At 37.6% G+C, this 121,896-nt stretch overlaps 32 protein-coding genes and 2 pseudogenes across 36 annotated transcripts; 18 read left to right on the top strand and 16 right to left on the bottom strand.

Annotated features, from left to right (window-relative positions):
- Window positions 1–5,157: 5,157 nt before the first annotated feature.
- On the bottom strand, window positions 5,158–12,827 carry LOC122756774 (putative uncharacterized protein DDB_G0286901). The gene is made up of 2 exons (XM_044007239.1): window positions 11,761–12,827; window positions 5,158–6,118 (listed from the first exon to the last, which is right to left on the bottom strand). Exons 1-2 carry the CDS (start codon window positions 12,626–12,628, stop codon window positions 6,099–6,101), a joined length of 888 nt encoding a protein of 295 aa, XP_043863174.1. The 5' UTR covers window positions 12,629–12,827; the 3' UTR covers window positions 5,158–6,098.
- A 101-nt stretch (window positions 12,828–12,928) lies between these two features.
- Window positions 12,929–13,344, bottom strand: LOC6572682 (histone H4). The gene has a single exon (XM_001998752.4). The coding sequence runs from the start codon at window positions 13,293–13,295 to the stop codon at window positions 12,984–12,986; it is 312 nt and encodes a 103-aa protein (XP_001998788.1). The 5' UTR covers window positions 13,296–13,344; the 3' UTR covers window positions 12,929–12,983.
- A 216-nt stretch (window positions 13,345–13,560) lies between these two features.
- LOC6572681 (histone H1-like) lies at window positions 13,561–22,105 on the top strand. Its single transcript, XM_044007330.1, is given in 4 exon segments — window positions 13,561–14,019; window positions 15,949–16,346; window positions 18,450–18,716; window positions 21,618–22,105. Coding segments are annotated over 4 exon segments (1,482 nt in total). The 5' UTR covers window positions 13,561–13,619; the 3' UTR covers window positions 22,035–22,105.
- On the top strand, window positions 15,879–16,752 carry LOC122756775 (annotated as a pseudogene).
- On the bottom strand, window positions 17,693–18,194 carry LOC6572670 (histone H2B). Its single transcript, XM_001998740.4, has one exon. The coding sequence runs from the start codon at window positions 18,127–18,129 to the stop codon at window positions 17,758–17,760; it is 372 nt and encodes a 123-aa protein (XP_001998776.1). The 5' UTR covers window positions 18,130–18,194; the 3' UTR covers window positions 17,693–17,757.
- LOC6572669 (histone H2A) lies at window positions 18,351–18,793 on the top strand. The gene has a single exon (XM_001998739.4). It carries the CDS (start codon window positions 18,378–18,380, stop codon window positions 18,750–18,752), a length of 375 nt encoding a protein of 124 aa, XP_001998775.1. The 5' UTR covers window positions 18,351–18,377; the 3' UTR covers window positions 18,753–18,793.
- Window positions 20,935–21,346, bottom strand: LOC6572668 (histone H4). The gene has a single exon (XM_001998738.4). The coding sequence runs from the start codon at window positions 21,299–21,301 to the stop codon at window positions 20,990–20,992; it is 312 nt and encodes a 103-aa protein (XP_001998774.1). The 5' UTR covers window positions 21,302–21,346; the 3' UTR covers window positions 20,935–20,989.
- Window positions 22,106–23,507: 1,402 nt separating the features above from the next.
- On the top strand, window positions 23,508–24,368 carry LOC26528671 (histone H1). Its single transcript, XM_015166560.3, is given in 3 exon segments — window positions 23,508–23,582; window positions 23,584–24,214; window positions 24,217–24,368. Coding segments are annotated over 3 exon segments (747 nt in total). The 5' UTR covers window positions 23,508–23,549; the 3' UTR covers window positions 24,300–24,368.
- A 966-nt stretch (window positions 24,369–25,334) lies between these two features.
- Window positions 25,335–25,836, bottom strand: LOC122756828 (histone H2B). Its single transcript, XM_044007426.1, has one exon. It carries the CDS (start codon window positions 25,769–25,771, stop codon window positions 25,400–25,402), a length of 372 nt encoding a protein of 123 aa, XP_043863361.1. The 5' UTR covers window positions 25,772–25,836; the 3' UTR covers window positions 25,335–25,399.
- Window positions 25,837–25,992: 156 nt separating this feature from the next.
- Window positions 25,993–26,435, top strand: LOC122756827 (histone H2A). The gene has a single exon (XM_044007425.1). The coding sequence runs from the start codon at window positions 26,020–26,022 to the stop codon at window positions 26,392–26,394; it is 375 nt and encodes a 124-aa protein (XP_043863360.1). The 5' UTR covers window positions 25,993–26,019; the 3' UTR covers window positions 26,395–26,435.
- A 2,108-nt stretch (window positions 26,436–28,543) lies between these two features.
- On the bottom strand, window positions 28,544–28,937 carry LOC122756849 (annotated as a pseudogene).
- A 239-nt stretch (window positions 28,938–29,176) lies between these two features.
- Window positions 29,177–41,485, top strand: LOC6572673. Its single transcript, XM_044007331.1, is given in 4 exon segments — window positions 29,177–29,633; window positions 31,182–31,463; window positions 37,781–38,100; window positions 40,998–41,485. Coding segments are annotated over 4 exon segments (1,419 nt in total). The 5' UTR covers window positions 29,177–29,233; the 3' UTR covers window positions 41,415–41,485.
- Window positions 31,111–31,985, top strand: LOC26528340 (histone H1). Its single transcript, XM_015166559.3, is given in 5 exon segments — window positions 31,111–31,555; window positions 31,557–31,629; window positions 31,632–31,792; window positions 31,795–31,831; window positions 31,834–31,985. Coding segments are annotated over 5 exon segments (744 nt in total). The 5' UTR covers window positions 31,111–31,165; the 3' UTR covers window positions 31,917–31,985.
- LOC6572672 (histone H2B) lies at window positions 37,077–37,578 on the bottom strand. The gene has a single exon (XM_001998742.4). It carries the CDS (start codon window positions 37,511–37,513, stop codon window positions 37,142–37,144), a length of 372 nt encoding a protein of 123 aa, XP_001998778.1. The 5' UTR covers window positions 37,514–37,578; the 3' UTR covers window positions 37,077–37,141.
- Window positions 37,723–38,177, top strand: LOC6572671 (histone H2A). The gene has a single exon (XM_001998741.4). The coding sequence runs from the start codon at window positions 37,762–37,764 to the stop codon at window positions 38,134–38,136; it is 375 nt and encodes a 124-aa protein (XP_001998777.1). The 5' UTR covers window positions 37,723–37,761; the 3' UTR covers window positions 38,137–38,177.
- On the bottom strand, window positions 40,316–40,705 carry LOC6572678 (histone H4). The gene has a single exon (XM_001998748.4). The coding sequence runs from the start codon at window positions 40,680–40,682 to the stop codon at window positions 40,371–40,373; it is 312 nt and encodes a 103-aa protein (XP_001998784.1). The 5' UTR covers window positions 40,683–40,705; the 3' UTR covers window positions 40,316–40,370.
- Window positions 41,486–42,878: 1,393 nt separating the features above from the next.
- On the top strand, window positions 42,879–43,750 carry LOC26527795 (histone H1-like). Its single transcript, XM_015166561.3, has one exon. It carries the CDS (start codon window positions 42,932–42,934, stop codon window positions 43,679–43,681), a length of 750 nt encoding a protein of 249 aa, XP_015022047.1. The 5' UTR covers window positions 42,879–42,931; the 3' UTR covers window positions 43,682–43,750.
- A 969-nt stretch (window positions 43,751–44,719) lies between these two features.
- LOC6572680 (histone H2B) lies at window positions 44,720–45,156 on the bottom strand (the record flags this gene model as incomplete). Its single annotated transcript, XM_001998750.4, has 1 exon — window positions 44,720–45,156. A coding segment is annotated over one exon (372 nt), but the record flags the coding sequence as incomplete, so codon positions are not given.
- Window positions 45,157–45,378: 222 nt separating this feature from the next.
- LOC6572679 (histone H2A) lies at window positions 45,379–45,821 on the top strand. Its single transcript, XM_001998749.4, has one exon. The coding sequence runs from the start codon at window positions 45,406–45,408 to the stop codon at window positions 45,778–45,780; it is 375 nt and encodes a 124-aa protein (XP_001998785.1). The 5' UTR covers window positions 45,379–45,405; the 3' UTR covers window positions 45,781–45,821.
- A 2,092-nt stretch (window positions 45,822–47,913) lies between these two features.
- LOC122756848 (histone H4) lies at window positions 47,914–48,329 on the bottom strand. Its single transcript, XM_044007534.1, has one exon. The coding sequence runs from the start codon at window positions 48,278–48,280 to the stop codon at window positions 47,969–47,971; it is 312 nt and encodes a 103-aa protein (XP_043863469.1). The 5' UTR covers window positions 48,281–48,329; the 3' UTR covers window positions 47,914–47,968.
- A 220-nt stretch (window positions 48,330–48,549) lies between these two features.
- LOC6572667 lies at window positions 48,550–57,089 on the top strand. The gene is made up of 4 exons (XM_044007332.1): window positions 48,550–49,006; window positions 50,546–51,096; window positions 53,037–53,280; window positions 56,606–57,089. The coding sequence occupies exons 1-4, from the start codon at window positions 48,598–48,600 to the stop codon at window positions 57,016–57,018; spliced, it is 1,617 nt and encodes a 538-aa protein (XP_043863267.1). The 5' UTR covers window positions 48,550–48,597; the 3' UTR covers window positions 57,019–57,089.
- Window positions 50,478–51,348, top strand: LOC122756847 (histone H1-like). Its single transcript, XM_044007533.1, has one exon. The coding sequence runs from the start codon at window positions 50,530–50,532 to the stop codon at window positions 51,277–51,279; it is 750 nt and encodes a 249-aa protein (XP_043863468.1). The 5' UTR covers window positions 50,478–50,529; the 3' UTR covers window positions 51,280–51,348.
- Window positions 52,280–52,780, bottom strand: LOC6572676 (histone H2B). Its single transcript, XM_001998746.4, has one exon. It carries the CDS (start codon window positions 52,714–52,716, stop codon window positions 52,345–52,347), a length of 372 nt encoding a protein of 123 aa, XP_001998782.1. The 5' UTR covers window positions 52,717–52,780; the 3' UTR covers window positions 52,280–52,344.
- On the top strand, window positions 52,926–53,380 carry LOC6572675 (histone H2A). The gene has a single exon (XM_001998745.4). The coding sequence runs from the start codon at window positions 52,965–52,967 to the stop codon at window positions 53,337–53,339; it is 375 nt and encodes a 124-aa protein (XP_001998781.1). The 5' UTR covers window positions 52,926–52,964; the 3' UTR covers window positions 53,340–53,380.
- On the bottom strand, window positions 55,521–55,936 carry LOC6572674 (histone H4). The gene has a single exon (XM_001998744.4). It carries the CDS (start codon window positions 55,885–55,887, stop codon window positions 55,576–55,578), a length of 312 nt encoding a protein of 103 aa, XP_001998780.1. The 5' UTR covers window positions 55,888–55,936; the 3' UTR covers window positions 55,521–55,575.
- Window positions 57,090–62,499: 5,410 nt separating the features above from the next.
- LOC6572666 (cadherin-99C) lies at window positions 62,500–75,746 on the top strand. Its single transcript, XM_001998736.4, has 11 exons — window positions 62,500–62,817; window positions 67,057–67,230; window positions 67,841–68,019; window positions 68,502–68,624; window positions 69,841–70,020; window positions 70,095–70,160; window positions 70,651–73,575; window positions 73,633–74,169; window positions 74,229–74,347; window positions 74,410–75,129; window positions 75,189–75,746. The coding sequence occupies exons 2-11, from the start codon at window positions 67,062–67,064 to the stop codon at window positions 75,328–75,330; spliced, it is 5,160 nt and encodes a 1,719-aa protein (XP_001998772.2). The 5' UTR covers window positions 62,500–62,817; window positions 67,057–67,061; the 3' UTR covers window positions 75,331–75,746.
- Window positions 75,747–76,180: 434 nt separating this feature from the next.
- On the top strand, window positions 76,181–77,250 carry LOC6572665 (pyrroline-5-carboxylate reductase 1, mitochondrial). The gene is made up of 2 exons (XM_001998735.4): window positions 76,181–77,020; window positions 77,082–77,250. The coding sequence occupies exons 1-2, from the start codon at window positions 76,242–76,244 to the stop codon at window positions 77,143–77,145; spliced, it is 843 nt and encodes a 280-aa protein (XP_001998771.1). The 5' UTR covers window positions 76,181–76,241; the 3' UTR covers window positions 77,146–77,250.
- On the bottom strand, window positions 77,244–78,373 carry LOC6572664 (pre-mRNA-splicing factor 18). The gene has a single exon (XM_001998734.4). It carries the CDS (start codon window positions 78,280–78,282, stop codon window positions 77,266–77,268), a length of 1,017 nt encoding a protein of 338 aa, XP_001998770.1. The 5' UTR covers window positions 78,283–78,373; the 3' UTR covers window positions 77,244–77,265.
- An 81-nt stretch (window positions 78,374–78,454) lies between these two features.
- LOC6572663 (coiled-coil domain-containing protein 124) lies at window positions 78,455–79,440 on the top strand. Its single transcript, XM_001998733.4, has 2 exons — window positions 78,455–79,015; window positions 79,084–79,440. The coding sequence occupies exons 1-2, from the start codon at window positions 78,558–78,560 to the stop codon at window positions 79,265–79,267; spliced, it is 642 nt and encodes a 213-aa protein (XP_001998769.1). The 5' UTR covers window positions 78,455–78,557; the 3' UTR covers window positions 79,268–79,440.
- Window positions 79,441–80,137: 697 nt separating this feature from the next.
- On the top strand, window positions 80,138–90,492 carry LOC6572662. The gene is made up of 3 exons (XM_001998732.3): window positions 80,138–80,416; window positions 85,524–87,862; window positions 87,924–90,492. The coding sequence occupies exons 1-3, from the start codon at window positions 80,383–80,385 to the stop codon at window positions 90,015–90,017; spliced, it is 4,467 nt and encodes a 1,488-aa protein (XP_001998768.2). The 5' UTR covers window positions 80,138–80,382; the 3' UTR covers window positions 90,018–90,492.
- Window positions 90,493–91,137: 645 nt separating this feature from the next.
- LOC6572661 (GA-binding protein subunit beta-2) lies at window positions 91,138–94,298 on the bottom strand. 3 transcript variants are annotated; one of them, XM_015166557.3, is made up of 12 exons: window positions 93,933–94,298; window positions 93,710–93,865; window positions 93,456–93,653; window positions 93,177–93,389; window positions 93,045–93,065; window positions 92,804–92,921; window positions 92,666–92,746; window positions 92,312–92,604; window positions 92,147–92,232; window positions 92,021–92,090; window positions 91,475–91,959; window positions 91,138–91,380 (listed from the first exon to the last, which is right to left on the bottom strand). In XM_015166557.3, exons 1-11 carry the CDS (start codon window positions 94,056–94,058, stop codon window positions 91,480–91,482), a joined length of 1,842 nt encoding a protein of 613 aa, XP_015022043.1. In that variant the 5' UTR covers window positions 94,059–94,298; the 3' UTR covers window positions 91,138–91,380; window positions 91,475–91,479. The 3 variants fall into 3 exon arrangements, with proteins under 3 accessions (XP_015022043.1, XP_032589540.1, XP_001998767.1); XM_032733649.2 differs by having other exon boundaries at window positions 91,138–91,959; XM_001998731.4 differs by lacking the exon at window positions 93,045–93,065 and having other exon boundaries at window positions 91,138–91,959; window positions 93,933–94,296.
- Window positions 94,299–94,650: 352 nt separating this feature from the next.
- Window positions 94,651–96,828, bottom strand: LOC6572660 (rho guanine nucleotide exchange factor 4). 3 transcript variants are annotated; one of them, XM_015166556.3, is made up of 6 exons: window positions 96,726–96,828; window positions 96,228–96,630; window positions 95,998–96,160; window positions 95,833–95,939; window positions 95,170–95,771; window positions 94,651–95,100 (listed from the first exon to the last, which is right to left on the bottom strand). In XM_015166556.3, exons 2-6 carry the CDS (start codon window positions 96,464–96,466, stop codon window positions 94,751–94,753), a joined length of 1,461 nt encoding a protein of 486 aa, XP_015022042.1. In that variant the 5' UTR covers window positions 96,467–96,630; window positions 96,726–96,828; the 3' UTR covers window positions 94,651–94,750. The 3 variants fall into 3 exon arrangements, with proteins under 3 accessions (XP_015022042.1, XP_001998766.1, XP_015022041.1); XM_015166555.3 differs by having other exon boundaries at window positions 95,049–95,136; window positions 95,199–95,771; XM_001998730.4 differs by having other exon boundaries at window positions 94,651–95,771.
- Window positions 96,829–98,208: 1,380 nt separating this feature from the next.
- Window positions 98,209–121,669, bottom strand: LOC6572659. The gene is made up of 12 exons (XM_032728321.2): window positions 120,624–121,669; window positions 105,264–106,668; window positions 103,769–103,880; window positions 102,869–103,145; window positions 102,635–102,799; window positions 100,066–102,522; window positions 99,884–100,002; window positions 99,688–99,825; window positions 99,354–99,628; window positions 99,201–99,289; window positions 98,976–99,140; window positions 98,209–98,911 (listed from the first exon to the last, which is right to left on the bottom strand). The coding sequence occupies exons 2-12, from the start codon at window positions 106,358–106,360 to the stop codon at window positions 98,724–98,726; spliced, it is 5,082 nt and encodes a 1,693-aa protein (XP_032584212.1). The 5' UTR covers window positions 106,361–106,668; window positions 120,624–121,669; the 3' UTR covers window positions 98,209–98,723.
- Window positions 115,452–116,111, top strand: LOC6572658. The gene is made up of 2 exons (XM_001998728.4): window positions 115,452–115,771; window positions 115,828–116,111. The coding sequence occupies exons 1-2, from the start codon at window positions 115,583–115,585 to the stop codon at window positions 115,963–115,965; spliced, it is 327 nt and encodes a 108-aa protein (XP_001998764.1). The 5' UTR covers window positions 115,452–115,582; the 3' UTR covers window positions 115,966–116,111.
- Window positions 121,670–121,896: the final 227 nt, after the last annotated feature.

Here is a 121,896-nt window from a genome sequence, read left to right on the forward strand (position 1 = left end):
TGTGAGTTATTTCTGGTTTAAATTTTAGTATGTGTTTTTGATCTGTTTGTATGTTTATTTGTATCCCTAGGTGGTCAGAGGGAAAATCATTAGTGGTGTGGCAGATGTTGTGGGATGTTATGGTTAGGTCTTTGGATGTTATAAAGAAGTCTATGGAGGAGGCTGTTTTACTGTTTGTTCGGGTTGGTTCTATTGGGGGGTGGATTATAAGGTTTGGTTCCCTTAGTAACCAAATGTATAATGTGATTCCATGATTATTTGAATGTTTTGGGTTGTGGTTTGGTAGGTGCCAGGTTGGGTGTTTTGAGTTTAGGTCACATCCTATTATTATTTTACTATTACTACTGTTTAATGTGTCGTTAATTAGTTTAAGGTCACTAAGCAGTAGTGGATTTCTTGGGCGTTTGTATAGGGATGCTAATATAAGGTGCTGTATATTGTATTTGGGATTCGGAGTGATATTTGTATTGCCACAGCTTCAATGTATTGAAGCTGTGGAATATCTATTAGTTTATATTGTAATCCATTTTTCAGGCATATGGCTACAGAGGTGCCAGGGTCTGCAATATTACGTCTTTGGGCTATATTTGCATGTGATGCGTGTAAGGTTTGAATTGGTAGTTTGTGAGGATGGGTGTGTTTTTTGTGTTTGTTCTATGTTCCGCGATTAGCATGGCAATGGGCTTGTGTTTGTTTAAGTATATGTTCAGTTCGTGTTTTTTGTGTGCAGAGACTAATGAGTTAACGTTTTGAAAAATTATTTTACTATTCATTGTGCTATTTCAAATAGGAAATCTAGCAATAAAGCTTGTTTGACCTTATTATTTTCGTTTGGGTCTATTGTATTATTTGTGGAGTATTTTTTAGTTAGTTATTGCTTTATATGAATGCAGTCTATTATGTTTTTGCCAAAGAAAGTTTCCATATCTTTATTTAGTCCATCTAATGAGAGGGTGGGTTTTTGGTTATTTAACTTCTTTGCTATGTGCTCTCTAAGTTTTTGGTTAGTTATTGTTATATTGCTTGGGAGTGCCTGACTATTGGTTTGTGGACTTGGTGTTGTGAAGAGAGATGAAAACTTGAGGTTTTGTTGAATGGGGCTATTTAAGGCTGTTGTGGCTTTGTTTATTGTTTTATTGTTTTTGGTTATTGTGTTAGTTTTCTTAGCTAGTAATTTATTTAGTATTTCTATCTTGATTGGACATACATTGGCGTTTGCTGTATGGTTTCCCTTACAGTTGACGCATTCTACCTTGCTATTTGGGTCCTCCTTGGTTACTGTGCAGTTGCCTGGGTTATGTGTGTTGTTATATTTTATGCATCGACATGGCATTTTGCAATTACTTACAACATGTCCATATCTTTGGCAATTGTGATATTGGTGTATTTTGTTGTTCTCTATTAGTGGTTCAATTGTAATTTTACAGTTTAGTAGATTTTTTATATTAAATATTTGCTTTATGTTTGAGGATTTCTTAATTTGGAGTAGCCAGAATTTTTCTTTAAAAGGTTTTAATGTTAGTATTTCTATTTCATTGTTTACTTATAGTAATGCTGTTTTTATATCTGGTTGTGTAAAGCATGCTGGGGGTAGTTTTTTATACCCTGAACCCATTTTCAATGGGAAATCAGGGTATAATGGTTTTGTTGAAATGTATGTAACAGGCAGAAGGAGGCGTGGCAGACCCCATAAAGTATATATATTCTTGATGAGGGTGATGAGCTGAGTCGATGTGGCCCTGTCCGTCCGTCCGTATGTATGAACGCGTCGATTTCAGAAGATATAAGAGGTAGAGACTTCAAATTTTTTTTTAATGTCCGTATTTACAGCGCGGATATCGAGTTTATCACTAAAAATCGATAAATCATCCCGATCTTTTTTATCGATAAAAAACCTTATCGAAAATCAGTTATAAAATTATATCTCCTACATTTTTAGAGTTACAGTCTCCAAATTTTAAATGTATATTTATATGCAATTTATACACTTTCGGTTTTTGTTGAAATTTACCCCCCACCCCTAATTCAACCCCCCCACCCTCACCTTTGTAAAAGGCGTATTTCAAATACTAGAGACTTGTGCTTTGGCAAGTGCACGCATATTATATATACTATATATATTATAATTACTATCGAAAAGTTTCATGAAGATCGTATGTCCACAAAAGGTATTAAGCAATTAAGTTCTCATAGTAAGCGCACACTGCAGCCCATGCGTGTTTATGCGTGGGTGCTTGTGTGTGTATGTGTTTGCGTGTGTGCGTGTTTCTTTTGTAAGCATGAATACGAAAAAAATGATTGAAATAGCTATTGCTCGAAGGGTTCAGGGGATCTCGTAGGCGAGCAGTCTCGACTAGAGTTTTCTTACTTGTTTTCTTTTCTTTTGTAGGCTCCGGCAGATTCGCCGGCAGACCTTTTTAAGACGTTGTTTATTTTGTATTTTTAGTATGTGCCTCCTTTTTTCTTTCTTGTCCATGCCACTTTTTTCACTGCACTTCACAGCTTGTGTCTTTGCTTTTTATCTTCACTAATTCACTTGTTTCCACTTGGCTTGCGTGCCATTCCATTCCACACTGTTTTTATCATTTTTCACAATTAAATAAGAACAGATACTACACTTTGATAAGGCCGAGAACTGTTCCGAGCTAAATAACAACAGATGCTGCACGTATCGCCATTTCACTGCTACAGCTGGTTGAGAATTATCCACCACGCGTAAGTAAGGGAAATATCTTGAACAGAGTTAACGCATATTTTTGTTGCCTACCTCAAGGGTGCATGTATTGCACGTATTGGTGAAATAGAATTCGCAAACGGTTTAAGTAAACATTGAGACTACATGCAGGAAATTTGCATACATAAATTAGTATTGTGAATAGAGGAGGAGAACTATCGATATTGGACGCAGTCGATTTTTGTTGATTGTTTATTTTGAAACATAGATAGTGTCGATAGTACCATCGACTATACTTGGGTAAAAGCAGCTCATTGAGGTGAACCGGCTCACTCGCTCTTTTTTGCTGCTGATTGCTTGGCTTTTAAATGTCTATTCAAATTGCCTTGTGACTTGCAGCTTAAGACACTTTTGCAAATCTTGCATTTAGCCTGTTGCGTTCCCATGTCCTCAAAATGAGTCCAAATTTCGCTGTGCTTTCTAATTACCGACATTGAAAGTTTGATGAAATACACAATTCGCGGAAAAAAAACGTTAACTTTGCGATCAGTGTTGCCGAAACTTTTTCAGCAAAAGTAGCAAAACCGAAGGCTGAAAGTAGCTAGAAGTAGCCAACTTTCTTCTAAAATAGCTGAAAAAGTAGCAAAAAAGAAAACAGTGCTGTTTTTTCATAAAAAGGCAACTTTATTGATTTAATTCTGATAATATCTCATCTATGACCACCAGCTCGTCATTTTCACCATTGCCGCTTTTATAATTTGCCTTTTTAAGGTAGTTGAGTGGAACGCTATACTCATAGCAACATTTGCCATATCGGCGTAATCCATATGTTTTGTGGACATACAATCTTAATGAAACTTTCAAAACGTGATCATATGGCTAAAATGTGTGTACATTCCAAAGCACAAGTCTCTAGTACTTGAAATGCGTTTTTTACAAAATGATGGCGTCAATGGGTCAGGGTATAAAAACTGATAAGAAATGAATTTTGCATAGCATATTAGAAAGCTTACCTATTCTTCAGTTGTAGTATTAATTCTACACAAAGTTCAGTACATTTAAATCATTTACATTTAAAAAATATCGAAGCGGATTTTGTTATAAGTTCGCTTGCATTTTAGCTAAATTTAATATGTGAAAATAGCCAGATTTGTAGCTAAAAGCTGTTTGAAAATTTTTGTAGCAATCGGCCTTAAAAAGTAGCCAGATCTAGCTACAAAATAGCTGATTCGGCAACACTGTACCCAAGTCTACCATCGACTAGTGATGTAATCGATGTTTGCAAAATGATAAATCGATGTTATGTGAAATATCGATGTATCGATGTTTTCTACCAATTCCGTTATTTTTCGTTGATTCAATTCCTTAAAAGCTTTTTAGATAAATGCTTTCTTAGTTTTTATACCCTGAAGCCATTTTCAATGGGAAATCAGGGTATAATGGTTTTGTTGAAATGTATGTAACAGACAGAAGGAGGCGTGGCAGACCCCACAAAGTATATATATTCTTGATCAGGGTGACGAGCTGAGTTGATTTGGCCCTGTCCGTCTGTCTGTCCGTCTGTCCGTCCGTCCGTCTGTCCGTCTGTCCGTATGTATGAACGCGTCGATTTCAGAAGATATAAGAGCTAGAGACTTCAATTTTTTTTTAAAATGTCCGTAATTACAGCGCGCATATCAAGTTTATCATTAAAAATCGATAACTCATCCCGATCTTTTTTTATCGATAAAAAACCTTATCGAAAACCAGTTATAAAATTATATCTTCTACACCTTTATTGCTAGAGTCACCAAATTTGTAATGTATGCTTATATGCAATTTATACAATTTCGGTTTTTGTTAAAATTTACCCCCCACCCTTAAATTCACCACCTCACCCTCACTTTTGTAAAAAGCGTATTTCAAATACTAGAGACTTGTGCTTTGGCAATTACATGCATATCCATGTTATTATCATAATCTGAAAGTTTCATGAAGATCGTACGTCCATAAAAAAAGTTATTAAACAATTAAGTTCTCATAGTAAGCGCTCACTGCCGCCCATGCGTGTTTATGCTTGTGTGTGTATATGTATGTAATTGTTTGTGTATGTGTGTGTGTGTGTGTGTATGTGTGTGTGTGCGTGTTTCTTGTGTAAGCTGAAAGACGCGAAAAATTATTGAAATAGCTATTATTATTATTATATATTATTATTATTACTCCAAGGGTTCAGGGGATCTCGTAGTCGAGTAGTCTCGACTAGAGCTTTCTTACTTGTTTTATTTAATTTCTTTATTGAGTGGTTTACTTAACAATAGTGCTGGAGATACATCGACGTTTGATGTTTTTCAATAAAAAACATCGATGTATCGATGAAAAATCGAGATTTTTTTTATTATAAATTAATTCAACGTTTATATTCTTAATAAAATTAAATTATATATTTTCGCGTGTAATCCATTTCATAACTTAAAAATAAAAAAGAAACAAAAACAAAAGTAAATAAAAAATTTATCACTCCATCAGTCTTTTTTTTCAAATTATCGTATTTTAAGATCTGCAATTACATTGTTATTAATATCATTATTTAAAATTAATCTAAGTATGGGAAACTTAACATCTAATATTCTAATGGGTCTCATTTGAGACCCAATCGTTTTTGTTGATGAACACCAGTATGTCAACATTTTTTGATTTCTGCGAGCTTCTTTTTTCGCTTAAAAGTAGTCCAGCTTTGCTAAACATCTCTCAATATAATTTTAAATCATCTTATATCTGAGAAACATTACCTTCCAATAGTCTAATGGACTTGATGATGATGATAAATTTTCGGACATAAAATATTTACGAAGTGCCAAAATAGAGTCCACTCGTCCACTTCGTACTTTTTTTGAAATATTTTCTTCCAAGAACTCAAAAAGTTCTGGTTCGGTAGTAGGAGACGCGGTAGTAGGAGACGCGGGCAAAACGCTGTAGAGTGTAGCAAGCTCATTTTCTAAAATTTTTTGGGATTCGCTGGCATTCGCAATCGATAGAAAACCTTCCTTTTTGAATCTGGGATCCAAAAGAGTTGCTATTCGCGTGACTGTGCGTTTTTCGTATTGCATGAGCCTTTGTCAAATTCCTTCCATAAATGAATTGTATGCCTCACGACTATCATCAGAGACGAGTCGGACATTAATTTTTTCTAAATTATGTATAAGTCCGTATACAATTGGAATAATTATTGATGTTGTCAGTGAACTACTCGATGATGCCCTTTTTGTCGCGTGGTCAAAAGGAGCGAGTAGAAGCTTTAAGTCCTCCAACACAAGAATCTCATCCGCAGATAGTGGCAACACTGCTTTTGGGGTGTTCAGCAGTACCTTTGCGATGGCGACATGAGTACTTAAAATGCGCTCTACCATATAAAAAGCACTATTCCACCTTGTGGGACACTCCTGTTTTAAATTATAGGGCTATATCCTACAAAAATAATAAATAAAAAATAAAATAAAGAAATAAATAAATGCAAATTTTCTTCTTACCAAGCTTACAACACGATTTTTGCTTAATGTATAGAAACCAGTAAATTTAGTGGTGGGAACATTTATACAAAACATCGATCATCGAAAAACAAACATCGATGTTTCTCATTTTATTTCAAACATCGATGTATCGATGTTACATCGATGTTGCGCCCAGCACTACTTAACAATATAATTAACAGAACTTAAAACTATATCAATTTACGAATTTTTCGTAGTCTTGTGATTAGAAAATAATATAACAAATGCTTTCTTAGCAGTCTTTTTCATTACATTGAGAATCAAAATGAATAAAATAATAATATAACAATAAATGCTTCCTTAGCAGTCCTTTTTTATGCTTTCAAAGCAATATTAATTGTTGTAATTATTTTTTTTTTTTTTTTTCAAAAAAGTATTTTTTGTCGATTGGATTAGATTTGGTCGATTCAGTCGATTTGTGGATTTATGTGTCGGATATTGTGATTGGAAGGTTCCAAGATGGATGTTTAGCATTTAAATCACATCCTATTATTATTTTACCATTATGTTTGTTTAATGTGAGTTGGGTAGTTTTTAGGTCACTGATGGGTGTTGTGGTTGTTTGTATATGGAGGCAGCTATTATGTATTGATTTGTATTGCCACAGCTTCAATGTATTGGAGTTGTGCTCCGTTTTTTAGGCATATGGCTACAGAGGTGCCATGGTCAGCAGAGTTGCGCAGAGACTAATGAGTTAACGTTTTAAAAAATTATTTTACTATTCATTGTGTTATTTCAAATAGGAAATCTAGTATTAGAGCTTGTTTGACCTTATTAGTTTCGTTTGGGTCTATTGTATTATTTGTGGGGTATTTTTAAGTTAGTTTTTGCATTATATTAATGCAGTCTATTATGTTTTTGCCAAAGAAAGTTTCCATATCTTTATTTGGTCCATCTAATGAGAGGGTGGGTTTTTGGTTATTTAACTTCTTTGCTATGTGCTCTCTAAGTTTTTGGTTGGTTATTGTTATATTGCTTGGGAGTGCCTGACTATTGGTTTGTGGACTTGGTGTTGTGAAGAGAGATGAAAACTTGAGATTTTGTTGAATGGGGCTATTTAAGGCTGTTGTGGCTTTGTTTATTGTTTTATTGTTTTTGGTTATTGTGTTAGTTTTCTTAGCTAGTAATTTATTTAGTATTTCTATCTTGATTGGACATACATTGGCGTTTGCTGTATGGTTTCCCTTACAGTTGACGCATTCTACTTTACTATTTGGGTCCTCTTTGGTCACTGTGCAGTTGCCTGGGTTATGTGTGTTGGTACATTTTATGCATCGATATGGCATTTTGCAATTACTTACAACATGTCCATATCTTTGGCAATTGTGACATTGGTGTATTTTGTTGTTCTCTATTAGTGGTTCAATTATAATTTTACTGTTACTGACTACTTAAAACTAATCAATAATATAATGTAATAAAAGTATTAATTTCAGTCTAATTATTAATGAGTGTTATACACAAGCCCATCGTTTGGGTTGATGGATAGGTGTTTCCTATGATAAAATATAAGCTTATTATTCGAGTCATATATTATTCCTTTTTCTTTTAGGCTATTTATGTGGTTTATTGTTAATTGTTCAGTCTGAAGTATGAAGGGGATTCTTTAATGTTCTATGCTGCTTTGGATTAGATGATTTGTAGAATTTCGGTTTTTTTCTATGAATTTTTCTAGTATGTTAAAATTATGTACGTCTATGCGTTTGATTTTTGTTTGTTTGTATAGCTTAGAGTTTTGTATGTAATGTTGGGTGTGGGGGTTGTGTGCACTTTTCCCTATTGTGTACCGCAACATTTTTCTTTCGAATAGGTTTATCTGTTCCATTTGTTTGGATTCTATATTGAACCAAGCCACGTAACCATGGGTTAGTACAGGCTGTATGATTTTTTTATATGCTAATGTGCGTATTTTAATTAGTTTTCTATTTGGCAAGTATGGGGTAGTCTCTAATTGCTTAAAGATGTGGGCTATGCTATGGAATTGTATTTTTGCTCTTTTTAGTATGTGTTCTATGTCTTTTTGAAATTTGAGTTTTGTGTCAAAGATGACGCCCAAGTATTTTTATTCGGGTTTTATGTTGATTTGGCTATTTCTGTCTATGTATATTTTGGGTGTGAAGTTTCGTGCATTTTTTTTTACATTTTTTGTTTTAGGTCCTTTAAATATGCAACCAGTGCTTTTTTCATTATTTATTTTTATTTTCCAAGTTATGAAGTAGTTGTTTAATTGGGTTAGATATCTGTTCAGGTTCATTTCGGCTGTCGCTGCCCATGCGCCTGCCGATAGTAATAATATGTCATCTGCATAAATGATAGGTTGTATGCGTGGGGTATTTCTCATATTAGGGGGATGTATGTATTCTGGTATGTCTGCTAGGTATATGTTGAAGAGGATGGGTGCTAGTAGTGAGCCCTGTGGGACACCTGCTGTTATTGCTCTTATCATTGAGTTCTCTGTACCGCCCGGTCCTGTTACGTAAAAGGTGCGATCTGTCAGGTAGTTGAGTATTGTCCGTGTTATGTTCTTATCGAAATGTAATCTGTCCATTTTGTAAACGAGTCCGTTCGTCCACACTGTGTCAAATGACTTTTCCATGTCTAGTGCACAGGCTATTACGGCTCGTTTTTTTGCAATATTGTTATGTATGAAAAAGTTGGCTATTGAAAGTGCGTTGGTAATTGATAGGTTTTCTCTGAAGCCTATCTGGAATGGTTTGAATATTTGGTGTTTCTATGTGTTTTTTATTAGCTGTAGTAACATTTTTTCAAATAGCAGACTGATAGCGGACAGGATTGATATTGGTCTGTAGCTTTTTAGATTATGGGGATCCATTTTTGGCTTAGGTATTGGTATGATTTTGCTACGTTTGCAAGTAACCGGAAAGTAGTTTATATTGAAGCAGTGATTAAAAAGAATTGCAATATGTTTTAGTACTAGGAGGTTGCAGTGTTTTAGGAGGAAATTGCTGGTACCGTCTGGGCCCGCAGTTTTTTTTGTTATTTTTGGAACGTAGCCACTCTAGCAATTGGAGTGCATTGGTGAATCCAATTTCTTGGGCACCTGCCCAATTGCCTTCTGCGTTTTGCGTTTTTTGTAAATTGAACTATTGGACTAGTATGTGTTTCTGTTAGTTGGGCGATTTCATTGTTAATGTGTCTAGTGTGTTGGTTGTGTGTTGCGTTGTCGTTTATTGTATCGTTTTGTCTATGTACTTGTTCGTATTGCCAAGCTAATGCATTTATTTTTTTAAATGTGGTTTTTAATTCTGTTGGGGTTTGTAAGTCTATTTTGTTCTTTTCTATTGTTGTTAATGTGATATTATTTTTTAGGATTTGTGTTTTTGGTTTTTGGTTTTTGGGGGTTTAACTGTTGCAGTTTTTTTTAATCCTATTTTACAGATGTCTATTTGTTTTAATTTATATTCGATGTTTATCATGTTGCTTATTTCAATTTGTTTAGTTATTTGAAATTTGAGTTTCTTTATTAGATTACGCAGGTAGGCCCTTTCGTTACTTGTTAAGTGTAGTAGTCGTCTGTGCAGTATGTTTCTAATGTTTTGCCTATGTTTGATTAGTGCTAGGCAGTGTGGGTTTAGTTTTATTGTAGGATTTGGTTTGGTAGGGAGGGTTTTGATTTTTGGGATGGCTATTGGGGAGTTTATTGCTATGTTGAATGCTGTATTTTGATTTTCTATGTGTGCATCGATTTCTCGTGCAGTTAGGTTATTGTTTTTTTGTATTGGGTTTAAGTTTTCTAATATTATTTTATTCCACATTAGTGTGTTTATTTTGTTATAGTTGTGAGTTATTTCTGGTTTAAATTTTAGTATGTGTTTTTGATCTGTTTGTATGTTTATTTGTATCCCTAGGTGGTCAGAGGGAAAGTCATTAGTGGTGTGGCAGATGTTGTGGGATGTTATGGTTAGGTCTTTGGATGTTATAAAGAAGTCTATGGAGCAGGCTGTTTTACTGTTTGTTCGGGTTGGTTCCATTGGGGGGTGGATTATAAGGTTTGGTTCCCTTAGTAACCAAATGTATAATGTGATTCCAAGATTATTTGAATGTTTTGGGTTGTGGTTTGGTAGGTGCCAGGTTGGGTGTTTTGAGTTTAGGTCACATCCTATTATTATTTTACTATTATTACTGTTTAATGTGTCTTTAATTAATTTAAGGTCACTAAGCAGTAGTGGATTGCCTGGGCGTTTGTATAGGGATGTTAATATAAGGTGCTGTATATTGTAATTTGGGATTCGGAGTGATATTTGTATTGCCACAGCTTCAATGTATTTAAGCTGTGGAATATCTATTATTTTATATTGTAATCCATTTTTCAGGCATATGGCTACAGAGGTGCCAGGATCTGCAATATTACGTCTTTGGGCTATATTTGCATGTGATGCGTGTAAGGTTTGTCTAATGAATTGGTAGTTTGTGAGGATGGGTGTGTTTTTTGTGTTTGTTCTATGTTCCGCGATTAGCATGGCAATGGGCTTGTGTTTGTCTAAGTATATGTTCAGTTCGTGTTTTTTGTGTGCAGAGACTAATGAGTTAACGTTTTGGAACATTATTTTACTATTCATTGTGCTATTTCAAATAGGAAATCTAGCAATAAAGCTTGTTTGACTTTATTATTTTCGTTTGGGTCTATTGCATTATTTGTGGGGTATTTTTTAGTTAGTTTTTGCATTATATGAATGCAGTCTATTATGTTTTTGCCAAAGAAAGTTTCCATATCTTTATTTAGTCCATCTAATGAGAGGGTGGGTTTTTGGTTTAATTTCTTTGCCATGTGCTCTCTAAGTTTTTGGTTAGTTATTGTTATATTGCTTGGGAGGGCCTGACTATTGGTTTGTGGACTTGGTGTTGTGAAGAGGGATGAAAACTTGAGGTTTTGTTGTATGGGGCTATTTAAGGCTGTTGTGGCTTTGTTTATTGATTTACTGTTTTTGGTTGTCGTATTTGTTTTCTTAGCTTGTAATTTATTTAATATTTCTATTTTGATTGGACATACTTTGGCGTTTGCTGTATGGTTTCCCTTACAGTTGACGCATTCTACTTTACTATTTGGGTCCTCTTTGGTCACTGTGCAGTTGCCTGGGCTATGTGTGTTGGTGCATTTCATGCATCGATATGGCATTTTGCAATTACTTTCAACATGGCCATATCTTTGGCAATTATGGCATTGGTGTATTTTGTTGTGTGTGTTAAATGGTTCTATTACTATTTTACAGTTTAGTATGTTTTTTATATTAAATATTTGTTTTATGTTTGGGGATTTCTTAATTTGGAGTAGCCAGAATTTGTCTTTAAATGGTTTTAGTGTTAGTATTTCTATTTCATTGTTTGCTTCTAGTAATGCTGTTTTTACTTCTGCTTGTGTAAAGCATGCTGGGGGTAGTTTTTTTATTATGAGGTTGTAAGGTTTGAGGGAACTAGGGGTATATGTGTAGTAGTTTCTATTGTTATTTGTTAGCACTTCTTTGAGATGCATAAAGTTTGTTAAGTTATATACATTAACTAGGATTATGTTTTTATTTATTATATTTAGTCTATAATTACTTTTTGATATCTTGGGCAGTAGCATATCTTCCATTTCCTCGGGGGTCCTGTTGTAGATTGTGATGGCCGGAATTTTGATGTTGGTTGTCTGCGTTGGTTCATTGTTGATGTTGTTGCTGCTATTGTTGTTGTCGCCGTTGATGTCGCCGTTGATGTCGCCGTTGATGTCGCCGTTGATGTCGCCGTTGATGTCGCCGTTGATGTCGCCGTTGATGTCGCCGTTGTTGTCGTCTACTTCTGGGGGGGTGTTTTGCTGTTTCTTGCTTTTGTTTTTCGTTGCTGTTGATGCTGGTGATGTCGCTTTCCTTTTTTGTTTTTTCGAGGCTCTGGTGGCTGTGTGCAGTGGTGGGTATTCGATGTCGTTAATGTTTTTATTGTCTTCTTCGTGTTGATATAGTGCGGCAAATTTGTTGCCTTGTAGTATGTTGTTTTCATTGTTGCTTGTTGTGTTTGTTTGCATTTTTGTCATATTATTGAAGACTTGTAATTGTTCTTTTTGATGTTGGATTAGTTGTTGTTGTATTTTTATCTGCTCTCTTGTTAAAATGAGTTCTTTCATCATTTGTGCATGTTGTTTTTTGTTCAAAATGACTTGTTCACTTTCATCAATTTCATCATATTGCATCATCACTGACTCACTTTCGTCATCTAGATATTCATCTAGTGATGACATAGATGTATTATGTTTTTCTGACATTTTGTTGTTTTTTTCGTTTCTATTAATGCACAGATTTTGTATTTCGTGCATATGCACAGGCACTGTTTTTCTTTTCTTTTGTAGGCTCCGGCAGATTTGCCGGCAGACCTTTTTAACACGTTCTTTATTTTGTATTTTTAGTGTGTGCTTCCTTTTTTCTTTCTTGTCCATGCCACTTTTTTTCACTGCACTTCACAGTTGTGTCTTTGCTTTTAGTTCACTTGTTTCTTCTTCACTAATTCACTTGTTTCCACTTGGCTTGCGTGCCATTCCATTCCACACTGTTTTTATCATTTTTCACAACTCAGAAAAATAATTAGGATCAGATACTTCACTTCGATAAGGCCGAGAACTGTTTCGAGCTAAATAACAACAGATGCTGCACTTATCAAGTGTTCCGAGTTTTATTAACGAGAATCGAATAGTTATTGAGTTTCGCATTTTTAAGCTCTTTTAAAGAAATGTTAGGGGTCCTGAAAAGGACCGATTGTTGTGAAAATAAGTTGCTTGTTATACTCGTTTTTTCTTAACCGCCAAAACCGTACAGTGTACGACCTTGCCTCTTCAATGCATAGACAACATCCATGGCTGTGACTGTCTTCCTCTTGGCATGTTCGGTATATGTGACAGCATCGCGAATAACATTTTCCAAAAAGACCTTGAGAACGCCACGGGTTTCTTCATAGATTAGTCCAGAGATTCGCTTCACGCCACCACGACGAGCTAAACGACGGATAGCTGGCTTCGTGATACCCTGGATATTATCACGCAACACTTTGCGATGACGCTTTGCACCTCCTTTACCCAAGCCTTTGCCACCTTTACCACGACCAGTCATTTTTCACTTTTTATGTATATATATATATACGCACTTCACGAATGTCAGAAATACTATAATGCCTACGACCAGGCCCACTGCTATTTATACCGAAATATCCGAAAACTTGAGAGAGCACATAATGCTTGCATCCCGCTCACACACTACCCTTGCAACATTTACAACAGCCGAGTAGAGTAACACGATCACTATTTGTCGATCACGAATATGTCGATCTCTTTCTAACGCACCACCAGTTTTCTATATAAGAGTGTGGAATAATTTCGACCGATCATTGTGTTTAGAATTGTGTCAGTGTAAGGTTGAATTGAATTGAAGTGAAAAATGGCTCGTACAAAGCAGACCGCTCGGAAGTCTACTGGAGGCAAGGCTCCTCGTAAGCAGTTGGCTACTAAGGCAGCACGTAAAAGTGCGCCAGCTACTGGCGGTGTGAAAAAACCTCATCGCTATCGCCCTGGTACAGTTGCTCTGCGTGAAATTCGTCGTTACCAGAAGAGCACAGAATTGCTTATACGCAAGTTGCCGTTCCAGCGTTTAGTCCGTGAAATCGCTCAGGATTTCAAGACTGACCTTCGTTTCCAAAGCTCAGCTGTAATGGCTCTGCAGGAAGCTAGCGAAGCCTACTTGGTTGGCCTATTCGAAGATACAAATTTGTGCGCCATTCATGCCAAACGCGTCACGATCATGCCCAAGGACATTCAACTGGCCAGACGTATCCGTGGCGAGCGCGCTTAAATTGCTTCGCTATTCTCTTTTGTAGATATTACAAGCAACATCCAACAAATCGGTCCTTTTCAGGACCACAATATTTCTAACAAGGAGATTTCTATTTTCGCTTCAACTTTTTTCAATTTTTTTTCGATATCAGTTGATCTCAAAAATAAATCGATCGATCATAGATAAAAAATGTAATATAAAGAAAGTCTTTTGTTTTTAAATAGCACAATATAGCTTTATTTGATTTTCAAAAATTGCATTTTTATAAGGCGTTTAGTGTTACAGTGGTAAGCCAATTGCTTTTCAATTCAAATATGACATATTTCTGATTATGTGTCCTTAAAACATTTTTATATACAAGTAAAAAGTAAACTATATTAGTTTTTATATATTTTGTATAGTTTGTGCCTTGTGTTACAAGATAAAGTAATATTTTAACACTGATGTATTTCTTTGCGCAAGATAAGTGTATCTGAAATGTGATTTTGAATATGATGGTATGAAATGATTATATGTTTGAAGTAAAGAAAATAATAACATAAAATTTTCATTCTAATTTTGTAATTTATATTTATTAAAATATTTTTAATGTTAAAGGGAAGATTTCATAATTCTGAAATATTTTTTTATTACGCTGGCTTAGAAGCATGAGTGTTTTTAACGAAATGAAATCATATTTAATGTATAAATCTATAGGGTTTCTTCATATTAATAGTTGTATTTTATTAACAAATTAATGAATTATTATCTTTTATATTGATAAACAACAATTTTTATTATTAGATTTTATTTTTACGAATGATTTTTGTATTGCGTTGGCTCAAAAGCATGACTGTAATTAACGGCAAATGTTTTAGTTGAAATCAAATGTTATTTTTAAAACTATAGGGATTGTTCATATTAATAGTTGTATTTTATTAACAAATTAATGAATTATTATCTTTTAAATTGATATACAACAATTTTTATTATTAGATTTTATTTTTACGAATGATTTTTGTATTGCGTTGGCTCAAAAGCATGACTGTTTTTAACGGCAAATGTTTTGGTTGAAATCAAATGTTATTTTTAAAACTATAGGGTTTCTCCATATTAATAGTTGTATTTAATAAACAAATTAATGAATTATTATCTTTTAAATTGATATATAACAATTTTTATTATTAGATTTTATTTTTACGAATGATTTTTGTATTGCGTTGGCTCAAAAGCATGACTGTTTTTAACGGCAAATGGTTTAGTTGAAATCAAATGTTATTTTTGAAACTATAGGGATTGTTCATATTAATAGTTGTATTTTATTAACAAATTAATGAATTATTATCTTTTAAATTGATATATAAACATTTTTATTATTAGATTTTATTTTTACGAATGATTTTTGTATTGCGTTGGCTCAAAAGCATGACTGTTTTTAACGGCAAATGGTTTAGTTGAAATCAAATGTTATTTATAAATCTATAGGGATTGTTCATATTGATAGTTGTATTTAATAAACAAATTAATGAACTATTATCTTTCAAATTGATATATAAACATTTTTATTATTATCTAATTAAAACCATAATTTTTCCAAGATAACTTATTTTGCATTCATACAAAGTTAGACTTTGAGGGGCAATAAAAAATCATGAAATTATATAAAAGTAAGCAAAAATTAGTTTTATGAATTTTTCAAACATTTGAGAATACAATCTAATACATATTTAGTTTGGATATCTAATTTAAAATGTTTAAAAATACAAGTCAATAAAATGGTAATTGTAAACTTTTGCGTATCGTACATTCAATGGCACAAACATTCTCGTTCGGCCTTCCTCCTCGATTCTCATTCAAACGGGTGACCAAAATTCATGATATTTTCCAATTAACAAAAAATAAAACGTTTCGTTTCGTTTGTTATAAAGTGAATAATACAAAATGTCTGATTCCGCAGTTGCAGTATCCGCGTCCCCCGTGACTCCCCAAACAGCCTCGGCTGAGAAGAAGGTGGCTGCTAAAAAGCCAGCATCTGCATCCGTATCTAAGGCAAAGAAAGCAGCGGTCCCTCCAACACACCCACCAACTCAGCAGATGGTGGATGCATCGATAAAAAATCTAAAGGAACGTGGAGGCTCATCCCTCTTGGCTATTAAGAAATATATCAGTGCCACTTACAAGTGCGATGCCCAGAAGCTGGCTCCATTCATTAAGAAGTACCTGAAGAATTCGGTTGCGAGTGGAAAGTTGATCCAAACAAAAGGGAAGGGTGCATCTGGTTCATTTAAGCTGTCTGCATCTTCTAAAAAGGAGCCCAAGCCAAAGGCATCCTCTATAGAGAAGAAATCTAAGAAGGTAACTGCATCGGCAGCAGCCAAAAAAGAAGAGTATATCTGCCACCAAAAAAGTTAAGGGCGCTGCTGATAAGAAGTTATCAAAGGCTGTGGTGACCAAAAAGAGTACCGACAAAAAGAAAGCAGACAAAGCGAAGGCCAAAGATGCAAAGAAAGTAGGAACCATTAAAGCAAAGCCCACAACAGCAAAGGCGGCAAAGTCGAGCGCAGCAAAGCCAAAAACACCGAAACCTAAAACTACAAGTGCTAAGCCTAAAAAGGTTGTCTCGGCAGCATCACCGAAAAAAGCAGCTGCTAAGAAGCCAAAAGCAAAAGCTACGTCCGCAACAAAGAAGTAATTTCACTTCGGAATTACTCGGCCGAATTTCAAAACTATGAAATTGGTAATTAATCAAAGTCCTTTTCAGGACTACTATTACATATTTCTTAGAGAAAAAATACTTTCATAAGCGTATCTATAAGCCAATGAAAAAGGAGAGCGCCAATTTAAAGATCGTAAGGTAAAACAAATAAGAAAGCTCTAGTCGAGACTGCTCGACTACGAGATCTCCTGAACCCTTCGAGCAATAAATAAATATATATATATATATATATATATATATATATATATATATATATATATATATATACAAGCAACACGCATGGGCTGCAGTGTGCGCTTACTATGAGAACGATCTTCATGAAACTTTCAGATCGTGCATCAATGCAATGCGTGCACTTACCAAAGTACAAGTCTCTAGTATTTGAAATACGCCTTTTACAAAAAAGTGGGTGAGGGGTGGGGGGGTAAACTTTATCAAAAACAGAAGTTGTACAAAATGCATACAAGTATACATTTAAAAATTGGAGACTATCTTTAAAGATGTAGGAGATATAATTTAATAACTGATTTTCGATAAGGTTTTTTTTATCGATAAAAAGAACGGGATGAGTTATTGATTGTTAGTAATAAACTTGATATCCGCGCTGTAAATACGAACATTAAACAAAAATTGAAGTCTCTAGCTCTTCTATGTTCTGAAATCGACGCGTTCAAACATACGGACAGACGGACGGACGGACCGGGCCAAATCGACTCAACTCGTCGCCCTGATCAAGTATATACTTTGTGGGTCTGCCACGCCTCCTTCTGCCTGTTACATACATATCAACAAAACCATTATACCCTGATTTCCCATTGAAAATGGGCTCAGGGTATAAAAAGACAAACAAAAATTTTTTTCTGATAAGAATATTGCTCTTCACTCAGGAAGAGAGAGTTAGATTTGATAGTTGTACGTTCTTGTTGGGCATTTTTGGTACATTTGGTACATTCATTGAAATATTTAATATTCTTTGAAAAAAAGATTTGTGGCCCTGAAAAGGGCCTTTTGCTTCTTCTTTTGGATGTTCTGCATACACCGAGGTAAGATTTACTTGGAGCTAGTGTACTTGGTTACTGCCTTTGTTCCTTCACTGACAGCGTGCTTGGCCAACTCTCCGGGCAACAGAAGACGGACTGCAGTTTGGATTTCCCGACTGGTAATCGTTGAACGTTTGTTGTAGTGTGCTAAACGAGAGGCCTCAGCAGCAATACGCTCAAAAATGTCGTTCACGAAGCTGTTCATGATGCTCATTGCTTTCGACGAGATTCCAGTGTCAGGATGGACCTGCTTTAGCACTTTGTAAATATAGATGGCATAACTTTCCTTCCTCTTGCGCTTCTTCTTCTTATCATTCTTGGTAATATTCTTCTGGGCCTTACCAGCCTTTTTGGCTGCCTTTCCACTTGTTTTAGGCGGCATTACTATTATTGTATTATTCACTCAAGTTCACTTTTACTCACTTCCCAAATGTTTGACAGAAATATAGAACTTGGTTAACGTTTGTAAGATTTTTCGAACAACGTTTTCATGTTTGCGCACAGCACAACTCACCCTCTTTAGCTGAAAAAGTAGGTAGGTAAAAAAGTATAAGTTGACATTGTTCGGGTTTTGGGCATTCGATTCTTGTTTGTTGAGTGAAAAAGTGTAAGAAGAATAAAAGGAATATAATGTCTGGTCGTGGTAAAGGTGGAAAAGTGAAGGGAAAGGCAAAGTCGCGCTCAAACCGCGCTGGCCTGCAGTTTCCCGTTGGTCGTATTCATCGGCTTCTTCGCAAGGGCAACTATGCCGAGCGTGTTGGTGCCGGTGCTCCAGTTTACTTGGCGGCTGTTATGGAATATTTGGCCGCTGAAGTTTTGGAGTTGGCTGGTAATGCAGCCCGCGACAACAAGAAAACCAGAATTATCCCTCGCCATCTGCAATTGGCCATCCGCAACGATGAAGAGTTGAATAAACTCCTTTCGGGCGTCACTATTGCCCAGGGCGGTGTGTTGCCTAACATCCAAGCAGTTCTGTTGCCCAAGAAGACCGAAAAGAAGGCTTAAATTACGAATTAGTGCACATGGAAACCAAACGTCCTTTTCAGGACGACCAAAAGTACAAAAGAGATGCGATTTTTCATATATTAGTCTACAAAAATAAGAACAAGTCGGGGGCGATACCGATTGCAGAAGACTCATTCACAGCCCAAACGCTGTCAACCAGAAACAGGGCATGATCCCATTAAAATTGGAAAATCATCGATAGCTATTGCTATGATCATTGCATCATTGCATCATTGCATTAAAATTACATACAATTTTGAATTAATAATATATATTTATATCCATATATTGGATACTGGCTTCAAGCTAGCAGCAGATCAGCGCGATTTTCCTATACATGTGCACACACTCATCGTCTATTCTATGCGTACAGACAGGAGCGCGCCTTTTCTCACATTCTTAGAATTTCGATTGATTTCTGGACTTTCTAGCCGTTACTGTAGTTTTGTCTGATGACGCTCTCTTATTATGCTATTCTATTTTAGTAACTGTCTGATGGAGCAAAACAGTGGCGCGGGTGCTAAGGGCGACGCAAATTATGTTATAGTAGGGGAGGTTCAAAACCTCTTCGATGCTATTATTATTATTATTATTTTGTTTTTTTTTTTCATACATATTTCGTTTTTTATAAAATAGATATTTTGTTGGGAAGGTGCGAGCTTGAATGAATGGCACTTAATACTTTTCTTTTTCTTAGTCGAATAATTTTATAAGTTTAAATTTGTTTCTTCTTAAACAGCCCTCAAATACATATACGCAAGTACATACATATGTATGTATATATGTATATAAGTCTGCTCGCATAGCATCAAGTATTCCAGCCTTATACACGCGCTCATGTGTATGTGTGTATGTATGCACACATAAATGCGTGCTCTAGCATATTCTAAGAATCTCGCAGCGATTGATTTGTCTTTGCATTGTTTTTGAATTTCCAGCTGCTACACTGGCTTTATTTTGCTATGTGGCGTCATAACAATAATGTGATTTCGTTTTAATTATTGTTTTTTAAAACGATGCGGTGGTGCTGTAGGCAGAAGCGCCGGCCATCTTTATTTTAGATATTTTGACATGAACATGCTATTCGGCTTGGGTGCGAGTTCAAATCCCGCGGAAAACTCGTTTTTGTAAATTGCAAATTTGTTTGTTATTTTAGTTTTTTTTATATTTTATCAATTTTATAAAAATGTTTCCTTCCGTGCTATCAATGCCTATTAAGCCTATTTATGTGAACAAATACATAAATAGATGGTGACGCATATAAATGCCGCAATATGGGCACAATAAATGCCGATTGCGACGCCCCTAGTGGCCGTAGACTCCTCATATTTGGCCAGTTCTTAGAACGAGCAACCGGTAACCTAAATGCAAAATTTGAATTCTTACGCTCAAAAAATGTTAACATTACAGGGTATTTTTCGATATGCCACGCCCCCCAAAGAAGCTTAAAAATTATTTTTGGGGCATCGATAGAGGAGTACTGGAGTACTGGTAGCCTCCTCAACTATCTCAACTCAACTATCAAAATTTAAAGCTTCTAGCTCTTAAACTGTAGGAGATATAAACTTTTGCGGTTTGCCACGCCCCCAATGGGCGGAGATATATCTACCATAGCTCGTTGGACTTGGGTGGTCAACCCGCGTATATATACCAAATTTCAGGTCTCTAGCCGAATTCGAAAAATCACTATATCTTCAAGCCCCTAGTAGGCGTAGATATATAATTTTTTCACCCATCTTTATAGAATTAAAACATCAGCTTACGTGCCAAATTTCAGCATTCTAGGTTTATAACTTTAGGAGATAAAGTTTTGTCCGATTTGCCACGCCCTCAATGGGCGGAAAAATATCCGCCATAGCTCGTGATCTTGGGTGGTCGACGCGGACCTACAAACCAAATTTCAGCTTTCTAGCTCTGCAACAAAATAAAAATATAATTTAATAAGTAATAAGTGAGCAATTCAAAATATGCAGACATGTCACATGTGTGACTACCGTCACTGTACAGTCATTTACAGTACAGTACAGTCTCATTTATAATCATTCATGCTCAAAAGTTGGTTGCTGGTCATCGTTCGTCTGTTCTCATTTATTTCGCAGCTAGACAACTTTTATAACGGGTCTATATTAAGGACAATTATAATTGAATTTCGCATTTTTAAGCTCTTTTAATATTTTGGTGGTCCTGAAAAGGACCGATTGTTGTGAAAATAAGTTGCTTGTTATACTCGTTTTTTCTTAACCGCCAAAACCGTACAGTGTACGACCTTGCCTCTTCAATGCATAGACAACATCCATGGCTGTGACTGTCTTCCTCTTGGCATGTTCGGTATATGTGACAGCATCGCGAATAACATTTTCCAAAAAGACCTTGAGAACGCCACGGGTTTCTTCATAGATTAGTCCAGAGATTCGCTTCACGCCACCACGACGAGCTAAACGACGGATAGCTGGCTTCGTGATACCCTGGATATTATCACGCAACACTTTGCGATGACGCTTTGCACCTCCTTTACCCAAGCCTTTGCCACCTTTACCACGACCAGTCATTTTTCACTTTTTATGTATATATATATACGCACTTCACGAATGTCAGAAATACAATAATGCCTACGATCAGGCCCACTGCTATTTATACCGAAATATCCGAAAACTTGAGAGAGCACATAATGCTTGCATCCCGCTCACACACTACCCTTGCAACATTTACAACAGCCGAGTAGAGTAACACGATCACTATTTGTCGATCACGAATATGTCGATCTCTTTCTAACGCACCACCAGTTTGCTATATAAGAGTGTGGAATAATTTCGACCGATCATTGTGTTTAGAATTGTGTCAGTGTAAGGTTGAATTGAATTGAAGTGAAAAATGGCTCGTACAAAGCAGACCGCTCGGAAGTCTACTGGAGGCAAGGCTCCTCGTAAGCAGTTGGCTACTAAGGCAGCACGTAAAAGTGCGCCAGCTACTGGCGGTGTGAAAAAACCTCATCGCTATCGCCCTGGTACAGTTGCTCTGCGTGAAATTCGTCGTTACCAGAAGAGCACAGAATTGCTTATACGCAAGTTGCCGTTCCAGCGTTTAGTCCGTGAAATCGCTCAGGATTTCAAGACTGACCTTCGTTTCCAAAGCTCAGCTGTAATGGCTCTGCAGGAAGCTAGCGAAGCCTACTTGGTTGGCCTATTCGAAGATACAAATTTGTGCGCCATTCATGCCAAACGCGTCACGATCATGCCCAAGGACATTCAACTGGCCAGACGTATCCGTGGCGAGCGCGCTTAAATTGCTTCGCTATTCTCTTTTGTAGATATTACAAGCAACATCCAACAAATCGGTCCTTTTCAGGACCACAATATTTCTAACAAGGAGATTTCTATTTTCGCTTCAACTTTTTCAATTTTTTCGATTTCAGTTGATCTCAAAAATAAATCGATCGATCATAGATATAAAATGTAATATAAAGAAAGTCTTTTGTTTTTAAATAGCACAATATAGCTTTATTTGATTTTCAAAAATTGCATTTTTATAAGGCGTTTAGTGTTACAGTGGTAAGCCAATTGCTTTTCAATTCAAATATGACATATTTCTGATTATGTGTCCTTAAAACATTTTTATATACAAGTAAAAAGTAAACTATATTAGTTTTTATATATTTTGTATAGTTTGTGCCTTGTGTTACAAGATAAAGTAATATTTTAACACTGATGTATTTCTTTGCGCAAGATAAGTGTATCTGAAATGTGATTTTGAATATGATGGTATTAAATGATTATATGTTTGAAGTAAAGAAAATAATAACATAAAATTTTCATTCTAATTTTGTAATTTATATTTATTAAAATATTTTTAATGATAAAGGGAAGAATTCATAATTCTGAAATATTTTTTTATTACGCTGGCTTAGAAGCATGAGTGTTTTTAACGAAATGAAATCATATTTAATGTATAAATCTATAGGGTTTCTTCATATTAATAGTTGTATTTTATTAACAAATTAATGAATTATTATCTTTTAAATTGATATATAACAATTTTTATTATTAGATTTTATTTTTACGAATGATTTTTGTATTGCGTTGGCTCAAAAGCATGACTGTTTTTAACGGCAAATGGTTTAGTTGAAATCAAATGTTATTTTTGAAACTATAGGGATTGTTCATATTAATAGTTGTATTTTATTAACAAATTAATGAATTATTATCTTTTAAATTGATATATAAACATTTTTATTATTAGATTTTATTTTTACGAATGATTTTTGTATTGCGTTGGCTCAAAAGCATGACTGTTTTTAACGGCAAATGGTTTAGTTGAAATCAAATGTTATTTATAAATCTATAGGGATTGTTCATATTGATAGTTGTATTTAATAAACAAATTAATGAACTATTATCTTTCAAATTGATATATAAACATTTTTATTATTATCTAATTAAAACCATAATTTTTCCAAGATAACTTATTTTGCATTCATACAAAGTTAGACTTTGAGGGGCAATAAAAAATCATGAAATTATATAAAAGTAAGCAAAAATTAGTTTTATGAATTTTTCAAACATTTGAGAATACAATCTAATACATATTTAGTTTGGATATCTAATTTAAAATGTTTAAAAATACAAGTCAATAAAATGGTAATTGTAAACTTTTGCGTATCGTACATTCAATGGCACAAACATTCTCGTTCGGCCTTCCTCCTCGATTCTCATTCAAACGGGTGACCAAAATTCATGATATTTTCCAATTAACAAAAAATAAAACGTTTCGTTTCGTTTGTTATAAAGTGAATAATACAAAATGTCTGATTCCGCAGTTGCAGTATCCGCGTCCCCCCGTGACTCCCCAAACAGCCTCGGCTGAGAAGAAGGTGGCTGCTAAAAAGCCAGCATCTGCATCCGTATCTAAGGCAAAGAAAGCAGCGGTCCCTCCAACACACCCACCAACTCAGCAGATGGTGGATGCATCGATAAAAAATCTAAAGGAACGTGGAGGCTCATCCCTCTTGGCTATTAAGAAATATATCAGTGCCACTTACAAGTGCGATGCCCAGAAGCTAGCTCCATTCATTAAGAAGTACCTGAAGAATTCGGTTGCGAGTGGAAAGTTGATCCAAACAAAAGGGAAGGGTGCATCTGGTTCATTTAAGCTGTCTGCATCTTCTAAAAAGGAGCCCAAGCCAAAGGCATCCTCTATAGAGAAGAAATCTAAGAAGGTAACTGCATCGGCAGCAGCCAAAAAGAAGAGTATATCTGCCACCAAAAAAGTTAAGGGCGCTGCTGATAAGAAGTTATCAAAGGCTGTGGTGACCAAAAAGAGTACCGACAAAAAGAAAGCAGACAAAGCGAAGGCCAAAGATGCAAAGAAAGTAGGAACCATTAAAGCAAAGCCCACAACAGCAAAGGCGGCAAAGTCGAGCGCAGCAAAGCCAAAAACACCGAAACCTAAAACTACAAGTGCTAAGCCTAAAAGGTTGTCTCGGCAGCATCACCGAAAAAAGCAGCTGCTAAGAAGCCAAAAGCAAAAGCTACGTCCGCAACAAAGAAGTAATTTCACTTCGGAATTACTCGGCCGAATTTCAAAACTATGAAATTGGTAATTAATCAAAGTCCTTTTCAGGACTACTATTACATATTTCTTAGAGAAAAATACTTTCATAAGCGTATCTATAAGCCAATGAAAAAGGAGAGCGCCAATTTAAAGATCGTAAGGTAAAACAAATAAGAAAGCTCTAGTCGAGACTGCTCGACTACGAGATCTCCTGAACCCTTCGAGCAATAAATAAATAAATATATATATATATATATATATATATATATATATATATATATATATATATATATATATATATATATATATTATTGCTACATACAACACGCATGGGCTGCAGTGTGCGCTTACTATGAGAACGATCTTCATGAAACTTTCAGATCGTGCATCAATGCAATGCGTGCACTTACCAAAGTACAAGTCTCTAGTATTTGAAATACGCCTTTTACAAAAAAAGTGGGTGAGGGGGGTGGGGGTAAACTTTATCAAAAACAGAAGTTGTACAAAATGCATACAAGTATACATTTAAAAATTGGAGACTATCTTTAAAGATGTAGGAGATATAATTTAATAACTGATTTTCGATAAGGTTTTTTTTATCGATAAAAAGAACGGGATGAGTTATTGATTGTTAGTAATAAACTTGATATCCGCGCTGTAAATACGAACATTAAACAAAAATTGAAGTCTCTAGCTCTTCTATGTTCTGAAATCGACGCGTTCAAACATACGGACAGACGGACGGACGGACCGGGCCAAATCGACTCAACTCGTCGCCCTGATCAAGTATATACTTTGTGGGTCTGCCACGCCTCCTTCTGCCTGTTACATACATATCAACAAAACCATTATACCCTGATTTCCCATTGAAAATGGGCTCAGGGTATAAAAAGACAAACAAAAATTTTTTTCTGATAAGAATATTGCTCTTCACTCAGGAAGAGAGAGTTAGATTTGATAGTTGTACGTTCTTGTTGGGCATTTTTGGTACATTTGGTACATTCATTGAAATATTTAATATTCTTTGAAAAAAGATTTGTGGCCCTGAAAAGGGCCTTTTGCTTCTTCTTTTGGATGTTCTGCATACACCGAGGTAAGATTTACTTGGAGCTAGTGTACTTGGTTACTGCCTTTGTTCCTTCACTGACAGCGTGCTTGGCCAACTCTCCGGGCAACAGAAGACGGACTGCAGTTTGGATTTCCCGACTGGTAATCGTTGAACGTTTGTTGTAGTGTGCTAAACGAGAGGCCTCAGCAGCAATACGCTCAAAAATGTCGTTCACGAAGCTGTTCATGATGCTCATTGCTTTCGACGAGATTCCAGTGTCAGGATGGACCTGCTTTAGCACTTTGTAAATATAGATGGCATAACTTTCCTTCCTCTTGCGCTTCTTCTTCTTATCATTCTTGGTAATATTCTTCTGGGCCTTACCAGCCTTTTTGGCTGCCTTTCCACTTGTTTTAGGCGGCATTACTATTATTGTATTATTCACTCAAGTTCACTTTTACTCACTTCCCAAATGTTTGACAGAAATATAGAACTTGGTTAACGTTTGTAAGATTTTTCGAACAACGTTTTCATGTTTGCGCACAGCACAACTCACCCTCTTTAGCTGAAAAAGTAGGTAGGTAAAAAAGTATAAGTTGACATTGTTCGGGTTTTGGGCATTCGATTCTTGTTTGTTGAGTGAAAAAGTGTAAGAAGAATAAAAGGAATATAATGTCTGGTCGTGGTAAAGGTGGAAAAGTGAAGGGAAAGGCAAAGTCGCGCTCAAACCGCGCTGGCCTGCAGTTTCCCGTTGGTCGTATTCATCGGCTTCTTCGCAAGGGCAACTATGCCGAGCGTGTTGGTGCCGGTGCTCCAGTTTACTTGGCGGCTGTTATGGAATATTTGGCCGCTGAAGTTTTGGAGTTGGCTGGTAATGCAGCCCGCGACAACAAGAAAACCAGAATTATCCCTCGCCATCTGCAATTGGCCATCCGCAACGATGAAGAGTTGAATAAACTCCTTTCGGGCGTCACTATTGCCCAGGGCGGTGTGTTGCCTAACATCCAAGCAGTTCTGTTGCCCAAGAAGACCGAAAAGAAGGCTTAAATTACGAATTAGTGCACATGGAAACCAAACGTCCTTTTCAGGACGACCAAAAGTACAAAAGAGATGCGATTTTTCATATATTAGTCTACAAAAATAAGAACAAGTCGGGGGCGATACCGATTGCAGAAGACTCATTCACAGCCCAAACGCTGTCAACCAGAAACAGGGCATGATCCCATTAAAATTGGAAAATCATCGATAGCTATTGCTATGATCATTGCATCATTGCATCATTGCATTAAAATTACATACAATTTTGAATTAATAATATATATTTATATCCATATATTGGATACTGGCTTCAAGCTAGCAGCAGATCAGCGCGATTTTCCTATACATGTGCACACACTCATCGTCTATTCTATGCGTACAGACAGGAGCGCGCCTTTTCTCACATTCTTAGAATTTCGATTGATTTCTGGACTTTCTAGCCGTTACTGTAGTTTTGTCTGATGACGCTCTCTTATTATGCTATTCTATTTTAGTAACTGTCTGATGAAGCAAAATAGTGGCGCGGGTGCTAAGGGCGACGCAAATTATGTTATAGTAGGGGAGGTTCAAAACCTCTTCGATGCTATTATTATTATTATTATTTTGTTTTTTTTTTTCATACATATTTCGTTTTTTATAAAATAATTATTTTGTTGGGAAGGTGCGAGCTTGAATAAATGGCACTTAATACTTTTCTTTTTCTTAGTCGAATAATTTTATAAGTTTAAATTTGTTTCTTCTTAAACAGCCCTCAAATACATATACGCAAGTACATACATATGTATGTATATATGTATATAAGTCTGCTCGCATAGCATCAAGTATTCCAGCCTTATACACGCGCTCATGTGTATGTGTGTATGTATGCACACATAAATGCGTGCTCTAGCATATTCTAAGAATCTCGCAGCGATTGATTTGTCTTTGCATTGTTTTTGAATTTCCAGCTGCTACACTGGCTTTATTTTGCTATGTGGCGTCATAACAATAATGTGATTTCGTTTTAATTATTGTTTTTTAAAACGATGCGGTGGTGCTGTAGGCAGAAGCGCCGGCCATCTTTATTTTAGATATTTTGACATGAACATGCTATTCGGCTTGGGTGCGAGTTCAAATCCCGCGGAAAACTCGTTTTTGTAAATTGCAAATTTGTTTGTTATTTTAGTTTTTTTATATTTTATCAATTTTATAAAAATGTTTCCTTCCGTGCTATCAATGCCTATTAAGCCTATTTATGTGAACAAATACATAAATAGATGGATAAATGCCGATTGCGACGCCCCTAGTGGCCGTAGACTCCTCATATTTGGCCAGTTCTTAGAACGAGCAACCGGTAACCTAAATGCAAAATTTGAATTCTTACGCTCAAAAAATGTTAACATTACAGGGTATTTTTCGATATGCCACGCCCCCAAAGAAGCTTAAAAATTATTTTTGGGGCATCGATAGAGGAGTACTGGAGTACTGGTAGCCTCCTCAACTATCTCAACTCAACTATCAAAATTTAAAGCTTCTAGCTCTTAAACTGTAGGAGATATAAACTTTTGCGGTTTGCCACGCCCCCAATGGGCGGAGATATATCTACCATAGCTCGTTGGACTTGGGTGGTCAACCCGCGTATATATACCAAATTTCAGGTCTCTAGCCGAATTCGAAAAATCACTATATCTTCAAGCCCCTAGTAGGCGTAGATATATAATTTTTTCACCCATCTTTATAGAATTAAAACATCAGCTTACGTGCCAAATTTCAGCATTCTAGGTTTATAACTTTAGGAGATAAAGTTTTGTCCGATTTGCCACGCCCTCAATGGGCGGAAAAATATCCGCCATAGCTCGTGATCTTGGGTGGTCGACGCGGACCTACAAACCAAATTTCAGCTTTCTAGCTCTGCAACAAAATAAAAATATAATTTAATAAGTAATAAGTGAGCAATTCAAAATATGCAGACATGTCACATGTGTGACTACCGTCACTGTACAGTCATTTACAGTACAGTACAGTCTCATTTATAATCATTCATGCTCAAAAGTTGGTTGCTGGTCATCGTTCGTCTGTTCTCATTTATTTCGCAGCTAGACAACTTTTATAACGGGTCTATATTAAGGACAATTATAATTGAATTTCGCATTTTTAAGCTCTTTTAATATTTTGGTGGTCCTGAAAAGGACCGATTGTTGTGAAAATAAGTTGCTTGTTATACTCGTTTTTTCTTAACCGCCAAAACCGTACAGTGTACGACCTTGCCTCTTCAATGCATAGACAACATCCATGGCTGTGACTGTCTTCCTCTTGGCATGTTCGGTATATGTGACAGCATCGCGAATAACATTTTCCAAAAGACCTTGAGAACGCCACGGGTTTCTTCATAGATTAGTCCAGAGATTCGCTTCACGCCACCACGACGAGCTAAACGACGGATAGCTGGCTTCGTGATACCCTGGATATTATCACGCAACACTTTGCGATGACGCTTTGCACCTCCTTTACCCAAGCCTTTGCCACCTTTACCACGACCAGTCATTTTTCACTTTTTATATATATATATATACGCACTTCACGAATGTCAGAAATACTATAATGCCTACGACCAGGCCCACTGCTATTTATACCGAAATATCCGAAAACTTGAGAGAGAGCACATAATGCTTGCATCCCGCTCACACACTACCCTTGCAACATTTACAACAGCCGAGTAGAGTAACACGATCACTATTTGTCGATCACGAATATGTCGATCTCTTTCTAACGCACCACCAGTTTGCTATATAAGAGTGTGGAATAATTTCGACCGATCATTGTGTTTAGAATTGTGTCAGTGTAAGGTTGAATTGAATTGAAGTGAAAAATGGCTCGTACAAAGCAGACCGCTCGGAAGTCTACTGGAGGCAAGGCTCCTCGTAAGCAGTTGGCTACTAAGGCAGCACGTAAAAGTGCGCCAGCTACTGGCGGTGTGAAAAAACCTCATCGCTATCGCCCTGGTACAGTTGCTCTGCGTGAAATTCGTCGTTACCAGAAGAGCACAGAATTGCTTATACGCAAGTTGCCGTTCCAGCGTTTAGTCCGTGAAATCGCTCAGGATTTCAAGACTGACCTTCGTTTCCAAAGCTCAGCTGTAATGGCTCTGCAGGAAGCTAGCGAAGCCTACTTGGTTGGCCTATTCGAAGATACAAATTTGTGCGCCATTCATGCCAAACGCGTCACGATCATGCCCAAGGACATTCAACTGGCCAGACGTATCCGTGGCGAGCGCGCTTAAATTGCTTCGCTATTCTCTTTTGTAGATATTACAAGCAACATCCAACAAATCGGTCCTTTTCAGGACCACAATATTTCTAACAAGGAGATTTCTATTTTCGCTTCAACTTTTTTCAATTTTTCGATTTCAGTTGATCTCAAAAATAAATCGATCGATCATAGATATAAAATGTAATATAAAGAAAGTCTTTTGTTTTTAAATAGCACAAGCACAATATAGCTTTATTTGATTTTCAAAAATTGCATTTTTATAAGGCGTTTAGTGTTACAGTGGTAAGCCAATTGCTTTTCAATTCAAATATGACATATTTCTGATTATGTGTCCTTAAAACATTTTTATATACAAGTAAAAAGTAAACTATATTAGTTTTTATATATTTTGTATAGTTTGTGCCTTGTGTTACAAGATAAAGTAATATTTTAACACTGATGTATTTCTTTGCGCAAGATAAGTGTATCTGAAATGTGATTTTGAATATGATGGTATGAAATGATTATATGTTTGAAGTAAAGAAAATAATAACATAAAATTTTCATTCTAATTTTGTAATTTATATTTATTAAAATATTTTTAATGTTAAAGGGAAGAATTCATAATTCTGAAATATTTTTTTATTACGCTGGCTTAGAAGCATGAGTGTTTTTAACGAAATGAAATCATATTTAATGTATAAATCTATAGGGTTTCTTCATATTAATAGTTGTATTTTATTAACAAATTAATGAATTATTATCTTTTAAATTGATATATAACAATTTTTATTATTAGATTTTATTTTTACGAATGATTTTTGTATTGCGTTGGCTCAAAAGCATGACTGTTTTTAACGGCAAATGGTTTAGTTGAAATCAAATGTTATTTTTGAAACTATAGGGATTGTTCATATTAATAGTTGTATTTTATTAACAAATTAATGAATTATTATCTTTTAAATTGATATATAAACATTTTTATTATTAGATTTTATTTTTACGAATGATTTTTGTATTGCGTTGGCTCAAAAGCATGACTGTTTTTTACGGCAAATGGTTTAGTTGAAATCAAATGTTATTTATAAATCTATAGGGATTGTTCATATTGATAGTTGTATTTAATAAACAAATTAATGAACTATTATCTTTCAAATTGATATATAAACATTTTTATTATTATCTAATTAAAACCATAAGTTTTCCAAGATAACTTATTTTGCATTCATACAAAGTTAGACTTTGAGGGGCAATAAAAAATCATGAAATTATATAAAAGTAAGCAAAAATTTGTTTTATGAATTTTTCAAACATTTGAGAATACAATCTAATACATATTTAGTTTGGATATCTAATTTAAAATGTTTAAAAATACAAGTCAATAAAATGGTAATTGTAAACTTTTGCGTATCGTACATTCAATGGCACAAACTTTCTCGTTCGGCCTTCCTCCTCGATTCTCATTCAAACGGGTGACCAAAATTCATGATATTTTCCAATTAACAAAAAATAAAACGTTTCGTTTCGTTTGTTATAAAGTGAATAATACAAAATGTCTGATTCCGCAGTTGCAGTATCCGCGTCCCCCGTGACTCCCCAAACAGCCTCGGCTGAGAAGAAGGTGGCTGCTAAAAAGCCAGCATCTGCATCCGTATCTAAGGCAAAGAAAGCAGCGGTCCCTCCAACACACCCACCAACTCAGCAGATGGTGGATGCATCGATAAAAAATCTAAAGGAACGTGGAGGCTCATCCCTCTTGGCTATTAAGAAATATATCAGTGCCACTTACAAGTGCGATGCCCAGAAGCTGGCTCCATTCATTAAGAAGTACCTGAAGAATTCGGTTGCGAGTGGAAAGTTGATCCAAACAAAAGGGAAGGGTGCATCTGGTTCATTTAAGCTGTCTGCATCTTCTAAAAAGGAGCCCAAGCCAAAGGCATCCCTCTATAGAGAAGAAATCTAAGAAGGTAACTGCATCGGCAGCAGCCAAAAAGAAGAGTATATCTGCCACCAAAAAGTTAAGGGCGCTGCTGATAAGAAGTTATCAAAGGCTGTGGTGACCAAAAAGAGTACCGACAAAAAGAAAGCAGACAAAGCGAAGGCCAAAGATGCAAAGAAAGTAGGAACCATTAAAGCAAAGCCCACAACAGCAAAGGCGGCAAAGTCGAGCGCAGCAAAAGCCAAAAAACACCGAAACCTAAAACTACAAGTGCTAAGCCTAAAAGGTTGTCTCGGCAGCATCACCGAAAAAAGCAGCTGCTAAGAAGCCAAAAGCAAAAGCTACGTCCGCAACAAAGAAGTAATTTCACTTCGGAATTACTCGGCCGAATTTCAAAACTATGAAATTCGCAATTAATCAAAGTCCTTTTCAGGACTACTATTACATATTTCTTAGAGAAAAAATACTTTCATAAGCGTATGTATAAGCCAATGAAAAAGGAGAGCGCCAATTTAAAGATCGTAAGGTAAAACAAGTAAGAAAGCTCTAGTCGAGACTGCTCGACTACGAGATCACCTGAACCCTTGGAGCAATAACTGTATATATATATATATATATATATATATATATATATATACAAGCAACACTCATGGGCTGCAGTGTGCGCTTACTATGAGAACGATCTTCATGAAACTTTGAGATCGTGCATCAATGCAATGCGTGCACTTACCAAAGTACAAGTCTCTAGTATTTGAAATACGCCTTTTACAAAAAAGTGGGTGAGGGGGTGGGGGGTAAACTTTATCAAAAACAGAAGTTGTACAAAATGCATACAAGTATACATTTAAAAATTGGAGACTATCTTTAAAGATGTAGGAGATATAATTTAATAACTGATTTCAGTCTTGTGCTAGCTCTCTTACTGTACGCACGTACCTAAGGATTAGCTTGTCAAAGAAAATAAAAATAAAAACAAGTCCACGATTAAAAGAACAAAACGAACTTTATCTCCAGGGGACACCGTTATGTCGCCCAAAGTAAAGCGCACTGCGCTAAAAATAGACACTGGTCAGCGACCAAACGCCAACAAAAACTACTACTCGCCGTTGCAAACACTAATACAACCAAACGACGAGATCGAAATCACTGATAATAATGAAGATGAGCTCGAGCAAATCAGTTCTAAAAACAAAGTGTATGTTCCCCCAATAACGGTCCTCAAATGCACAGTGGATCAAATTCATAATATCTGCAAACAAATTAATTGCACTAAATATTCCATCAAAAAGATTTCAATTGGAATCAAGCTCCACTGCGTCGATATAAATGACCATAAAGCCGCGTGCAGTGTAATGCATGGAAAATTTGAATATTTCTCCTACGCCGATAAAAATGACAGGCCATACAAAGCACTGCTGTTGGGGCTAGATAAAATGGATCCCTCTTCATTAAAAAATGAGCTTATCGGTCTTGGTCTAAACTGTCTAGATGTTAAACTGGTTCAGCGAAAAAGACCAAACAACACTGTCCTAATTCTATACGTGGTCTTCTTCACCAAAAAATCCATCACACTCAATGAGCTTAGAAAAAACCACTCAGTTATCAACTATGTAAGAGTGAAGTGGGAGTATCAAAAGAAATCCAGTCACCAAATAACTCAATGCTACAACTGCCAAATGTTTGGTCATGGCTCAAACCGCTGCGCCGTGAAGTCGTATTGCTCTAACTGCGCTGGACCTCACAAAACCGCTGAATGTCCGGATGGATCTACTGTTAAATGTGCCAACTGTAATGGTTCACATAAATCCAACGACGCTAACTGCCCTAGTAGGATTAGTTACCTAAATCTAAGATCTCAATATCGGTCGCATCAAGTAAGACCCAATCGTACTAATATTTCTTTGCCACCACAGCTTGATTACTCCAATGCGTTCCCTAATACGCTAAGTAAATCAAATTTTCATTCAAGCGCCAGATGGGTTAACCATAATGGCAATCACACTCCTAATGTCAACAAGGATCTTTTCTCTTTGGAGGAGATCAAGTCCCTTACATTTGAGCTTATAAAAAACTTAAGAAACTGCAAGACCAAGGCAGACCAATTCGAATTAATAACATCATTGGCATGCAAGTTCGTACATAATGTTTGATCATCTCTCAATTATAACTTGGAACGCTAGAGGCGTTAAAAATAAGAAAGATGAGCTTTTTGCTTTCTTAAATAGAGAAAATGTAGATATCTGTCTACTAACTGAATCCTGGCTTAACAGCTCATTATCAATTAAAAACAATAATTACTTTTGTTACAGATGTGACAGATCTAGTAGAAGAGGAGGAGGGGGTTGCCATTATTATTAAAAAATCTATTCGCCATACCCTGCTTCCCCTCCCTAACACAAATTTAATCGAATCTATTGGCATAAATATTACCATTAACGGAACTACCTGCACTTCACTGTTTTGCTGTTATTTTGGTGGTGGTCGAGCGGACCCCCTTCAAAAACAAATCTTTACAAATGATTTGCGACTATTAACCCGCACTCCTGGAAACTTAGTGTTAGGGAGGAGATTTTAATAGCCGACACAGGCTCTGGGGCTGTAACCGAGCAAATGTCTGGGGATCATTGCTGTACAACTTCTCATTATCTCGTGGACTTACAGTTCATTTCCCTAATGAACACTCTTATGTACCAGCGAGTGCTAGATATCAATCGTCTACGCTAGACTTATTTGTTTCAAACAACTGTCAACTGTTATCCAATACTATAGCAATAAATGATCTAGGCTCGGATCATCTCCCTGTCCAAACAATACTGCACTCAAATTACACTAAAGTTAAAAAAATTCTTCTATGATATCAAAAACGCAAACTGGACTGTGTTTGGTAGAACAATCAACCGACTATTACCAGACTGCGACTCCTTCCCCGCTAGTTCGCAGGACGACATAGACAATTTAATAAATTTGTTTAGCTTAGTGATCGTTGCAGCTAAAGAGCACAGTATTCCTAAAAGAGAAATCAAATCTTCTCCCAAAGCTCTACCTCCTAATATAATCTCTCTAATAAAACTTAGAAACAGGCACCGTCGAAATTGGTTGAGACGCAGAAATATATGTGATCTGACTCTAGTTAGATGGTTCAGCCAACTAGTTAATATTGAATTATCCAAACTCAGAAACGAGAACTGGAATAATCTCTTATCCTCGCTAAAAAAAATTCTTCCCCCTTTTGGAAGCTTTCAAAAGTCATCAAGAAGAAATACAGTGGAATACCCACACTCACACACAATCAGCAAAATTTCGTAAGTGCCGATAAGAAAGTCGAACTATTAGCATCATTGTTCGCCTTGAACCATTCGCACTCAGCTAACCTCGGTGATCCATCCACTAGCTCTGAGGTCAACAGTTTCACGGGGTTATTGGACTCCCTGCCTGTTGACCACGACGAATCATACCTGACAAATGTCCATGAGGTATCTTCGATTTTAAAAGAGCTTAAATCCAAGAAGACTCCAGGTCTGGATAACATTGAAAATGTGTGCCTAAAAGCCCTCCCTCGTAAAGGAGTCAAATTTCTTTCATTCCTTATTAATGAGTGCCTACGCCTCGGATATTTTCCACATAAATGGAAGATCTCTAAAGTCATTCCCATCTTAAAGGCAAACAAGCCTCCTGAATGCCCTACATCATATAGACCAATAAGTCTGCTTTCATCAGTCAGTAAAATCCTAGAGAAAGTCATTAAGAAAAGATTAGTTGACTTTACTGAAAGTAATAATGTCCTTTCGCCTCTTCAGTATGGCTTCCGTCGTGAACACAATACCATTCAACCTCTGGGTAGAATTAAAAAAATTGTCAAGGCCAATTTTAGTAGTTCCAAATCTACGGGTATGGTCTTGCTAGACATTAAAGCGGCCTTTGACTCTGTATGGCATGAAGGACTTGTGTACAAAATGAACCTCTTACATTTCCCATTGCAGATTATTAAAATAATACGCAGTTTCTTGAAAGACAGATTCTTTACAGTGTACATAGGCGATGCTCATTCACGTGCAAGTTATATTCCTGCAGGTTGCCCGCAAGGATCCTGCCTCTCCCCAATATTATATAATATCTATACATCCGACTTCCCTGCTTTAAGTGGATGCACGGCATCCATTTTCGCTGATGATACGGCAATCCTTTGCTCTGGTAAACTGGCAACCGATATCTCAGATTCTCTCCAAGCAGCCTTTAACGTTCTAGTTGCGTACTTTACTAAGTGGAAAATTCTTATAAATCCGGAAAAAACCCAAGCAATATACTTTACAAGAAATAGGAAAAATAATTATATTCCTCTACATCCTATTAATCTAAGCCAAGTAGACATTAACTGGGAGAACAATGTTAAATATCTTGGTGTCTTGTTAGACAAAAAATTAACTTTTTCTGATCACGTCCAATTTATTATTAAAAAAACAAATATATTAATTAAAGTGTTATATCCATTCATAAATAGGAACTCTCGACTAAGTTTAGAAAATAAAATGTACCTATTTAGATCAATTTTCCAGTCCACAATTTTTTACGGGGCTCCGGTTTGGGCTGATATAGCTAAGACTCATATCTGTAAAATCCAAGTCTTGCAAAACAAAATATTAAAAAGAATATTTAATCTCCCGTGGCATTACCCTACTGCGGAGCTACACTATATTGCCAGAGTCGAACTAGCGTCAGATAGATTGACTAAGTTGCACACAAATTTTGTAACCCGTTGTAGTTATTCATCTTACCTACATTTACAAAACAGTAATGAACCCTTATAAGCAATAAGCAATTAGTCTTAATTTTAATTTTAAGTTTTTAGTCTTTAAGTCAATTTACGAGGTTTTTGTTTATACTTTTCCTTCAAAAATAATGTTTCTAAATGTAATTAAATTTCCTGAACAAATAATATTAACATTTAAGCAGAAAAGGTTTATGGCCTGTACTCTTAACTTTCACATGTAAATCACTCACACTTGTGTAAATACTGATATAAAATAAAGTGTTCCTTATAAATAAATAAATAAATAAATAACTGATTTTCGATAAGGTTTTTTTTATCGATAAAAAGAACGGGATGAGTTATTGATTGTTAGTAATAAACTTGATATCCGCGCTGTAAATACGAACATTAAACAAAAATTGAAGTCTCTAGCTCTTCTATGTTCTGAAATCGACGCGTTCAAACATACGGACAGACGGACGGACGGACCGGGCCAAATCGACTCAACTCGTCGCCCTGATCAAGAATATATATACTTTGTGGGTCTGCCACGCCTCCTTCTGCCTGTTACATACATATCAACAAAACCATTATACCCTGATTTCCCATTGAAAATGGGCTCAGGGTATAAAAAGACAAACAAAAATTTTTTTCTGATAAGAATATTGCTCTTCACTCAGGAAGAGAGAGTTAGATTTGATAGTTGTACGTTCTTGTTGGGCATTTTTGGTACATTTGGTACATTCATTGAAATATTTAATATTCTTTGAAAAAAGATTTGTGGCCCTGAAAAGGGCCTTTTGCTTCTTCTTTTGGATGTTCTGCATACACCGAGGTAAGATTTACTTGGAGCTAGTGTACTTGGTTACTGCCTTTGTTCCTTCACTGACAGCGTGCTTGGCCAACTCTCCGGGCAACAGAAGACGGACTGCAGTTTGGATTTCCCGACTGGTAATCGTTGAACGTTTGTTGTAGTGTGCTAAACGAGAGGCCTCAGCAGCAATACGCTCAAAAATGTCGTTCACGAAGCTGTTCATGATGCTCATTGCTTTCGACGAGATTCCAGTGTCAGGATGGACCTGCTTTAGCACTTTGTAAATATAGATGGCATAACTTTCCTTCCTCTTGCGCTTCTTCTTCTTATCATTCTTGGTAATATTCTTCTGGGCCTTACCAGCCTTTTTGGCTGCCTTTCCACTTGTTTTAGGCGGCATTACTATTATTGTATTATTCACTCAAGTTCACTTTTACTCACTTCCCAAATGTTTGACAGAAATATAGAACTTGGTTAACGTTTGTAAGATTTTTCGAACAACGTTTTCATGTTTGCGCACAGCACAACTCACCCTCTTTAGCTGAAAAAGTAGGTAGGTAAAAAAGTATAAGTTGACATTGTTCGGGTTTTGGGCATTCGATTCTTGTTTGTTGAGTGAAAAAGTGTAAGAAGAATAAAAGGAATATAATGTCTGGTCGCGGTAAAGGTGGAAAAGTGAAGGGAAAGGCAAAGTCGCGCTCAAACCGCGCTGGCCTGCAGTTTCCCGTTGGTCGTATTCATCGGCTTCTTCGCAAGGGCAACTATGCCGAGCGTGTTGGTGCCGGTGCTCCAGTTTACTTGGCGGCTGTTATGGAATATTTGGCCGCTGAAGTTTTGGAGTTGGCTGGTAATGCAGCCCGCGACAACAAGAAAACCAGAATTATCCCTCGCCATCTGCAATTGGCCATCCGCAACGATGAAGAGTTGAATAAACTCCTTTCGGGCGTCACTATTGCCCAGGGCGGTGTGTTGCCTAACATCCAAGCAGTTCTGTTGCCCAAGAAGACCGAAAAGAAGGCTTAAATTACGAATTAGTGCACATGGAAACCAAACGTCCTTTTCAGGACGACCAAAAGTACAAAAGAGATGCGATTTTTCATATATTAGTCTACAAAAATAAGAACAAGTCGGGGGCGATACCGATTGCAGAAGACTCATTCACAGCCCAAACGCTGTCAACCAGAAACAGGGCATGATCCCATTAAAATTGGAAAATCATCGATAGCTATTGCTATGATCATTGCATCATTGCATCATTGCATTAAAATTACATACAATTTTGAATTAATAATATATATTTATATCCATATATTGGATACTGGCTTCAAGCTAGCAGCAGATCAGCGCGATTTTCCTATACATGTGCACACACTCATCGTCTATTCTATGCGTACAGACAGGAGCGCGCCTTTTCTCACATTCTTAGAATTTCGATTGATTTCTGGACTTTCTAGCCGTTACTGTAGTTTTGTCTGATGACGCTCTCTTATTATGCTATTCTATTTTAGTAACTGTCTGATGAAGCAAAATAGTGGCGCGGGTGCTAAGGGCGACGCAAATTATGTTATAGTAGGGGAGGTTCAAAACCTCTTCGATGCTATTATTATTATTATTATTTTTTTTTTTTTTCATACATATTTCGTTTTTTATAAAATAATTATTTTGTTGGGAAGGTGCGAGCTTGAATAAATGGCACTTAATACTTTTCTTTTTCTTAGTCGAATAATTTTATAAGTTTAAATTTGTTTCTTCTTAAACAGCCCTCAAATACATATACGCAAGTACATACATATGTATGTATATATGTATATAAGTCTGCTCGCATAGCATCAAGTATTCCAGCCTTATACACGCGCTCATGTGTATGTGTGTATGTATGCACACATAAATGCGTGCTCTAGCATATTCTAAGAATCTCGCAGCGATTGATTTGTCTTTGCATTGTTTTTGAATTTCCAGCTGCTACACTGGCTTTATTTTGCTATGTGGCGTCATAACAATAATGTGATTTCGTTTTAATTATTGTTTTTTAAAACGATGCGGTGGTGCTGTAGGCAGAAGCGCCGGCCATCTTTATTTTAGATATTTTGACATGAACATGCTATTCGGCTTGGGTGCGAGTTCAAATCCCGCGGAAAACTCGTTTTTGTAAATTGCAAATTTGTTTGTTATTTTAGTTTTTTTATATTTTATCAATTTTATAAAAATGTTTCCTTCCGTGCTATCAATGCCTATTAAGCCTATTTATGTGAACAAATACATAAATAGATGGCTGACGCATATAAATGCCGCAATATGGGCACAATAAATGCCGATTGCGACGCCCCTAGTGGCCGTAGACTCCTCATATTTGGCCAGTTCTTAGAACGAGCAACCGGTAACCTAAATGCAAAATTTGAATTCTTACGCTCAAAAAATGTTAACATTACAGGGTATTTTTCGATATGCCACGCCCCCAAAGAAGCTTAAAAATTATTTTTGGGGCATCGATAGAGGAGTACTGGAGTACTGGTAGCCTCCTCAACTATCTCAACTCAACTATCAAAATTTAAAGCTTCTAGCTCTTAAACTGTAGGAGATATAAACTTTTGCGGTTTGCCACGCCCCCAATGGGCGGAGATATATCTACCATAGCTCGTTGGACTTGGGTGGTCAACCCGCGTATATATACCAAATTTCAGGTCTCTAGCCGAATTCGAAAAATCACTATATCTTCAAGCCCCTAGTAGGCGTAGATATATAATTTTTTCACCCATCTTTATAGAATTAAAACATCAGCTTACGTGCCAAATTTCAGCATTCTAGGTTTATAACTTTAGGAGATAAAGTTTTGTCCGATTTGCCACGCCCTCAATGGGCGGAAAAATATCCGCCATAGCTCGTGATCTTGGGTGGTCGACGCGGACCTACAAACCAAATTTCAGCTTTCTAGCTCTGCAACAAAATAAAAATATAATTTAATAAGTAATAAGTGAGCAATTCAAAATATGCAGACATGTCACATGTGTGACTACCGTCACTGTACAGTCATTTACAGTACAGTACAGTCTCATTTATAATCATTCATGCTCAAAAGTTGGTTGCTGGTCATCGTTCGTCTGTTCTCATTTATTTCGCAGCTAGACAACTTTTATAACGGGTCTATATTAAGGACAATTATAATTGAATTTCGCATTTTTAAGCTCTTTTAATATTTTGGTGGTCCTGAAAAGGACCGATTGTTGTGAAAATAAGTTGCTTGTTATACTCGTTTTTTCTTAACCGCCAAAACCGTACAGTGTACGACCTTGCCTCTTCAATGCATAGACAACATCCATGGCTGTGACTGTCTTCCTCTTGGCATGTTCGGTATATGTGACAGCATCGCGAATAACATTTTCCAAAAAGACCTTGAGAACGCCACGGGTTTCTTCATAGATTAGTCCAGAGATTCGCTTCACGCCACCACGACGAGCTAAACGACGGATAGCTGGCTTCGTGATACCCTGGATATTATCACGCAACACTTTGCGATGACGCTTTGCACCTCCTTTACCCAAGCCTTTGCCACCTTTACCACGACCAGTCATTTTTCACTTTTATGTATATATATATACGCACTTCACGAATGTCAGAAATACAATAATGCCTACGATCAGGCCCACTGCTATTTATACCGAAATATCCGAAAACTTGAGAGAGCACATAATGCTTGCATCCCGCTCACACACTACCCTTGCAACATTTACAACAGCCGAGTAGAGTAACACGATCACTATTTGTCGATCACGAATATGTCGATCTCTTTCTAACGCACCACCAGTTTGCTATATAAGAGTGTGGAATAATTTCGACCGATCATTGTGTTTAGAATTGTGTCAGTGTAAGGTTGAATTGAATTGAAGTGAAAAATGGCTCGTACAAAGCAGACCGCTCGGAAGTCTACTGGAGGCAAGGCTCCTCGTAAGCAGTTGGCTACTAAGGCAGCACGTAAAAGTGCGCCAGCTACTGGCGGTGTGAAAAAACCTCATCGCTATCGCCCTGGTACAGTTGCTCTGCGTGAAATTCGTCGTTACCAGAAGAGCACAGAATTGCTTATACGCAAGTTGCCGTTCCAGCGTTTAGTCCGTGAAATCGCTCAGGATTTCAAGACTGACCTTCGTTTCCAAAGCTCAGCTGTAATGGCTCTGCAGGAAGCTAGCGAAGCCTACTTGGTTGGCCTATTCGAAGATACAAATTTGTGCGCCATTCATGCCAAACGCGTCACGATCATGCCCAAGGACATTCAACTGGCCAGACGTATCCGTGGCGAGCGCGCTTAAATTGCTTCGCTATTCTCTTTTGTAGATATTACAAGCAACATCCAACAAATCGGTCCTTTTCAGGACCACAATATTTCTAACAAGGAGATTTCTATTTTCGCTTCAACTTTTTTCAATTTTTCGATTTCAGTTGATCTCAAAAATAAATCGATCGATCATAGATATAAAATGTAATATAAAGAAAGTCTTTTGTTTTTAAATAGCACAATATAGCTTTATTTGATTTTCAAAAATTGCATTTTTATAAGGCGTTTAGTGTTACAGTGGTAAGCCAATTGCTTTTCAATTCAAATATGACATATTTCTGATTATGTGTCCTTAAAACATTTTTATATACAAGTAAAAAGTAAACTATATTAGTTTTTATATATTTTGTATAGTTTGTGCCTTGTGTTACAAGATAAAGTAATATTTTAACACTGATGTATTTCTTTGCGCAAGATAAGTGTATCTGAAATGTGATTTTGAATATGATGGTATTAAATGATTATATGTTTGAAGTAAAGAAAATAATAACATAAAATTTTCATTCTAATTTTGTAATTTATATTTATTAAAATATTTTTAATGATAAAGGGAAGAATTCATAATTCTGAAATATTTTTTTATTACGCTGGCTTAGAAGCATGAGTGTTTTTAACGAAATGAAATCATATTTAATGTATAAATCTATAGGGTTTCTTCATATTAATAGTTGTATTTTATTAACAAATTAATGAATTATTATCTTTTAAATTGATATATAACAATTTTTATTATTAGATTTTATTTTTACGAATGATTTTTGTATTGCGTTGGCTCAAAAGCATGACTGTTTTTAACGGCAAATGGTTTAGTTGAAATCAAATGTTATTTTTGAAACTATAGGGATTGTTCATATTAATAGTTGTATTTTATTAACAAATTAATGAATTATTATCTTTTAAATTGATATATAAACATTTTTATTATTAGATTTTATTTTTTACGAATGATTTTTTGTATTGCGTTGGCTCAAAAGCATGACTGTTTTTAACGGCAAATGGTTTAGTTGAAATCAAATGTTATTTATAAATCTATAGGGATTGTTCATATTGATAGTTGTATTTAATAAACAAATTAATGAACTATTATCTTTCAAATTGATATATAAACATTTTTATTATTATCTAATTAAAACCATAATTTTTCCAAGATAACTTATTTTGCATTCATACAAAGTTAGACTTTGAGGGGCAATAAAAAATCATGAAATTATATAAAAGTAAGCAAAAATTAGTTTTATGAATTTTTCAAACATTTGAGAATACAATCTAATACATATTTAGTTTGGATATCTAATTTAAAATGTTTAAAAATACAAGTCAATAAAATGGTAATTGTAAACTTTTGCGTATCGTACATTCAATGGCACAAACATTCTCGTTCGGCCTTCCTCCTCGATTCTCATTCAAACGGGTGACCAAAATTCATGATATTTTCCAATTAACAAAAAATAAAACGTTTCGTTTCGTTTGTTATAAAGTGAATAATACAAAATGTCTGATTCCGCAGTTGCAGTATCCGCGTCCCCCGTGACTCCCCAAACAGCCTCGGCTGAGAAGAAGGTGGCTGCTAAAAAGCCAGCATCTGCATCCGTATCTAAGGCAAAGAAAGCAGCGGTCCCTCCAACACACCCACCAACTCAGCAGATGGTGGATGCATCGATAAAAAATCTAAAGGAACGTGGAGGCTCATCCCTCTTGGCTATTAAGAAATATATCAGTGCCACTTACAAGTGCGATGCCCAGAAGCTAGCTCCATTCATTAAGAAGTACCTGAAGAATTCGGTTGCGAGTGGAAAGTTGATCCAAACAAAAGGGAAGGGTGCATCTGGTTCATTTAAGCTGTCTGCATCTTCTAAAAAGGAGCCCAAGCCAAAGGCATCCTCTATAGAGAAGAAATCTAAGAAGGTAACTGCATCGGCAGCAGCCAAAAAGAAGAGTATATCTGCCACCAAAAAAGTTAAGGGCGCTGCTGATAAGAAGTTATCAAAGGCTGTGGTGACCAAAAAGAGTACCGACAAAAAGAAAGCAGACAAAGCGAAGGCCAAAGATGCAAAGAAAGTAGGAACCATTAAAGCAAAGCCCACAACAGCAAAGGCGGCAAAGTCGAGCGCAGCAAAGCCAAAAACACCGAAACCTAAAACTACAAGTGCTAAGCCTAAAAAGGTTGTCTCGGCAGCATCACCGAAAAAAGCAGCTGCTAAGAAGCCAAAAGCAAAAGCTACGTCCGCAACAAAGAAGTAATTTCACTTCGGAATTACTCGGCCGAATTTCAAAACTATGAAATTGGTAATTAATCAAAGTCCTTTTCAGGACTACTATTACATATTTCTTAGAGAAAAAATACTTTCATAAGCGTATCTATAAGCCAATGAAAAAGGAGAGCGCCAATTTAAAGATCGTAAGGTAAAACAAATAAGAAAGCTCTAGTCGAGACTGCTCGACTACGAGATCTCCTGAACCCTTCGAGCAATAAATAAATAAATATATATATATATATATATATATATATATATATATATATATATATATATTTATATATATATATATATATATATATATACAAGCAACACGCATGGGCTGCAGTGTGCGCTTACTATGAGAACGATCTTCATGAAACTTTCAGATCGTGCATCAATGCAATGCGTGCACTTACCAAAGTACAAGTCTCTAGTATTTGAAATACGCCTTTTACAAAAAAGTGGGTGAGGGGGGTGGGGGGTAAACTTTATCAAAAACAGAAGTTGTACAAAATGCATACAAGTATACATTTAAAAATTGGAGACTATCTTTAAAGATGTAGGAGATATAATTTAATAACTGATTTTCGATAAGGTTTTTTTTATCGATAAAAAGAACGGGATGAGTTATTGATTGTTAGTAATAAACTTGATATCCGCGCTGTAAATACGAACATTAAACAAAAATTGAAGTCTCTAGCTCTTCTATGTTCTGAAATCGACGCGTTCAAACATACGGACAGACGGACGGACGGACCGGGCCAAATCGACTCAACTCGTCGCCCTGATCAAGTATATACTTTGTGGGTCTGCCACGCCTCCTTCTGCCTGTTACATACATATCAACAAAACCATTATACCCTGATTTCCCATTGAAAATGGGCTCAGGGTATAAAAAGACAAACAAAAATTTTTTTCTGATAAGAATATTGCTCTTCACTCAGGAAGAGAGAGTTAGATTTGATAGTTGTACGTTCTTGTTGGGCATTTTTGGTACATTTGGTACATTCATTGAAATATTTAATATTCTTTGAAAAAAAGATTTGTGGCCCTGAAAAGGGCCTTTTGCTTCTTCTTTTGGATGTTCTGCATACACCGAGGTAAGATTTACTTGGAGCTAGTGTACTTGGTTACTGCCTTTGTTCCTTCACTGACAGCGTGCTTGGCCAACTCTCCGGGCAACAGAAGACGGACTGCAGTTTGGATTTCCCGACTGGTAATCGTTGAACGTTTGTTGTAGTGTGCTAAACGAGAGGCCTCAGCAGCAATACGCTCAAAAATGTCGTTCACGAAGCTGTTCATGATGCTCATTGCTTTCGACGAGATTCCAGTGTCAGGATGGACCTGCTTTAGCACTTTGTAAATATAGATGGCATAACTTTCCTTCCTCTTGCGCTTCTTCTTCTTATCATTCTTGGTAATATTCTTCTGGGCCTTACCAGCCTTTTTGGCTGCCTTTCCACTTGTTTTTAGGCGGCATTACTATTATTGTATTATTCACTCAAGTTCACTTTTACTCACTTCCCAAATGTTTGACAGAAATATAGAACTTGGTTAACGTTTGTAAGATTTTTCGAACAACGTTTTCATGTTTGCGCACAGCACAACTCACCCTCTTTAGCTGAAAAAGTAGGTAGGTAAAAAAGTATAAGTTGACATTGTTCGGGTTTTGGGCATTCGATTCTTGTTTGTTGAGTGAAAAAGTGTAAGAAGAATAAAAGGAATATAATGTCTGGTCGTGGTAAAGGTGGAAAAGTGAAGGGAAAGGCAAAGTCGCGCTCAAACCGCGCTGGCCTGCAGTTTCCCGTTGGTCGTATTCATCGGCTTCTTCGCAAGGGCAACTATGCCGAGCGTGTTGGTGCCGGTGCTCCAGTTTACTTGGCGGCTGTTATGGAATATTTGGCCGCTGAAGTTTTGGAGTTGGCTGGTAATGCAGCCCGCGACAACAAGAAAACCAGAATTATCCCTCGCCATCTGCAATTGGCCATCCGCAACGATGAAGAGTTGAATAAACTCCTTTCGGGCGTCACTATTGCCCAGGGCGGTGTGTTGCCTAACATCCAAGCAGTTCTGTTGCCCAAGAAGACCGAAAAGAAGGCTTAAATTACGAATTAGTGCACATGGAAACCAAACGTCCTTTTCAGGACGACCAAAAGTACAAAAGAGATGCGATTTTTCATATATTAGTCTACAAAAATAAGAACAAGTCGGGGGCGATACCGATTGCAGAAGACTCATTCACAGCCCAAACGCTGTCAACCAGAAACAGGGCATGATCCCATTAAAATTGGAAAATCATCGATAGCTATTGCTATGATCATTGCATCATTGCATCATTGCATTAAAATTACATACAATTTTGAATTAATAATATATATTGGATACTGGCTTCAAGCTAGCAGCAGATCAGCGCGATTTTCCTATACATGTGCACACACTCATCGTCTATTCTATGCGTACAGACAGGAGCGCGCCTTTTCTCACATTCTTAGAATTTCGATTGATTTCTGGACTTTCTAGCCGTTACTGTAGTTTTGTCTGATGACGCTCTCTTATTATGCTATTCTATTTTAGTAACTGTCTGATGAAGCAAAATAGTGGCGCGGGTGCTAAGGGCGACGCAAATTATGTTATAGTAGGGGAGGTTCAAAACCTCTTCGATGCTATTATTATTATTATTATTTTTTTTTTTTTCATACATATTTCGTTTTTTTATAAAATAATTATTTTGTTGGGAAGGTGCGAGCTTGAATAAATGGCACTTAATACTTTTCTTTTTCTTAGTCGAATAATTTTATAAGTTTAAATTTGTTTCTTCTTAAACAGTCCTCAAATACATATACGCAAGTACATACATATGTATGTATATATGTATATAAGTCTGCTCGCATAGCATCAAGTATTCCAGCCTTATACACGCGCTCATGTGTATGTGTGTATGTATGCACACATAAATGCGTGCTCTAGCATATTCTAAGAATCTCGCAGCGATTGATTTGTCTTTGCATTGTTTTTGAATTTCCAGCTGCTACACTGGCTTTATTTTGCTATGTGGCGTCATAACAATAATGTGATTTCGTTTTAATTATTGTTTTTTAAAACGATGCGGTGGTGCTGTAGGCAGAAGCGCCGGCCATCTTTATTTTAGATATTTTGACATGAACATGCTATTCGGCTTGGGTGCGAGTTCAAATCCCGCGGAAAACTCGTTTTTGTAAATTGCAAATTTGTTTGTTATTTTAGTTTTTTTATATTTTATCAATTTTATAAAAATGTTTCCTTCCGTGCTATCAATGCCTATTAAGCCTATTTATGTGAACAAATACATAAATAGATGGATAAATGCCGATTGCGACGCCCCTAGTGGCCGTAGACTCCTCATATTTGGCCAGTTCTTAGAACGAGCAACCGGTAACCTAAATGCAAAATTTGAATTCTTACGCTCAAAAAATGTTAACATTACAGGGTATTTTTCGATATGCCACGCCCCCAAAGAAGCTTAAAAATTATTTTTGGGGCATCGATAGAGGAGTACTGGAGTACTGGTAGCCTCCTCAACTATCTCAACTCAACTATCAAAATTTAAAGCTTCTAGCTCTTAAACTGTAGGAGATATAAACTTTTGCGGTTTGCCACGCCCCCAATGGGCGGAGATATATCTACCATAGCTCGTTGGACTTGGGTGGTCAACCCGCGTATATATACCAAATTTCAGGTCTCTAGCCGAATTCGAAAAATCACTATATCTTCAAGCCCCTAGTAGGCGTAGATATATAATTTTTTCACCCATCTTTATAGAATTAAAACATCAGCTTACGTGCCAAATTTCAGCATTCTAGGTTTATAACTTTAGGAGATAAAGTTTTGTCCGATTTGCCACGCCCTCAATGGGCGGAAAAATATCCGCCATAGCTCGTGATCTTGGGTGGTCGACGCGGACCTACAAACCAAATTTCAGCTTTCTAGCTCTGCAACAAAATAAAAATATAATTTAATAAGTAATAAGTGAGCAATTCAAAATATGCAGACATGTCACATGTGTGACTACCGTCACTGTACAGTCATTTACAGTACAGTACAGTCTCATTTATAATCATTCATGCTCAAAAGTTGGTTGCTGGTCATCGTTCGTCTGTTCTCATTTATTTCGCAGCTAGACAACTTTTATAACGGGTCTATATTAAGGACAATTATAATTGAATTTCGCATTTTTAAGCTCTTTTAATATTTTGGTGGTCCTGAAAAGGACCGATTGTTGTGAAAATAAGTTGCTTGTTATACTCGTTTTTTCTTAACCGCCAAAACCGTACAGTGTACGACCTTGCCTCTTCAATGCATAGACAACATCCATGGCTGTGACTGTCTTCCTCTTGGCATGTTCGGTATATGTGACAGCATCGCGAATAACATTTTCCAAAAAGACCTTGAGAACGCCACGGGTTTCTTCATAGATTAGTCCAGAGATTCGCTTCACGCCACCACGACGAGCTAAACGACGGATAGCTGGCTTCGTGATACCCTGGATATTATCACGCAACACTTTGCGATGACGCTTTGCACCTCCTTTACCCAAGCCTTTGCCACCTTTACCACGACCAGTCATTTTTCACTTTTTATGTATATATATATATACGCACTTCACGAATGTCAGAAATACTATAATGCCTACGACCAGGCCCACTGCTATTTATACCGAAATATCCGAAAACTTGAGAGAGCACATAATGCTTGCATCCCGCTCACACACTACCCTTGCAACATTTACAACAGCCGAGTAGAGTAACACGATCACTATTTGTCGATCACGAATATGTCGATCTCTTTCTAACGCACCACCAGTTTGCTATATAAGCAATGCGCAATGACTTCGACCGATCATTGTGTTTAAAATTGTGTCAGTGTAAGGTTGAATTGTGAAAAATGGCTCGTACAAAGCAGACCGCTCGGAAGTCTACTGGAGGCAAGGCTCCTCGTAAGCAGTTGGCTACTAAGGCAGCACGTAAAAGTGCGCCAGCTACTGGCGGTGTGAAAAAACCTCATCGCTATCGCCCTGGTACAGTTGCTCTGCGTGAAATTCGTCGTTACCAGAAGAGCACAGAATTGCTTATACGCAAGTTGCCGTTCCAGCGTTTAGTCCGTGAAATCGCTCAGGATTTCAAGACTGACCTTCGTTTCCAAAGCTCAGCTGTAATGGCTCTGCAGGAAGCTAGCGAAGCCTACTTGGTTGGCCTATTCGAAGATACAAATTTGTGCGCCATTCATGCCAAACGCGTCACGATCATGCCCAAGGACATTCAACTGGCCAGACGTATCCGTGGCGAGCGCGCTTAAATTGCTTCGCTATTCTCTTTTGTAGATATTACAAGCAACATCCAACAAATCGGTCCTTTTCAGGACCACAATATTTCTAACAAGGAGATTTCTATTTTCGCTTCAACTTTTTCAATTTTTCGATTTCAGTTGATCTCAAAAATAAATCGATCGATCATAGATATAAAATGTAATATAAAGAAAGTCTTTTGTTTTTAAATAGCACAAGCACAATATAGCTTTATTTGATTTTCAAAAATTGCATTTTTATAAGGCGTTTAGTGTTACAGTGGTAAGCCAATTGCTTTTCAATTCAAATATGACATATTTCTGATTATGTGTCCTTAAAACATTTTTATATACAAGTAAAAAGTAAACTATATTAGTTTTTATATATTTTGTATAGTTTGTGCCTTGTGTTACAAGATAAAGTAATATTTTAACACTGATGTATTTCTTTGCGCAAGATAAGTGTATCTGAAATGTGATTTTGAATATGATGGTATGAAATGATTATATGTTTGAAGTAAAGAAAATAATAACATAAAATTTTCATTCTAATTTTGTAATTTATATTTATTAAAATATTTTTAATGTTAAAGGGAAGAATTCATAATTCTGAAATATTTTTTTATTACGCTGGCTTAGAAGCATGAGTGTTTTTAACGAAATGAAATCATATTTAATGTATAAATCTATAGGGTTTCTTCATATTAATAGTTGTATTTTATTAACAAATTAATGAATTATTATCTTTTAAATTGATATATAACAATTTTTATTATTAGATTTTATTTTTACGAATGATTTTTGTATTGCGTTGGCTCAAAAGCATGACTGTTTTTAACGGCAAATGGTTTAGTTGAAATCAAATGTTATTTTTGAAACTATAGGGATTGTTCATATTAATAGTTGTATTTTTATTAACAAATTAATGAATTATTATCTTTTAAATTGATATATAAACATTTTTATTATTAGATTTTATTTTTACGAATGATTTTTGTATTGCGTTGGCTCAAAAGCATGACTGTTTTTTACGGCAAATGGTTTAGTTGAAATCAAATGTTATTTATAAATCTATAGGGATTGTTCATATTGATAGTTGTATTTAATAAACAAATTAATGAACTATTATCTTTCAAATTGATATATAAACATTTTTATTATTATCTAATTAAAACCATAAGTTTTCCAAGATAACTTATTTTGCATTCATACAAAGTTAGACTTTGAGGGGCAATAAAAAATCATGAAATTATATAAAAGTAAGCAAAAATTTGTTTTATGAATTTTTCAAACATTTGAGAATACAATCTAATACATATTTAGTTTGGATATCTAATTTAAAATGTTTAAAAATACAAGTCAATAAAATGGTAATTGTAAACTTTTGCGTATCGTACATTCAATGGCACAAACTTTCTCGTTCGGCCTTCCTCCTCGATTCTCATTCAAACGGGTGACCAAAATTCATGATATTTTCCAATTAACAAAAAATAAAACGTTTCGTTTCGTTTGTTATAAAGTGAATAATACAAAATGTCTGATTCCGCAGTTGCAGTATCCGCGTCCCCCGTGACTCCCCAAACAGCCTCGGCTGAGAAGAAGGTGGCTGCTAAAAAGCCAGCATCTGCATCCGTATCTAAGGCAAAGAAAGCAGCGGTCCCTCCAACACACCCACCAACTCAGCAGATGGTGGATGCATCGATAAAAAATCTAAAGGAACGTGGAGGCTCATCCCTCTTGGCTATTAAGAAATATATCAGTGCCACTTACAAGTGCGATGCCCAGAAGCTGGCTCCATTCATTAAGAAGTACCTGAAGAATTCGGTTGCGAGTGGAAAGTTGATCCAAACAAAAGGGAAGGGTGCATCTGGTTCATTTAAGCTGTCTGCATCTTCTAAAAAGGAGCCCAAGCCAAAGGCATCCTCTATAGAGAAGAAATCTAAGAAGGTAACTGCATCGGCAGCAGCCAAAAAGAAGAGTATATCTGCCACCAAAAAAGTTAAGGGCGCTGCTGATAAGAAGTTATCAAAGGCTGTGGTGACCAAAAAGAGTACCGACAAAAAGAAAGCAGACAAAGCGAAGGCCAAAGATGCAAAGAAAGTAGGAACCATTAAAGCAAAGCCCACAACAGCAAAGGCGGCAAAGTCGAGCGCAGCAAAGCCAAAAACACCGAAACCTAAAACTACAAGTGCTAAGCCTAAAAAGGTTGTCTCGGCAGCATCACCGAAAAAAGCAGCTGCTAAGAAGCCAAAAGCAAAAGCTACGTCCGCAACAAAGAAGTAATTTCACTTCGGAATTACTCGGCCGAATTTCAAAACTATGAAATTCGCAATTAATCAAAGTCCTTTTCAGGACTACTATTACATATTTCTTAGAGAAAAAATACTTTCATAAGCGTATGTATAAGCCAATGAAAAAGGAGAGCGCCAATTTAAAGATCGTAAGGTAAAACAAGTAAGAAAGCTCTAGTCGAGACTGCTCGACTACGAGATCACCTGAACCCTTGGAGCAATAATTATATATATATATATATATATATATATATATATATATACAAGCAACACTCATGGGCTGCAGTGTGCGCTTACTATGAGAACGATCTTCATGAAACTTTGAGATCGTGCATCAATGCAATGCGTGCACTTACCAAAGTACAAGTCTCTAGTATTTGAAATACGCCTTTTACAAAAAAGTGGGTGAGGGGGTGGGGGGTAAACTTTATCAAAAACAGAAGTTGTACAAAATGCATACAAGTATACATTTAAAAATTGGAGACTATCTTTAAAGATGTAGGAGATATAATTTAATAACTGATTTTCGATAAGGTTTTTTTTATCGATAAAAAGAACGGGATGAGTTATTGATTGTTAGTAATAAACTTGATATCCGCGCTGTAAATACGAACATTAAACAAAAATTGAAGTCTCTAGCTCTTCTATGTTCTGAAATCGACGCGTTCAAACATACGGACAGACGGACGGACGGACCGGGCCAAATCGACTCAACTCGTCGCCCTGATCAAGAATATATATACTTTGTGGGTCTGCCACGCCTCCTTCTGCCTGTTACATACATATCAACAAAACCATTATACCCTGATTTCCCATTGAAAATGGGCTCAGGGTATAAAAAGACAAACAAAAATTTTTTTCTGATAAGAATATTGCTCTTCACTCAGAAAGAGAGTTAGATTTGATAGTTGTACGTTCTTGTTGGGCATTTTTGGTACATTTGGTACATTTGGTACATTCATTGAAATATTTAATATTCTTTGAAAAAACGATTTGTGGCCCTGAAAAGGGCCTTTTGCTTCTTCTTTTAAATGTTCTGCATACACCGAGGTAAGATTTACTTGGAGCTAGTGTACTTGGTTACTGCCTTTGTTCCTTCACTGACAGCGTGCTTGGCCAACTCTCCGGGCAACAGAAGACGGACTGCAGTTTGGATTTCCCGACTGGTAATCGTTGAACGTTTGTTGTAGTGTGCCAAACGAGAGGCCTCAGCAGCAATACGCTCAAAAATGTCGTTCACGAAGCTGTTCATGATGCTCATTGCTTTCGACGAGATTCCAGTGTCAGGATGGACCTGCTTTAGCACTTTGTAAATATAGATGGCATAACTTTCCTTCCTCTTGCGCTTCTTCTTCTTATCATTCTTGGTAATATTCTTCTGGGCCTTACCAGCCTTTTTGGCTGCCTTTCCACTTGTTTTAGGCGGCATTACTATTATTGTATTATTCACTCAAGTTCACTTTTACTCACTTCCCAAATGTTTGACAGAAATATAGAACTTGGTTAACGTTTGTAAGATTTTTCGAACAACGTTTTCATGTTTGCGCACAGCACAACTCACCCTCTTTAGCTGAAAAAGTAGGTAGGTAAAAAAGTATAAGTTGACATTGTTCGGGTTTTGGGCATTCGATTCTTGTTTGTTGAGTGAAAAAGTGTAAGAAGAATAAAAGGAATATAATGTCTGGTCGCGGTAAAGGTGGAAAAGTGAAGGGAAAGGCAAAGTCGCGCTCAAACCGCGCTGGCCTGCAGTTTCCCGTTGGTCGTATTCATCGGCTTCTTCGCAAGGGCAACTATGCCGAGCGTGTTGGTGCCGGTGCTCCAGTTTACTTGGCGGCTGTTATGGAATATTTGGCCGCTGAAGTTTTGGAGTTGGCTGGTAATGCAGCCCGCGACAACAAGAAAACCAGAATTATCCCTCGCCATCTGCAATTGGCCATCCGCAACGATGAAGAGTTGAATAAACTCCTTTCGGGCGTCACTATTGCCCAGGGCGGTGTGTTGCCTAACATCCAAGCAGTTCTGTTGCCCAAGAAGACCGAAAAGAAGGCTTAAATTACGAATTAGTGCACATGGAAACCAAACGTCCTTTTCAGGACGACCAAAAGTACAAAAGAGATGCGATTTTTCATATATTAGTCTACAAAAATAAGAACAAGTCGGGGGCGATACCGATTGCAGAAGACTCATTCACAGCCCAAACGCTGTCAACCAGAAACAGGGCATGATCCCATTAAAATTGGAAAATCATCGATAGCTATTGCTATGATCATTGCATCATTGCATCATTGCATTAAAATTACATACAATTTTGAATTAATAATATATATTTATATCCATATATTGGATACTGGCTTCAAGCTAGCAGCAGATCAGCGCGATTTTCCTATACATGTGCACACACTCATCGTCTATTCTATGCGTACAGACAGGAGCGCGCCTTTTCTCACATTCTTAGAATTTCGATTGATTTCTGGACTTTCTAGCCGTTACTGTAGTTTTGTCTGATGACGCTCTCTTATTATGCTATTCTATTTTAGTAACTGTCTGATGAAGCAAAATAGTGGCGCGGGTGCTAAGGGCGACGCAAATTATGTTATAGTAGGGGAGGTTCAAAACCTCTTCGATGCTATTATTATTATTATTATTATTTTTTTTTTTTCATACATATTTCGTTTTTTATAAAATAATTATTTTGTTGGGAAGGTGCGAGCTTGAATAAATGGCACTTAATACTTTTCTTTTTCTTAGTCGAATAATTTTATAAGTTTAAATTTGTTTCTTCTTAAACAGCCCTCAAATACATATACGCAAGTACATACATATGTATGTATATATGTATATAAGTCTGCTCGCATAGCATCAAGTATTCCAGCCTTATACACGCGCTCATGTGTATGTGTGTATGTATGCACACATAAATGCGTGCTCTAGCATATTCTAAGAATCTCGCAGCGATTGATTTGTCTTTGCATTGTTTTTGAATTTCCAGCTGCTACACTGGCTTTATTTTGCTATGTGGCGTCATAACAATAATGTGATTTCGTTTTAATTATTGTTTTTTAAAACGATGCGGTGGTGCTGTAGGCAGAAGCGCCGGCCATCTTTATTTTAGATATTTTGACATGAACATGCTATTCGGCTTGGGTGCGAGTTCAAATCCCGCGGAAAACTCGTTTTTGTAAATTGCAAATTTGTTTGTTATTTTAGTTTTTTTATATTTTATCAATTTTATAAAAATGTTTCCTTCCGTGCTATCAATGCCTATTAAGCCTATTTATGTGAACAAATACATAAATAGATGGCTGACGCATATAAATGCCGCAATATGGGCACAATAAATGCCGATTGCGACGCCCCTAGTGGCCGTAGACTCCTCATATTTGGCCAGTTCTTAGAACGAGCAACCGGTAACCTAAATGCAAAATTTGAATTCTTACGCTCAAAAAATGTTAACATTACAGGGTATTTTTCGATATGCCACGCCCCCAAAGAAGCTTAAAAATTATTTTTGGGGCATCGATAGAGGAGTACTGGAGTACTGGTAGCCTCCTCAACTATCTCAACTCAACTATCAAAATTTAAAGCTTCTAGCTCTTAAACTGTAGGAGATATAAACTTTTTGCGGTTTGCCACGCCCCCAATGGGCGGAGATATATCTACCATAGCTCGTTGGACTTGGGTGGTCAACCCGCGTATATATACCAAATTTCAGGTCTCTAGCCGAATTCGAAAAATCACTATATCTTCAAGCCCCTAGTAGGCGTAGATATATAATTTTTTCACCCATCTTTATAGAATTAAAACATCAGCTTACGTGCCAAATTTCAGCATTCTAGGTTTATAACTTTAGGAGATAAAGTTTTGTCCGATTTGCCACGCCCTCAATGGGCGGAAAAATATCCGCCATAGCTCGTGATCTTGGGTGGTCGACGCGGACCTACAAACCAAATTTCAGCTTTCTAGCTCTGCAACAAAATAAAAATATAATTTAATAAGTAATAAGTGAGCAATTCAAAATATGCAGACATGTCACATGTGTGACTACCGTCACTGTACAGTCATTTACAGTACAGTACAGTCTCATTTATAATCATTCATGCTCAAAAGTTGGTTGCTGGTCATCGTTCGTCTGTTCTCATTTATTTCGCAGCTAGACAACTTTTATAACGGGTCTATATTAAGGACAATTATAATTGAATTTCGCATTTTTAAGCTCTTTTAATATTTTGGTGGTCCTGAAAAGGACCGATTGTTGTGAAAATAAGTTGCTTGTTATACTCGTTTTTTCTTAACCGCCAAAACCGTACAGTGTACGACCTTGCCTCTTCAATGCATAGACAACATCCATGGCTGTGACTGTCTTCCTCTTGGCATGTTCGGTATATGTGACAGCATCGCGAATAACATTTTCCAAAAAGACCTTGAGAACGCCACGGGTTTCTTCATAGATTAGTCCAGAGATTCGCTTCACGCCACCACGACGAGCTAAACGACGGATAGCTGGCTTCGTGATACCCTGGATATTATCACGCAACACTTTGCGATGACGCTTTGCACCTCCTTTACCCAAGCCTTTGCCACCTTTACCACGACCAGTCATTTTTCACTTTTTATGTATATATATATATACGCACTTCACGAATGTCAGAAATACTATAATGCCTACGACCAGGCCCACTGCTATTTATACCGAAATATCCGAAAACTTGAGAGAGCACATAATGCTTGCATCCCGCTCACACACTACCCTTGCAACATTTACAACAGCCGAGTAGAGTAACACGATCACTATTTGTCGATCACGAATATGTCGATCTCTTTCTAACGCACCACCAGTTTGCTATATAAGCAATGCGCAATGACTTCGACCGATCATTGTGTTTAAAATTGTGTCAGTGTAAGGTATACTTGGGTAAAAGCAGCTCATTGAGGTGAACCGGCTCACTCGCTCTTTTTTGTGAAGTGAGCCAACTCACTCATATGGCTCACTGGCTCACCTGCTGATTGCCCGTGAGCAAGCAACTTGAAAGAAAAAAACTGTCAAAATACGTTACATTTAAACTAAAAAAAACGACATTTAAAATTTGTTTCTTAAAACTAACAGAACAAACTTTTAATAAAATATATATTATTTTAGCTCCCTTCATTGGGAATATAATGAGCGAGTGAGTAAAAATGCGCTAGTCAACCAAAATGAGCTAGTGAGCCAAAATGAGCCATATAGAAGGAACTGGCTCACTGCCTCAGTTCAGTGAGCCATTCATTTTAGCTCACTCACTCATGAGCTACCCAAGTCTAGTGTAAGGTTGAATTGTGAAAAATGGCTCGTACAAAGCAGACCGCTCGGAAGTCTACTGGAGGCAAGGCTCCTCGTAAGCAGTTGGCTACTAAGGCAGCACGTAAAAGTGCGCCAGCTACTGGCGGTGTGAAAAAACCTCATCGCTATCGCCCTGGTACAGTTGCTCTGCGTGAAATTCGTCGTTACCAGAAGAGCACAGAATTGCTTATACGCAAGTTGCCGTTCCAGCGTTTAGTCCGTGAAATCGCTCAGGATTTCAAGACTGACCTTCGTTTCCAAAGCTCAGCTGTAATGGCTCTGCAGGAAGCTAGCGAAGCCTACTTGGTTGGCCTATTCGAAGATACAAATTTGTGCGCCATTCATGCCAAACGCGTCACGATCATGCCCAAGGACATTCAACTGGCCAGACGTATCCGTGGCGAGCGCGCTTAAATTGCTTCGCTATTCTCTTTTGTAGATATTACAAGCAACATCCAACAAATCGGTCCTTTTCAGGACCACAATATTTCTAACAAGGAGATTTCTATTTTCGCTTCAACTTTTTCAATTTTTCGATTTCAGTTGATCTCAAAAATAAATCGATCGATCATAGATATAAAATGTAATATAAAGAAAGTCTTTTGTTTTTAAATAGCACAAGCACAATATAGCTTTATTTGATTTTCAAAAATTGCATTTTTATAAGGCGTTTAGTGTTACAGTGGTAAGCCAATTGCTTTTCAATTCAAATATGACATATTTCTGATTATGTGTCCTTAAAACATTTTTATATACAAGTAAAAAGTAAACTATATTAGTTTTTATATATTTTGTATAGTTTGTGCCTTGTGTTACAAGATAAAGTAATATTTTAACACTGATGTATTTCTTTGCGCAAGATAAGTGTATCTGAAATGTGATTTTGAATTTGATGGTATGAAATAATTATATGTTTGAAGTAATGAAAATAATAACAAAATTTTCATTCTAATTTTGTAATTTATATTTATTAAAATATTTTTAATGTTACAGGGAAGATTTCATAATTCTGAAATATTTTTTTATTACGCTGGCTTAGAAGCATGAGTGTTTTTAACGAAATGAAATCATATTTAATGAATAAATCTATAGGGTTTCTTCATATTAATAGTTGTATTTTATTAACAAATTAATGAATTATTATCTTTTAAATTGATATATAAACGTTTTTATTATTAGATTTTATTTTTACGAATGATTTTTGTATTGCGTTGGCTCAAAAGCATGACTGTTTTTAACGGCAAATGTTTTAGTTGAAATCAAATGTTATTTATAAATCTATAGGGATTGTTCATATTGATAGTTGTATTTAATAAACAAATTAATGAATTATTATCTTTCAAATTGATATATAAACATTATTATAATTTTTCCAAGATAACTTATTTTGCATTCATACAAAGTTAGACTTTAAGGGGCAATAAAAAATCATGAAATTATATAAAAGTAAGCAAAAATTTGTTTTATGAATTTTTCAAACATTTGAGAATACAATCTAATACATATTTAGTTTGGATATCTAATTTAAAATGTTTAAAAATACAAGTCAATAAAATGGTAATTGTAAACTTTTGCATTCGACCCTGATTAAAACTTAAAAAGAACTACTCATTATATTTATTTCATTTAAAAACCGAATAACGTTTTTTTTTTTTTTTTTTTTTTTTTAAACATACGTACGAATGTCACATTCGTCACTAGAGAATTCCCAATATGTATGTTAGAGGCAATTAAAGTATGAAAATAAGTATTTATTTCTAGGTAAATTTTCGTTGGTGTTGGTGACGGAGGAAGGGTGAGTTTGAGGATTCCGAGTTTCGCGACATTATAAAACTACGCGATCGTCGTTACAAATTACCCTCGTGGATTACCCTTTCTAATGTCATAATGACAAATTTATTTGTCAAACAGAAACATAAATTAATTAATAAATTAAAGACAAAGTAATGGGGAATAAGATAACGGCAATTTTGACAGATAATTCAAGCTCAATAATCAAAGCGTGTGAACTGCTTTAAAAAATGCATTGACCCTATGCAAGATTGTATTAAGCTGGATTGCATAAGTGAATTACTTAAAAAATGCAAGTCCATAGTCGCGTTCTTAATGAAGCAATAAATTTGCAATTTAAAATTAGTTCTAAAGACAGCATAACGAAAGTAAAATAATAGACGATATTCCCAATTTTTTTTTTTTGTATTTTTGCTTTATCCACGGAGTCAGAGCGATCGTTCAGCAAAGCTGGACAGCTAAAAACGGAGCGATGAGCTGCCTTAAAAGCAAAGGATGCTCCTTTTTCTTCATCACAGTTCTGGGTTCTTGGCTGAAGACTGAAAGCCATACATTTTATTTTAATTTAATTCAAACTTGTTTTCGATATAGTCCATGAAGGATCTCATTATGTTAAACAATTTAAAATCTTTATTTTATTTGCTACTTATGTATGCATTTATTTAATTTATTTTTTTTATATTGAATATATTCGATAGTACTGTCGAATACTATTGAATATTTATTGTAGAACAATCGAATATTGCAGTCATCGACAGTATTACAGCCCTAGTTGACATACAAAACAGAAACTATTTTTACAAAAGTTGTAGTTTATACGATCAAAGTTTTTGTTCAGTTTGTTTACTTTGATTCATTTTAATTTTTATCTTGCCTTAAGTTAAATAAACGAACATGTTAAAATATTTTAATTACTTATTTAATCATTTTTTGTTAGCGATATTATCGATACTCTTAAACAATCGAGAGTATCGAATGGGACCAATATCGATATTTTGCCAGCTCTATTTGGAATGCCAACCAGCTGTTAAATTTTATGTGGTGGTTGGTCGATAGCTTCGAAATTGGATCATTCTCATAAAGATAAAAATACCAACTTCAACGTAAGTAAACGTAGACTTTGCGACGTTGGTGAATAACGTATATAAATTTATCTTTATTAAATGGCACTGACATCACATGTATTATATGTATTTTATAGTTTAAATTTTCTTAATAAGAAGAACACTTTTAAAGTTTAAGCGAAAAAGGATATTATTAAAATTTAAAGTAGACATAATATTTCCTGATTCATAATTAAAGAAAAATAATTATTATATTACAAACAGATCAAGTGCTAAATGCTTAAGAAGTCGTGAAAGTCCATTTTCGGAGATGGATTCAGGTGGAATGGATGAGATTTCACATAAGTTGTTAATTACAAAATATAGCTCATTCAAATATTTTAATTATATATTCAAAAGATATGATTTCATCTCTAAATAAGACGGGGCTAATTACTTAAATTTTATGATATAATCAAATGGGTAAAAATTAAGAGTATCCATTTAATAAAGCGAAACGAGAGCGCTTCAGTTCGGTTTCTGTAGTCTGTTCTAAATACGCATAATGGCAGTAAACGTATCAAAACATCACTAAACACGCAAAGGCAATTAAAATTGTTTTAAAACATGCAAACTCCTACAAGTAATACGCTCTTGCAACGGCGCACAGCGCACAGCTATCCGGGGTGTTGGGCTAAGCAACTTAAATAGAAGCCAAGAATGGCCAGCGAGTACTCTGGAGGCTGCTCGACGACGGTATACACTATGCGCACATGCACATGTGTTCGAGCAGTGGAAATATGTCGGAAGAAGTTCTCCCCATTTGAGTAATTGAAAGTCGAGAAAAGACTGCCATGCAACATTCTATGGTAGGGTGTCTTTCATTTATCCCTACACGAAATCTAATTCAATTAAGCAAAGTTAATAGCCTTTGCGCAACATACGTCACCGTCAATGCAGACCCATTGTATGTAATTGATCTTTGCCCACTGATTGCTCTCCATGGCTGAGGCTGAGGCTAGAGCTCTGTGGTCATTATATGAGCGAGCGAGCGAGCTAGCGACCGAGCGAGGCTTTTCAAATCGAATCGTAAAGGATTATTCAGCTGCACTACAGCAACAGCAGGCGTGCTAAACAAGTCTGCGAATGCTTCGAATTGCTTGTTGCATATGATAAGGAAAAAAATATGTCTGGATTGTGTTTGTTACCATTCCCACACATTGGCAAATGGAATTTAAGAATCGTATTTAAATAGCTCTGCCCCTTCACTTGAGCAGAACAACATGCAAATACTAGACCAGGGGCTACCGATCGTCGTTCTTAAGTGGCCCAAATAGCGACTATAAGCATCGCAGCAACAACTCAGTTTAGATAATTTGATGTTAAGAGAAATTAAACGACTAACATTATGTTAACATACATTTAACGATTAAGACTACAACATAATGTTAATTGAAGTGTCACTGGGAAGTGTTTGAATAGCCTAGGTAGCATAGGTAGATTCAGGCTAATCAAGTGATATGGCGATAAGTTAATTTAGACAAATGTTTTAATCGTCACATTAATGGCTTGGCATATTTTAGAGAAAATGCGTTGCATTAGCATCGACACCTGCTCATCGGCGTTGCCGATCCGGTTATGGCCTTAACTTCGTAGGCCATTAAAAAAATAAGCATGGCTTCATCTTCGGCAGAAGACAGGTGAGCGTATAAAAGGTAACTAAGTACATAAATGGCTTCAGCGGCTGGCGTTGACTAAGCGCAAGAACTATTATTTCTAATTTAGATGAAAGCTGAATTTATTAAATTATGTTTTATAGATTATATATGGTATGCGATAGAGACTGTCTAAAAAGCTTAATATATATATATATATATATATATATATATATATATATATATATATATATATATATATATATATATATATATATATGTACATATGTATATATTTTTGCACGTATTTATTATGTTAAACATTTTTTGTCATTTCATACATATAGATGTTAAGCTTGACTAGACGTGCAAATATTTGATACCATTCGCAATATACATGTACTTATATATGTATATGTACATATATAGGTATGTCTATGTGCACATACACACAGCTATACAGGTGTTTAATGACAATCATGTGGCAGTGATTTATGCAAATGTTACAGCACAACTGTAATAGCCAAATACTTGGCCATTTTAAGAAAAATGTGGCAAAGTATTAAATAGACTGGCAGCAAAAAAAAAAAAAAAAAACTAAGCAAAGATAGACAAAAAAGACAGAAAACGGACTCGCAGCTAAGCAACGCATAATGCAAGTAACCTGCCTTTCTGCAACTTCATTCATTTAATGCGGCAAAAAGTAGGGGCCCCAGTGCTTAGCTTAACTTTGCTCGCCAGCACTGCGAAGCAATAAAAGAAAAAGAAATAACACCAACAACAACAAAAATAACAACAATGCAACAACAACAATAAGAGCAACAAAACACGCTAACCAATAAAACAATTGAGAAGCTGTAAAAACCACAACAAAGAAGAAGAGTTCCGAAAACAGGTTTTTAACACAACATAACTGAAACAAGTTGGAGCTGTTTATTGAATGTTAACTTAACAGGCGACTGTTAACGGGCTGTTAACCGTTTAGAGTTCGCATTTCATTGGCTTTCCATATGCTGCACCTGCAGATCGCGATCAAATAAATACAAATATGTCCACACTCAGCGCCATTTGAATAGGACTGATGGAAATTTTTGTCGTATGTGCAGGAATGTAAAAAGTAATAAATATAATGTGTTAGAATAATAAATGACTTTAGACAATATGTATTATCTATCAAATAGAATTATTATTATAATTAATATTTTCATCAACTATTTCTAGGCACACACCAGCACCAACACATATGCATGTACACATAGTTGTGTATAAATACTTATTTGTACATAATCCTTTTACTTGTATCACTAACTGAACAACTACTAGAAAACCAGTTTCAGTTTACCACAAGCAAACCAGATTTCTTAACCGTTTCGAACCGAGCGCCCACTTGTTGCCGTGTTGCTGCCATGGTCGCCAAAGTCAGTTCTACGCCAGCTACCTGTGATTTCAGGTGTTATAATTGTCGTACGCGCTTGGCACAAGCTATTTCATACGAATACTTCGCGCTAGTCCCAGCCGCTCCACAAATATGTCTGCACAAAACGAACTGTAAAAATCAAGTCTCTGCCAAACTGCCAAACAACGACAGCTCTTGGGATTATTAATCAACGGAATTCCTTCTAAGTAGTGCTGTTTCATTTTTGGCTGCAAATGAAGGCTTTCGTTCTAATGATGTTCGCAATTTTGTGAAATAAATTATAATTCAAGAAGAAGTTACAACAAAGGTAACGAACGAATGGAGTTTTATATAACAATATTCTGTTAAGTTCCCATGTCGAAATCGTGTGCATAAAATGTGAGTGACTTGATGAAAGATGCTTGAATGGCCGTTTCATTTGCACTTTCTTTTTCGAAAAGCAAGCAAACCTGCTAATGCAGGAAACAAAAATACAAAATAAATCAAAAGTGAAATCTTTGTTAAATTAGCCAAAATAGCCAAAATACCCAAAAGATGACAGCTGCAACGTTCTACATAAATGATAATAATTATCATAATAATAATATGTAGTTCAATTAAGTCATACCAACTTATAATAAGTGTGTGTGTGTGTTCGTTTGATTCATTGTTTGATGCTTGCCTGATTCATTGCATTGCATTTCCGCCGGCTCTAATTGCAGGACGTCTTGGGTTACTTTGGCTGACCCCAATTTCGCTTGGGAAAAGCAATATTATGTTGGGGTTGTCTATTGGGGTCATGTGTGGAGAGCGTTTGCAAATAAACTGCTGCCGCAGCTGCTGCTGTGGCTGCTATCACAAGTACACTTAGACTGAGAGAGGGAGAGACAACGAAAGAGAGAGAGAAGAGGAAGAGAGGTAGAGGTAGATGGAGAGACATCCCAGACGACGTACAACAATCAACTTGCCACACTACTTTTACTCCCTGTTGTTGTTGTTGTTGTTGTTGTTGTATTGTGTTGCACGTTTTGCGAATTTTTTAGCAGGTTAAAATGATTTTTTGGCCAACTCGTGTGGGTGTGTGTCTCTCTCCCTCTCTTTCTCTCTTTGTGTGTGTACTCGGCCATTGCCATGTTGGCAAAAGTGAAAACTTAATCTATGCAAATCCTGAAAACAAATCGACTACCGGTGCACATAAATATTTATGTACATAAATATATATATGTATCATTAATTTTAACGAGTATAAAAACTCTTGAACATGGTCAACAAGGAAAACAAGTCTCTCTATTGTTATTTGTCTTGCTCGCTGGCTGTGCTCATCCCAAATTTCGCAAGAAAAATCAAGTGAAAGTTATCCTTATCAAACCGGATTCGTGCCGGACCTAACATAACACACAACTAATCGATACTAAATATGATGTGAAAATATGAATAAAATAGTAATCACCAGAGGTGGAGAATAAGAATGACTTCTAAGAACTGAAATCTACATAAGATCGCAATCAGAAACTAGGAAATGTATTGTCAAGAGCCAAATTCAGAAACTTGTTTTTTTCTGGAGAATATTAAAAACTTGTTGGCTAAATATTTTTTGTGCTTTAATAAGTAAACGTTTTTTGCACACCAACACTTTTTATAGACATGGCATATAGATAGCATTGGCAATATTTCGCGAAACAGCGGATCTAAGTACACATACATATACATGTAGATATATTTGTGTATATAGCTATGATTATGTATACTTGCGAATAAGTGTATTCGCACTGATGTGTGCACGTACACAGAGCGACATTTACATTTTTGCTGACTGGGACAGTTCGGCATAAATTTGTCTGTCGAAATTGTTAAAATGACACCGAGCTGAAATTTTCACGTGGCAAATCAAAAAAATTGATGTCTCCAAATGCCTCCGGTCTTGACGAACTTTTTGGCTCACATCTAAGTTTTAACCTTTGGCATACATATCATTGTCTTACCAGTTTGACCGCAATTCAAAGTTTCTCAAATATCTGAAACGAAGTATACACATAGGTAAATATATAAACAAATAAACAAACATACACTTAGACTGTGCTGTTAAATATGGTAAAAGCTTTGCATGATTGACTGGCGAAATCTCTTGCTTAATCAAAACGTCTGATTAAGATTTTGTTTTTGTCAAATTTTTGTTGATTAAGTGGGCTTCTCTACTATGAGATACTGGGCTTTCCGATAGCATAAACGGTCGTACTTGTACAAATGCAAATAGGTGTTCAGTAAAGTTTCTATAATGCGGACAGTCGATAGTTTAAGCATTCACTTATAGAGAACTCGATAATTGTTTATAGTACTTTAGTAAAATATATGTATATCTCAAGAGCTTTCTGAGACGTGAGCTCTATACTCAACTAGCTGAGAACTGATTTTTATCGAGATCATGGTAAACGAAAATAATTTCGACCACTGGAAACCGAGTTGTACTGCGCGTGCCATTATACATTTGTATATATGTGTAAAATTAGCAGTTCTCGCTCAGCTTGTTTTCAAGATCAATGCACTAGATCGCCTAAGAGGAGAAGGATTAAAACTATATACAGATTACATGCATTCAATAGGCGCACAGGGCTAACTCGAACATTATTAACAATTTTAAAGTATATGCTAAAATTTAATTATTAGTGAATGTGGAACGCTAAAATTTCAAAAGTTAATGAATTAATATCATTAAAATAATAAAAATAATAATTATTATAGGAACTCAGTTATTTAGTGATCGATCCAAAATCAGATACTGTTAAATAAAATAATAATAATATTTATCACACTTGAAATCAATTTAAAAATGTAATACTTTAATTGCTTTGGGCCCTATTGCCAACTGTGCACAAACGACGTGTGAAGTTTTCCACGCAATATACCCAAGATTATGTTCATTTGTTGTTGTTGTCGTTGCTGTTCGTGTTGAAGTTCGTGCACCGCTCGCGCATGTACAGTGTAGAAAATCTTATCTGTGAGTCCCAGAGGCCTTTATATGGACAGTTCTAAAGTGGGCAACAAGAAAAACGCGTAGACAGCTCCAAGATGGGCAAGTTAAATATTTATTGCATATTGATGTCATGCCATTTAAGGCTCTGCCAGCCACCTTTTTGCATATATAAATACATACTTACAGCTGCTTTTGAAGATATCCTTAAGCAGCAGCAGCCGCAGTAGCATCAACTTGAGCGCAAAACTTGAATTTATGTTTGATTTATATGTATTTATGCAGCCGACATTTTATTGGCGTGCCAAAACTGGATTTACCATTATACATCATTCCTATTATCCTGCACTCAATTTGCATGCGTAGTATTGTTCAAATCAATATCAAGAGCTTGTTATTCCCATATCGTAAATCAAGAAACCAGTTTTCCAACACCCTGTGCTCAGTGTTAATGAGCATGCAGAACTCCACTCTCAACTACTTTTGAACCTTGGGCAATGTATGTTCTTCTTCAACTCACACCTAACCACAAGCTGAGCAATCAATCAGTCAATCAATCAACACAGTTTGAGTCAATATTGAGCAACGAGAGTGTTTTTGAGCCCGGCTTTCAGAAAGTCGATGATATATGTGTATATATTGTAGTTTATATACATATATTAATAAAATAGTAAACATATAGTCCATATACATAGTTAAGATACACATGTACAGTGTCTATATATAATATATATGTAAATTGGAATGTTTTATGACAAAATTTTAATCATAAATTCCATACAAATAGAAACAAATGTAATATTTGAAGATTCTCAAAAATTATTTAGTAATAATTTAATTAAGCCTTTAAATATATTAACACTACTAGTCATTGATCTCCCAAGCAGCAGGCCATTACAGCAAGTGCTTCAGTCTTTAAGTTAGTATTAATTTTAAATAATCTCTAATATATAAACAATTATGAAATCGAAAAGGTTTTTAAATTATTTTTATATCTCTTTAAATTAGATATATTGTATACACATATTGAAAATATAAAGTTCAAGTTTATTCGAAGATATGTATTTAATCTACCAACTGTGTTTTATATATATTATATATTTATAATTTCTTCTAAAATGTTTTAAATATATTGTATATTTACTGAAAAAATGGATATATGTAAATCATTCTCATGCATATGATTCCAGAAGTAAATTCAAGTATTCACCAACATTAAATTTACAAATTTCATTTCACTTAATCTTTGACTCAACTTTCCATTATCCAATTGGTGCAAGTCAACATTCCTGTTCTTCCTAAAAAAAAACAAAAAAGAAACAAACTGAAATTACAATGAACTAGTTAGGTTAACAGGCTATCATCTTTGGCTATTACAACAGTCGCAATGTTGTAGGCACTTTTATCAGATATTTGAATCTTCTTTAAATGTAGATCTTAGGGTAGAAACTGCTTTCAATTTTGTTTCTTTTTCTTTTTTCGGCAGTTTTCTCAGTCATTATATCCACTAAAGAGCTATAAATTAAGCCCAAAATTAGGTGATATACATTTGGCTAATTAGACTTTCTACCTATTCTTTTGTTTTTCTTCTTCTTGCAGCTAAAATGATTTCACACCGTGCGACAACACCTTTGAGGCCATGTTTTCTCGGACTTCTTCTGCTGCTGTGCAGTTGCGAATATACAGTCGGTGTTCTGGGCAAATCTCAGATGTGCGAGGTGGAAACGGGCCAAACTAACATAATACTGGATATAGAAGAGAGTCGAGGGAACTGTAAGTAATCTAACTGTAGATGCCTCTATGCTTATTTAAGCAAATTGCATCACATTTACTAGCTGCAGTCTTCATTCCTTAGATAATTGCATCGGAAGACTTCCGAGTCATTAAGCCTAATTATAAACACAAATTATAATAATTCAATGACAGATTATGCGGAGTTTAGCGAGGATCTGAAATTGAATCAGTTTTAATATTTTATATCAATACTTTATGATATATACAAAGTATAGATCGAAGAAACTTGAGTGCAAATAGCAATAGTACTTAACTTATTAGACAGGAAAATGGAAATCCAACTCCGTAATTTCCGTTGTTCTTCTATGCCTGCCTTTGTGCACATTTTCCAATAATTACATTTGGCTTTCTAGATACTTGAATAGAAATGATTGTCTCAACTTCTTTCATATAACTAAATGCACCAGACACAAAGACAAAGAGAAAGGCTGATGTCTGAGGTCTGATGTCGACGCGTTTCTTGGCCGCCGAGGCGCTTGTCTTTAATAGCTTGTCTACCTGAGCTGTAAAAAAAAGAAACATTCTAAGCATTAAACTTGGTTTTAATAGCCTAATTATTCATTGTAATTATAACTTGTAACTTCCACAGTCACTGGACAAACGACGACGCCAGCAGAGCTGCCCATTTTTGGCGATCCCTACACGGAAATTGCGCTCGATCTAGTCTTTCCCAAGGGACACCCGACATTCCTACTAGAGGGGAAGAGTCTCAGGCTGATTCAGCCACTTGACCGCGACGAGGAGAATCTTAGTCACATTGTGTTTCAGGTGAGTCTTACCACAGCTTCTTCTTCGTTGGATTTCAGTTATTAATTCAGTTGAGTTTGCTTGACCAAAGAATGGTTCCAAGAATTCATTTTGTATTTTATAAAATTTTTCTTAGTCATATATTAAACATGATTTATGTAGCTAAAATTAAAATATAGATTAATTAAATACAGCATTATTTCGGAATACAATTCAGTTAATTTGAAAGCAAATATCAAGTCTTAAAAATTAAATCTTTTTTGAATTTCAAAAGAATTATTTTTTAAATAATTTATATTTGGGATGTCAATGCAATTCTCTATTTATTTAATTATTTTATGTTTTTGATGTTTGCACATTTCTATTTCTTCTGTAAAGGAATTCCGACCTCATCATAATCTCCTTTTAGTCTTTGAGCTTAGACTTCTTCAAGCCGAGTCTCGCTATACATAATATAAGAACATAATTGTTTATATTTAAATATTTTTATTGTTTTGCTTCAGGTCTCATGCACCATTCGCGAGTCAAACAAAAAGCGTAACATCCCGCTCATTGTTAGGGTATCCGATGTCAACGACAATGCACCACATTTTATGAACACTCCCTATGAGATCACAGTACCAGAGGTAAGTCGATGTTTTTAAATGTTTCAAATATACATATATTTATGAAGTATATAAAGTTTCGCGATTAACAATAGGTAATATTATCTCAGTACACGATCTATATTTGGTACTCAAACATGAAAACGAGTTCTGGGATAAAGATTAAGATAAAACCCGTTTATAGGTAAATCATGAAATTTATTCTAAGCCAAAGACAGATTAAATTCATACTGAAATTTGGCTAAATGTATTGATGCACATTTAGTTTATATGGCTAATCATATACGATATGCCATATACGATTGCTTTACGATATTAACATTTCGCTGCTACAAATAGCTTTGCTGCAGTCTCGTTGCCCCTTGCGATGGGTATTCAAGCTTGAAACATTCCTTGATATGTTGCACCTTGCCAAAAATCGTCTACTACAAGCCCCCAAACAGCTAAACAGCAACAGCCAGAGCAACTGTAACTGCAACAGCAACTGCAACAAATGCATTTGCCATTTAATATATATGTACTAGGCAGGTAGAGAGACCAATTGAAAAGTTCAATCCGATGACTAAGTAACTTCTCGCCAGCAACCAGCAGCAAGCAGCAGTAAGTTAGCAGCCAGCAGCAGGCGATCGATGGGGCAGCTGGGCAGGTAAGAGGTAACCCTGAAGAGGTAAGAGGCACATGGGCCACTTGTATGCGGCGGGGCCAGCATACAGACTCGCATTACAAGCCTACATAGTGATAGTTAAATGTAAAAGGCTGTTTGCCTCTTGCCCGTTATATAACTGCACTTTTGGTGCATCTCAATGTGGCTGGGCACGTTTTGTCACCCAGCTTGTTTTTTTTTGTTTCGTTGGCTTTTGCCGCCAATACTGTCCGCACCGTCCGCCCCGTTTTCCCCATTTGCCCCGTCTGTCCCGACTAACCCATCCGGGCAGTTTGGGTAGCTTAACAATAGCAATGCTCTCGCTACCTAATTTTCATGAACATGCCATTTTTGGTTTCCGGCGCATCGTATTTAGCATATTTGCACGGCATAAAACGGTAACAATCATTATCGTAACTTTTATTGTTTCTTCATCTATAAGTCAAATGTATCTACATTGCGCGGCCTGATCTAAGGTTTCTTTCCTTTTGGCCAGTCTAGGGCATAGCAAAGTACTAGATGAAAATAAGGAAAAAAAAAACTTGACTTACATAAATGAAATATTGTTTCTCCAAAACAAATAATTCATTGTAGAGCACTCCCTTGGGAACGACTGTGTATCGGAACATACAGGCCCTCGACAAAGATGCTGGCGTGAATGGACTAGTCGAGTATTTTATAGTTAAGGGCGATGCGAATTCCACCGAGGATGAGAAGCTAACTAGCGCTGATGGCTATGGAACCTTTGCCATATCATTTCCACACCAAGGACAGGTTAGCTACAAGCCCGACCAACACATGGCTTTGATAATGGAAGGCAATTGGCCTTGACACGCCCTTATTTACAGGTGACAGTAGCCAAGACACTGGATTACGAAAAGATACAGCGCTATTATCTGACCATTGTAGCATCGGTGAGTTCAGTTTAATGGCCACAAACTGGTTATTTAAGCCAATTCCAGTTTCTTTGTTTATGTCAAGACATGTTTTTGATATATCAACATTTAAAGTGCTAAAACAAACAACAAATCTGAGTCATGGGATATTAAATTAAACTTTTGTAGTGGCCAATGCTTTAATACGTTGGACTAAGTATGTAAATATTAATACTAATTCAATTTATATAGCTCAACACAATTTTGTAATCGAGAATCAAACTCTAATTTTTCGTTAGATTATTCGTTAATTGTTTTAAAGTATTTTAACCTACATTTTATATTGCTTGAGCTAATTCTGTGGGTACCAAAAATTGTTTACTTTAAAAATAATTGAAACCTCTCAATATTAAAAAAAAGTCAATTATAGCTATCTCTATAGCTCTTTGTCTTCACTTTTCAGTTTATTAATATTATATCAAAGTATTATCCATACCTATTCTAAATCCTCTTTGTTTATTTCCTGTAGGACCGTGCGCGAAATGTCGCAGATCGCCTGTCTTCGACCACCACGCTTACTGTAAACATCGCCGACTCCGATGATATGGATCCGTCTTTCATCTATCGTGGATGCGTGCTATTGGATGGTGCTTGTATTAATCCCGAGTATACGGCATCAGTGCCGGCAGGCTCGGTACAGGGCGTGCTTAATGTTCTACCCGAACGAATACAGGCCGTGGATCTGGACACGATTAGTTCGCGAATACGTTATAGTTTTGCAAGTGGAGTGCCTGGCAATTACGCAGACTACTTTGAGATTGATGAGGAGACCGGAGTGTTGAAGCAAATCAAAGCTGTTGATACATCGACAGCGAAACGATACGACATTGTAGTGCGAGCCGAAGAGATCTCACCACCGCCTCGTCGCTTCACGACGGCTAAACTGACGATTGCTGTGAAGCCTGTGGACGCAAATCCACCGGTTATATCGTCGTCTGATATTGTGGGATATGTGGACGAGAACTCACCCATCGGTACCAAAGTTGTGGATGCGAAAGGAGTGCCAATCACGTTAAGGACAACCGATGATGATTTGGGTGAAGATGATCCCAAACCCGACTACATATACGAGCTGACGACTCCATCGTTCAACGTGACAAGCTCTGGAGTTCTGATTGTTAACGAGGAGGGTCTCGACCGTGATCCGCCTGCACCGGGGCGCTATAAGTTCCAGGTCGTGGCCCGAGAGCCCCGTACAAATGCAGCCAGTGCGCCCCTGAGCCTAACCGTACATCTGCGCGATGTCAACGACAACGCCCCAAAGTTGGCCATGGTTGCGCCTGTTTCTATATCGGCTGGGGACGAGCATGAGCAGCGACTGGTGGCACAAATGATGGCGACGGACATCGACGAGGGGCCCAACGCCGTAGTGACCTACTCAATATACCATGTCTCCAACAATGGCCTCCAAAAGTTCCATATCAACGAACAAACCGGCGAGATTCACACTCAGGGACGTCTGCTCGCCGGAGAGCAATACAGCATTACGGTGCAGGCGACAGACATTGGAGGTCTATCATCGCAGGCAATCGTGGAGGTAACTGTAACGCCGGGGCCCAACACGAAACCGCCTCGGTTTACTAACGCCCTCTACGAGGTGCAGGTCAGTGAGGGTGCCGAAATCAACTCTACGGTCACAGTGGTGCATGCAGACGACCCGGAAAACGATCCCGTTGTCTACTCGATTATGTCTGGCAATGATCTGCGGCAGTTTTCTGTCGGTCAACAGAGTGGAATTATAATGGTCATACGCAAGCTGGATCGCGAGAGCCTGACGCGCTATCAGCTAATTGTGAAGGCGGAGGACAATGGCGGGTTGTCCAGTAGTGCCACAGTCAACATTAAAGTCACCGATATCAATGACAAGAATCCCGAATTTGATGAGCTCACTCAGCCCTATGTATTCCACGTGGACGAGGGCTTGGACGATGCATTCGTGGGCATTGTACACGCCACGGATGCGGATGAGGGCATCAACGCTGAGATAACCTACTCTATACCCACAGATATTCCGTTCAGCATCAACAACAAGTCGGGCGAGATACGCACCTCCGACAAGTTGGACTACGAACGGCTGAGTGAATACAAGTTTGTGGTCACAGCCAAAGACGGTGCGCCCGATGCACGACTGGGAACAGCTAGTGTCACGGTCATTATTCACGATCTACCCGACGAAGTGCCGAAGTTCAACGATGCGAGCATCAATGTGCGCATTCCAGAGAACATGGAAAACTTTCCAGTGGCCACAGTTCAAGCCCATGATCCGGACTCCGTTCCAGAAATCACTTACGTGCTGCGAAAGGGCGACGCCGAGCTGTTTAGGGTCTCCCCCAAGACTGGAGAAGTTCGGACAACGAAGGGCTTGGACTATGAGAAGAAACAACAGCATCAGCTGGTTATCGGGACAATTGAAAATGATGGCGATGCTCTCGGTGATACGGTGCAAATTATAGTAGAGGTCGAGGATCGCAATGATGTGAGTCCCGTGTTCATCTCAGTGCCCGGTCCGGTGACTGTGAATGATGACCAGCCCATTGGCTCAGTCATAGCAACGATGCCCGCCATTGATGGCGATGGAACACCACCGGGCAACGTCGTTCGCTACGAGTTGGTGGGGCGTGGTAAGGCACTCAAATACTTCCAGATCGATCCAGACACGGGGGCGGTTCGCATTCGGGATGAGCTGCGCAAGGAGGAGGACACTGAATACCAAGTGGACATTCGAGCCTATGACATGGGCGATCCACAGCTCAGCTCTGTGGCCATGCTGCCAGTGTATGTTCGGCATCTGTTAGTTGACTCCAATGAGGAGAGCTTCATGGAAGGCAAGATGGACAATGACAAAGGCCTAGTCACTAGCTCAGAGACAGTTGGACTGGCCTTTGGCGACGACAGCTACGTCATTAGTGTGCCAGAGTCAACGCCCGTGAATAGTACGCTGAAACTTATTCAAATCGTTAACTCGAAGAAGCCTTCCAAAGGGGCACCTAACTTCAAGTGCGAAATTGTTCGAGGCAATGAGTTGGGAATCTTCGAGCTGAGCTTTGAGGATTATGGTTGCCTGATAGTGCTGGCCAAGCCATTGGACTATGAAACAAAAACATCCTACACACTCGAGCTACAGCTGGCCTCTCAGCGGTATTTTGTTAGTCCACGGAAGGATCGAACGACAGTCAATATCATGGTACAAGATGAGAACGACAATCCACCGGAGTTCATTTTCAATCGACTCCATGGCCAGAACGAAACATATTACGCTGTGGTCACACCGGAAATGGACATTGACACAACCGTACTGCAAGTACGAGCCATCGATCGGGACTCGGGTAAATTTGGGTCATTGAGATACAAGCTCTACGATGAAGAGGACTTTAGCAACGAGAACGATCAATTGGTAAGCAATCCGCTAGCTCCTTTCAATGCGAAGATATTAACTCCAGTATTATTGCAGCCATCCACGTACTTCAGACTGACCGAGGATACGGGCATTTTGCGTACCGCAAAACTTTTCAGTGATGCCAAGTTCCCCATGATATTCTACGTGGAGGCGAGTGATAACGATGCCCAAGAGCAGGGCTCGCATCACACTAGAGCACGCGTCGTCATCAATCAGTTGACAGACGCAAGCCGTTTGGCCTTGGCCTTCTCAGATGCTGCTCCGAATAAGATCCGGAATCACTACACAGGATTGGAGGAGCTTTTCGAGGAGCAAACCAAAGGATTAGTCAGTGGCATTGAGCGAATCAGCTATCGCAAGTACACAACGAGCAACGGCACGGTAATGGAGAATCCAGAGGCTACCGATGTTTGGTTTTATCTCATCGACCCAAAATCGGAGAGGCTACTTAGCCGTAACGATAGCATTATCCAGGAGACGCTACTGGAGCCAGCGGCGGCCACGGAACTGAATCTGGCCGCTTCGAGCTTGGCGCATGCCAATGCCGACGGAATCCACGCTCCGCTTCAGATTAGAGAGCAAGTGCACAAGGTATGAGAACAATATATAATAATTTTTAATATAATACATATTAACATCGTACATTAAAGATCAAAGCAGCAATTGCCATCGATGATGAGGTGTTCTCCTTTACGCTGATATCCATATCCATTATTATTCTGATTCTGGGTACCATTGGCATCATATACATATGCATATCGTGGTCCAAGTGAGTAATCAACTCCAATATAAATATGACTTCTTCACTTAATTTCTATAATCCCGTGTCAGGTATAAGAACTTCAAGCAGCGCATCCGCCATTACTCGGCTCCGAGTCCAACGCGCTACGATCCGGTGATCGTGAACTCGCAGGCTACGAATTCGAGCGATGCAGTGGCCAACCTGAAGGAGTACGAAACCCAAATGCTGGCCATGGCTGTGCCACCGGATGGCGATGAGGACCTGCAGCTTGACTTCAGCGCTAAGAATCACGCTTTCTCCCTGGACAATGTCAGCTACATAACGCACAAGCCGAACGGTGCCGGGGATATACAATCGAGCAACACTCACCTGGACTCGTCCACTGGCACAATGTCGACAATCCGCCACAACAATCTGAACAACATGAACAACAACAACAACAATTTAACATTGAACAATCGACAGAATACATTTAACCGGACTCTGGAAATGAACTCGCGCAACAATGCTAACCCCCTGGCCCTCGCCGGGAACAGCAACCCAGCTACCCTAACATTGGGTCGGATTAAGCACCATAATAGCAATCAATATCAGAATGATGGTTATAAGTTCGACTCATCCAGCCGGAACAATTTGGCCAATGCTCAAAATAATGGCTTCAGCACGCTGGGTAGGCGTGGCAACACCTTTGGCGGAATGGCCTCCTTGAACGGCGGCGAGTTTATGACCAACACGTTAGGTCGGAATAACCAGCAGAATAATCGCATATATGCTGGCGAGCTACCCATTGCCAATCCGTTATTTCAAAGGTAAATTCTAGTCAGATCTCAAATAAATGATCATCCACTTATGATTTCATTATTTCCAGATCTAACGCAGATGTCAGTCAAAATCATCTGAGTTTTACCAATGAGAACGTTAGCTTTGGTAAGCGCGACTACGGTCAAATGAGTTTCTCCTATCTGAACGACTTGGATCGGTCCGAGGTGGAGACAACAACGGAGCTATGAATAGTAAACTAACTGCAATTTAGTATGAATTTGGGTGTATTTATTAATGTACATATATAATTATGAACAAGTATGTCATCGCCAACATAGATAAATGACATTTAGATAGTTGTGAATTCGAGCAATGTCTTAGATAATTTAACTGAATGAGCTGTTGCCATTATACTGAAAATGTTAGCCCAACAAAATGTAAATATTGTTTAAAATATTCAACATGAAACTGATAAAATTTAACTATTTTTGTACATAAGCAGTCAGCAACTGCAGTCATTAGTTTTTTGCATACACGTAATATTAAGAAAGGGTCTATAAAAAATAAAAATTCTATATAATATACAATTTTAGATACAAAATTACATGTTAGACTTTATAAAAAAAAAGAAGTAATAACAAGAATAAGAAAAAAATACATATGTATTTATGCATTTAAAAAAAAATCATTTACAATAAAAATACTTTATTTTTGTAACTTACAACAAAAATTGTTGCTTAAGCAAAGCTGTCAACCTGTTTTTTATTTACCTAACAATTTGATTTGAAATTAAACTGAACGAAAATTGTTTGGTTCTCTAGAGGATGAACATACGGCCATAAACATTCATCATGTTATTATGATTACTATATATATTAATTTAGAAATTCGAAACTCTTTTTTTGATTTGTTTTAAACAAATTAATATTTTAATTCTGGTATTCAATAGGATGTCAATATCTGGTTTTCTTATCACTGCGGCTTTAAGTATTTGAAAAATCGTTATTTAAGGCTGGTATTATGCAAATACAGTATGCTTGGGATATAGTATGAAAGTACTAAACTATGCAACTTTTTTCTCTTTGTGCTGTTTGGTCACACAATTAAACAATTTTCGCAATCGATAAGTTAACTATTTTCGTTTCTGTTAACCGGCGATATGGCAAAGTTGGATGAGCGTATTGGATTTATTGGAGGCGGAAATATGGCCTTTGCCATTGGTTCCGGCCTGATTGCTGGAGGAATTGTTAAGGCCAGCCAAGTTATGGTGTCGGGGCCGCATCTTGAAAATCTGTCCCGCTGGCGTGATTTGGGCGCAGTGACAACTGATGAGAACTACGATGTCATGGAGCACACAGATATTATTTTCATTTGTGTTAAGCCTCACATGCTAGCCCCTTGTGCAGCGCAACTCAAATACAAATACGTTCCATCGGCAAAGGACGCTAGTAAATTGTTGGTCTCTGTTCTAGCGGGCACAACATTAAACGCCCTCGAGGAGAAATTCGCATTTATTGAAACTTCGGCACTAAAGATTATACGAACAATGCCTAACACATCGATGCAAGTGGGAGAGGGATGCACTGTGTATGCAGGCAACCCACACTGCTCTCACCAAGATCTAGAAAAGGTCCACTTGATGCTTAATTCGTTGGGTCTCGCTCAGCAAGTGCCAGAGACGATGATCGATGCCGTTACAGGGGTCACAGGCTGCGGACCAGCATTTGTTTATACCATTATTGAGGCTTTTGCGGATGGTGGAGTAAAGCAAGGAGTTCCGCGCCAGATGGCATTACAATTCGCCGCCCAGACATTACTAGGCGCTGCCAAGACGGTGCTGCTGACTGGAAAGCATCCAGCCGTTCTGCGCGACGAGGTCTGCTCACCTGGCGGTTCAACTATTGTGGGTGTGCACGAACTCGAAAAGGGCAATCTAAGGTAAGCAAACCCTGTAGAGGGTATTGAAAAAAACATTATAGAATGGCTTTTCACTTTTCAGAGCCACAATTATTAATGCTGTGGAAAAGGCATCGTTGCGGTCAGCGGAGTTGGGAAAAAAGTAAAATGCCCAGTTTAGAATGTTTGTTCCTTCTCTGTTATAGCTCTCTAGGCATATATATAGGACAAATAGTTCTATGTAAATATATTAAAGTCGGTGATATAATCAACATATAAGCATTTATTTATTCACGATCCTTTTTGCTTACATACTCTACACATTTCGAGGGATCGGTTGGGAAGTATTCCTGGCATTTTGTCATCAATCGCTTTAGGCCCTGAATATATTTACGTTGCGTTTCGTCGTTCATAACATGGGCGACGTTTTTTGAGAAAATCTTCTCACGACCCGTTCGGGCGTGGATACCCACCATGGTGACACCAATAGGCCATGGGGCATTGCCAATAGCCATTTCCAAGTATGCATCGCTTGCCGATATGTAATTTCGGTTGAGTAAATGCTTGCAGATGTCGCGCAAGCTGTCGAGGATGTCCTCAGGCAAGGTGTGATGCTTTAGCTTGCGAAACAACGGCTTTACATACTCTTTAGTCTGCGTGTAAATTACGCGAGTCATTTTGACCTTCGTTGACATTTTCTCGTGCTTTGTGTAGTTGGCGATCTGTGCATTCCACAGTTTTAGAAGAAAGGTTAAGAGCGTTATGATGACGTCCATGTCATAGTCTTTGTTTTTGCCCATTTTTAGAGCCATCGTCTGTATACTCTCCCAGGTTATGGATTCATCCAACTCTGCAAAGTCCGACTTCTTATCCTCCTTGGTTGTAGGTGTGTTTGCAAACATTTCCTGAAGATATGCTGCATCCACTTGCTCCATAGCTTCTTGAAAATCGTTGCGGAAGCCACGGTTAGCTTCAGGCTGTGAGATTTCGCAAATTCTCAGCCTATCGAACGCCTCTGGCTCCGTCTCGCCGAACAATAAGATAGGCTCTCCACGCTCCCGCAGTCGGCGTATAACTTCTATTCGGGGTAAAATATTCTGGCCATCAGCTACAAAACTATATGCACCCTCGGTTCTGGGCTCTGCAATTTGCTCCTGTTTCTTGTATCCCACTTTTTGTAGTACTTCCTCGGTGTCTTTAGCACTTAGGTCGCCCCGACGAAAAAACTTCTTTTTGTCGTCCACTAACTGTTTTTCTTCTAATAACTTGCGTTTTCGAGCTATTTCTGCTTTTAATATGTCCATTGTGTATTTATTTACATCAAACGATTTCTATAAACAATAGCCAAAAAAATTTCAGCACTCAATGTGCCCGACATAGATGAGAGATCTAGTATGCAAGTATTAGAGTGACCATAGGATAAGGCTAGCATTTAAAATATACTGAAAATAATAAGTGATGCATCCCTGGCTACCATATGATATCAAAATTGTGACAAAGTTTAGAAAGACATTTGATTCGAGAATACGCAGTTTTCTGCGATAATACTATTATTTTGCATCAATAATATACATACAAGATGCCAAAGAAAATGGGAATGAATTCAAAAGCCGTAGAGGCGCGTGAGCGTAAGGATGCTACCAAGAAAGCTGCCAACGAACGCAAGGCCAAGGAAGCAGAAGATCGTCTGTGGCAAGACGATGACAAAAATCTGGCTAAAAAGCAACAACGACGTGAAGAAGAAGAGAGGAAACGGGCTGAAGCTGCACGTCGTAAAGCAGAATCAAAAGCCCTGTTGGATCAGGAGCTTAGCTCAATTAAAACGCACGGTAAACAGCCATTGGCAAAAATAAATCGTCAACAAATATTAAGCGAGATGGAGAAAAAACAACGAGTAATGGATGCAATCAATGAAGCTAACAAACCCGCAGCGGCTCGTGTGGTAGTTCAACACCACATTATTGAGGAGAATTTAAACAGATCTCTGGCTGATACCGACATAGCCACAAATGTTGACGAGGCATTGGCAGTGCTAAGGTAAATGTATATAGTAAATAATTATAATATTCGTTAAAATATTGAATGTCAATTATCCTTAATTTTAGTGTCAAAGACGAGGAAGACAAACATCCAGAGAAGCGAATGCGAGCAGCTTATAAGACATTCGAAGCCGCTAATATGCCTCGCATCAAGGCTGATAACCCTTCATTGCGTATGTCTCAATGGAAGCAAATTTTGATGAAGGAGTGGAACAAATCGCCGGACAATCCATTCAATCAGGCCTCTTAAAATCGCGCAGCCCGTTTCTTAATTTATGAATTTACCGCACTACGTTGTTCAATTGTCGAATTGCCAAGCAGAAAGATCCCATCAATTGAAGTAATCAAATGAAAGCTGTAAAATTATTATTTAGTTTGTGATTATAATTTTAGAATTTTAAATTAAAATTTATATTATTAGAATGAAGAATAAATGAACGAGCTTTATTTATTATTCAGACACAACATTTTTTATTTTAATTTTCAAACTTAACATGTAAACAACTATTCCATTGCAGAAATCATAACTACGCAATCGTTTATTTCCGAGTAACCTACAGGTCTGTTGTGCAACAAAACGACCAAAATTAAAAAAAGATTTGATGATACCTATGTTTGCATTACCTTCATTTAGGTGTAGACATAATTGACGATTGCTTTTCTTTCCTCCATTAAATTGTTAATGTTTTGTTACCTCGTTTTTTTACTCTGATCTAGTTCCGGTTATGTATCTTTAAATGGCTTTGAATAAGATATAATTGTATTATTAAATTTCCGCTTTCACTTATAGGCATACATAATTAAAGGATATAAAAAATTTGGGTGTTTCATCACATATAGAGTAACACATACGCTTTCTTTTTATAAATATTGCTATTTACAATTTTGCTATAACTTAATTTTACACGCATTTTATGTAGACTTTCTATTTTAAATTTGAAAATACATAGCTAAAATTGACTCCTTCGCTGTTGACTGCTGCTGCCCATGCCTAAGGTCCATCTGTTACGTTAACAGAAAGAGCAACAGTCGTAACAGCTTTCTGTTAGCTGAGCTGCTGGCGCATAGCTCATTGAGCCATTCATTTGTCTGTGCTTTCTTTTTTAATAAAATTTCTTTAGACGCATCGCTGCTTCATTCTTCATTCAGTGCGAGACCGTTAACAGTAGCAGACGCGTCGTTCAACCCAGAGACAGTTTATATGTACGTGCAAGAGAAATGAAAACTTGAAATCAATACGATATTGAAATTTGCTCGGCGTACGAGTGTGTCGGGTTCAACTAAAAAAAAAAGAAGTAAATAAACTGTCAGGCGGTCGATACGAACGAAAGAAAGACGTGGTAGGAAAAATAAATTGAATTTTGTATGCCATCGCCATCGCCATCGGAAATCGCAAACGGTAATTGTGCCCTCTCGCTCTGCAGTGTATTTAAGCGTTCGTACCGCGAGAGGACTTAATTCGATTTATGAAAGGATTGATTACAGCTATTTATGAAATTTGAAAACGAAACTAAAAACGTTGAGTGAAATTGCCCATTTCCAATAATATTGGTCACGTATGAAAAAAGTCTTTACAGTTTTATCTAATTAGTATTCCGTATACCACTCCCAAAACGCATTTTCTGTAAGAATGCCAAAATTAAACGCAAATTACTCAAATCTCACTTCAAGCTTACTGCGCGGCCCATTCTAAAATCTTCTGTCATTAGTTTTTCGTTACATTCTGTGCCCATTAAATTGTTCATTCTTGTTGTTGTCTATAGCTAAAGTGGAACTCTTTAATCTAGAGCTCTTATTATTTACTTCTTTTTTGTTGCAATTGTTGCTTGACCCTAATACATATGTATGTCTCTCCATTTGCTTTTTTCCTCAACTATTCATGCTGCACTGCCCTAATGGACATATAAACACTATGTAGAAATATGTAACGATTTCTAAAATTACATAAATATACATAAACACAGATTTGTATTCGATCTAGCGTTTCCCTAAATAATGTGCACAAACTCACTAATCATTGCGTGATTTGTATTTCTTCGGTTATACAACAAAAACTGATGTGGATGCATAATTTTACACGCGAAAGATATTACACAGATTGTGCAGAGAGAACTAGGCAGAGTTTAGTATTCTAAAAGTAAACAAAGTGGGTTATTAGATCACAGGGTGGCCAGCCGAACTGCGATTGAGGTAAGGCATGACTTCACAGAGACCGGTGCATCGATGCATTTATATCAATGCCGCTGCTCTCTATGAGGCAACTTAGGTTTTTCACTCTTGTGCTATAAAGTTAAGCGACCATAAAGTATTTAGCAATATTCAGTTGGGTCTTCGTTGAGATCTGGGGAAATAGGAAGGAAAGACTAAGACTAAATGGGCTATGAAAATCATCTATATTTGGTTTATGTTTATAGTAATTACAGGGAGAGATAGATAGACAGTGAGTGTGTGTGTGTGTGTGAGAGAGAGAGAGAGAGTCTGAGCAAACCTTGACTAGGGCATTCATATTACTTTTTACATATATATTTAGCATTTGTCTAGTGTTTTAGCAATTAGACTCTTTCCCTCGATATCGAAGCATTTAATGTGACAGCTTTGATTGACCACTTACTTACTCCCAATGTATAATTTCTTTGTGACTAGCCATTTGTGAACACCAACACGAACTTCAATGCTTTTACGCAAGCTAACGACAATTTCACCATTTCTTTTGAATTTCTTCGTGTTTTTTATTTTTACCAATTTATGAATAAAAACATAACTTTATATGCGTTAAAGTCTGTCATCTTTTGCGCAACATTATTTGCAGTCGAATGCGGTGCATTTCTGTCTCAGACTCACAAGATTCGAATTTTGATTTCTTGCTGGTTTTGGATAGTAAGATCTTAAGCTCTTGATTGTAGCAGTTACCCAAGTCAGCAAATTTATAAAATTCCAGTCAACGAACTGAAACCTGCTGTTGAGCTACCACAACGACAAACCATAAACAATCATATATGCATACATACTCATAAACACCCATATATACATATGTATATTTGTAAACATCATGTATGAGTATGTTTTGGATGTATGTATGTAAATTTGAGTGACCGAAGCCGATTACGCACCTTAAAAAGTGAAAATTTTGGCATTGTATTATTTTGCTTTCTGTTTTCATGCGATCTGCTCATTTCGCAAAGAAAATGACGAATGCTTCACAAACGATACGGACTTTGGTTAATTTAATGAGATTCGTGGAGTTGAGTCATCATCGAAAACTATTTGTTTTTTTCTCTTACCAGTGGAATCAGTTTATCAAATTTAATAATAATTATACCAGCATCAATATTCAAATAATTTAGTATGAAAAGTGTATTGCCAATAGCCGGTTTGCCATTCGACTGGAATTCGAATGTTTACCAGGTAAACAATGGGCAAACACTGAGACCAGACCAGGCCAGGCCCAGCTGACTGTCCACATTCCATTCTCGAATGCGAAGAAGTCACCGCGGCAGGCCGTCGGTACTTGGTCTTTAACGAGGTCAACTTTTTAATGGTTAGACGCTGCACGGCTGGCTACATGGGGTTTGTTTTGGTTGGGATTTAGCCAGGTAGCGTAAATTAATATAAAGTAAATGTGCTGCCGATAAGAGACCGTTGTACAGAAGAACAAAATAAGTTTCACTGATTTTCATTACATTTTTACGGGTCTTTCCGCTCTGACTCTGGCTCTCGCATTGGCTTTGGCTCTGTCTTATGGCTCTTGCCACTTAGTTTTAGCTTCTCTATATAAAAATTTGTTAGCTTTTTTTTTTTTTTTTTTTTTTTTTTTGTTAAATTTGTGGTTAAAGTTGAGCATAAAGCCGTCTGCGCGTGTGCGCGGCGTCAGAAGTTGAGCGAGAAATTTTTGACTGTCAAAAGTGAAAGTTGCAGCTGCAGCCAATGCCGTTCGTTGAAAGAAATGTAGAAAAGCGGTAGCCGCGGCCCCGCCTGATGAATCAACATACCAGTGCCAGTTTAAAGTTGAGGCTTGCGAAGCGCCTTCATTTGCTTGTAAGCTCTGTTTTCTTTGTTGCTCAACAATCATTTAAGACTCGACATTTTCGTTATTATGTTTTGTGTTTCATATTTTGAAGCGGCAATATTATATTCAAGCACTCATTATCCTCATTATACGATGTACTTTATAAAAAATTAGGCTTCGTTGTCTGGCACATTCGTCTGGGTGCGTGGGAAACACAGAAAGCATCATTGCTGCCTAAGCAGCTCTAAATGCATTTCAAAGGCATCGATCTAATCTAATATTAAAAAAAAAAAACATATTTTCGGCAATACTAAATTACGAAAAGTGGGTCAATTATTCAGAGAGTTCAGCGAACTTTTGACCATATGCCTCCATGAGCAGCCGTAGAGAGCGAGCAATGCCAAGGCATGCCATAATTCATTTCAATATTTAAATTTAATTAAATTAGCACTTTCTACACGTTTTCCCCTGCAACGGCTATGGCTATAGCTATGGCTGGCTAGCCGTAAAATTTGATTTGGCCGGTGGTTCATATTGAATAATAATTTTAAACAATTAGCACAGTGACCCAAATGCATATATTATTATAAAAAACAAAACCAAAACCAAATTGGCTGTCCAAAGTGTTGGCAGGTGAAGTTGAATCGGAAGGAATGAAAATTTCATTTCTTAGTGACAATATAGCATAATCAAACACATTTACTACTGCAGTACATCAATGAGTTAAACGTTCGTGTCTTAAGTCTTTCGTTTGCTACCCTAAAGCTAGTTGTTGGCCGGCGAGCGAGGAATGCTTTATTGACAGGTTTTTCGTGTTTTTAAATAAAATGAATTGAATACATTGGCTTCAATTCGTGCCCCATTGAAATCAATATATCCTGTAGCTTCTAAAATGTGCAAAAGGGTATGCAGGAGCAGCACAAGCTATGTTATGAAAAATATCAAATGAGTTTAAGAACAGCATTTGAATGCGAATATTGCTAGATCAGTGTGTAGCAGCATTAGTTTTGTATACATTTATTCATAGGGTATTTCTTAGTTGACTATTGCTTATTATCTAAAAATTTCCAGTTATTTTTTAGCATGCTGATAGAATCAACTGTCAGACGGTTGTCGTCGATGTAGTTATCGATGGTGCGTAAACAAGTTTACCTAAAATATGACCCATTTACCTAGTTAACAAGTGTTCTGATCAGCGATATGAAGCCATACACATAGCAATGCAAATACCTTCTGCTTAGGCATCTCAATGTTGATTGTAAAACTAGCTGTGTAAAACGCAATTACTCGAAGACATGGTCTTTGAGAATAATTGACTATTCGTTTGACAATTTAAATGAAAGTTGATTGGTATCTCCACGCACCACTTGCACTCACTGAAAGCAGCAATAAAACTCGTCGCTGCTTAATGGACATGCAGAGCGGTTGTGGTAATGCGTTGGCATTGCCAATTGTTTTGCCACAATTGTTTGAGAGTAAATCTCGAGCAATTGCCACAGCCACAGAGTGACTACTGCGTAGCGAATGAGGAATTGAACTTTTATAATTTGGTTGGCTGATAACAAAAACGAGAGAAAACTCATAATATATATTCAAATATAATACATGTACATATGTAATATATATATTTCTAAATAAATCAGAAAATGATTTTTTCACAACATTCGAAATACGTCAAATTGATTAACAATAATATTATATGAACAAAATGATTTATAATGCAAAATATGAATGTTTCTGTGATTATTTCTTGTCGTTTAGTTAAACCGAAGAGAAACACATTCATCTATGCACATCATTTAAATAATAATGTGAGAAGAAAGCGGTCTTCGGAGAAAGAAAATAAAAATCAGAATATGCTTTACGTTGATCAAGTTGTTAATCAAAGCATGTTGGCCTCCAGCTCTGACTTAAAGTCATGAGAATAACGTGGAGTAATAATATTGAAAACGGCTTTCCTACTTTTAAAGCACACCGTAGAGAAACCGCCGGTATTGAAAGACTTACATACATGACATTAGTGTACCATCTGCGCAATTTGAGCATACCCTTCCCTGCCGCTGATATGGGTGCAGAGTATAATAACGTGTATAAACTAGCTAAACAGCGTCTATTTGAGAAATTTTCACTTTTTCTTTTATTTGCCGATTGTTTTTGTTTTCATAAAAAGCAAGCATGACAGTCGCTCCGCAAGATTGGAAGTGCCATTACCAAATTTGGTGAGCTCCAGTTGAATGGAAGACTGTAACATAAGGGGTGGCATCATCAGCAACTGTTTGGCCAAGCGAGAGTTTCTGTTTATTCTAGTTTGAAACAGGTCCATTGCTGCTAGAAATATAATAGGAAAAGTATGCGAATGAGTTATTTAACCAACGACTTCTCTTATTACTGCATTGCATTTCATTATCATTATCATTATCATTATCATTATCATTATCATTATCATTATCATTATCATTATCATTATCATTATCATTATCATTATCATTGTCTATTGCAGTTCCCATAAACAGCCACAATATGAGAGTTAGATGGTTCGTCGCAGGGCTGCTCGTGCTGTTGTGCAACGTGAGGCATGGCTCGGCTAATGGATCTGAACACATATCTTCCGCCCTGCTGCCCGTGGAGGCACGCAACGGTGATGCATCGGCCGAGGAAGATGTTATCTCAAGCAGCTATGTTCTGCCGAATCAGATCTTTAACGACGGCAAACCCTACTACGCACGTCAAGATCCGATTTCGGGTCAATTGGACTTCAGTGCGAAGAAACCAGCTGGTATTGAGCCAGAGGTGAACGAAGTGCTTAACTCGAAAGAGAAAATTGTGTTTAACGGCATCTCGACTCCGAACATTCACGACTTCCTCAATCTGCCAGTGAAGTACTCGTCATCGAAGTTTGTCTACCCGCTGGTCTCCAGCTCGTATGCCAACTTAAAGTACCAAGGCAGCAATAAGAACTACATTACGAACAAGAAGCCGACTATGGTGGCAGCGCCAGTCACACCCGTGCCGCCCAAGTACCATAGCGAAAACTATTACACTGTATCGACAACCAAGTTGACGGCCGTCACACCTACGGGTACTACCCCAACAGTAGCCACCCCATCGAGTCGTCCAACTAAGGTCACAGTATCCTCCACGCTGGCTACGACTACTCGCCCACCCACAACAATAACAACAACAGCACCAACAACAACTACTACAACAAGACGAACAACCACAACTCGTCGTCCGGTTCCCGTATCCGTATCGACAACGAGTCAACCTCTACGCTTCAGTACCACCCGGAAGAAGTTTATACCCTCGAAGAAGCCGAATATTTACAGTACAACCAGCAGCACCCCAAGCGTCCCGAGCACCACTGCCAAGATAACCGAGCAACAACTGCCAAAGCAGCAAACCAAGCCCACAAAAAGTAGCATCGAAGTGACCTTCACTACCCATCATCAAACGCCGCAGGCAGACATCTTTCCAACGGAACCAACGACTGTCACGAAAATGTATTCAACCCCTAGTATGAGACCACTTGGTGGTGCAGCGTCTACAACACCACGCTCTCAAGTTCAAATTACCGATAGCACCAAAATCCCGAATCTGGACCCTGCGGACGTCTACCATACGCTGGGCCAGAAAAACACGAAGCTCGAGCAAGAGCAGGCGGCGCAGCAATCGCCCAAGCCACCAATGACCCTCAGCGATATCTTCAACAATCTAGCTGAGGAGGAGACAGCAGTTGCCAACAATTATCAGCAGAATCAGGGCTTTGACTCCCAGGGCAATCTGATTGAGCCGATTGCACCCTCTCAGCCTTCGCCATTTTCCATGCACTCCCCGCAGCAGCAGCAGCTGCAGCCACGTCCAACAGTGCTTCAGAACCAGAATGTTAAGCAGGAAATGCACTCAGGTCCTCAATTCGGTAACGATCAGAAGGTAATCTCTGGCAATCCGGAAGGCTATGCCAACCAGTATGTTTCGTACCAGGTGCAGCAGCCAAACGTTATGCAGTACCGCCCAATGCCGGGCCAGATCAACAACGTGGTGATCTCGCCGGGACAGCAATCTGCATCCTTTGTGCTAGGAAGTCAGCAGCAAGTCAGTCATCCGAGTAACTTTGGCAATGTGCAAAACGAGGAGCTCTTCTCGAAGGAAACGGGCAGTGTGCAATACGGCCAGGTCATCAATGAGGACATATCCAATGTGAACCGGCCACAGCCTCCCCAACAACAACACCAATTCCCATCGCCACAGCAACCAACTCCACCATATCAGCAACGACCAAGCTATCATCCAAACCCTCAATATCAATCGAATGCTAACGCTGCGCCAGCTGCTCCTGAGACTGCTCCAGCTGGAGCCGGAGGTGCGCCTGGCAGCTATCAAGAGTCGCCACCAGAGGCACCCTCTCCATATCAGCAGCTGCCCCTGATAGGTTCGCCACCAGCAAAGAAACAAGCAACTAAAATGCCTGAGGCTGCTCTATCCACGGTCTTGGCCAACTCAAACAGTCACCAACAGCAACAGCAGCAGCCAACGATGCCAACGTCATCGCAATCTCAAGCCATGTCCAATAGCCAAGATACTAAGGACCTTTTGGTGTCTACCAATATTCGATTCCCATCCAATCACGAGGATTCGCTTGAGATGCCCTCTTCTGTCGCAGCTCCCGGTCCACCCAGCTCACCACATATCAATGGACATGCACAGCCGGTCAGTCTGCAGCAGCTGCAGCATGCTAATCCCGTGGTGTTTCCAAAGATCAGCGATGAGAAAGCGGCTGATTCTAATGTTCAAATCCAACAGCACGAAGTCGTCAACATCAATCAGCACGAACAGCAACTGGTAAATTGAAATTATAATTACGAACAGGTATATACTTAGATCAATTTAATCTCTTTTGCAGAAATTCCCAACACAGCAGCCGAGCAAGACTGAACAGCCATCGCAGGAGATGGTGCCGCCGCCTCGCTACGAAGCATTGCATAATTCTCAGGGCCATTTGAATGCAGGAATCCGTCCAAGCGATCCACCTACGTCGCCGTTCTACAAGGAGTTCGACCGCAAGCCTCAGCATCCCACGGGTCCACGTCCCAACGGAAACCTGCCAAACATTCTGCCACAGTTCCGACCCAATGCAAAGATCTCCAGTGGTCATCCTTCACATATGAAACATGAGCCCGGAAATCTTCGTCTGCCTACGCACGGAATGAAGATGCCCTACAATCCATCGACTCAGCCACAGTTTTCTAATCGGCGTCAGCCGATGCATCAGCCACAATTGCAAAGTCGTTATCCCATGAACCGCATTTCGGAATATGACCAGCACGTTGGTAATCCACATGCTCCGGGGGCTGTTAACAGACGAGTCTATCGATTGCCACCCAGTGGTGGCCACAGAGTGCCACAGTTGCGGGATCGCATGTACGCACGTCGACCCACCGGTCCATTGCGAGCGATCGATAATTATTATCCAGTTGAGCGGCACGCCCCAATTACCCCACAGCCCTTGAAGATGAATCCTGGCGATCTGGATTATGAAGAGGAAGATCTGGTTATCAATGACCCACCACAGGCACCGAGCAAGGATATCCAAAATACGAATGAATCCAAGCTAGAGGCAGTTGTGACATTGCAAATGCTGCAGTCGCAGAAGAAACCGCTAAATGGTGAAGATACTGGAGCCGGTGAAATTCAAGTGACAGCCGAGAACAATCCCCAAGAAACATTGGCGACCACGGCAATCGAGCAGAAGTTCAAATTTGAAAGTGAAGCAAGTGCGAATGAAAAAAGGGATACGATGTTGCATCAAGATTCGTCAGCTGCTGGCACCGTGGAATACCAGAATACGCCCTTTTCCGTAGTTCGTGAACAGCCGCAAGAGCCCATTCTGAAGAACAAGAAGCCCCAGTCCCTTCAGCAGCAGGCGAAACTGCAGCCACTGCACAAACAGAAGTTTCCATATCCGATAGAAAAGCCAGACGCCGCATACACCGAGCTGCAGCCACTAAGGCAGCCTGTGCCAGGCGTCCTAGTTGCACCACGTATCATCACAAGCTCCTTCAATACTGGAACCGAAGCACCCATCGCGATAGCATATACACCGACTGAGCCAAACCCGTTCATTCGCAACGGACCGATGAAACTGGATCAGAAACTCTTCAGCGGAAAATACGGTGTAAACGAAATGGGCCCTGAAACCCAAACAGAGGAAGTTTTGGGCAACGACTTTGACTTGCGTGGGCACAACTTCGAGAAAAACTTCATGGCGCCCTTTTATCCAAGCGTGAGTTTGGGTGGCGCCAACAGCGGAGTGAGTGAAGTGGCCAATCCTTCTCTAAGCAATTGGAAGATTGTACAATCAGCCTCAAGCGAAAAGGTTTACGAAAAAAATAATATCAATCGTGCCGATGTTGAGCACAGTGCATATAAAAAGGAAAAGGAACTCGAGAACTCCACTGATGTTACGACTGAAAAGCATTCGGATTTGGATAGTTTCCAGCCCCAATTGCAAGGCGGCTTCAAACCAATTTTCCCAGCTAACTACATGAAATCTGAAGGCGAAGCAAAGGACGAAAATGTTGAGCTAAGCGAAAACGATAATAATAAACCCATGGCACTGGCACTGGTTAGATCGCAGACTACAAAGCCTTCAATTATAAGTACAGTGACGTCCATCTCGTCTGTGTCTTCTGACAGTAGCACAGCTCCTGCAACATCATCATCGTCATCATCAACGACAGTAACAACAGCGAAAATGCCAACAGCTAAAGTTGACGGTGACGTTGCGCCCGTGGCGACATCAACAAACGCACCCGTAATCAAGAGCGAGCCCACGAAGCATAAGAAATCAACATTTGAAACAAGTCTCGCTGCTCTGCTTTTCGGCGACGATGAGGAACTGGAGGATGGAGCCCGAAAATCTCCCAAGAAAGAAAACACACCAGCTCGGCCAATAAATGTAGCCCGGATGGGTCCTCGAAGTCTAGCATTTAGTTAAGTGTTTTAACGCATAATTTATTTCGTTTAGAAAAATTATAGTTTGTATTATTTATTAAAAATGTATAAAGCTTGTGAGCGAATCTTGTAAAATTGCGTAATTACAGCTGATTATTAGTCGTAAGCTCACACCATGCTACACGCTAGCCACCAATGAAGTTACACTTAAGACTTTTGCGAGTCTGATTTGAAATATTATTGATTTCTTATTGGACTCCCGAATCGTCGCTATCGAATTACAAGCATGTATTCCAATCTACATACTTACAAACCTCTTTAATACTTACATAAACCGAGGCGCATTAATATTTATTATATTTTTATTTATTCATAATAATAAAAATATGAATATACATTAACAAAACAATCCAAAACACTTTTGACATTGTGAAATTACATCGTAATTATGGGTATTAATGGTTTTAACAGATTGTCATTGCCTTTTAAAATTCAATAAATTCGAAGAGAATAAAATATTTGAATATATTTTTATTTGCCTTTGGAAATATATAATTCCACTATCATTAATTTTAACAGCGAAGTTCTCTGTCTTTGAAGAAATTAAATTCGTTTTGAAAAATAATATAAAAATCTAGAACACGGATTTTTCTCACTTACACTTTAAGAAACAAAAAAGGGGGAAACCAGTAGCAAAAAATAATTAAACATATTATTATTGTTTGCTTGCTTAAACATTTTTGGCGCTCTATTTAAAAATAATATGTTATATTTTTTAAGCGATAGTGCACAGCTCGTGCTTGTTCATCTCAAAGAGCAGAGAGTCATCGATTGTAATTGTAAAATTATCCGCAAGAACTTTCGATAATAGTGTTACCATTATTTTAAATAAAAATTGTGTATATTTACGTGTTACAGCCTCTAAAACTGGACCCACTTTTAATATACGACGAAAATGAGCCCAATAAGCGCTAACATAAACAATGGTGATAAAACCCACAAAGTATCATTTTGCCATTAAGTATCGATACCATTGCCTAGTAGTATGAGGTTACGCATTAGAAAAGTACGTAGTTGAGCATAATGATATAAATAAGTGACGTCGAACACCTTATAAGCTAAAAGATATTTCCTCTACTCTGCCTTTTTTGCATTCGTACAACTTTGTTCTATTACAACTTTATTAAATGTAAAAATTATCATAATATAAAATCGTTAATCAATAACGCATTTAATAAATGCGTGCACCTTGTACAACATTTTTATATATATGTAACATTTAAACTTGAACATTTTACTTGTTACAGACTCTTAAATATATCATACAATCGATATACTCCTTATAGTTTAAGTTGTTATTAGCATATGGTAGGTCAAAGTTATCAAAATGTGTTAGGGCAGTCAAACTAAAAATTGAAAAAATATTTCTTAGATTAAAACTTACTTAAGTATGATTCCTAGCGTAATGTTATCCATATTTACAAAGTAAATAAACTACACCTTCGCTAAATATCCACATATTTCATTTCTGTGTCCGAGTCTCGAATCAGAACCAATTGTTCCAATCGTTCGATACGCAGCAGCATATCCTCTTTTTCCTTCTGCATTACATCAACACGTCGCCGTAGCTCCTCATTGTGCCGCCGCAGCTCGTGCACCTGCCGACAGATTTCTGTGGATGTTGGCAACTGCATAACGTTGGGGCCTTTTGTAGTATTGAACTCATTTCCAGTGCGCGGATTTGTGCGCATCGTTGTATTTGGTGAAGATTTATTAGCAATCCCATTGTTAGTAGCGCCGACAGCAGTTCCGGCTGCTGGAGAAGGGCGCAGTTGAATAGTCTGCACAGTGCCCACTTGCCCCCGCATCGTGCTCGTTGTTGCAGGATTGTGTGTTGCCGATGGGACTATGACTTCGTTCTGCACTTGCTGCTGATCATCAATAGCACTACTATCAACGGATCTGGGCACTGAGGGTAATTTCAACTAAACAGAATAGATCTTGTTAAAACATATTTGTCATCCTGGGCACAAGGTTAAAACAAACCTGACGAGTTTGTATCTGTCGCATGTTAACTAATTTGGTACCGTCAGCAAGTTGGCGTACGACTCCAGAGCTAGAAATGTAATCAATCAATAAATACAAACAATGCACGTATGTAATCAGACTTACCTTGCTAAGGTTGCAGGTATTTTCTGAAGGGATTTTGGTTGATCGCAAAGTTTTTTGAAGTCAGTCAGCGATATTATTCTTATATTCTGTTTAAAGAGATAGTTATATATATTTATTCCAAAACATTCTCTATTGGCAACAAGCCAAAAGCTGTGAAGAACACACCTTGTTTTTCGTAACACCACCTGATGAACTTGCTGACGATGATGACTCCTTCTGTTTGATAACATTCATGCGAATTTTTTGTGGGGAAGAATTGAGAGTTGTTTGATTTATACTGGGATGCTGCACACTGACTGCGCTGTTTCTTAAACTATTGTTTATAGATCCATTTGTACTATGCTTGACATTAGAGCCGCGGTTTGTTTCATGTAACAACATACGTCCGCCCTCAGAGAGCACCAGTTGTCGACCATTTCGAAGTGCGGTGTTTAACATCTTTTTCGAAGCTTCGTCGTCTACAATAGCCAATGTATATATTCAAAGAACTATGTTATCTTGACATCAGCAATATATTACCTATTTTATTGTCCTGCATCATGTCTGCAATGCCATGCGTCTTGAGCATATTTAAGGCAGAGTTTCCCAGCATGTTTGTATCTATCCAAACAAGAAAATCAATAATTTAGTTATGACAAACAATTAAAAACAACTTACGGCCGCGCAACGTCTCTAGAACATCCATCTTATCCTCAACCGACATGTCGGCGTCGTCAAGGCTTCGTATTGACTTAGACTCATCCATAATAGAATTAACTGCTTCGCTGGTTTCTTTCTAGAAAAATTAGTCAAAGCATTTGTACTTATAATAATAAGTTTCAACTTTTTAAAGAATATTTATGTATGTAAGTTATATCTGGATTCATATATGTTTCAAAGATATTTAAACTTAACGTACTTTAATATTGCGTGTTCTTTGCTGTGGTAAGCCGTGGGGAACAATGAGACAATATAAATATAAATTATTGCTCGATTCTCAAATTAATCCTGAGCAGTCTCAAGTTTAAAATTGAGTCCATAATCCACTTACCTCCGTCTCTTCGTTAAATTTACGGCTGGCTTGGGATTGGCGCGCCGCTTCGAGCTCCGCTAAGATATCTGCCTGTTCTGTTAATACGGCCAGGGCGATGGGGGTCTTCCCAAACTTGGAGACTAGCGTTACATCTGCATGACTCTTTAATAGCATGCGAACAATACTTTTGTGCTTCTTCTCCACAGCCCAGTGCAGGGGTGTCATGCGAAGCTTTGCAAAATAATAATCTCAGTTCAATAGAAGGAAAAGACTATGAATTCCAAAGCTGGTGCTCACCATATCGCGTGCGTTTACAGCACACCGTAGGGTTAGCAGCAGGTTTACAATCCGCTCGTGTCCAAAATAGCAGGCTAGATGCAGTGGAGTTCGGTCTACTTTTGTCTTCGCCTCCATGTTGATCCCGCCTTGCAAGAGAATTTCACAGATTTCCAGTTGATTGTTCATCGCAGCAAAATGAAGTGCTGACATGCCCAGCTAAAAATTAGAAGATTGCAGCTATAGTAATAATTTTATAATTGTTTTTGCCTTACCCAGTCCGACACAAACGGGGCGCCATGTGCAAGGGCAGCTTTCACACCGGGAACGTCACTGTCTCGCGCACATTGCAAGAGCTGCTTCCCCAAGTCAACGACAGTTGTTGGCCCGTGCGTGTTCCCCTTCTTTAACAGAAGCTCACCCTCGGTCCGCTACAATTACAACAAACATAAGTTAATTTCATAGTTCGGAGACTTCTACACATGCATTAATACTTACAATTTCATAATTCAACAAATTGGATAGCTGCTGGTTCAAGGATTGAGCCTCCATTGCCACACTGCCATCGGCGCGCAATGTGGCCACAACTTTGCTACTCCCCGTAGCTCCAGCTACGCTGTGCATTTTAGCAAGCAAGAACTTTCAGTGACACAAGTGACGCTCCAATAACATTACTATTTGTCAATATTTATGGTAAGGCACAACAAATGCTAATAATTTATAATGATCATCTGTATATACGCGAGAGTGAGAGAATACGATCATCCATTTGTTGATCTTATATCGATATGAATATCGATGTTTAAAGCGTCCTCTAATTTCAGCTCTTGTTTTCTTACTAAACATTGGCATCCACTTACTTAACATAGCGTCCGACACTATGCTAACTTGTTACTGGATTACATATCAGTGTTGGGCTATCGATAAATGTTAAAATCAACTCTATTTAAATACTTGCAACTTGCATTGGCACCGATTAATGTGACGACGTTTAAGCAGAGAAACGTAACGGAAATAGGAGTAGTTAAACTTATAATTCTAAAATAATACTTGGTTGATAAAATACAATGTCAATGAGAAAAATGGGTTCCATCATTATGGTACATAATATGTTTTATATGCATCCAAAAATAGGATACAGCGGCTGCACAAAATATAAACAATATAAGAAAAGGAAGCTACATATTACTATTTGCTAAAACATTTTAAATATATATTAATTGTTTGGAGTTCATATATATTGCATTTTCGTGTACAAATTTTGGGTTACTATAATATCTCTGATTGTATATAAATAATAATGTATAAAACGATAACTAAGCATAAGAAATATCGGTCTCTGCTTCGGCAAGCGTGATATTTGAATTACGGGTCGGTTGAATCTGTTTTGGTGGCACATTCGCCACGGCGGCATCGCAATTGGAATCACTTGGTTTTCGAAACCATCTGATGAATGGAAGGCGGTGGAGCAATTTGACAGATTTTTCCAAAATACCCTTTCCAGTTCCACTGCTGGTACTGGGAATATCATCGTTCCGTTCTGCTCTTTTGGATCGTATGTCAACATGATGAGTTGATTGGTTCGGAAAGTGGGTCGCATTGCACTCGAATAGGTCACAATATTCGTTGACCTGTTGCTCGTCCTTGAACTCAATCCGTTTTATCTCTGACACATTCAACGTTAGGCCACAAAATTGTCGCTCTAGGGCGAGCGAATTAAGAAATATATACTTACGGAGGGTGGTCGCAAAACTAAAGTCGTACCATTTATTTCGCGATCTGCAGTAGATACGTATTGCATTTTTTACTGTGTGCAAACCGAATTTGGCGCCATCTCGCATGTTCACAATGGTGCAACAGTCCAAAAGCAGGCGACCCTTATAGACAAAGTTCCTGCGCCTAATGAAATCTCGCTTGCAATAGATCAGTTGTCTATCGAAAATGATCAGGATGTATCTGCAGTTCCACAGATTGTGCTTTAATCGTTTGGCGTCGGCTTGAAGAAAAAAACGCGTGCTAAACAGGTGAAGGGGAAGTCCTTTAAAGTTCTGCAAGCTGGCTTGATACCCTGCAATGATCTCGCTGTGGCGCCTGCCCTCGTTTACAGCTTCTATGACAACCCGCATCTTCTGCAGCGCCATGTTAATGGTTGCGTGCGTATCAGGTACATTATGCTGGATCAGGTCGACATGTTCATAGTTCAATTGATCACTCTCTGTTCCCGTTTCATTTGTGCTGCTGTCTATCATTAACTTCTTCAAATGGAGAGGATAGCGGCAGATGCGCTGGACGGGCGCCAACAGATGTGCCGAGAGAGGTAGTTGACCCAAGCAACAACTTTTGAGTCATGAATGAAACACAATTAATAAAAATTTCATTAATTGGTCTATTTACTTACCTCTCAAGTAGGATTCGTGCGTCTTTATCGTCCCGGTAAGATGCAAGCTCTGCTACAGCTCGTGTGTAGGCATTACAATACGTGGAATAACATAGGAATCCTTTATGCTGGTTGTATAAAATTCACTTTTTGACATAATTACAGTATTTTAGAGAACATACTCACCATATTTAGAAACACTTTTGCTATTTGATTCTGTTCAACGCCTTTCCGCAGGGCCTCCAAGAAGACTTGATGAAACCTGTATATGGATGTGATATTTGAAAAGATGATGTCTATGCTGTCTCTTGGGAAGATATTCGTATGACTTCTCATGGCTGGCAAAAAGCTGAGTAATGGACAAGCAATGCGATGTTATTTTGATTTTTCATTGCTCGTTTTCATTCGTTGCTCACCCATCGCAAATAACTGACAAAACTTTCACGTAATTGATTTCAGTTTCCAGCAATTCTCTAATCGCTGCCTGCCGTAATGCGCTAAATCCATTATCCTGAGGCTGCGCGCTATGTTTTTTGTTGCTACTGTTGCCCATTGTGCTGTCATTGGTGTTTACACTGTTGCTCTTCGATTCACCAAGGAGAAGAGGCGCTTGGGTTGCTGCCAGAATACAATCATCCGCCGGACCCTCTGACATCTTCAAATGTAAAACACCGAATAGTTTGCTACCCTATTTTTCCCTCTAAAATTTTGTGATGCGTTCCCGGTCCTGCTCTAGCCCCAGATCTAGCTGCAGCTATTGCGGACCAGTCGCGACGAGACTCTGCAGCGCTTCCGCACAAAAGCATTTGCAGCTGGTTGCTGTAGGACAAGTTGATGTGCATTAGTAACTAATGTCTCACCGAACAATTAACGTCGATTTCAGTGATTACGAATACACTTGACGAGTTCTTTACCTATATTACATATTTGACCAATTTAAAACCAAATTTTGATGGATTTCTGAAAGTTTAAATTTGAAATATAAATCTTTCGCTAAATGATAAAAAAAAAAATAAAATAAAATGATGTATGTAGAAAATTATAAATTCTAGACTATATCACAGATATAGTTAAACATACATTATTGGCTATTAGTTGAGCTAATGCTGAAAATTAACATATCTTAAACTTTAATATTGCAATATAAATATTTTTTTTGTACAGTTTAGTTATACCTTTGTCTTTTTCTAAGAATGAAAACTTAAATTTTAACATTATTGCAATATTTTTTTTACAGTCCAGTTAAATGGAATGCCCTTGATTTTTTTAAGAAGCAAAATTTGTCAATTGAGAACTAAAGTCATTATCAGTTTATTGAATGATTTTAATCCAGACGCGCAGACCGAGCACGCTTGGGAAATATATTCTACGAATAAAATTACGAAAGTCTCAAAATACTTTCCTATGAAACCTTCAAAAATTTTAATTAAAAATGTGTATTATAGTGAATGTTAAAGTTAAAATCTGTTAAATGGACTCTGAGAAGTGGAAATTAAAATTGTCGATCTATACACAAATATTTTTCAATTGTCATCAAGAAAAAATTTCTAAAGAATACAAGAAGATATCTTATCTTTTTTTATTCCCATTGATCACCATGTCTTAAAATGTATATAGACTCAGAATAAAGAAAAAGTTTGTTTTTATAATTTTGGGTATTTTCATGTTTATTAATAATTTTATAATGTAATTTAGAGATGTTGAATGTGTTGTATATTCAGTACAGTGGTCGCAAAATTATAAACGCGTGACAGAATTTTTATTAGTGCTATTATTTACTAATATCGGCCACTTTAGTATTTGCGGAAACATTTTAAATAAATTCTGATTTGGAAAAATTTGTTGTATCCGAAGACTCCCACTTATTCGCCAACCTGTGCTACATTTCAAATCAATTATAATTCACAAGCGATCACCGTAGCTATATTTATTGATGATCGAGTTTATTAAATAAATTTGTAGAAAAATGCAACTTTTATTTTTTAAATATCTTTAGCTAAATTTTTGATTTTATATTAGGTAATTATAATTATCATACAAGTTATCTGTATTATTTAAGCCATACATATGAGTACTGTATAATTGTGTGTTGACATACACAAGATTGAAATAAACACTTTGAGTGCCTAACTATGTTTTTAAGTTTAGTTGAATTTAATTTGATTTTTGCTTTCGTATCGCTTAGTTACTATAAAGTAAGAAAAATGTTTCGATTAACTACGTGTATATATAAATCTATATATAGAACATTTACACATATGCGGAATTTGGAGGGCAAAAGCGAAAAGATATTTAAATCCCATTATACTATATATTTATTTTTGTTTCTTTATAAATAAATTGATGTCTGTATTGTTGGAAAGTATTAAGTTGATTCAATTATGATTAAAAACCCGATTAATGTTGGAATTTCCATTTTTAATTACTCATATATACGAATAGTAAATTTGCTGCATAATTATGTGAGTAGTAGAGCGAATGAATAAATGAATAATATTGTGCAGATGTAATAGTTTCTTTTAAAATTAGTTTGCGTGTCGACTTACAATATTTTCTAATTACAGTCATAAGATCTTAAATATATACAAGTCGATGATTATCATGTATGTTTTCTTTATGAAATGCAATGCAATGCAAGACCGAAACACGGCTGACAGACGAATACAGTCAATGACATTTACACTTTTGCTTAAAAGCTAGACAACATTCACTTTGGCCTAACATAATATAATAGAATAATAACAGTACCACAACGCATTATTAACGATTCTGGCTACAATAACAGTTGTTGTTTGGTTTTATATACATATATATAAAATTTTTTAAACATACTTTTGGTTTATCAGATCGGCATTTTAGAACACAAGATTCTTAATCGATTCATAAGCTTAGATTTTCATAAAAAACCGTTCTCACAATATGCCATTCGTATAATATTGATACCCATCGTAAAGCTTGGTCGATAAACTTTTCAGAGAGTCCTGCACAAGTTGTTCCACCTTGCGTTCCATTTCCTGTTCAGTTAAATTCATATGAAAGCGTTTACGGAGATTCTGTACGGTGCCGGAGCAGCCATTCTTGAAGCACGGCAGCTGTGCATCTAAAAGGTATATCAGACACAATTATTTTACAATGCTTTCAAACAAACAGATTTATCTACATACTGCTGCGCATAATTTCCACAAAATTTATAATGCGATCCATGTGCTTGCGCGCAGACATCATGCCGACGAGCAGTAAACGATTAAACTCCCGCCAATGCTCTGACCCGGTTCCGCCCATAACATCGACAAATTCGTGTGTCAGTTTAAAAGGTGATTGCTCAAAGCCTGCATCAATAAATTAAAATTAACATTTCTTTATGATTGGGGAATATGTCTGATACGTACCCAAATTTTTGGGAGATATGCTTAGTATGAATCCGAAGTCTATATGTATTATATGACCATCCGCATGAAAGAGTATATTCCCATTGTGCCTATGGAATGCAAAAAACAAGTCAGCATACAAACAACCCTTTCGATAACACATACGAAACTCACCTGTCCTTAACTTGCAGCAGGTAGGATATAAGGCAATAAGCCGCACAGCTCTGCACGAAATTCTTTTGGGCTTGACGAAAACGTTCGCCAGTTGGAGGTCCATATTCATCGATAAAGTAATCGCGCAAAGATTTGTTTGAGTTCTTTTTGATTTGATGCAACGACACGGTGTTCAGAATAGGCTCAATCAAACCACTGTCATTCGAGAGGCATATTATTTTATATGACCGCACCCATAGATCGACATGCTCCTCCTCCCAGATGATCTTAAACATCTGCATAAAAAGTCCACGATATACTCAAAGTTTATGATCTACGCTTAGGAATCACGTACCTGCAGGAGTTGCGTTGCCATCAGTTCTTGGCGCAAATCATCTCCACACTTCACAATAGCAGACAACAGACGCCAGTTAGATAGATGACCGTACGGGGAGGATTCCCGAATGAGTTTCTCCTTTTCATGCCAAGGCTCCTACAATGAAAATAGATTAGACAAGCTAGTTGAGCTAATAATTTCCGGTCACACAAACCTTTAATGCTGCCGCAGATGGATCCTCCGGATCATTGCTGAACGACTTTGTGTTCTCGCAGTTCAAATTGTTGCAGTGTCGCGTGCGCACATCGCCAATATTAAAGACAATTGGGGGACCTGTAAATAAGAAATTAGTATATTAGTAAAGATAATCTAGGCTTCACAATAATATATACATACCTTGATCTCTGGAGTCGCACGAGTCCATTGACATCTGGGAGATGGCGTCGCGTTCACTGACCTTGCTCATGTACAGATATTGCGCGGTGATCTGGTCATCTTCCTGTGACCACACATCATCCTCGTGGACCTGGAGACCACCCAGTGAGAGCAAGCGGCTGTTGTTACCGCTGCAACAATTGTTACTGGCCGGCTCACCACATCCGTTTTCTGTATGCGATTCCGTATCTTTTTTGCGTCGACAACTGGATCCATGATGAGTGCTACTACAGCTGGAGGTCCGGCTGCAGCCCTGGTGCGTATTCAGGCAAGTGCCCTCCAAGTGTTCTTCGCTCTTGGTGTGCCGCAGTGATGGCATCAGCTTGGGTATCAGCGGCGAAGTGTAAATATCTGGCACTTCTACTACCTCCACGTATATGATGTACGGGGTTTTGTCCTTGGAGTTTAGCACTGCAGTCTTTTCCTCTGTGATGCGCACGACATGGTGTGGAGTATCCGAGTAGAGCGGCAGCCAGACACGGGCGGGCAAGTTTTTATTTATCAGGTTAAGGAACATTCGCAAGGCCGACGTCTTCTCCGCCTTTGAAGGCAGCGAGATTAGATTCTTTCCCACATTCATGAGGGCCTTCATGAACTCCTTTTGCGGTGCCGTCTTGGGTGCACCGCAATTGCAGAGTGTACGCTGTCCTAGCAGTCCGTTCACCTGCCCACGGACCGTCTCGAAGCAAGTGCAGCCATTGTCGAATGCCAATCCCGAGGTCAGATCGCCGAGGAAAAGTTTCGCAGGAGCTGTGGGCAGCGTTTGCGTGGTATACGGCGGCTGTTGGTACATCCTATGCGATATGCTGAGCGTGTGGGGGCTGCGTGAGTCGGCGAGCAGCACTGTGGCATCTGACTGAGAGCGATGATGAGTTTTCTTTGCGAGAGCAACGGCTGGGGTCTGTATGCTATCGGGCTTCGCTGGTTGTTTGCTCTCCTTCTTGGGAAATATCTCTTTCATTAGCGCCAGCTTGCTCTTCCGACTGGTGCTCCCGTTGCCCAGCGAGTCCACTTGATAGTTGTACGCCTCCAGCAGCCAGAAGCACTTTAGGGAAAAGTCAACGGACTTCCGGCAGCGTATGGTGAGATATGGATCTAGGACTTCGGCCAGTTCGTCCATTTGAATGTACATTAATATCAGCTGCGGTATATAGAGATCCACTTCCTGGTCGGGGAAACTGAAGATCTTATTGCCAATAAAGCTCAGAACGCCCGGCTCCTTCGAGTAGAACAAGTAGTGGACAGCAAAGTGAATATTAAATACGGGCGATTCGAAAAACCGCAATAGCCCGCTGGGACCTCGCTCATAATTTTGCTGGGGACACGTAGTGGGCGCCCGGTCGCTGATGAAATACTTCACAACGCCAGGCACTGGCATCTTCAGTTGGTGCAGAGAACTGATGGAGGAGCTCTTCTGCATCGTGACATCGTGACCGACTTCAGTCTCTGCGCCGGGCAGACGCAGATTCAAGGTGAGCTCCTTCATCTTCACATCTGTGGCAGCCTCTGTGGGCACATCGGCTGTGGATGTGGGAGTTGTTGTTGTACTAGCAACTGCTGCTGCAGCGGCAGCAGCAGCCTTCTTGCTGGAATTAGAGCTGAGCAAGCTGAAGAACTCCTTCTTTTTGGAAATATCCGTGGGGGACTTGACCAGATCCTGCGCCACTTGCTCAACATTATGTGGCGCTGTATTCGGCAAAGCTTTCACCTTTAAGACGTCTTGTTGCTCGCCAGTTTTCTGCTTGGCCGCATTTTTTTTCTCATGGTTCTCAATTATGCTTTGAGCGGTGCGGAAAATTGCATTCTTAGTGGCGCCGAAGAAGTTCTTGAAGAGCACTTGATCGTTCTTGGCACTCTCAGTGGGCGTGGCCACAGGTGTGGGTGTTCCTGCTGGTGTGGCTGTGGGTGTTGTTGTTGTAGATACGGCTGCTGCTGCTGACACATTACTGTTGGACAGTGTGTGTGGTGTGGGCAATGCATCGGGCTCCTTCTCAAGCTCGACCCTCGATGGTTCGTCGGGCACCACGCCGAACTTGGAACCTATGGCCGCTTGAGACATGTTCATTATACGATAACGTATATGATCGACCTCATCCCGCTGTTCCTGATCCTGCTGCTGCTGCTGTTGTTGTGCTGCCTGCTTGGCTTCTTCTCGCTTTTGCTGCTTTTGCTTGCGCGAGGGTCGCAGTGTACGGCAGTCGAAGTCGTTGGCGGGATGCGACGGAAAGAAGTAAAGGTCCGATTCCATTAGATTGTAGTCCTCGTCCATAGACGTTGTGTCCAACATGTCTATGCATTCCTCCTCGGCATCTGCTTCTGCGTCCGCATCGGCATCCATTTCACCCGAATCAAGAGACTCATGGGAATGGCAGATGCGATTTAGGGATATCTGGTCTGACTCTGAGCCACATATAATGCCTACCGAGATGAAGGGAAAAGGTATATAAACAATTAATATCGCTTCACGTTCAATAAAAAATAAATTCTTCCATTTGGAGATATATCTCTACAAATATTGAAATTAACCTACCGGAATCATCCGAGCCGAGGCTAGTTAGATCCTCGCGCTTTTTGTAGCTACCAGCTCTGCTGCAGCTATTGCTGCTTGCAGCATTCCCATCGACCATATCCTGGGCGCCCGTGGTCCCCAGCTCATTCGACTTGGGTCGCGATCGCAATGTTGGACAGGATTCAACTTTAATATCCAAAAAGAAAATGTTTTAGAGCAAGAGAATTTGGATGCCAACTGACTTTAAATACTTACTAACTCCATTGGGTACAGGTTGATTCCGTTGCGCATGGACTGTGACTGCAGATGTGGGCGTGTCCGTGACCGGCCGGCCAGTAATGACTGTTCCGGACCCAGACGCTGCATCATTGCATTGGGCAATCGTTAGGGCTGGCATTGGAGGGGATGTGGCAAGTGCGGCCGTTACACTGGCCGCGGTTGTTGCGATTCTCGAGCACATATTCGTGCTGAGTATTGTGGTTGGTGAACAAAATGTAGTCTCACTCTCGGCATTGGGCGAGGAGATCTCGACCTGTAGGTGTAAAAATGTTCAGTTAACACATTAACTTGTCGACAAAAGCATTTTCTGTTTTCGACAGCTTCCCAAACTCAAGTGGCAAATGAAAATTCAAATATGTGGCACACTCATACTCTCTCTTCAAATATTGCAGTTGAATAGAATACGAATCGCTGCTCAAAGGTTGGTTCGTGACACGAACTCGCACGAACCATCTATCTAACTAAAAGTGATTTCGAGTTGCGACACGACAAGTAAAAAGTCGGAGCTGAACACGAGTCGTGCTCAATCTTGCTCAAAAACGACACGTATCAACAATATTCTAAGACCACGAAAGCTCTCCGTCTCCGTCTCTCCCCCTTTGGGCCAGAATGTGGTTGGGTGTATTGTTGGTACTATTATCAGTGCTCCTGATAAACAAAAATATAAACATATCTACAGAGAGAGTGCAAAAATATAAATATTGCTTAACAGATTGTATGAAACAGCGCGAATCCAAACAGAACTGATATAAACAGACACACACACACCCCCACACACAATATGCGTGTGTATATGTAACAATCTCTAAATCAACGTGAGGATTAGGCGGGCCTCTCACAGTGACTCACGTAGAGTCCACATGTCCAATTACTCACCTCTGGTATGCGCTGCAAGGCACTGTCGAGACTTCGATTGCGATGATGTTGTGTGTGATTTATGCGAGTGTTGGTCACTTGAGAAACAGGTGGCAGCATTATGCCCATCGATCTGGAAGTGAAGGAAAATCCAATTAATTAAGGACAAATGAGAAAAATCAATTAAGCTCTTGTCGGTGCCGTGTCGCACTGCCAGCAGCTGTAATCATTGCTAAACAACAAGTAAACTGAACTCAAAACGAACTCGAAACGAACTCAAGCTCCAGCAGCAGAGAACCTGCTTCCAAATACATATGTTCAATAGACGTTTGCACTCACAACACGGCAACAATATTAAGGTAATTGCTTTCTTACTACAATCGCCCACGTCGACGTGCTCGGTAGGAGGGAAGGAGGCTTATAAAACAATGCCTGCTCAAATAAAATATCAATTTTTAGTAGGTAAAGTTAGAGCAGAAAGAAAACAATGACAATGAGTCTCTAGTCTGGTTGCGCTGACTAACAAATACCCTCTGTGCACTTGCAAATATTTATCGATCATACTATAGTTATATGTATGGGTAATATAATAATTTATATTATTAAGGTTTATATATTGAGTACATTCAGTTGCAATCCCAAATATATGTAAATTTAATTACTACTCTATGTAGCTCCGTCTATATTTAAAACATATTACCACAAAACCAATTTACCTTTTTATACATTTTCAATAAGTATTGGGTATATTAAAAAAAAAAACTCACGCGAGCCCATAGAAATGCCCCGAACTGGCAGAGAAGAGTGAGAGCAACAAGTGCTCATTATATGAGTGTAGATTCCGTGACGCAGAGCTCTGCTAAACTGCAACTGTTATCGCGACTTTCTGTCTGTTAATCTAATAGCCATGTTAACAACAGTGCATGTTAATACTCAAAGTGGCATGTTAATGCTTTGGATTTTTGCACTTTTTAATTTTTATTTACTTATGAACTTACTTCTGATAATTCATTTAATAGATAATAATAATAACAACAAATGCTCGTGTGTCATCAGCAAACTATATTTATCAAGCGACAACCAAAGCAAAAGCAATATAAAAATAACTGTTTGTAGTATAAAGATTCGATATCTTTGCCCTTCCAATATGAAATCAATATAAATAAACAACAAAGTATATAAATAATAATACGAATATTTTTCAAAAAAGTAAACGCATTCTCATTGATCGATTATATAGTAGAATTATGTGATTCAGGCAAATGTTTGATAACATTTTACGTTTATTTGTAGAAAGAATGTTCGCATTGTTTTTGCTTTTGCTCTTTGAGGGGCTTTTCCTTAAGGCCGTTTGACAATTTGACTCACAGACCTGATAATAATCAGTAAATGTTAAGCAACAAGTATTGAGTGCAACAATACAAGGCTTCATAAATATAGTACCTTAAAATCAAGCATTATCATTATGGATAATGATATTATTCAATTGCCCTTCAATATTTTATTTGGGACTCACCTAAAATCCAAACTCAAGTTTCTTTGATGCGTTGAGATCCGCTTCGGTGGTAAGCCGCCCGTTTGGGCGCCATTGAGTCCAGCGCCATTTGGGGCCAAGCTCAGATTGGGGCGACCATGCACGGAGGGCATGGACTGATTGAATCCCCGGCTGAGGCTCAGACGTGGCTTCGCGTAGCGCACGTGCTTGGGTGTGCTCGCCGCCGAGCTGATGGTTGGCGTTGAGCCGGTGGAGAGGCTGCAGGCGGCTACGCTCAGCGGCAAGGTAATGGGCGGGGTTTTCAGAAACGCGGGCACATAATCGTCATGAGTTTTTATTAGGACTGGCGAGCCAAGCGGCGGCTGGCATCCATTTTCACTCTCCGAGCTGCACTCAACGAGCGGCTCCTCCAAATTCAAGGAGGAGAGTGTGGTGCTCGATGCTGAGTGTGGCTCGCCATTAACCGACAAGCTGCTCAAGCTGCAATCTCTGCCCAGATTGGGACTGCTGGTCTGCGGATTGGGCTGGACTACGACTGTTGGACTCTGCACCACGGTGCTGTTGCTGTGGTCGCTGGAGCTGCTGGTGCTGTTGCAAGCGGCCGTCGAATGTTCGGAATTGTCATCGTCATCCGGCAGCGGTGGACTGTGTTGATCGCAGCCCAAGGCGTAAATGTCCATGTTGCCATTCTCGGCCAGCTTCATGCTGTGATTACTCGGTGTGCTATGCCCCTTGCCGTTCATGTTGTAATCAGACTTTGCATCCACACACGACAGACGCACCATGGCGGGTGGACAGTGGTCGACGACGTCGGCGCCCACGATAGCTGCATCAGTGGCTGGACGGAAGTGCAGCTTATCGCCGCTGTTCAGATCATCGGCGGCTACGGCGACCACGGGCGAGAGCAGCTTGTTGGCCGTCTCAATTTCACGGATTTGCCGGAGATACTGATAGCCATTGTCCTGGACCACTGGCTTCTTTCTGTTCCCGCCGCCGGCGCTGGCTATAGTCAGGCCAACCTTACCGTCCGCAGTGGCAACATTGGAGGCGGTTGTCACGGCCGTAGGGCTGGCCGCGTTGCTCTTCTTGGTCTTAAATGCAGAGATGACGGAGTTCATTTTGAATAGATTTTAAGTGCTGAAAGTGGGAAGGAAGTCTTGATAGTCTCAACGTTCAGTGTTCACAGCGAGAGCGTTTCAGCCTTCAGACTTTGATTGAGTCAGTTCCTTTAGTGCCTCGGATGTGATTTCATCTCTTGTATGATCAGCCCCATTGTGGCCTGTTGTCGCTCAATGGGGTGTTGTACCGTAAATTAATATACTTTCTTTTCGAGTATGAACAATATGAATGGAATATATAGCTTTTAAGTCATTCCCTCGCCGACTGCTTTCAGCAGGTTTGTAAAATTAGCATAGTTTCGAATCAACTGCAAAATAAAATAAAAAGACAAAATGTGTTAATTAGTCATTTGTTGTTAATTATTATAATCAGTGAATAAGTTAAGGCGTGCACGCGCAGCGCAGCTAAACTAATCTGAAACCAAAATGTTTCATTTTCTATTTTTGTTTGTCTATTTTGTATATTAATAACAATACTAACATGTTCTCAACTATTAAGAGTCCACGTTCATCTGCTGATCGCAAAATTCACAGCTGCAAAGGAACATACATACACACATATATATATATATATATATATATATATATATATATATATATATATATATATATATATATATATATGTTATATATGTATATCAGTATATTATTCATATGAGCAAATAAAATCTGCGGCCCATGACCAAACGCAAATCAATGACGGCAAAACTCTATATAAATAAATCTGGTACGTATAAACTGTAGACAGTCAAATGGCCTTGACAATATCTCAATGTATGCTTGTATATCAGACATTCAAAAATCTGTGTATATATAAATACATACTTATATTCGCCATATATTTATACATACATATATATCCACAGAAATCAACAAATACCGAATTTTTAAACACGCTCGCTAATCTATTGATAATACTTATAGAGATAATGAAAGCTTTTTTAAGGTAAGGTATTTATTATTATTGTAGACAAGCAAACTATTCTGAAAGTTTGACCCATACTTATTGATTGAGCTGAAATTATTAAAATAAATATAAATGCTAATTTAATTGAGACTTTAAACACCTTTCACATTCATAATTTAAATTTATGAAGTCTCTTTAAGAGGCCGTCAAAAAACAGCACATAAGAGAAAATAATAGAATTTAAAAATAGCGTCAAACGCCTTTAATTAATTGCAGAATGTAATGTAATTTTTTAATGAACTAAAAAGAGCAGCCAATAAATTTAGGAATACAAGTGAACTTGAATACTATATACTATGCCATCGCACCCTCAGTTGACCTTTGGACTAATAAAAATTGTTCATAGTATTATTCACTGGCACGTGTAAAAGATGACTTTCTGTTTTTATGAAGCTATCTGCTATTCCATCTACAGATTCTATAGGGGGGTTCGCACACTCTATTATGCCCCGACGGGGGTTCTTATACAATTTGACCTCTTTTAATAAATGTTTGCTTATGGGAAAACCTTTTTCACTTTTGCTTTTCATCATCATTATTTCATGTTGAATATTTGATCCTTTTCAGTTGGTTTTTCATTTTGGTTTTTATTTAAATAAATATTTAATAAATATTATATATCTATGCAAACTGTTTCTCCACTTCTCATTTTATTTTTCATTTAAATAAATATTTATCTGAGTTTTTTACGGAATTCCAATAAAACTGGAATTTAATTTCATTCCCTGCATTTAAATTTAGTTCTTCATAAATTTCTCTAGTTTCTAATCAATATCCGTTGCTCCTTATCCTAATTCCCATAAATTGCACTGAGTAATCGCTTCGAGTGCCTTTCATATGCATACATATATGTAAAATTCCACAGAACTCATATTTCAATATGTTAATGACTGAATTTATTGTTGCTCAGCAGCTCCACTTGAGATTCCGTAGTGATTCTGTATTCGTGGGAAGTGAAATGCTAGGGAATACAAACATATATATATATGTAAATATAATATATATGTACTATATATGAGTAACACATGTTTTGAATATACCGAGTTACTGGGACAATTTTCATATCATTACAATCGCCTGCGCCTGATTAGATAAGGCAATCGCAGCAAATGCAAATGCAATTTAAGAACAAGTTCAATTAACATTAAACAAACAATCTGGGTCTTAGATACTAACTATATTATCTGCAGTAAGTGCACATATACTTGTATATATCAGCTGGTTTGCCATGACTTGCAATCGAAATCTTTTGGTTTTTTTGTATGTTGAGTTGTTCTTGAATTTGTCGGTGTCTGAACACATCCTCCCTTTAGTTTTGGTCGTGTAATTACAACATGTTCATTAAGTTGTCTTGCTCGAACATGCCTGTTGATTGTTGTCTCATTTCAAGGCGATTGGAGTTGTTATTTTTGGTTTGTTTGCCGTGTGGTCGCTCAGCTGTCACAGATAGCCATAGCCACGGGTTTACAGCCCGGTACACGAGTCTGAGAGAGTTGAGCAACAAGTGCGACGACTACGGAATGTGCTCGCCCGACCCGCCGGACCCGCTCGCTTTGAATACATTTGCCTCGTTTAAATAATTGCTGATGAACTTGATCCAATTAAAAGTCAAAGAGTTCAATAGCAAATTGGAGAAAAACAAAACAACGTCGAGAACCACACGCCATAAACACCACAGATCAAAATATCTAAACGAAAACTGAAAAGGTGAAATATTCCAAATTGACTTCTCAATGAAACCCGATTGATCAGCATTGCGATATACACTCTACACGTCCCACATTAATGGCTATATACATCACTTTAATCTGTTTGGTATCTACACATATCCTTAATTAAGCACTTAATGGCTGCAAGGTTTACAAATCGTTGAACTACGAACCCGGGACACTCTTAAATACCTTAACTGAGCAATAAGTCAAAGCACCAAAAACAAGTTTTTTTTTATTGCCTTCAAAAAAGCGATTTGATTGAAGGCAGCGGAGCTACCCGGTCTGTGAAAGTCGTCTCTGCTCGGCGAGAAAACATGCTTGAGTTCGACCCTTCAGCATGGACCGTGGTTACATGCATCACTGCTTAACACCCCACACAAAAAAACTAACGACAGAGAGGGGCCGACTAGCAGATACCACAGCCATATGCATTTTCTCTTTTGCCTAAATATATATTTTATAAAACAAACACGAACTGCCAACAAAAATACAACTGCCAAATTGGCAACGTCTCTAGGAAGTGGCTCAACCTAAGCATAACTAACTGCAACTGCAGCTCAGCCCACCTCAACTCCAACTCCAGCTCAGCAGAATACCCAAACAGGTATTGTATATATGTATATATATATAATTACAGCATGATAATGTTTTATGGACTTCCTGTGTCCGCTGTGCAAGCGACCAAATACTTATTGCGGCTACTGTGGATCGAATTGTTCTCATGCTGATTTTGTTGTTTAAGCTTCCCGTTTTACCTGAATATCATTGGCTGATGAGTTGGCTGGCTTCTTTCTGTTTAGTTATTCAAGTCATGTCTGGGGCTTAATGCTTTGCATGCTTTGTTTTTTTTTTTTTTTTTTCAAGGCTATTTTCAATTTTAGTTTAGTAACCTGAATGATTTTGCAACTTTTCGCAGGCTGATGATGTTGGGGCCAGGCAGTTAGCAAAAAGATAAAAGCTCATGGAAAACAGTTGAAGGAGTTCCGCTATACTTACTGACATCAACTGTACTGTATAATTCTTATTCTCAAGCGATCAGAAACCTGGCTATGTAATTTAGTTGCAGTTTTACAGCGTTCAGGCCTCAAAATGCAGCACAAACTCTACAAAATTCAAATTGTTTTTGAAATGCTGGTGTACATATATATTAAGCCTTTGCTTGGGGCTTAAATTTGCATGCCTTTTTATGCTCAGGTGGCGCCCAGCTTAGCTGTTTTGCTTACCGAAGCTCTTTGTTAAGGCTTACACAACTTTTGTGATTAATAAACAAGTTTCGCTTTTAACTGCACTTTAAAAATGCATTTATAAATAAAAGTTCATTGCACATTATGATTTATTACCCAATGTCTCCATTAGACAGTGACAAATAATCGCGTGAGTTCATTCAACTCTTGTTTGCACTACATACAGGGTATTCGGAAAACTAATTTTAATGCAACTAATGAAATCTTTATTTCAATTGCAGTTGCAGCCCCTCAACTTGAGAGCAAAACTTGGGATACATTCTCAGCATAGTTCTAGCAATTGGCTGCATGATGATGATGATGAGGATGTGGGCTATGCCAGTGCACTAATTTTCTGAATTTTCTTTTGCCATGCCACCAACAAGAGCAACAACAGCAGAAGACTACGTGAAAGTCAACAGTCGACAACATGGCTGAAGAAAATTTCTTTATGATGGCGTTGTTGATGATGATTTAAAGGGAGTACAACGATTTCATGCTCCAAAAGCCTCCACAATTTCAAAGTCCACACATACACAAACACACATGAATATATTCATATTAACTAAGAGTATACCATATGTCTTCATATATTTATGTTAGTGTCGAGCACAACTTTTTCCATAGCTTCTGCAGAGCCCCCACACTCAATAATATTCATGCCATTAACTGGGACAAGACAGCAGAGTCAGAGAACTTCTCTCCATCTATGGCATTGTTGTTGCCTTTATTCGCTACACTCTCCAAATGTACTGAGTGAATCTAATGACGTTTTCAAATGCCAAACAACGTGGGCTGCACTTTTGGTTTTGTTACTCTGGCTGCTGCTGCGGGTTGCTGCGGCGACTTTTATGGCGGCATCTGGCAGCAGCTGAACGCTAAATTGTTTTTGATTGTCTTGAAATATGTAGTTGCGCGCACACAAAAATGTCATTCTCCAATTAACTGTTTATTTGTCTATTTCAATAAATCAGGCAACAATTTCCATATGTACACATCTATAGGTATATATCAACAAATTTAGATATATAGAGCTGCCCAGCAGATCACACAGTGAATATGTATGTGTTACAGGTGCCTTCTCTTACCTCACAGGTATAACAAGATATTGACATTTAACATTTGGCAACTGCCAATCAGAAATTGAAGAAATCATGAAGAATTTCACTTGCATTCCATTCCATTTCATTCCACTTATCTACACTCAAAACTCTCTCTCTCTCTCTCTCTCTCTGTATATATATTTGGCATTATTAATAATGGTATTATTAATAAACTATGACAATTATTTGAGCATCCGCAACAATTCACACAATTCATTTAAATAATTGAAGGCTGCATGCAGCCTTTGCGATATACATTGCAGAGACAGATGCTCATACAGAATTTACAGGCAGCTCCTCTCAATTAATGGACTCTCATTCGCAACTGGGCGTGGCACTCGAAAATAAAAACAAAACAAACAAACAATTCAGCTGCGCAGATAGACTGGGAGTGGCAAAAGCTGAAGCGAGCCTTAAAAATATTGAAAAAATGCAACAAGAAGCGACAGGGCGAATTTAATACGACTTTGGAGTTATAACAGACAGTATATATAATATATTATATTATTCATATAGATAGTTCATTATGTCATATACATTATAAAAACTCTAGCCGATACTAATGAAATACATATGTTGTGCATATAATTTGAACTATATTTTAGTAGAATGAATTATATATATATATACCATATAGACTCGTGTGTTACTAATCAAATATGTCTGTAGCTAATTTTAGCACTTTGGCAATATTGTAATATATTGTAGTACATATGCGAGTATATATATTCTTTACTTATTTATTTTTTAAAATTTAATTTAATCGATCCTTGGCAGATAAATTCATGAATTCAAATTTATTTTTATTTATTTAAAATAGAAACACAATCAAATTTTTTTCAAAACTATAGCCGATTCTTTGCAGATCAAAACAGTTCATGGTCGGTGTCGTAACAGCGACAACTCCCTCCCCATGTGCTCAATCTTCAGCATTTTGCTTTGAAAAAAATGTAAATCGGACTTCAAACACAAGACTTAAATTTGTGAAATATTCAGCAGGGGCAGGCACAACAACACTTTCTCGTTGCGATTGTGAGCTTTAAAGCAAGCTGGTAGCTGTTACACTTTAACGCAAATGTTTGCTATGTAAATTTTCCAAACAAATAAATAAATAAATACAATTTACACAATTCCAATCGTGAATGTGACTCTGCGAGTGTGTGTGTGTGTGTTTATCCAAGCAGCGGATATGAAATCACCAAATCAAAACTGTTTAAGCTCCACAGTTGGCGCTCATACTGAGTCAAGTCTAATGCAATCGAGCAGGAGTCGGCTAGCCAGTGGACAGCATCCGCAATTTTCTATCGATTGGCTTTCGCCGCCACTTGCAAAGAAAATGGAAAACTATGAAATTCATTTTATGCGCTGCTGAGTGGAATTCCGTTGAAAGTTCAGAAGCAGCATCGAAATCAAGTTTCGTTATCGCATTGCCAATACTTAGAAACAGGTGAAAATTGCTCTCAAAGTCTTGGCATTGAGTTCGAGTACGCAATATCCAATATCTAGCAGCTCTAAAGAGTACAGATTACATGTATATCTATAGTATACACATATATTTATTTACTTATCTAAGTCTGTTTGTAATACAATGCTCATCCTTCTAGAATCTTGAATCTGGCGCCTTACATCCCGTCAATTGCGGTAAATAAACCGCAAGCAAGTAAAGCAAACAGATATCTTTCAGTGATAAAAAGATACTTCTACGTTGTTAAAAAATAATCACTGCGAACTTTTTACGTAACACGTAACGTCGCTATATAATATGAAGGTCAACTAGTGAGGCCGCAGAGAACTGGTAGAACACGTAGAAATCAGGTTGAATAACTTTGTGATTGTAAGACGCATCGAGGAGCGCAAAACCGGGACAAGAACCTACAAGACCAAATAGTTCAAGGCTTTCCTCTGTCATCGTGGAAAATACTTATATATATACAATATATTGAGAGTGCAAATTTCTGCCCAAGATGTTATTGGATGAGTGCCAGCTATAATTATTTCTTTGATTCTAATTGGGTCTGCCTTAAGCGAAAGTCAAATAGACTTTCAACAAACCATATTTTAGTGTTAATTAGTGGATGCTTAAACTAATAATATTTCCATTTCACTTAATAATATAGCACCGCTATACTGTTTACTTGCTTTATGTAACATTACTTTATAAATACGTGAATCCAAAGGGCAACTAGAAATGTAATTCGCCAAATGAAAGTTAGTCCAGATATATGGGTTAATACCCCAGAAATGAAAAACAAAATTTAATGACGTAGAGATAAGGTCTCAGCGGTTGGTAAAATGCTCACATGTATTTGATGCATGCGCTGTGTGAAAAGCGTGACTATGCATTAAATACCATCTGAATGGTATTTTATTTTATTGGGCATTTAAAAATAAATGCTGGCGCATTTCTATAATTTATGAAATGCTAGATATATTACGCAGAGCCCAGCTAGCCAACTATGTATTTATGTATATTTTCCACTCTAGGCAAATTTATGCGAATGATCTCTCTGCTATTTGATCAAGTGCTCAGCATGTAGCCAAAGGCAAATATTTATTTGATTATTATGACAAGAGCTTTGAAAGGATACAATTTTATGTTGTATGCTTTATCTTTTATCGTAAGAGAAGTCGTCATTGTCTTTGTATATGTATTTATAAACACAAAACTTGTATTAAATAAATATTTAACATTTCTATATCTTTGTTGGCATAAACTTAATGCAACTGGCTAAAGCTTTTAGCTCTTACCTATTTGTTTTCCTCGAAACGATTAACATATTTCCGCTAATTCCTTATCAAATTGTGTAAGTGTGCATAACAATGCGAATCAGACTTATCTCAAATACGGAAGATATGGCTAACAAGAAGTAATACCATTTCAGAGTAGAATAAAAAGAATAAAAGCAAGGTCTCAATTTGCACAAATTGAACAAATTAAAATACCAATGTAGTCTATATATATCTGTATATATACTCTTAAGTTCACATAAGTACTATTCAGGAATGTGGCATGTGTATATATGCATATGTTTTATATTAAATATATTCAATGGGTGCTCGCGATGGCGTCACAGCCACAATAATAATAGTAAAATTATTTCCATATATAAAACGGAATTACTGTACGCCTCAAACATAACTACATATAAATTTATATATATCTATATATATATACTTATTTATTTGTGTGTGCATTTTGTAAGCCGGATGGAAATTTCAGTATTACAAAGCCCTTGCCGCATCGGCGGGGCAGCTGGCAATGCTTCATTCAACTCAACTCAGCTCAGCTCAGTCGACAGCTATGCAACAGGAAACAAACTTGACAGAATTTATCATTTACTTTTTTATATAGCAAGTCTCCAATGGGGGCTGCTTCTGATATGCTTGCATTATGAATTATATATAAACGCATATGTATATACATATATATACATAGACAGATAGTCAAGAGTGTGCGGTGTCGGCAATTGAAAATGATTTGCGTCTTAGTGTGGACTTTGCTCGAATAGAGCAGCTGACGAAAATGGAATGGAATGGAATTGAATAAAATATAATATAATTTCTTATCAGCCGCTGAGAGACGAATGAGCAAATGTCACAGACTCGTTTCATCAATTTACTAAGCGCATATATTTATTTATAACAAAAAAGTGATGATGATTTGCATACACACATATACACATACATATATAACCTAGACAGAGGGAGAGAGCGCGTCGAGTTCTCAGTTCAAAAGTGAGTCAAAATATATATATTTATAGCGTATTATGCGAGGTATGCGAGCTCGACAATAATGACGGATGCTAACTCTCTCTCTACTCCCTCTCTCTACGTTCATTTACAGTGTTTTGTTTGTGCATGCAAAAGAATTCGGTGAGGAATTTTCATAATATGACCTGAACACAGCTGAAATCTGCAAATATTATAATTTCATGCGACATATTTCGATTTACATGCATAAAATATGCATACACATATACATATGCATATGTGTATAGGATATATGTGTATTTGGGTTGCAGTCACAGTTACCTTATGGAAATGCTTCAGAGCAAGGTTCTCAGCAGGCTTAGACAAACTGACTTAGCCCATATTCAAGTCATAAATCAGTTGATGTTAGACTACAGAACACAAAGATAATAGTAATATAGTTTCCTTTTGTTATCGGCTCAGGATTAAATTAAATTCAGTTTGTAGTGAGTTTCATTGGCAAGACAATGTACAAAGCTCCGTTGGCCCGTGATATTTTAGATAATCCACTTTTGGTAGCTCCGCTACCATATATCAACTTTCTACGTTACTTTAAGCGCAAGCATCCCAAATATGGAGTCCGCCGGCTGCTACAGGAGGCTCCCGCCCAATGGGATGCCATGACACAGGGGCAAAAGAATCTATTCCAGAAAAAGGTAAGCCACTCCACATGCTGTAATCAGAATAATCTATAGTCTTTGGTGATCTCTAGCGCATCCTGGCGAGGGTGGCACGCTCCCCACAAGTTCAACTCTGCCGCGTCCTGCATCGCCATCAATGCAGTTCCATCTCAAAACTAATGCGCATGTCATATGGATGCAAGCGTCGCTATCGAAGGAAAACTAAATAACTGCTAGCTTGTGCGCTTCGTCAAAAAGTAATTGAAAATGCGACTAGGTCGAAATTAGCAATGATAACAAACTTCGATTATTTATAAAAAAAAAAAAAAAAAAGAATAAACCATTTTTTAACATTAAAAAAAATATATTCAATTAATATGCATATGAGCGACTTTACAACTTCCTTTTAAATGCAACTACAATGCTTTTCCAGTTTTGCAACCTACCTGAACTTGAATTATTGTATAAAAGAAGCGTTTAATCAAGCGGAGCAGAATATAAAACAACATTAATCTGCAACTCCCCAGACAAAATATATATACATATATACATATATGCAAACACCTGACGATGACTTTCACTTTCGCATGCTCTATGCATCGCTTCTTCCATTTGTTGTCGCCGCAGTTGCAGCATGTGAAAGAGAAAGACCCAGAAAGAGAAGGCATTTCGTATTGTTGGATGTCACACAGATCACACAGATCTGCTGACGAATCACATCATCTACAATATATAGTTTGAATAACTTATTAGGGAGCTTGTTTAGATTTTCGAATATATTTAGAACTGATATTCCATCGGTTGAGCACAATATCGTTAAAAAAAAACTTAAACAAAGGAATAAAATAATTAAAATATCGCAATCGATTTAAATCTGTTTGAAAACTGGAAATTAACATTCTAGATACATATATTTTTTAGTGTGCAAACCCCTTGGGTTTTTTGTAATCATCTTGAAAATACATCAATTATAGTGATAAACAATGCCAAGAATTTTTATTTTGAAAAATAGTGAAATTTATATCTCTTGATTAAGACAATAAAAGTCTGCACTTTTCTGAAGAAATGCCCATATGCAAAGATTAGTTAATATATAAATCACACAGATTTAGACATTTTATAAGTATAGTTCTTTATATAAATAATATATATTATAACAGTCCTGCTAGATAAATATTGCTCTCAACTACGTAAATAGACTGATCTATTCATCGTGCAAACCACTTTTATAAATTTCAAAAATATTTCTTTTTGGAGTCAAATTTGTAAAGTCAAATGATGTGAAATTTTTGTTCGGTTCTGTTCTGGTCAAAACAATGGCTTGCGCTTGTTTGGTTATTGCCCGCACATGTGAGGCCCAGAAATTCTCTACATAGGAATTTGATCCCCAACCTCGTCGCTCATTTTATCGCCTCATAAACAATCTTTTCTCTGCCTGACTGACTACTACTTTGAGCACAATGGGAAAAAGCAACAACAACAAAAAAAAAAACAACAGCAATAAATGCATGAAATGCATTGGGTGCGTAATCAAGTAAAAATGCGGGAAGGGACAGCTCTCAGACATCCATTGCAGCAGAAGTACAAATGAAGCGAAGCATTCGGCTGGATGGCGCATAGCTGGGTCAAATCGAAATGTACACTTAAAAAAATAATTGTTATAGTTTAAATTTACAATTTTATTTTCTTATTTTCGAAATATAAAATTGAATTTGAAACTAGGTTTTTAGTTCCCAGACTTCCCTCATCTTTATTCTATTTAGTTTGCAACTTTTATATAAGCTTAAGGCAATAGCAAATAGTTTATTATTATATAATATATGGAGATTTTTCCATGCACAATTATCGACAAGCCATTTCCTGAAAACTTTAACTGTTTAATTATATGATGATTATATGATAATGACTTTTCGATTGTCTTGCATTTGTGGTAGCATTCAGCAACTAGACAGACTATAAAATTTATTTTATGAATGGCGTCCATTTCGGCCAATCTCATATCAATCATACAATTAACTATGTAGCAAGTTTGGCATATGTTGAAAAGTGTATTTAATAGTCGGCGGCCAGTGGGGCTTGCCTCTTCGCTCTATTGTTTTCTTCGAAATCAGAAATTTGAGTGGAGCCAATGAAGAGAATGGAATTCGTATTTAAACAGGTGGAGGCTCTGAGAGCGACAGGTTTCAGGCACTCTAATGTCGGAAATCATTAGTTGAAATTCCAAACTGGTTCGCTTGGGCTTTGCCATTGGCTTAGTGACGTTTTTTTATTTTTTTGGATTGAACAACAAACAAAATTTGCTCGCTTCACATACATATTTAGCTCACTGTCTGTGGCTCTTAGGCAACAATTTGTTTGAAGTGTTGGTCAATTTTGACTAAAGGGGAGACTAAGACGATTTCAGTGATTATGTCACTCACCCATTTCGTATTATTCATCTTAGCTTTTTACTGTTTTCAGAGAAATAAATCTGTTTTCGTTAAAGCTCCGCTACGTTACGCAATGGGAAATAAATATCGGCAAAGAAGAGAAAAACAAATAGAATGAAACGAGTTATAAAATTATATAAGAACAAGAAATCAAAGAATACTCAGCTAGAAGATACTCCGTACACTTGAGAATTCCAGAAGAATGCAAAGTTCAGTTGTTGATTTGATCAATGTTTACGAATAAATAATAAACGCAAAAGTTACCTAAGTTATGTTGCTCATCTAAAAGATACCCCGTAAAAAACGGCAGAATTTCAGTTTGATCAATGTTTACAAATAAATAATTAACGCTAAAGTTGCTCAATTTGTGTTGAACTTTCGAGAAAAAAGAAGGAAGAAAAAACGATCAATTAAGCCATGCTATTTGAGCAAAACGGAATGAATTTACAGTTGAAGCCTAAACAACGCTTGTCGAAGAGCAATCCGAAACGAATACAAAACAAAGAGAAACGAAGCCTCCACGACGACGACGCCAACGGCAAGCCGAGCTTTGGCTTATAACGCAATTGCTTATGTATGAGTGAACGAACGAGTGTGTGGTGAGACAACGGTAAAGTTTTGTATACAACATATGCATTTAATTTTGTTTTGCACCTCGTCGGTATTTTCGTACTCACAGTTTGTTATGCTGTTGCTGTTGTTGGTGTTTTGCTGTTGTGCTTGAAAGAGTTCAACGACATAGCCGCTCTCTGTGACTGCGTAAGGTCGTTGCTGAATTTTACATTACATATTAGCTTACGTTCGGCAAACAAAACAGAAACAAAAACAAAGTTTCACTTTCATAAAGCTTTTAAAACACAATACAATTAGAGGGCGAATAAGAAAGAGAGAGAGAGAGAGAGAGAGAGAGAGAGAGAGAGAGCAAGAGCGAGAGAGAAAAGCTCAGATAAATTGATAAATGAACGGTAATAACAGCTTGATGAATGCGATCGCAATAAGGGCGCAAGAAGAATGCTTGCAGCTGGGCGTTAGGTCGAGTGTACTCACTGCATATACAGCAGCCAATCTATACATACTTACAAACACATACATATATGCTGCATGTGTGTGTATCGATAAGCGGTCAATAGCCAACAATTAAACCAGGAAACGTGAAATTCGCCTTCATAGACAACAATTGCTTAAATGTCACATGTCAGTGAATGCGTGTGTATCTACCAGCACGTGGCAACATTATTGAGCAAGTACAGTGAAACACTTAAAAAAAAAAAATAAATAAATAAAAAAAAAAAAAAAAAAAAAAATAACAATTCCCTTAGCAAGCTTTCCTTTTGATTTCCATTTTTCCTCACTGCCTTGGCGAACAATGCGCCTTTGTTGTCTAGAAAAATTGAGCTCGATGCAAACAGCAGAAAAAATTTAGTAATGGAAAAACTTGAAGCAATCGACGAGATTTTTGTGTACTATACTTTTATTAGAGCTGTACATTTATAATAAAATATATTATACACATATTTATACAACATAAAATATTATTAATTGGTTTGTTTGTTTGTAATTGTAGTCATAAATATACGTGTCTTTTCATTTTTTTATTTATGTGCATATGATATATTAATATTATAAAATACCATATTTAAAATATTTTATTTTTTAGTACAAAGCCATTGAAAGGACTTCAGCAATGTCTCACAAAATGCAAATAAACTATGCACTTATACATCACACAATATATACATATGTATATAATCTATTTTCAGTAACAAAGGGTCGTCAAAAAACAAAAAAATTATGGACAAGGCGCAATATAAGAACTGCTAAGCAGACAGGAAGTAGGCTACGAGCCGGTATATAATCGATGTAATTATAGACAGCACCGATTTCAAGCGAATATGTTTAACATAATAATCCAATTTTCATTTTACAATCTGAGTAAATAATTCTTTACTGCGTTACTCGAAATAATTGACAGATTTAAAGAAACATCTGCGCATACAATAAAGTACAATATATTCTCGATCAACATCAGAAGTCGAGTCATTCGAGGCCGATAAAGATAAAGTTTATTTTAATTTACTGATAACCAAATCGATTTTAGAACGGCAAAAAACAGAGTTATTTATGGCTGGGGATTTCATAAAAGTTCAAAGCTAATTCTTTTAATTATCTGATATTACTAATCAACAATAAATGTGCAGAGTGTGTGGGAAAAATAAGTTAAGATATTTATTCACAGGGTATTTCATAGTCAGGCGCTCATAGTTATTATTCATCAACATATTTAACGACCGATTGGCAGCCAAGAGATATAAACGCGACAGCAAAATAACAAAAACTTGTGCGAAAGAAGAGCCAAAACAAGTGCTTGCAGGTATATATGCATGTGTGTGTGAATTTGTATATATGTGCAAGTGTATATGTATGCATGTCTATATATGTATTAATACAGTTGTGATTACCTTTAGATTTGCAACAGTTGCAAGCAACGAGTATTAATTCCTGGTTGTGCAGGGTAATCCAAAGTTAGTGCAATATTTCAACAGTTGTTTATGATTTTCCTCTCTTGCAGCTTTAGACGCTGTTGGCTGTTAAGTGTTACAATTTTTGTAACTTTTACACTTTCACTTGTCGAGTATTGTTATTAGAAATCACAAACAAACGGGGCGAAAATTTTTTCAATTTTGATGTTTCGCTCTCTTACACACGCAATCACAACACACACCCACAATGGCAATCGCAATCGCACAATTGCTGGGACAGTGTGCAATCCGAAAATACGAAACGAAAACAAGCTGCAAGTGAATTGTATGCGGTCACACTAAATATTTGCTTATTTAAAGTGTCAAATGCGTAGAAATACGGCTCACTGTTAAGTTGCTTACTGCTGTTTCTTTTGTTGTTGCAAAACAAACACACACATACGCAAACAGCGACTGCAAGAGCACAGTGTACATATGTATGTATGTATATATGAATGTATACAGCCCACTAAGCACACACACACGCAAACACAAGCACAAATTGCGGCTTGCAAAAATCTCGTTTTGCCTTTCGTTGTGTGTATCAGCGTGCTAAATTATATTTAAATCGACATTTGACAACAGCGGGCAACACTTGTTTCAATATTTGAAATGCTACACTTTATATTAATCAAAGCTTTTGTTGATTGCATTCAAATATTTGTTTAATTGGTCTCGCGCATTCTTTTCTTTTTTGTTTACTATGCATGTTAACACATACATACATACACGCACGTACACATTCACAGCAAATCAAACAAGACGCTCACGTACACTCCTTTCTTTCTGTATGTGTATTTGCAACTATACTGTATACGTCAACGAATTTTTATATTTGTTTTAGCGCCTATTTTTTGTTAATTTGCACGATAAAAACTTTTATTTTTCTATCGCTTTGGTTTTCCACTGCACGAACAAATTACGTGAAGCAGCTAGGTACCGACGCACACACCCAATTCGTTCAATTATTTTGTTGCTACTGAACGATAGGGATGATACTTGATGCCTCTCTCGATATTTTACCCTAGCGATGTCACACTATCGCATGTGATATCGATAAATACACGATGAGGCTCGTTCGCACGAATTTGAATTATTATATTTTATTATATATATATAATTTTTTTTTAAAGTTATAAGGCCAAGTATTATAATTTGGATATTACAATTATTTCGAAAAGTATAAGTATAAGTAAATTTAACCACTAAGTAA

The sequence above is a fragment of the Drosophila mojavensis genome, unplaced genomic scaffold (assembly GCF_018153725.1).
Source record: "Drosophila mojavensis isolate 15081-1352.22 unplaced genomic scaffold, ASM1815372v1 contig_16, whole genome shotgun sequence".
Taxonomy (NCBI): Eukaryota; Metazoa; Arthropoda; class Insecta; order Diptera; family Drosophilidae; genus Drosophila; species Drosophila mojavensis.

Bases quoted from the DNA above. Each gene is read 5' to 3' on its own strand.
- LOC122756774 (XM_044007239.1), bottom strand. From the start codon at position 12,628: ATGGACAAGAAAGAAAAAAGGAAGCACACACTAAAAATACAAAATAAA. The intron at 6,119-11,760 runs GTAATTATAGAC...TTATTTTTGTAG, and splicing joins ACTGCCCAAGATATCAAAAA to GATATAGCCCTATAATTTAA.
- LOC6572682 (XM_001998752.4), bottom strand. From the start codon at position 13,295: ATGACTGGTCGTGGTAAAGGTGGCAAAGGCTTGGGTAAAGGAGGTGCA.
- LOC6572670 (XM_001998740.4), bottom strand. From the start codon at position 18,129: ATGCCGCCTAAAACAAGTGGAAAGGCAGCCAAAAAGGCTGGTAAGGCC.
- LOC6572669 (XM_001998739.4), top strand. From the start codon at position 18,378: ATGTCTGGTCGTGGTAAAGGTGGAAAAGTGAAGGGAAAGGCAAAGTCG.
- LOC6572668 (XM_001998738.4), bottom strand. From the start codon at position 21,301: ATGACTGGTCGTGGTAAAGGTGGCAAAGGCTTGGGTAAAGGAGGTGCA.
- LOC122756828 (XM_044007426.1), bottom strand. From the start codon at position 25,771: ATGCCGCCTAAAACAAGTGGAAAGGCAGCCAAAAAGGCTGGTAAGGCC.
- LOC122756827 (XM_044007425.1), top strand. From the start codon at position 26,020: ATGTCTGGTCGTGGTAAAGGTGGAAAAGTGAAGGGAAAGGCAAAGTCG.
- LOC6572672 (XM_001998742.4), bottom strand. From the start codon at position 37,513: ATGCCGCCTAAAACAAGTGGAAAGGCAGCCAAAAAGGCTGGTAAGGCC.
- LOC6572671 (XM_001998741.4), top strand. From the start codon at position 37,762: ATGTCTGGTCGCGGTAAAGGTGGAAAAGTGAAGGGAAAGGCAAAGTCG.
- LOC6572678 (XM_001998748.4), bottom strand. From the start codon at position 40,682: ATGACTGGTCGTGGTAAAGGTGGCAAAGGCTTGGGTAAAGGAGGTGCA.
- LOC26527795 (XM_015166561.3), top strand. From the start codon at position 42,932: ATGTCTGATTCCGCAGTTGCAGTATCCGCGTCCCCCGTGACTCCCCAA.
- LOC6572679 (XM_001998749.4), top strand. From the start codon at position 45,406: ATGTCTGGTCGTGGTAAAGGTGGAAAAGTGAAGGGAAAGGCAAAGTCG.
- LOC122756848 (XM_044007534.1), bottom strand. From the start codon at position 48,280: ATGACTGGTCGTGGTAAAGGTGGCAAAGGCTTGGGTAAAGGAGGTGCA.
- LOC6572667 (XM_044007332.1), top strand. From the start codon at position 48,598: ATGGCTCGTACAAAGCAGACCGCTCGGAAGTCTACTGGAGGCAAGGCT. The intron at 51,097-53,036 runs GTAGGAACCATT...GCTGGCCTGCAG, and splicing joins AGGCCAAAGATGCAAAGAAA to TTTCCCGTTGGTCGTATTCA. The intron at 53,281-56,605 runs GTGTGTTGCCTA...TTGAATTGTGAA, and splicing joins CGTCACTATTGCCCAGGGCG to AAATGGCTCGTACAAAGCAG.
- LOC122756847 (XM_044007533.1), top strand. From the start codon at position 50,530: ATGTCTGATTCCGCAGTTGCAGTATCCGCGTCCCCCGTGACTCCCCAA.
- LOC6572676 (XM_001998746.4), bottom strand. From the start codon at position 52,716: ATGCCGCCTAAAACAAGTGGAAAGGCAGCCAAAAAGGCTGGTAAGGCC.
- LOC6572675 (XM_001998745.4), top strand. From the start codon at position 52,965: ATGTCTGGTCGCGGTAAAGGTGGAAAAGTGAAGGGAAAGGCAAAGTCG.
- LOC6572674 (XM_001998744.4), bottom strand. From the start codon at position 55,887: ATGACTGGTCGTGGTAAAGGTGGCAAAGGCTTGGGTAAAGGAGGTGCA.
- LOC6572666 (XM_001998736.4), top strand. From the start codon at position 67,062: ATGATTTCACACCGTGCGACAACACCTTTGAGGCCATGTTTTCTCGGA. The intron at 70,021-70,094 runs GTTAGCTACAAG...CCTTATTTACAG, and splicing joins CATTTCCACACCAAGGACAG to GTGACAGTAGCCAAGACACT. The intron at 70,161-70,650 runs GTGAGTTCAGTT...TATTTCCTGTAG, and splicing joins ATCTGACCATTGTAGCATCG to GACCGTGCGCGAAATGTCGC.
- LOC6572665 (XM_001998735.4), top strand. From the start codon at position 76,242: ATGGCAAAGTTGGATGAGCGTATTGGATTTATTGGAGGCGGAAATATG. The intron at 77,021-77,081 runs GTAAGCAAACCC...TTCACTTTTCAG, and splicing joins CTCGAAAAGGGCAATCTAAG to AGCCACAATTATTAATGCTG.
- LOC6572664 (XM_001998734.4), bottom strand. From the start codon at position 78,282: ATGGACATATTAAAAGCAGAAATAGCTCGAAAACGCAAGTTATTAGAA.
- LOC6572663 (XM_001998733.4), top strand. From the start codon at position 78,558: ATGCCAAAGAAAATGGGAATGAATTCAAAAGCCGTAGAGGCGCGTGAG. The intron at 79,016-79,083 runs GTAAATGTATAT...CCTTAATTTTAG, and splicing joins GAGGCATTGGCAGTGCTAAG to TGTCAAAGACGAGGAAGACA.
- LOC6572662 (XM_001998732.3), top strand. From the start codon at position 80,383: ATGCCATCGCCATCGCCATCGGAAATCGCAAACG. The intron at 80,417-85,523 runs GTAATTGTGCCC...TGTCTATTGCAG, and splicing joins GCCATCGGAAATCGCAAACG to TTCCCATAAACAGCCACAAT. The intron at 87,863-87,923 runs GTAAATTGAAAT...TCTCTTTTGCAG, and splicing joins ATCAGCACGAACAGCAACTG to AAATTCCCAACACAGCAGCC.
- LOC6572661 (XM_015166557.3), bottom strand. From the start codon at position 94,058: ATGCACAGCGTAGCTGGAGCTACGGGGAGTAGCAAAGTTGTGGCCACA. The intron at 93,866-93,932 runs GTAAGTATTAAT...TTGTAATTGTAG, and splicing joins ATTTGTTGAATTATGAAATT to CGGACCGAGGGTGAGCTTCT. The intron at 91,960-92,020 runs GTTTGTTTTAAC...TATTCTGTTTAG, and splicing joins GACAGATACAAACTCGTCAG to TTGAAATTACCCTCAGTGCC.
- LOC6572660 (XM_001998730.4), bottom strand. From the start codon at position 96,466: ATGTCAGAGGGTCCGGCGGATGATTGTATTCTGGCAGCAACCCAAGCG. The intron at 95,940-95,997 runs GTGAGTATGTTC...TTATACAACCAG, and splicing joins CAAAAGTGTTTCTAAATATG to CATAAAGGATTCCTATGTTA. The intron at 95,772-95,832 runs GTAAGTAAATAG...ATGACTCAAAAG, and splicing joins GCACGAATCCTACTTGAGAG to TTGTTGCTTGGGTCAACTAC.
- LOC6572659 (XM_032728321.2), bottom strand. From the start codon at position 106,360: ATGAACTCCGTCATCTCTGCATTTAAGACCAAGAAGAGCAACGCGGCC. The intron at 100,003-100,065 runs GTATGTATATAT...TCTTATTTACAG, and splicing joins GTGCGACTCCAGAGATCAAG to GTCCCCCAATTGTCTTTAAT. The intron at 99,141-99,200 runs GTACGTATCAGA...TTATTGATGCAG, and splicing joins CATATCTCCCAAAAATTTGG to GCTTTGAGCAATCACCTTTT.
- LOC6572658 (XM_001998728.4), top strand. From the start codon at position 115,583: ATGTACAAAGCTCCGTTGGCCCGTGATATTTTAGATAATCCACTTTTG. The intron at 115,772-115,827 runs GTAAGCCACTCC...GGTGATCTCTAG, and splicing joins AGAATCTATTCCAGAAAAAG to CGCATCCTGGCGAGGGTGGC.